The 144,179-nt window shown below is 42.0% G+C and overlaps 4 protein-coding genes across 4 annotated transcripts; 2 read left to right on the forward strand and 2 right to left on the reverse strand.

Annotated features, from left to right (window-relative positions):
* Positions 1–21,391: 21,391 nt before the first annotated feature.
* On the forward strand, positions 21,392–22,394 carry LOC118895279 (toll-like receptor 2). The gene is given in 4 exon segments (XM_036852226.1): positions 21,392–21,567; positions 21,569–21,642; positions 21,645–21,799; positions 21,801–22,394. Coding segments are annotated over 4 exon segments (999 nt in total).
* Positions 22,395–24,802: 2,408 nt separating this feature from the next.
* TLR2 (toll like receptor 2) lies at positions 24,803–34,441 on the forward strand. Its single transcript, XM_036853661.1, has 2 exons — positions 24,803–24,929; positions 31,356–34,441. The coding sequence occupies exon 2, from the start codon at positions 31,372–31,374 to the stop codon at positions 33,727–33,729; it is 2,358 nt and encodes a 785-aa protein (XP_036709556.1). The 5' UTR covers positions 24,803–24,929; positions 31,356–31,371; the 3' UTR covers positions 33,730–34,441.
* A 3,705-nt stretch (positions 34,442–38,146) lies between these two features.
* RNF175 (ring finger protein 175) lies at positions 38,147–105,899 on the reverse strand. The gene is given in 10 exon segments (XM_036852227.1): positions 38,147–38,266; positions 39,916–39,922; positions 46,262–46,363; positions 49,391–49,524; positions 53,991–54,114; positions 58,436–58,543; positions 71,138–71,292; positions 92,028–92,169; positions 94,919–94,956; positions 105,708–105,899. Coding segments are annotated over 10 exon segments (1,122 nt in total).
* A 21,792-nt stretch (positions 105,900–127,691) lies between these two features.
* On the reverse strand, positions 127,692–136,045 carry SFRP2 (secreted frizzled related protein 2). Its single transcript, XM_036852043.1, has 3 exons — positions 135,288–136,045; positions 132,841–132,921; positions 127,692–128,874 (listed from the first exon to the last, which is right to left on the reverse strand). The coding sequence occupies exons 1-3, from the start codon at positions 135,784–135,786 to the stop codon at positions 128,570–128,572; spliced, it is 885 nt and encodes a 294-aa protein (XP_036707938.1). The 5' UTR covers positions 135,787–136,045; the 3' UTR covers positions 127,692–128,569.
* Between the last annotated feature and the right edge of the window lie 8,134 nt (positions 136,046–144,179).

Genomic DNA, 144,179 nt, shown 5'->3' on the forward strand with positions numbered 1-144,179 from the left:
ATTAAATCAGAATAATGTGTCAAAATCCAGAGCTGATTGTGTATTAGTTGGGAAAGGCTAGGTTACGCTGCAGAAACAAACGGATCCCCAAACAGGCCCTAATGACACTCCAGGGTAACTGTCCTCTGGTGGGACTCAGTATCGAGGCCACTGTGCTCTTGTGACTCGACCATCTCCGCAAGCAGTTTCCCCGCTTAAATCCACAGGAAGGGCTGACAAGACTCAGCCTGCTCTTCCGGGCTTGGCCCCGGCGGTGACGTACAGTACGTCCATACGTCACTTCCGCCTACAGCTGGTTGGCAGGAACCAGTCACGTGGTCCCACTCTGGGAAAGAGAGGCTTTCCCTTGTCCGAGCAGCACGGAGCAGATGCTGCTGAGCAGTCCTAATATGTAACCACGCTGTACAGTCTTGGAGAAGATTTCTTTATTTCCCCCCTAGTTGGAGAGGTTTATGGAGTCTAAACCCCACACAGCCAACAAGGCCTGGGCCTCCTTGTGGGGAGAAGGCCCTGCAGTGCCAGCGGAAGTGTGACTTGTGGCCCCGCCATTCCAGGAGTTCCTCAAAGTTGAGTGCTGGTTCCGTGTGGTAGCCGGCCGGCACCCACGCCGACAGGCTTCCACATCCTGGGGAACTAGATGCAGCCCACAGTCCCTGCGGTCTGTGTCTGCCCTAGGAGCCCAAGCTGGCTCCTCAAACACAGTGTGTGCTCCCTGTGTTGCTTCTACTTCAGAAAAATAAGGTTTAAGGTCACAGGCACAAATATATGTCAATTACTGAATAGCTATTCAAAAACAGTTTACCAGAGTGACTAGTAGGCCTGAAACCCAGGTAGCCAAGAAAGGGATCATTGCTGGAGTAAATCTGAAACAGAACTTGGAGAAATGGATAGTGTTTATACTGGAGGTAACATGTTGGTTTCCTATGTTTCACTTCCTGATGGGAAGTGAAAGTCTGGCCAAGTTCAACTGGGGATGAGATGAAGGCTGAAGCAGTCTTAAGCTCACGATTTCATGCCCAGGCTACAATGAGAAGGATGATCAAAACAATTATGGGATATTATTCTAGGTGTCAAATGCGAGACAGCCTCCATGGCTGGGAAAAGCTGGATGCCAGCAGGAAGCAGTAGACGTGCAAGTGTGAGAAAAAGACAGGCTAGGCTGGGGTGTGGCCAGAAATGGATTTGAAAGGCAGGCCTGAGACATGTTTCAGAGACGGGGGCTGTCAGGCCAGGCAGAGGGAGCTTGGCCGCAGAGGAGGTGGCCATGCTGCTGACAGTCAACCCCAAATGCTCTTTCTCTGACCCGACCAGAAACCTTGCTTTACAAATGCTGGGAGTTTTGCCCACAGCAACCATAATCCTCTCCTCTCCCTCTCACTGGGTTACTTCTCCACCCCAGGAATGACCTCTTACATGGTACTGACTTAAATCCATCGTGGCTCTTTCTCAACTTTTTAAGAATACGTGGAAATACCTTTATTGTTTGTTCGGTCTGTTGTCGAAAATATGGATAAGCAAAAGGAAAAAAAAAAAAAAAAAAGAAAACCACTGTAATCCTACCACCCACAAAGCAGCAGTCAGCATTTCGGTATGTTTCCTGCCAGACTTGTGTATATGTGTTTTTACAAAAATAGGATATACACACTATTCCGTGAATTGCTTTTCTCATTTAACATTCTATGAAAAGCTAGATTTACTTCTGAATGCCTATTAGACATTTTACCAATATTTCTCAATGTGTCAACATGAAACTTATCACTTCTAATCTATCCCTAACTTAAATCTATGCCTGAATTTGTTCATTTACTAATTTATTCATTTACCACCTTCTGAGTCCACAGTAGGGGCCTAGGCGCTTGATAGTTACAGATAAGTCAGCCCAGACACTCTCTCTTCCCAACCCTCCTCACGTTTAATTGGCCACTAAATCACTCATTCATTCAACAAATATTTGTTTCATCTCTCCTGACGTGCCCTGTAGGCAGCCCGTGTCCTCATGATTTGCTCATTCAATAAAATTGAGCAGCTATTATGTGCCACACTTTGTTTTGTGCTCTGGACATACCACAGTAAACAAGACAGGCATGCTCCCTTCTACCAGGGTGCTAATAATCTAGAGGGGGAAAAAAACAATACATCACTGCGTTAGTTCTTGATTACTGCATGACAAATGACCCCCAACTTAGTGACTTAAAATAACAACAGTTATTATGTCACAGTTTCTGCGGGTCAGGAATCGGCACGACTCAGCTTGGGGCCTTCTGTCTCAGAGTTTCTCTCACAGCTGCATTTGGGGTGTCAGTCAGGGCTGCAGTTACCTCAAGGCTCAGCTGGGGGAGAATTTGTTTCCAAGTTCATTCATGTAGTTGTTGGCAGGATTCAGTGTCTTGCTTGTTGTTGGCTGCAGGCTGGCCTCAGTTTCTGGCCACATGCACCTCCCCATTAGGGCAGCTCGCTTCAGCAGAACAAGCAAGCGGGGCAGGGGTGGGGGAGAGAGAGAGATCGGAAGAGAAAGGGAAGACAGAAGTCATGCCTTTAGGACATAATCTCAGAAGTGACCTGCCATCACTTTGCCATATTCTCTTTGTTAGGAGCAAGTCCCTAGGTCCTGCCCCCCACTCAAGGGGAGGAAAAGAGTAGCAGGAAGTGGGGGCCTTCGGGAGCCATTTTAGAAGGTTGCCTGCCCCCATCGCAAATAGACAAGACAGTTCCAGCTCATGTTCAGCACTCGGAAGGAAATGAAACAGGGAGAAGACAGAGTGCCTGGGAGTGTTGGGAAAGGGACTCCTGAGTGAGTGGGCAGGGGAGACCTCGTGAGGAGGGAACAGGTAAGCAGGGACCTGAATGACAAGAAGGATCCTGTCTGGGAATACCCAGGTCTCCCTGACAGGGGAGCAGGAAGTGCACAGGGGGACAGAGAGCTTTGCGTGTTTGAGGAAGAGAACAGAGGCCAGTAGCATGGAAGAAAGTGAGTGATGGGGACGCGGTGACTGGTGAGGTGAGAACCTTATAACAGACCTTATAACAAATCACACAAGGTAAATACTGTCTCTGTTTTGGAATAACAAGTAACTTCCCTAAGATCGCACAGCTTGGAAGTGACGTAGCACACACAAAGATTTGAACTTGGGTCTACCTGATGCTAGAATCCACGTATTTGCCACAGCAGCAGCCTGCAGTTCATTGCAGAATCCACTAGAAGGGATGAGTTGCAAAGGAAACCATAAACAAGACAAAAAGACAACCTTTAGAATGGGAGAAAATATTTGAAAACCAAGCGACTGACAAGGGATTAATCTCCAAAATATACAAACAGCACATGCAGCTCAATATTAAAAACACAAACAACCCAATCAAAAAATGGGCAAGGCTTCCCTGGTGGCGCAGTGGTTGGGAGTCTGCCTGCCAATGCAGGGGACACGGGTTCGCGCCCTAGTCTGGGAAGATCCCACATGCGCGGAGCGACTGGGCCCGTGAGCCACAATTACTGAGCCTGCGCGTCTGGAGCCTGTGCTCCGCAACAAGAGAGGCCGCGATAGCGAGAGGCCCGCGCACCGCGATGAAGAGTGGCCCCCACTTGCCGCAACTGGAGAAAGCCCTCACACAGAAACAAAGACCCAACACAGCCATAAATTAAAAAAAAAAAAAAAAAAAATAGGCAGAAGATCTAAATAGACATTTCTCCAAAGAAGACATACAGTTGGCCAAAAAGCACATGAAAAGATGCTCAACATCACTAATTATTAGAGAAATGCAAATCAAAAGTACAGTGAGGTATCTGCTCACACCAGTCAGAATGGCCATCATCAAAAAATCTAAAAACAATAAATGCTGGAGAGAGTGGGGAGTGAAGGGAACCCTCTTGCACTGTTGGTGGGAATGTAAATTGGTGCAGCCACTATGGAGAACAGTACGGAGGTTCCTTAAAAAACTAAAAATAGAGCTACCATATGATCCAGCAATCCCACCCCTGGGCATATATCTGGAGAAAACCATAATTCAAAAAGATACAGGCACCCCAATGTTCATTGCAGCACTATTTACAATAGCCAGAACATGGAAGCAGCCTGAGTGTCCATCGACAGATGAATGGATAAGGAAGACATGGTACATATATACAATGGAATATTACTCAGCCATAAAAAAGAATGAATTAATGCCATTTGCAGCAACATGGATGGACTTAGAGATTGTCATACTGAGTGAAGTAAGTCAGACAAAGAAAAGACAAATATCATATATTGCTTATATGTGGAATCTTAAAAAATGATACAAATGAACTTATTTACAAAACAGAAACAGACTCACAGACTTAGAAAACAAGCTTATGGTTACTGGGGGGGAAGGGGGAGAAGGGATAAATTGGGAGATTAGGATTGACATATACACACTACTATATATAAAATAGATAACTAATAAGGACCTACATAGCCCAGGGAACTCTACACAATACTCCATAATGACCTATATGGGAAAATAATCTAAAAAAAATGTATATATGTATATGTATGACTGATTCACTTTGCTGTACCCCTGAAACTAACACTACATTGTAAATCAACTATACGCCAATAAAAATTTAAAAATAAATAAAAATTAAAGAAAAAAAAGGATGAGTTGGGTGATCAGCCACCCCGGGGGCCCAGGATGGAGGAGTTGCCTAGGACGTGAGACTTTCATGGCTAAAACCAGGGCAGTCCGGAGGAAACCAGGATAGTTGATCACCCTAGGTGAGAACATGACCACTGGGGTCTTTGATGTGATATTAAACCCAGGCCGAGCCAGCAGCCATGAGTCAGCCAGGGGAAGACTCAGCTGTGTGTTTTGTTGCCAAAAGAATAAACTGTGGAATAGCCCCACCTTGTTGTTAAAACACGACGTTTTAAATACTGAAGTTTTGTTGCCTTTTGTTTTTCTCAGGTCATTTCTGTGAGAAAAGCTGGCCTAACACAGAGGTGTGGTCATGGAAACTTAGGACTGGGAGAGACCAAGCCTGGTCCACGCCCAACCTCAGCCACTGAGCAGGACATAGGGCACAGGGCAGGGCTTCCTGTTCCTCAGACATCTTCCTACTGGGCATCCTGCTTTCGGCATATGTACTGACACAAGTGCCTCGTGCCCCTTCCTGAATCACACCTCCCCCCCCCCCCCCCCCCCCCCCCAACCTCAGGGAGGTACCTGGCCCCTGGGAGGTGCTACACGGCAGTCCAACAAATGACAGTGACCTGTGCACAGCAAAGTGTGATGGGACTGAAAAGCTCACACCAGCGAAAGCTGGAGGCTGAGCTGCAGACGTTACTTGGCTTTGCTGCCTTTACCATATCCTGGTGACCTGAAGCAGGAGGTCAGTGGCTCGAAGATAGCCCCAGTGGGATTGGCCGTCTCTCGTGGAGCAAAACTGATCCTTCACTTCCTGCAGACCACCTCTCTTTGTGAACCTCTCCCACCGCAGACGCTGTGACCCGGAGCTTCTCCTCTGCTCCTCACAACTGCTCCTCTTCCTGGCCTCACTCTTCCTCGGAGAGTGAGTGACACCGTGACTGGGCCCTCGGACGACTTCTCCTCCTCCCCAAAGAGCCCCACGCTCAGCTGGAACTTGCGCTTCTAAGCTGAAGACCTCCTAAGGGATCTCAGACCAGACTGACTTGATCTAGTGACTGAGGTAGATCATATCCACTCTCTCTCTGAACAGCACCCCCTGTGGGTGGGATTTACTCCATGCCCCATTGTCAGGCTTGGCCTGATTTCTTGCTTTGGCTGTGAAATGTGGGCAGAGTGACAGTGTGCTAATTTCCAGGGGAAGATTTAACAGGTGCCGCATGGCCATTTGTCTCATACTCTTCCCTTCTTCCACCGAAGGGCATGCTCAAATAGAGGCTTGTCTTTCAGCCTGGGATTCAGAAAAAGACAACCAAATACCTACTCTCTCTCTTTTCTACAGAACCTCCGAAGCTGATGGTATCATAAAAAGCACATCATTGAAAGGTGACTATTTGCAAATGGGATCAGATCTCTAAGAATGACTGGATAGGAAGCTTCTGCCCAGTAATTATTCAAGGTGAAATGGAGAATTGATACATTCTGAAAGAGTACCTAAAATAATGCCAAGATCCAATACTCAGAGACCTATTACAAGTGACTTCTGAGAGAGCCAAGCTTTAAGAGAGCTCTGCCTGCCCCACCTACAAAGGTTGGGTTATGGAGTGTGTGGGCTTTTGGTTTGAAAGACAAGGTGTTGAGATAGTCTATTCTTAACAGAGCAACCGGAGCTGGAACTTTCAATTTGTCAGCCCGTGTCACACTTGCACTCCATACCCACCCATGGCTTTCCATGACCCGTGAGAGCCATGACCCCCAAGAGCCTGCATGACATGATTCCCACCACCCCATCTCCCACACTGCCCTTCTTTCTCACTTTACTCCAAGCGCTGGCCTCCTTACCATCTCTCAAAGACACCAAGAAAGCTTCTGCCTCCAAGGCCTTGCACCTGCTGTTCTCATCACTCAAAACACTCACTCCCTACATGTCCCCGTGACACTCCCTCTCTCCCTTTAGGCTTCTATCCAGGGCTCACCTTATCACCCACGTGGAGACTGTACTTCCTTGCCCTTTATCGCTTTTGTTAAAATCAAACACAGATGGAGACTAGACTTGAGAATTTCCTACAAGCAAAGCTTAAACTAAGCAAAGCTTAGTTTAACTTAGTTTTGCAAGACAAGTGAGGTTACTAATTCCTACTTAAGTTTTGCATTGGTTTTACTTCTGTTTTTTATGAACTTTTGAAGCTTTGGATAATGAATTTGAGCACAAGTCACGTCACTCCTGGTTTGAAGCACTTCAGAGTCAATGTATAATATTGATGTTTGCTTTCTTCTGCAGTGAGAAGGCAGACCACATGTTCCAGATGATTTGACCACAGGTTGGTGCAGCTTACATTAGCCTGAATTGCTGAGTCACTACCTAGAGCAAAATTTCCCTGGAGACTTGTCTGGACCCTCAGTGGTCTCTGTATATTTGTTACAGCAGCATAACCTAAGCTATCCTGATTGATACCCATTCCCACATGCCATCAATCCCTCTCCCCTTACACTACTTTATTTTCTCCGTAGTAATTATTATCACTTGACATGTATATTTACATGTTTGTTTGTGGAGGTCATTAATGTTGCTTACCAAATATTTCCATCTCTCCGCCCTCTGGACATGTAGGATGGGGCTGTGTTCCAGAGTTTCCCTTGTGCACAATAACTGGCCCCTTTGGACTCATCCTGGGTCTCAATGTGGCAGACAGACCCTAGGCTGGTCCCCACAATCCTTAAATCTTGGTGTCCATGCCCTTGTATAATATTCTCCTCTTGAGTATGGGCAAGAGCTGTGACTTACTTCTCACCAATAGAATGTGGTGAACGTGATGGGGTGTCGGTCCTATAATCATGTCGTATTGTATAAGACCCCCGTCTTGCTAGCAGACTTTGTCTGTGCCGCCGGCTTTGAAGAATCAGCTGTCATAAAGTAAATGGTTGTATTGGAGACACTCACGTGGCCCCTAGGAGCCAACAGTGACCCTGAGCTAGAAACAAATCCTCAACCCACGGCTTCAGGAAATGAATTCAGCCAAAACCCTGAGAAATATTGGAAGTGACTCTTTTCCTGGTTTAGGCTATGGTGAGAGCCCCAGTCAGTATCTGAATTTCAGCTTGATAAGACCCTGAGCAGAGGACCCAGTGATGCCGCCATGTTGGCCTCCCTACCCACCTGACAAGAATTAAGCTCCATGAGGGCAGAGATTTGTTTTGTTCGCTTCTAATTCCCCAGCATTGCTTGGCATATAGTGGACACTCAATAAATATTTATTGGATGAACGAATAAATGGAAAAGAACTTTGTTTTGTTTAACTTAAGAGATACTTGCCTATAATAAATTATTCATTAAATATAACATGTTAAATATAATATGTTTTGAAAAGTCTAAAGCAACTAAAACTCTGTCATAAGTTTACTACTGAGTTCCAATTCTCATTATGCACAAGGATGATATGATTTGATCCATGGTAGGAACTAAATTTATGCTAAAACAAAAAATAGGATAATATAAAATGAGTGTTTCTTAATCCAGATAAATAAAACAAAACTTTCATTGGTCTTAACCGTGTCATGAGAAATTGGCTGTTAGCATTTTTGCCAAACTTGGAGAGTATGTCTGGAATAGTCTGGTTTACAACGAACAGGAAGTCACATAGTGGAATCTGGTTGTCAAATGAGAGCCTCAAAATGAAAGCCATGCGACAGGCCTCGATTTACAGTAAAGCCATTTCTCATGTAGGGAACTTCATAAACATACTATAAGGATTTATTACATAGTGATGGTTATAATTGTCCTGAGAAATGCAGGAAATTGGGACAGCCAGACTCGAACATGTGGATATTTTGTGACAATGTTATATTGCAAAGTGGCTTCCCTTTGTCAACTGTCACACTTGTGGATTCCTTTCCTACTACTTGTGATAGGCACAATAATCGTCTCCCAAAGACGTCCACATTTTAATCCCCAGACCCTGTGAATATGTTATGTTACATGGCAAGGAGGAATTAAGGCTGCAGATGGAATTAAGGAGGCTAATCAGCTGGTTTTGAAATGGGGAGATTATTCTAGATTCTCTGGTCGGGCCCAATGTAATCATAAGTGTGTTAATAAGTGAAAGAAGGAGACCAGAGTGTCAGAGTCAAGGTCATTCCTTGACTGGTTAGCTTGCAATTGGGGTAAAACCTCAGATACGATCACTTCTGGACAGTGCTGTATTAGTTTCCTATTGCTGCTTTAACAAATTACTGCAAATTTAGTGTCTTTAAGACAAGAAAAAAATTTTAATCTTATAGTTTTGGAGGTCGGACACTGGGCTAAAATCCTTTCTGGAGAAAAGTCCATTTCCTTGCCTTTTCCACCTTCCAAAGGCAAGCTAACCAGTTGGCTTGTCACGGTCCCATGGATGCTGGCAGAACACAGGAGACCAGTGACAAAGGATTATTTCTTACAGCAATGGCAGCAGCTAGAGTATCAGCATTTTGCATGGTTCACTGAGCCCAGATTCCCATGGGGCAGGGTGAGGAGGGCCCCGTGACACCTGCACACACAGTGGGGTGTATGACAGCAGAGGATCCCTGAGCTTGGGGAACTCAAATCTTTCCAATTGGGCAGTAAGCACGCCTGCTCTTTGCTCCCAAGGCAGGTACTACTGTATCTTCCAAAGCTGAAAAGTAGTAGTAAGAGTAATAAGCATGAGAACAGTGGTTTTAACTTACAAACTACTTTTCACATCCACCATCTAATTTAATCTTAACAACCCTGTAAAAAGGTAACACTCCCAAGAAATTGAGGCCCAGAAACACTGACTGACACGCAGAAGACCACCGACCCAGTAAGGGTGGGCCACCATTTCCTGTCGCCATTTTCCATTCTACTACTCTTGGCAAATACACCTATTTGTGTAGCTCTTCACCCTTGGAAGGTATGAAGCTCAGAGTAAATAGTTTTTCAAGCTCTCACCCTGGTGACATGCACATGGTAGAGACTGAAACGCAGTTGATAGAAAGAACATGGGTTATGGAATTAGGTGACTGGACTTCAGATCCTGGCTGTGCTTCTTACTAGCTTCTCTGACCTCTACTAGCCTCAGTTTGCCCATCTGCAAAACGGGATTCATAAATCTTTCACAGGGATGCTGAGAGACTTTCGCCTCATGTGTAGTGTTCATGTTGTCCCTCTTGGAATTACTTGCACAACTTATGTCTTCCCTTTAAGACTGTGAGTTTTTGTTCTCAATCGAAGTATGACTTACAATATTACATTAGTTTCAGGTGTAAGACACAGTGATTTGATATTTTTATAGATTATACTCCATGTAAAGTTCTTATAAAATATTGGCTATATTCCCTGTGCTGTACAGTACATCCTTGTATCTTATCTATTTTATTCCTACGAGTGTGTACCCCTTAATCTCCCTCACTCATTTTGCCTCTCACCCACACCTCTCCCCTCTGGCAACCACCAGTCTGGTGTCTGTATCTGTAAGTCTGTTTCTGTTTTGTTAGATTTGTTCCTTTTTAAAACTGTGAGCTTCTCAAGGGCAGGGGCCATGACTCTGTGCCGTTCACCCCAGCAACTAATTCCACGCCTGACAGAAGGACACGCTGAGTAAACGTTGTCAACACAAAGCCAACTTCTGGCCCCTCGTAGGTGCCTGACAGCCCTGCTCTCTTGCCACCCTCCCTTTGCAGGCCGCCCCTGTCTGGGTTGGCTTCCTGCACGATGGCTTGTGCTGGGCATGGCGTGGTTCCAACGGGAAGTTCAGGTCCTCCAGAGCAGTCACTTTCATTTCCTAAAACTGAAATTTCTGGAAACATGTGATGCAAGAGTGGAATGTGACTGCAGTCACTCCCTGGACAGCCTGCGGCAAGACAGGGTTGTCCTGCCCGCTTCCTGGCAGAGCTGGGGTTGGTCCAGTTGTGCAAGTTTCTGAGATTGCAAGCAGAACAAGTCTTCCTGTGTGTTCGCGATGCAGGGAATCTTCCTCAGCAGAGCTGGCCCGCGGTCTTGGAAAGGAGAGCAGCGTCCTTCCCCTCCCAGAGCAGTCCCAGGTCTCTCCTCCAAAAGGAACAATACGCTACTGTTGGGCCTGTGGGTGTGGCCTGGAGCCGTCCCTTGACAAAGAGACAAAACGTGTTCTCAGATGAGGTTTTCCTGGAGTGGGTTTCTCCCCTCCTCCTTCCTCTGTCCCCTCCCCTTTCCTGGACTCTATTCTCTGCTCCTGAGGGGGTCCCCCCCTCTTCCCTAATACTTTGCCTTCATTGTCCCAGTTGAACCTGCCTGAGGCCACACCCTCTGCTCCCAAATTGCACCTCCACCTGTGTCATCAAACCCTCATTTTCTGAGAGAAACTGAGCTTGTCTAGTTGGTAAGAGGGAAACAATAGTCATCTTAAAGTCGGAAGCCCCATAATATTTACATTCCTTAGTGTATTTACCTTTTGTCAAAGGGGCTTATTCGTCCAAGTGAACGCTTTCTATGGCATCATTTTCATACAGAATTTCTGGCCAGTTAGTCCATTCCAGGTCCCTCAAGGAATAATTCTTTCTTGATAATGCCTGCTTCTTTGAGAGTGACACAGGGGGAGGGTCGGTGACTTTATATTTGGTTGACACTGGATAAGGTCTTTCCTCACCTGTTGGGTCTTCTGCCCTCATTGGACCAGAAAGATAGGTTTAGGATCTGATTATTTGAGTGGCAACAGTTATCTGGTAATTTTCCTGGCAGGGCAGTCAGCTTAAGATTAGAAACAAATGCTTTTCTAGGAAAGAGTGGGGGGAAAAAAATCTACCCAGATATCCACACCCATTCATATAGTTTAATTTTCTCTCGGAATTTTTATTATCTGCCAACACAGCTTTGAGTTCTGCAATTTCATGGGTCTAAGAGTGCCTCAGTCAACAGAGCTACAATCCGCTTTCTCTTCTCGTTCACCCCATCACTGTGTACTTTTGTCACCTATTATTATTATTCATATGCTACATGTTTGTGCACAGATATGGACAGGCAGCTTCATTTCTCCAGTTGATTTTCCACAAAATAAATACAATTATTCTTTTAGCTCTACTGACAAACAACTCATAGCACTCCCAAAGGCCAGGCACTGCTTGTGCTTTGCAGAAGGCACTTTGCCTAATCGTCATAACAACCCTATTAAGTTCATTTTACAGAGATGATAACTGGGGAGGATCACGCAGTTAGCAAGAGGGCCCACGACCTCTATCTGTAACCACAGCACACACTGCCTACCTACTGTACTTTCATGGCAGACCTGTTTTAAAAACACTTTGAAATATTATTTCTCACAACAAGCAAGAGTCATAGTATCCTAACTTTCTAAAAGTCAATCTGGACTGTTGGACAGATGGACAGTTGAGGGAGGACCAGACCCCACTGTAGCCATGGCAGGTTCATGGTTGTCGAGGTGATATTCCTGCTGTCCCCCCAGATTCTGGGGGGTTGGGGGCAGTGGCCCCTTGAATCAGGAAATAGAAAGGTGGCTGTGGGCAGAGCAAGTGACTGTGTGAGATTCCTTCCCCCAGGACGAATGTTCTCATTGTTTTTCTCCTGATCCATCAACAATTGGATTAGACTGGCTGACCTACAGCAAACTAGAGCAGGAACTAAGTTCCCACAGTTTAAATGCCTCTTAAAAAATAATAGCTAACACTGAGCATGTACCAGCTTCTGGGCATTATACCCTGGCTAAGAGTTATCATTCCCCTTTAATAGATGTAAAAACTGAGTCTTGTGATCTGCTCAGTCATAACGCTAGCATGTGGAAGAGGTAAGGTTTGAACCCGAGTCTCTCTGATGACAAAGCTCTGGCCCTTTTGCTCCATTGTCCCCATAACGCTGTGGATGAGGGGTGGGACTCTGTTATGCTGAGCCCTGGAAACCAGTCGGGTTCGGCTTTGGATCTGTGCTCTGTGGTGCATGGGCCATGTTTGGCGGCTGAACTGATTCAGTCCAGAAGCTGATTTATGGCAGCGATTCATGTGAGTCCTTTAGAGCCGGAATAGCATATTTTTATGAACCTATATTTTAGTATGTATGCAGGAAATGAGGGAAAAGCTGTTATGAGCCAGGAAGGATAACGATCATGATCATGATAATACCAGCCAACAGTTATTGATCTCTTTGTATGCCAAATTTCTGTTAAGCACATTATATGCATAAACTCACTTAAACAGTTGGGAAAGTCAACTGGTATTGAGAAGGTCCCATACAATCATCATTTAACTTCCTTCTCAAAATAGTAAATGCTATCATTTCAGACAAGGTTTGTTTTGCTTAAGTGTCTCATATGAGGCAATCACACTTGAATTGTGCAATGCATTTGGGCAACATTTATATGAAGAAATCTTGCAACAAAATAGGGGCACGTACATACACGCTATAAAAAATCTAGCCTTTTCTATTATTTGAGGGTTCAGTCACATTCTCATTGAATAGTATTATTCTCATTGAGTAAAAGCATAGGCATTTGTCTATGGAGATCTAGTGAAACGCATGGTGCATGGGCTTTGAAATCAGACAGAGTGATGTTCCAATCCTACCTATGTCACTTGACAAGTCCTGAACCCTTCTGAGCCTCTTTAAATTTAAAATGCAGGTAATACCTGCCTCATAGACTTGTTAAGGCATTAAACAAACATACATAAAACTTCAAGTGGAGATACTAACACACGATCAGTCTTAGTATAAGCATCTACCTCCCACTCCTCCATCCCGCTTTGGAGTCTACCTGCCAAACGTGACAGTGTTCCCTGACTTCTCCTCCATTCTTCAAGCTCTATTCTGTGCCCCATTTTATGGTTCTTTATTTCCTGATTATCTTGATTTATTCATTTATTTATTCAAAAGTTTTTATTGAACACATACTATATACAAGTCACTGGGTAAGCACTGAGAATACAATAGTGAGCTAAACAATTCTTTTTATGGCCTCATGAGAGAGACAGGCACTAATCACACATGTGGGAGGATATAGTTACAAACTAAGCTAAATGTTATGAAGGAAAGGAACACATATCTAGGCTGAAGAGTAAGGGAAGTGAAGGTGAGTGGAGACCTGAAGGAGAAGTGAGAGTCTCTATGGCAGGTGGTGATGGTGCAGGTGGAGGTGGTGGTGATGGTGTTGGTGATACTGTAATGATGGAGGTGATGGTGCAGGTGGAGATGGTGGTGATGGTGCAGTGGGGATGCTGGTGCTAGTGGTGGAGACGATGTTGGTGGTGGAGGTGCTGGTGATGGTGGAGGGGATGGTAATAGAGGATGGTATCCACAGCACAGCATATGCAAAGGATCTGTGGTGGGTGGAAACTTCGTGGGTCTGGAAACCTGAAAGTCTGATGTGGCTGATGTGGCAGCACACAGACGGTGAGGGTGAGAAGAGGCAGAGACCAGAAGTTGAAGCACAAGCCACATCACAGACCCTGCAGGAACTTGTAGCCTATGTTAAATACTTGGATCCTAATCTTAAGAACAATTTGGAAGCCACAGAAGAATATTAAACTTGAGGTGGGGTGAAATGATCAGATTTGCATTGTTAAAAGATCATTCTAGATCTCTACTGTCCAGTAATGGTAGCTACGAGCTACACATGGGTATTGAACACTTGAAATGTTGCTGGTCTTAGTTGGGATGTGCTGTGAATGTAAAATACACACTGGATTTCAATGACAGTGTAAAAAAGGAATGTAAAATATCTTGTTACTTTTTTCATAATCTTTACATATTGGAATGGTAATATTTGGGGTTAAATAAAATGTAATTAAAATCAGTTTTACCTGTTTCTTGCTTACCTTTTAAAATGTAACTACTAGGACATTTAAAATTACATAAGCAGCTCCCATGATATTTTTATTAGAGGGGGCTGCTCTAGATGCAGCGTGAAGAAGGAGCTACGGAGAAGGCGAAGTAGGTGAGACCATCAGGAGGTTGTTTTCATAGTCCAGGCAAGAGGTGAAGGTAGCTCTAACTAGGTTGATGGAAGTGGAAGTAAAAGGAGTTGGATGGATTCGAGGTAAAATCAGCAGAACTAAGTCTTTAGCAGGTGCTTCTGGATAGATGGTGGTGCCACATGTTGAAATAAAAAACACTAAGAGAGGACCAGCCTTGGCAAGAAGTATCATGAGCTCAGACTTGGACATGCTGAATGGACATGCTCTGAGACATCCACGTGGACGCATGTCTCCAGAAGGCAGTTGCCCATCTAGGTCTGCAGCTCGGATGAGATGTCTGCATGGGAGACTTAAATTTGAGAGGTATTGGCATAGAGATGAACATAAATGAGACTCCTTAGGAAGAAAGCAGCCAATGAGGACTGGCCTAGGACCTAGACTTGGGAAACAGGGTAAGGGAGGACAAGTCTGAAAAGGAGCATCGAAAAGGAAGCCTAAGTATGTGGGGTCATGGAAGCCAAGGGAGAAGCAAAGAAGGAAGGAGTGTCAGCAAGGAGATTTGTTCTGACAGGTTAGACAACAGGAAGAATACAATGTATTTGGGAGTCAGCAGTATGGCGGTCATTGATGACCTTTGCAAGTGCTGGTTGGAGTGATAGGTGTGGAAGCCAGGTTGGAGTAGACTAAAGACTGGGCAAGAGGTGAGGAAACAGAGACAGGAAGTATAAAGAGCTCTTTCCAGAAGTTACTCTATGAAGGAGGAGAGAGAGAGAAGCTTGAGGGAGATGAGAATTTGTTTTTGTTTGTTTATTTGAAATAAATATGGAAGAGACTTGAGGATGTGTAAACACTGGTAGGAATGATCTGGTTGAGATGGAGCGGTGGAAAATACAGGAGAGAGAAAGGATACTAAGCAGCACGTGGTTCCTGAGACGGCAGGGAGGGAGCGTCTCGACTGAACCAGGTGGGGCTGGCGGCCATCCTAGGAGGGAGCCCTCTCATACTGCAGCAGGAGGGGAGGGTGGGTGTGGGTAGGAGCTCAGCAGTGAGAAGTTGAGGGGATCTCTGTGGATGGCTTTAATTTCCTCTGCGAAATAAGAGGCAAAGTTATCCCCGAGAGCATGTGGGGAGGCAGAGACTGCCAGTGGCTGGAGGAGGGTGGAGGGTGAGGTGGGTTGGCTAGAAAAGTGTAAAAACAGTGTCTGGTCTCCTCTAAGTCCATAGGGAACTTTCAGGTTTAGGATTTTGTCACATAGGAGGAATAGGAACATAAGGAAAAGAGAGTGGTGGCTCTAGAATTCCTATTCAGAAGTGGTGATCTGACTCAGGGGTGAGAGGGCTTGAAACTTTTTGTATACTATTTTCCATTACATGATAGTGAGAAAACACCAACTGTTCATACGGAAGGGCAGGGAAGGCTTCTGGAGATTGGGGGGAGGGGAAAGCCCTCTCCATGTTTGGTGACACCACTGGCAAGAGGGTTTGCGGGGGTGGTAAGGGTGTCTTGGAGATTTTGAAGTAAGAAAGGCTGCGTCATCCCAACTTCCCAAGACCTCCTGCTGGCACCCCCAGCGCCCCTGTGCAATGGGCATGCATATTCAGACCATCCGGTGGCCACACCCAGGCTGGTATTTTCCCTGTAAAAAAGGCGGAAGAACCCAGCGAACCAGAAATTTGGGGCCAAGTATGACTCTCCACAGAATGCTTAGAGAATGGGAACCCCGGATTCTGCTGACCCTTCCACCTGTGAGCTCCAGCTTGCACCAGGCACTGGCTTGAATCTACACTAAATAAGGAAGAAAGACAAGGCAGGAGATGACCAATGGGTTGGGGGAAGAGGAGGGACCAGTGGACTCTGAGCAAGATGCAGGAGGCTGAGTTAGTCATTTTGAACTTGGACAACTGTTGGTAATCCCCGGGTCCCGGGAGTGACCGAGGTAGTGCAGGGGAGGAGCTCGGGGGACGAGGGGGTATAGGAACCGAGAGGTGACAGGTGGGTCATCTTTGTGAACAGTGAAGCAGCTGGGCTTCTGGAAGATCTTAAGAAGAAGTCTGTGAGCAGATGCCAAAGTCTTCGACAAGTGAGAGGAAGGGAGCAGGAGGTCAGCAGACAGTGAGAGACAGAGGAGGGAATGAGGGCAAATGGCGTATGTGAGCTGGGAGCCTCAAAGGGACTGGTTTTCTTACAAAAGGTTGGGGAGATAAGTCAGTGACTCTCACATTTGATCAGGGAGTGGAGTTCCTGGATCTGATGATGCCTTACCCTACCCTACCCTAACCCTAACCCTAACCATGGATTTAATCCCATAGCTTTAATCCCATCATATAAACCAACATTTAGTACAAATCATCTCTTAGTAATCTAAAAGGGCTGGAGCTGGCACATGGTAAATAATGTATACACAGTCAAATCTGTTCCAGTGATTGACAGCTCAAGGGAGCCATAGCTGAGGGAAGAGCAGAAGGACACTGGCGGGACACACAGGATCAGACCAGAAGATGAGGCCGTAACTGACTCAAGCCAGAGGAAACCGTGGCCATAGGCAGCAGAAGAGGAAGGAAGGACATGGCAAATTTTTTCTTTGGTGACTCAAATTTAATTTTGTCAATGTTGGCTTTTTTAAAAAAAAGTCCTCATTATTTTTTGTCTGCAGAAGAGATAATTCAGGAGTTTGCTTTGGCTTTATGATTTAATATCTAAATAACTAAATTTGCCACGTTAAAAATCTTGTCCTTCCTTAAGCTTTTAGGTTTGACTAACTATTCGTAAATCTACCAAATTTAAACATCAGTTTAAAAGGGACTTTGGCTTTTGTTTGGTCCCATTTACAAACTTAGCTAACTAAACTTTTAATTAATTTTAGCGGCATTTATAAATGTGATATATTTGATGTTCTCTTTAAGTGTCAATTGTTTGACTTAGTAAAACTTTCCTGAGTTCTTAAACAATTCTAATATAACTAATACACTTATAAATATGGTAAAATTTAAGCTCTCTTAAATGTTTCAATGTATGACAAATGTTTCAATCCGTGTTTCTACAAACAATGAAAAATTTCAACTTAAAATCACAAATATAAATGAAGTATACATTTTAAGTTGGAATTACAAGCTTGACCTTGACTCTAATAGACCAAATTTTAAAAAAATGTGACAAGTCTTTAAAAACCAAATATTCATAGATTCCTTAGCACAAAATATTAATATAAATACTAATTATAAGTCTTCCAGAGATTGCATCCAGAAACTTTTTGGGTCAAGTATGACTGTCCATACAATGGCCAAGAAGACAGCAACCTCCAGGCTTTGAAAGATACTTACACACACGTAGGAAACCATTACATCATCATACATAATTTGGGAATTCATTCATAGAGAGGTGGCCAATGATATGGCCTAGGAAGCTGGCAATATAATGCATGGTCTGTGACCGTGACTGGTACACACTGAACCCTAGTTATGCTTTGTAACAGGACTGAACCTAGAGAAGGCAGTGGTCACACAGCTCATGTCCCTGGGTCTGAGTCATTATCATGAGCTCATTTTTTTCCATCCACATGGAAGGCAGCAACTTCTACCCAGACTGCCACATCACATGGTTGGATTTAGCAGTTATTTGATTCTTAAGATATTTCAATATATTTCCCAAGGCACTCCAAAGAACTTAGAAATTGATAAAATTCTGCCTTCTTTTCATATTCTTCCTGACTGATGAGGCCATACAGATATTAAAATGATACCAGCTGCTCGCTCATGGTTTTGTCTGACTCTGTGATTGGAAAGAATACACTATATTTCTTCATTCTCGTCTTTAAGCAAGGTCAGCTATTGTGCGGCAAGTGTAGGAAGTTGGGGCTAGAAGCCGCTGGTCAGACTTCTCTCCCTTGCAGTCCCACCTGTGTCTGCAATGTCCATACTCCATTCCTCCAGACCCAACTGATGTTCTGAAAAGGCATGTCAATCCACCACTCAACAAGTAATAGTTGGGACTTCCCTGGTGGTCCAGTGGTTAAGAGTCTGCCTTCCAATGCAGGAGACGCGGGTTTGATCCCTGGTCACGGAGCTAAGATCCCACATGCCACGGGGCAACTAAGCCTGCACACCACAACTAGAGCCCACGCGCTCTAGAGCTCCCGTGACGCAACTAGAGAGCCCTCATACCGCAACGAAAGATCCCCTGTGCCACAACGAAGATCCGCGTGCCGCAACTAAGACCCGAATTGGCCAAATAAATAAATAAATAAATATTTTAAAAAAAAAGGCAAGTAATAGTTGATTAGTGCCTACTGTGTTCTCAGGGCTGGGAATACTTCACTGCAAAAAGGAGAACAAAGTCCATGCCCTCATGAAATTTACATCCAGCCACATTCAGCAGCTGTGTGTGAATTTGAAATCTCCTTTTCTATCATCTACTACCAGTCCTGCAACAGATGAAAATTATTTGCATTGTCCTTGAGAGTTTTGTATATTTGGACCTAACCTATACAAACTTACCTCATGTATCATCTTCATGGTTTGGCCCTTTGCATCTGGGATAATGCATCAGAGAACTTGAAGAAAAGTCTCTTTCCCTCTCTTTTTTCATTTTCCCAAGTTTTAGATTCCTGAAATATTCACAGATTCTCTAAATTAAAAAAAAAAAAAAACAAGACTTTTATGGACTTTCTGTTCTGAATTAACTTAAGTTTGATGCTTCCAATCCTTGGAGTTAGGTACCAAGAAGTCTGAAATCAATGTAGAAGATCAGTCACTTGGGCTGACAGATGAAGCAGTCAATTTTACTGTAAGAGATTTTGTTGGTCTTTGTTTCTTCTTTCTTTCTTTCTTCCTTTCTTTTTTTAAAAAAATGAACATTTAGACCATTCTTACTAGGAATATCTTAATTTCTGGAATCATTGTAGTCTGATGAGTTTAGTCCTGGAATGGACTTTGTAAAATTTGGGTGCTGAATCGCTCTGATTACACATGGAGTGGTATTGGCAAGGCAGAAAGCTGAAAATGAGCATTCCAGAAGGGATAAAGCCATCCAAATATGATATTAGAAGATTTTATGATTTTATATTTCTAGGTAGTTTGGACTTCCTGAGTTACTTAAGAAACAATTTTCTTTCCATCAAGAAATATCTTAGCCAGGTCTCTTTTGGTTGCAAGTGAGAGAAATTAATGTAAACTAATTAAAGTACAAGGAGACATTTTATAAGCAAGGCAGGATGACCTGCTAGAGAAATTAGGTGTTTTCTCCTTCTTTCTCTAAAAGGCGAGCAAAAGGTTAGCTCCTCTATTTTGGAGGCCTGATATATCCATCCTTTGCTCTTGGAGAGAAGAGGATGTTTTAAAGTTGGTTTTATTGAGATAATTTATATATAATAAAATTTATCAATATAAAAAGTAGTTTGATGAGCTTGACAAAGACATACAGTCATGTAACCACCATCACAATCATGATACAGAACATTTCTATCACCCCCAAAAGTCCCCATATGCCTCTATGCAATCAATCCCCTCTCCCACCTGGCTCCCTGATACCTCTGCTTTCTGTCATAGTTTTGCTTTGTGTAGAATTTAAATCTAAATGAATTGTGTAGAATTCACTTAAATGAATTCTATAGTATGTATTTGTTTGTGTCTGACTTCTTTCACTTCATATAATTCTTTTCAGATCATCCATATTCTTGCATATTTCAGCAGCTCTGCCTTTTTATTGTTGAGTGGTATTCTATTGTATACATATACAACGATTTCTTTATCTGTTCATGAGATGATAGATATTTGGGTCATTTCTAGCTCTGAATAAAGTACATGCTTTTGTTGGACTTATTTTTTCATTTCTCGTGGGTAATTACCTAGGATTGAGATTGTTGCATCATTAAGTGCATATTTAATTTGATAAGAAACTGTCAAACTTTCCCAAAGTGGGTGTATCGTTTTGCATTGCCAGCAGCAATGTATGAGAGTTTCAGTTGTTCTACATCCTAACCGACACTCGGTGTTGTCAGTCTTTCATTTTAGCCTTTGTAGTGGGCATGTAGTGGTATCTCAATGTGTCCCCCCTGCCCGAGTTTTATTGAGATATGATTGACATGTAGTATTGTATTAGTTTAAGATGTATAACATAATGATTTGATATATGTATATATAGTGTGAAATAATTATCACAATAAGTTTAGTTAAAATCCGTCATTTCACATAGTTACTATTTTTTCTTATGATGAGAAATTTTAAGATCTACTCTTAGCAAGTTTCAAAGGTATAATAACAGTATTACTAAAACAGTAGTACTAACTATAGTCACCATGCTGTACATTACATTCCCAGAATTATATATCTTATAACTGGAAATTTGTACCTTTTGATCACATATAAAGAGGTCAATTTCACTCAGAAAGGTTTTGTCAATCTTCCAAGTTTCCAAAATATTTAGAACTCAGAAATACTGCTCTTCATATGAGATCACAAGTAACAGAAGACACTCTTACACTCAGGCCCACAGTGAAAAAACTAATAGTAAAGCAAGTTGAAGTAATTAAACAATAAGATTTGAAAATCAGTTATTGAATGTAGAACTGGAAGACTGTACTTCAGGAAAATGGAAAATGGGATGGCTGCGATCCCATGATCAGACCAGGCCCAATAGAAACTGTAATAACAACAGAGCTTAGCTATGAGAATTTTCCACAATGATAGAACTTTAAAAACATGCTTTTATATTAACTAAAGATATTCACAGTTGAAACTGCCAAAGCTTGCTTAATACCATATCCCCCTTCTCAATATTTAAAATCCACAGGATACTTGGATCTCAGTGAACATTTGATGGTTGGAGAAGAACTGAAACAGTCAGTTCAAAGGTTCTCCCTACATACTTTGATTTTAAGACAAAATAATCTATAAACCCTGGACAATGTTGCTTTCTCTAGAAAAACCTAACATTGATCTTTGTCAGTGTACACTTGGTTCTTTACTTAACTCTTATCAGTGGCCAGAAAAGGTAACATACTTGAATTTATCCAGTGTCAAAATATACAATCTAACACTCAATGTTTCCCAGACACTAGGCATATTAGATGTTAGCCATATAGTCTTTTATTTTGTCACATCTTAAAGAACTTTACATTTTCAGGTACATGTCGAAGATGCTCCCAGGTACTTCCTTTCCTTGGAAAGTAAGCAAGAAAATAAAACTTTCTCTAAGGAGCAACTTGATTCTTTTCAAAAACTGAAGACTTTGGAAGCTGGTGGCAACAGCTTCATTTGCTCCTGTGACTTCCTGTCTTTCATTCAGGGGCAGCAGGCCCTGGCCCAGGTCCTGATCGGACTGGCCAGAAGACTACCTGTGTGACTCTCCATCCCCCGTGCAGGGCCAGCGGGTTCGGGACACCCGGCTCTCACCTTCTGAATGCCACAGGGCAGTCGTGGTGTCTGCCGTGTGCTGTGCCCTTTTCCTGTTGCTCCTGCTTGCGGGGGTTCTGTGCCACCGTTTCCATGGACTGTGGTACGTGAAGATGATGTGGACCTGGCTCCAGGCCAAGAGGAAGCCCAGGAAGGCTCCCCGCAGGGACATCTGCTATGATGCCTTTGTGTCCTACAGTGAACGGGATTCCTACTGGGTGGAGAACCTCATGGTCCAGGAGCTGGAGCACTTCAACTCTCCCTTTAAGTTGTGTCTTCACAAGAGGGACTTCATTCCTGGCAAGTGGATTATTGACAATATCATTGACTCCATTGAAAAGAGCCACAAAACCATCTTTGTGCTTTCTGAGAACTTTGTGAAGAGTGAGTGGTGCAAGTACGAGCTGGACTTCTCCCATTTTCGTCTCTTTGATGAGAACGATTCTGCTGCCATTCTCATTCTGCTGGAGCCCATTGAGAAAAAGGCCATCCCCAGCAGGAAGGGTTTCAGTTGAAGAACAATTCTAGTTTTTAAAAGAAAAATATCTATAAAATGAAATATTCTCAGGTTTCAAAACTCAGCTGTATGTTGATTCAGAGTTTTACTATTATCATTTTGCATAGGCACTATTAAATAGTATTCTTCAAAAGTTACAGATGTTATTGAAATCTCTTCAAAGTAGAAACATTTTGAAGAATGAGCATTTGCGTACAACGATCTGTGTATTAGTGCAAGGATTAGAGCAGATTTTCATTAAGTGATTTTTGATGGATATATTTATTATTTTCTCTATTACAAAATATTTTATGTGAACAAGATAGACTGTGTTTTTTGATAACTTCATTTTAGAATTTCAGTCAGATTCTCAAAAATACAGATACCATGAGAATTACTTTTTACCAAATTATCTTTTCATATTGTGTTCATTTTCTAACTTTTTAAAAAAAGAATAAGTTTTGTAGGCAGTTAGAGGAGGTCTTATACTGAAAAGAAACTAAGGCGTTTTGGAGTCTAACCTGGGATTTGCCACATGGCTCTGAGCCATATGACTTGAGGCAAGTTCTTTAATCACTTGAACTGAAGGCGTAATAATATCAGAACTATTTATTTCACGTGTTATTATGAGACTCAGATGAAAAGATTTATGTGAAAGTGCTTCGAAAAAGTGAAGAACTGAACACGTATAAGGATGTGCCTGAGTAGAAGGTGCTAATAGCTTTGCTGAGAGTGTAGAGAAAAATTCACTGCATGTAGACGACACTGGTAGTAAGTTGTGGGTAAATACATAATTTCTACTTAACTTTGTCAGAATATTCTAATCAACTTTGGGATTACAAAGCAATAACATCAGTCAATCTAGGCAGCTCAACTAGAAAAGATATATAGAGAAAGAACAGAGGTTTTCAGTTTCTGGGCAAAAAATTGGAAAGAAGTTTTCTGAAGGACACACTTGAGAAATCATGAGGAAAAGAGGGGGAGATTTTGAAGTAATAAGAAGAAAGTGTTTCAGACAGCTGGAGAGCCTGAATGGTCAGGGATGCAGAGAAATGTCCCCACGGTAATCAGTAAACTGTATAGGAAAACAGACTCCATCCCCTCAAGTTCACATTCATGCCTATAGATTGAGTTTGCCTGAGGCTGGAGCCTTTGATGAGGACTAGGCATGTGGAATAGGGTAACACAAAGAACCCTGGGTTTAGGGTAAAATTCTGGTTTCAAATCTCAATTCGGCCACTTAGAATTTGCATGGCATTTCCTCCTGTGTCAAAGAGGAACTAGAATGCTTCTTCAGCCTCCAATCTCAATTTGGGAAGGTCAAATGTAATTAAGAAAATAAAATGTAGTTAATGAATATTAAGGCAGCTTAATTTTGAAAAGGTATCTAGTTTCCCTTACAAACATGTCTCACTAGTCTCTGTGGCAATGAAGAAAGCCAATCTAAGACTGTTCGTTTTGGGAATTACCCACTTTGAGAAACAGGGATGGAAATGCGCAAGGGAAGGACTTAGGTTCAAAATCTTAGACATAAAGGGTAGCCCACATCTTTTCATGGTAAGAGCAGGGATGGGAGGTGGGTGCTAGGGAAAGTCAGCGCACCACCAGGGGTCTGCCACAAGATTGAAATTTTTAAAAAATCTGGGCTGTCCTTATCTGCTCTTCAGGCAAAATCTTGCTGCGTTGGTTTGGATAGTGATTGGTGTCATTTTAATGCAGGAGAGCATAGACTTGCGGGTGGAAGTGGACCCTGGAGATACAGTGACCGGGAAATTGTGTTCAAAAGGTCGTGGTGGGGGTGGGAGGTGGATGAAAGGCATGATTCGAGTGCCTGAATTTGGGCGTCCAAGGACGCAGAAGAATGGAGACGGCGTGTTTCAGGGCAATAAGATGCTTTGGGTGCCCGAGGCTTCAAGAAAATACTGGTTGGGTAATAAGCCTTCTCATTGGTTTCGAAATCTAACTCTGTGCTAGGGGAATCCCACGCGGAGGCCTTAAGCATCTCCCCACACCCTGGCCCCAGCGCCTGCCTCCGACCCAGGCCGGGCACCAGGCGGCGGTGGGGAAGCACTTGGGTCACGGTCACCCGACGGAGCCCGCGGAAAGGGAGGCGGCGGCGGGCCCCGGGCCCCAGGCCACAGGTGCCAGGCGCGCTCCGCTGTACGGGTAGTCCCCGCACCCTGGAGGAGGGGGCGCCGGCCACACGCAGCGTCCCCGTGCACTCATCCGGGGCGCGGGCAGGGCCCGGCCGGAGGCGGCAGAAGGCGCGGCCTGGCGGCGGCTGCGCAGTCTCCGTGTACATCGGGCCGAAAATACGCTCGGCGGGCTTCCTCGTTCCGCAGCCCTCCCCGGACCGGGCGGGCAGGGTCCCAGGGTGGCCGAAGCGCGGACGCGGGCGCCGGGCATCCCCGCTTCCCAGTTGGCGGCACCCGGGACCCCAGTCGTGCGGCTCGGGCCCGGGGAAGGGGGGAGTCCCCGGCCCCGAGGCCGTCGACGCTCCCGCAGCCCCGTTTGCGAGGCTCCGCACGAGAATGTGCACACCCGCCCCGCCGAGGTGAGAGAAGCGGGGGCCTCACGGAAAGGGACGGGGGTGCGGTCGAGGTTCGCCTAGCCCTTGGCGTCACGGTGCCCGCGGGCCGTGGCGGTGCCATCCAGCCTCCGAGGGGCGCCGCAGGGAGCTTCCGCGGGCTCCGCGCTACGGGCGGCCGCGTTCCGGGAGGCGGGGTGGCCGGTGGCTCCGGTTCCCGAAGGGCCGCCCTCTCGCCAGCGGCTCAATGCGCCCCGGTCGCCCCCGCCCCCTTCACTCGGAGCGGCGGTGACGAGGGTCAGGTAGAGGCTTTCAAGGTTGCATAGGTGCGTCTTGCTGGCGGTGCGTCTGCGGCTCACTGCTTACCGCTGGGACCCAACTTGCAAAGGTGGGATTTCGGCCACCAGGGCTCAGAAGTGGGACAGGGTCAGGACTCGGATCTGCCTAGGACTCTCGCTCCCCAACCCCGAGCCTGGCCTCTGCTCCGGGGTGGGCTTCACGCCATTAAAACTTCGTCAACGTCTATAAATGACAACTTGTGTTTGGAACTTGGATGTCAGCCAGGATAGTGTTTTTCCTTTTCGGGGGAAAAAAAAAAAAGGGCTGGGAGAGAGAGAGAGAGAAATTGTTCCGGGTGTAAACAATTCAGCCCGGTGAGATGCTTGTAGTCTTGCAGAAGGTCTTATCTGCACTGTTACTAAGTCAGATCTTTACCAAAAAGCAACTGGGAGATAGGATGGCTGACTTGAAAGTAGACACCAAAAACAAAGAAAAGAAAAGAAAAAGGCAAATATCCTGACCTGATTATTTGAAAATGACTTATTCACCAATATTTTAAGTTTCTTCTTCTTCCTGTTCTAAGCAGAGAAGCTTTATGTCTTCTTTAAACTTTTTATAATGTATCAATTTTATGAAAATTGCCTGAAGTTGACAACATGTTTTGGAAGTTTCTAAGCCATCAGTTATTTTTTTTCATTGCTTTACTTAAGAATTTGACTTGGTTGGTTAAATATCTTGTTTTGATTTCAGTGATTGAGCATAATTTATTGTATGTGGCACCTTGGGTGTGACCTCATAAAGATATTTTAGTAAATCTAAGTTGTATTTACTCCTCCCAAATAGGTTTGCTTGTCAAAAAAAATTTTTTTTTATCTCCACAATGTCATTTAAAATTTACACTACTTTTTCCTCATGCAGGAAACCCATGTCTGAGTTTCTGAGTGCTATCTTTCTTATCTATTGTTACACTAAAAAAATCCAATTGTTGCTTCTTGTTGCCTACTCTTACCTGGTTTATTTTCCATGTGTTGAAGAACATATGTTTTTGGGTACTTCTTTCAATGAAGGTCTACAAATGTCTGAAAATGTCTTGTCCTTACTCTTGGATGATTATTTAAATGGGTATAGGTGCCTAGACTAACATGTATGTTTTCTCAGCCCTTTGAGGCTATTATTCCATTGTTTTGGGGCTAGATGAGGAATTTCTATTCTTTGGGATTCAATATGCATTTATAATTTGTAAATTTATGTTTTTCTTCAGTTCTGAAAAATTCTTAATTATTATATCTTTTAATATTTGGATCCACACCAGCGTATGTGACAGGCCTGGGTTTTGATTTCTTATGGGAGATTTCTAGGAGGCTAGCTTCTAGCCAGGTGGAGACCCTGGGTCAGAGGGCAGAGATTTTTGAGGCCCCTGTTCACATATGGCGTAGCCTTTTCCCTGCGCTTGGCTTTATGGAGAGCCCACTTTCACTTCTCTACCATGCGCTGGGCCCTGAGTCCTTCTCCAGTCTGGCTTCACCCAGGCATCTCAGCCCTTGCCCTAAAGTGGGCGTCTGGTCCTGGTTTCACTCTGGGCCACAGGGCTTCAACTTCCTCTCAGCTAAGTCGCCTCTAACACCAGGCTTACTCCTCAGACTTCCATCCTATCCCGAGTCTTGGACTAATAATTCCTCACCACTCTGGCAACTTTCTGAATTCTTTAAGAGGATGATTTTTATACTTTGTGCAGATCCACAACTTTTATTAGATCTGACTCCACTCTGTCTAACTTGAGCCATCGCCCTTCCCTTTCTCAGTGTCTTACATTGAGGAGTTCTCTGCCCCCTCCTGTAATGTATTGGGGAAATGGGAGGAGAGACAAGTAATTCTGACCTAAAGTGTCAAGTTGTTAACTGTAGTTTTAGCATCATCAATAATTATTATTTGTTGAAAACTGACCATGTAATAGGTATCATATAATATGTACATGAAATAGCCCAAGATCTCTGCTCTTATAAATTTTACCTTTTAAAGAGAAAAAGCCAGGAAAAATAAAAAATGAACGTATTTGACCTTAAATCTTAGCCAAAAATTGGTATAGATTTCTTAAGATTTGTGCAATATGTTACAAAGTGGAAAAAATCAAGTAAATTTTGGTTCTCCAGTACAATTATACTAAGAGGATTTTTTTTTTTCAACAACCGATTAAGCAGAAAGACAATGGAATAGACATAGTACCAAATAGTAATAGCCATTTCATCTTAACCCTGTCAGTTTTAGAGGTGGGGACAATGCTAGATCTACAGCCTCTATGGGTTAGTTTCTGTTGTCTGCTGTTTCTGCTTTTCTCATGCTTATCACCTTGCTTTCGTTAGTGCCCAGTTGTTTTTCATTTTTTACTGGACATTCTATTTGAAAAATCGTTTGTAGAAAGAAATCTAAGGGCTAGGATGATGTTTTCTTCTTCTGGAGAAAATTTTCCTTTGCTTCTGTAGGTACCCATGAGCACTAGCGTTCCAGAAATAATCTTAATCCATATTCAGAGATCGAGGCTGCCTGAGCCATCCAGATAAATCAAAGCTGTGATGCAACCTCTGTGAGGACTTATTTTCCTCTAGTTCAGCCTTATCTATCCCATCCATGACTGCCCCAGACCTTAACATTTAACTCCCTGCTTTCTAAGGATGTCAAAAGTGCTCTGCAGCCTGTCAGACTGTACTTACTGTGTTCAACGCAATAAAAGACAAAACTGAAAATTTTGGCAGAGAATTTGAAACTATAAAAATGACATAGCAGGGGCTTCCCTGGTGGCGCAGTGGTTGAGAATCTTCCTGCCAATGCAGGGGACACGGGTTCGAGCCCTGGTCTGGGAAGATCCTACATGCAGCGGAGCAACTGGGCCCGTGAGCCACAACTACTGAGCCTGTGTGTCTGGAGCCTGTGCTCCGCAACAAGAGAGGCCGCGATAGTGAGAGGCCCGCGCACCGCAATGAAGAGTGGCCCCCGCTCGCCGTAACTAGAGAAAGCCCTCGCACAGAAATGAAGACCCAACACAGCTAAAAAAATAAATAAATAAATAAATTTATAAACCTATAGCTTTGACTTAAAAAAAAAAATGACATAGCAGAAGTGGAAAGGAACCAAATAGAAATTATATAGATGAAAACTGTAATAATCAAAAAAATTTAAAAACAGTGGATGGATTTAACAGTAAATTAAACATAGCTGAGGAAAGGAAAATAAGCTAGAAAATAGATCAGAAGAAAATACCTAGATTGAAACTTGAAGAGACAAAAGTATGGAAAGAACAGAAAAGAAAGAGACATGGACAATACAGCTAAACTAGTGTTTAGATGAAAATTCATAACCTGAAATGGATATATTAGAAATGAAGAATGGCTGAAAATTAATGAGGAAGCATCTATCTCAGGAAATTAGAGTGAGAACAGTAAAATAAATCTAGAGAAAGCAGAAGGAAGTAAATAGTAATATGAGTAGAAATTAATGAAATAGAAAATAAATAGAGGCTCTATAGAGTGAGAAGTTGGTTATTCAAAAATGCTGATAGGACTTCCCTGGTGGTGCAGTGGTTGAGAATCTGGCTGCCAATGCAGGGGACATGGGTTTGATCCCTGGTCCGGGAAGATCCCTCCCACATGCCATGGAGCAACTAAGCCTGTGCGCCGCAACTACTGAAGCCTGTGTGCCGCAACTACTGAAGCCCGTTCGCCACAACTACTGAAGCCCGCGTGCCTCGAGCCCATGCTCCACAACAAGAGAATCCACTGCAATGAGAAGCCCGTGCACCACAACGAGGAGTAGCCCCTGCTCGCTGCAACTAGAGAAAGCCCGTGCATAGCAACAAGGACCCAATACAGCCAAAATTAAATGGATAAAATAAATAAATTTAAAAAAATGCTAATAAAAATGATAAACCTCTGGCAAGACAATTGAGAAAGAAAGCAGGCACAAATATCATCTAAGGAATAGAATAGAGGTCCTGCAGACATTAAAACAATAAGAGGGTGTAAGCAACTATGTCAGTAAATTTGAAAATTTGGAAGAAAATGATAAATTCTTTGAAAAACACAACTGACAGAATAAAAAGAAAATCTGAATCATTCCGTAGCTGTTAAATTAAAGTATTTAACAAAAACAAACAACAACAAAAACTGTATGAGGACATTAGGAGAAAGAAATTTGTAGGGCAATTTTACTTCTGAGTATAGATTCAAAAATTCTAAACAAAATATTATAAAGAAAATCCACCAATATATAAAAAGGATAATACATACAGACGAATGTGGGTTTATTCTAAAAATGCAAGGTTGCTTTAACACAGACATTTATCCATGTAGTCACCAATATTTATCAACAAAGTGAAGGAGGAAATGTTCTTATCTCAATCGTTACAGGAAGAAAAAAAATTTTGATAAAATTCAGCATTCACTAATCAAGACAATGAAGTAAAGGTATAAGGATTGGAAAAAGTAAATAAAACCATCATTATACCTGGATGATATGATTGTGTATGTAGAAAATTAAAAGGAATCTACAAATTGTGAAATTGCTGAATTAGTTTTGCAAGGTTGCTCAATGCATGGTAAATATGTAAAACTTAATTGAATTTCTCTCTCTGTATATATAGGTATATGCCACATATAAGTAAGTAATACTATTTTCAAAACTTCAAAAGCATCAGATGCCTAGAAATAAATCTCACAAAATATGCTCAAGACGTCTGTGTAGAAAATCATAAGACATTATTGTGATAATGAAGACCCAAATCAATGGAAAGATATATCATGCTCGTGGATTGAAAGATTCAATATTGTAGTGATGTCAATAATTCCAAAATATCTATAGATTCATGGCATTGCCAATTAAAATCAATGGGTTTGGGCTTCCCTGGTGGCGCAGTGGTTGAGAATCTGCCTGCTAATGCAGGGGACACGGGTTCGAGCCCTGGTCCGGGAAGATCCAACATGCCGCGGAGCAACTAGGCCCGTGAGCCACAATTACTGAGCCCGAGTGCCACAACTACTGAAGCCCGCACGCCTAGAGCCCGTGCTCCACAACAAGAGAAGCCACTGCAATGAGAAGCCTGCACACTGCAGTGAAACGTAGCCCCCGTTCACCACAACTAGAGAAAGCCCACGTGCGGCAACGAAGACCCAACGCAGCCAAAAATAAAATAAATTTATTTTAAAAAAATCAGTGGGTTTTGTTTTTGAAACTGATAAGCTGATTCTGTAATTTATAAGAATATGCAAAACACCAAGACTAAGACTCACTTAAAGAAGAACAGGGAGGAAGGCCTTGCTCTCCTGGATATGAAGATATGTCATATATTTAATATAGTGTGTTACCGGTACAAGGATAGACAAATAGACATTGGATCAGATTAGAGAGCCCTGAAACAGACTGACCCTTAGATGGACACGTGAGTATTGGCAAAGGTAATACTGTTGATTGTTTCCCCAAAATGATCTTTTGAAAAATGTGCTGAGTCAAACACTGCTTGCTGCACTTGGTTCACTGCAGATGAGAAGGTTCTGATGGTCTGATTGTCCCTCCGTCCCACAAACCACCTTGCTCTGCCTGGGGTTCTCAGCACCGCTTCCACCTACTAGTGCCAAGTGCAAGACAGGTTGACAAGCATGGGACCTTTTTCTTTTGGTTAAAGAGCATGCTCCTCCTGGAGCTGTATTCAGTGAAAGTTGTTCAAGGAGAACTGTGGTCTGGCACTGTGAGATCTCTAACTCACAGGGGCATCAGGACAGGCAAGGGGCATGCTGCAATATAAGATCTGAAGTATACAAATTGGAGGTTGTAAATCCATATGGTTAAGCCTAGCCCTTTTCTTAAACTGCTTGCTTTTTCATCCTCCATCATTCATTTACTTTCATCTTTCAACCCACGTTTGGTCCTGCTCCATATTCCTAGATGGTACTGTGCCTTTAAGTCATTGCTCAGTGGTGGTCTGTTGCTGGATGTGTCAGGGAATTCATTTTTTATCCTTATTCATACATTCCATTTCCCTGTCAGTTATTTCTTGGTGTGTGTGTGTGTGTGTGTGTGTGTGTGTGTGTGTACGCGTGTGCTACATCTTACAAAACGTTTCTCAAGAACTGGAATTAAGCTATGCTGTCAAACACAATCACTCATTTGAACCTCTTTTCTTTGTAGGTGAGATCACTGGACAATGACACCTGCATTGTGGACAGTGTGGGTCTTGGGGTCTGTAATCAGCCTCCTCAAGGAAGGAGCCTCTGATCAGGCTTCTTCTCTGTCTTGTGACCCCACTGGTGTCTGCGATGGCCACTCCAGATCTTTCAACTCCATCCCCTCAGGTCTCACGGCAGCTGTGAAAAGCCTTGACCTGTCCAGCAATGAGATCACCTATGTCAGCAACAGTGACCTGCGGAGGTGTGTGAACCTCAGGACTCTGAGGCTGGGGGCCAATGAAATTCACACAGTGGAGGAAGATTCTTTTTTTTCCCTGAGGAGTCTTGAATATTTGGACTTATCCTATAATCGTTTATCTAACTTGTCATCCTCCTGGTTCAGATCCCTTTCTGCCTTGAAATTCTTAAACTTACTGGGAAATTTATACAAAACACTCGGGGAAAGATCTCTGTTTTCTCATCTTCCAAATCTGCGAATCCTGAAAGTAGGAAATAGTAACAGCTTCACTGAGATTCAGGAAAAGGATTTCGCTGGGCTAACTCTTCTTGAGAAACTTGAGATTAATGCTCCAAATCTGCAGACATATGCGCCAAAGAGTTTAAAGTCAATCCAGAACATCAGCCATCTGATTCTTCATCTGAAGCAGCCTATTTTACTGCTGGAGATTTTTGTAGATATTTTAAGTTCCTTAGAATGTTTAGAACTGAGAGATACTAATTTGAACACTTTTCATTTTTCAGGAGTATCCATCAATGAAACGAATACATCGATTAAAAAGTTTACATTTAGAAATGTGCAAATCACTGATGAAAGTTTTATTGAAGTTGTGAAACTGTTTAATTATGTTTCTGGAGTCTTAGAAGTAGAGTTTGATGACTGTACCCATGATGGAGTTGGTGATTTTAGGACATTGACTCTGGACACAATTAAATACCTAGGTGACGTGGAGACATTAACAATACGGAAGTTGCATATTCCACAGTTTTTCTTATATCATGATCTGAGTAATATATATTCACTCACAGGAAAAGTTAAAAGAATCACAATAGAAAACAGTAAGGTTTTTCTGGTTCCTTGTTTACTTTCACAACATTTAAAATCATTAGAATATTTGGATCTCAGTGAAAACTTAATGTCTGAAGAAACCTTGAAAAACTCAGCCTGTGAGCATGCTTGGCCCTTCCTAAAAACCTTAGTTTTAAGGCAGAATCGTTTGAAATCACTAGAAAATACTGGAGAAATTTTGCTTACTCTGCAAAACCTGACTAACCTTGATATCAGTAAGAATAATTTTCACTCAATGCCTGAAACTTGTCAGTGGCCAGGAAAAATGAAATATTTGAACTTATCCAGCACAAGAATACAAAGTTTAACCCGTTGCATTCCCCAGACACTGGAAATTTTAGATATTAGCAATAACAATCTCGATTCATTTTCTTTGATTTTGCCAGAACTCAAAGAACTTTATATTTCCAGAAATAAGTTGAAGACTCTACCAGATGCCTCCTTCTTACCTGTGTTATTAGTTATGAGAATCAGCAGAAATATAATAAATACTTTCTCTAAGGAGCAACTTGATTCTTTTCAAAAACTGAAGACTTTGGAAGCTGGTGGCAACAGCTTCATTTGCTCCTGTGACTTCCTGTCTTTCACGCAGGGGCAGCAGGCCCTGGCCCAGGTCCTGATCGACTGGCCAGAAGACTACCTGTGTGACTCTCCATCCCCCGTGCGGGGCCAGCGCGTTCAGGACACCCGGCTCTCACCTTCTGAATGCCACAGGGCAGCCGTGGTGTCTGCCGTGTGCTGTGCCCTTTTCCTGCTGCTCCTGCTCGTGGGGATTCTGTGCCACCGTTTCCACGGACTGTGGTACATGAAGATGATGTGGGCCTGGCTCCAGGCCAAGAGGAAGCCCAGGAAGGCTCCCCGCAGGGACATCTGCTATGACGCCTTTGTGTCCTACAGTGAACGGGATTCCTACTGGGTGGAGAACCTCATGGTCCAGGAGCTGGAGCACTTCAACCCTCCCTTTAAGTTGTGTCTTCACAAGCGGGACTTCATTCCTGGCAAGTGGATTATCGACAATATCATTGACTCCATTGAAAAGAGCCACAAAACCATCTTTGTGCTTTCTGAGAACTTTGTGAAGAGTGAGTGGTGCAAGTACGAGCTGGACTTCTCCCATTTTCGTCTCTTTGATGAGAACAACGATGCTGCCATTCTCATTCTGCTGGAGCCCATTGAGAAAAAGGCCATCCCCCAGCGTTTCTGTAAGCTGCGGAAGATTATGAACACCAAGACCTACTTGGAGTGGCCCACTGATGAGATGCAGCAGGAAGGGTTTTGGTTAAATTTGAGAGCTGCGATAAAGTCCTAGGATCCTTCATTAAGGGTCAGTCTTGGTCTGGTGGTGGTCTTTCTATCACTAGTTATAACTAAGTCCATTCTGACCCAATTATATGTAAACTATATGAATGAGGACTTGCTTATTAAAACAACTAAAACTGTTCAAAAACTGCTACCAGATTGGAAAAACATGGTTCTGGGCTTTTCTTTATCCTATGAGATAATCATGATCTCACTGCATTATTGATATCTGAATTATCTGTACCAATTGGCTTAGTTCATTAGGAAACAGCAGAAATGAGCAGAAGATTTCAAATGACTGTGTCCGTCAGCTTTCTGCCAGGAGACTCATCCATGTCTGTAGAGGTCGTTCTCCATCCCCCCAGCTGTCCCTTCTGTGCCTGACTGCTCTCAAGAGCAGCAAGGCAAACTGTTATTGCTGTTCTTAAAAAAGAAGTGCTGTGTGTCCCCATTAAGCTTCACAGGATACAAAAAAACCTAGAGGGTATATTTTCATATGAACTGGATCTGTCTTTCTCGGTATTTGATAAGTTTCTCCAGCCATAGTTACTTGAGAGAGGGTATATAACCCAAGATGCAGTAAATTATGTATTTCTATGAAAATGAAACTAATGAAATAAATACTCAGTTTTGAAGAATTTGAAAGAAGCCCCCTATATCCCTGACTCAGATCTTCAGCCTTTAACTATGTGTGAAGTTCTAATTAGTGTCTGGTTACTCTGCTTTCAGCGCCATCTTCTAGTCCGCTTCCCCTGCATCATGTTGATTTTTCCTTCTTCGAAAAGTCTTGTTTCTGATTTTTTCTCTTTTCTGAAACATTATAAAAGTATGTATGAGCTAAATAGATTTTTAAGCAAGTATAGACATAGAGGTTCTTCACAATGACTCAGAAATATTTGTTACACAATAACTTAAAAGATAGATACTACTTCCATATGTTAATTTTTAGAATCTAGATAATAAGACATTAAATGAATGCATTAAATTTAAAAGTGAGGAGCTATTTATGGACTTCATGCAACTCACTTCTTAAGCTGGGAACCACGTGTGAAAGGAAGTGACCTTGCTCAGTCCTCAGCCAGAACTGGGTCTGTGTGGTTAGTTGGGGTCTGGAATCAGAAGGACCTGGTTTAGTACGCATGTATCTCTGGGCAACTCAATCTGACCCCAAATGTTTTCCTGTCCTTAAGATAGGGATAATAGTAAATACATCTTAGGGTCTGATGTAGATGTCAATGTGCAGTAATATCAGTAAAGCACTGGCATTCACCCCTGGATGAGGACCAACCCTATGAGAATGGGTACCATGGGGTACTCGCACAGGGTGACAGGTGCCTGTGGTAGGTGTTAGCTATTATTATTATTTTCCAAGAAGGAATTCCTCTTATATATTATGGTTTGTAAATGAACGTTTTTGTCTTATGGATACTAGCAGGGATCTAGGGTATATTTTCTGTAGTTTGCAGAAAGTTATCCCAAAGAAATAAGTTCATTAAGTGCAGGACAGGCTTTAGTCCTTGGGAAGCCCAAACAGTGGGTTCTTCTGTCTCACACAAACTCCTGGGAGAGTGTAATGGAGTACCCAGCCTAAGAAAAAAATAGACAAGTTCAGGAGAAGGAGACTTGAGATGCCACAGAAACCAAACACAAAACAGACTTTTTGCTTTAGTCCTCTATTTCCTTCCTACATTAAGCACAATGTTAATTGTCACGAGAACCGGACAAATTTAACATGGACTTGACCTGTAGATTTAATTTCAATAATTTAAACAGCAATAGAAAAGCTTGATAGTTAATTGATAGATTTAAAATAATATTTTAAAAATAATCTATTTTTCTCATTGCAAATGTTTAATTGTAGAAAATTTGGACAAGAAACGAGCATATAAAAGAAATTAAGAATCAGCTCTTATCCCTTTACCTTGAGATAACCACTGGTAACTGGGTAGTATATACATATTACTTCACAAAACTGAGACTAGATTTAATTTATTAATTTATTTAAAATTAATTAATTTATTTTTTGGCTGCGTTGGGTCTTCATTGCTGTGTGCGGGCTTTCTCTCGTTGCAGCAAGCGGGGGCTACTCTTCACTGTGGTGCGTGGGCTTCTCATTGCAGTGGCTTCTTTTTGTGGATCACGGGCTCTAGGCACATGGGCTTCAGTAGTCGTGTTGTGTGAGCTCAGTAGTTGTGGTTCGCAGGCTCTAGAGCACAGGCTCAGTAGTTGTGGCACACGGGTTTAGTTGCTCCACGGCATGTGGGATCTTCCCAGACCAGGGCTCAAACCTGTGTCCCCGCGTTGGCAAGCGGATTCTTAACCACTGCGCCACCAGGGAAGCCCCTGAGATTAGATTTTAAATGCCTAAACTGTGTAAAGGAAATAGCATCTTTATTTTTTTCTGATATTGTTTAGTCATTATCTAACATTTCTGAACTCTGAGGGTCATTCAGAATTCCATGAAGACACATGCTGGTTTATTTGCCCAGAGTCCTAAAGGGTCTTCACTCAGCTCTCCATAAAAGGCGGATGGCAAATACATCAGAGGTGAATTTAAGGGTTCTGCTACAAAAGAAAAACTAATTTTTAGTTGGTGCTTTATCCAGCTGTGAGGTCTTTTATTTGTCTGTAGCCTGTAAGTTCAAGAATCTTGATTTATCTCTTTAATCCTTGCACATGCCTGGTACATAATAAATATTGAACTGTTGAAATGTTTGCTGAGTAGAGAAATAAAGCAGAGTTAAATCTTCTAATAATCTGGATGATGAGCCAGTTGTAATACTTAAGCACTGAGCAGTTTCAAGAAGGAAAATTACCAACCGGTAGAAATCTTACTGTGAGTTATTGTCATTACAGCTACAATGGACTTTTGTATAGCATTAAGTATGTTGCTGATATTTTTTAAAAAATTTATTGAAGTATAGTTGATTTACAATGTTGAGTTAATTTCTGCTGTACAGCAAAGTGATTCAGTTATACATATATACATTCTTTTTCATATTCTTTTCCATTATGGTTTATCACAGGATATTGAATATAGTTCCCTGTGCTATACAGTAGGACCTTGTTTATCCATTCTGTATATAATAGTTTGTATCTGCTCACCCAAACTTCCAATCCAACCTGTCCCCACTCCCCCTCCCCGCTGGCAACCACAAGTCAGTTCTCTATGTCTGTGAGTCTGTTTCTGTTTCATAGATAAGTTCATTTGTGTCATATTTTAGATTCCACATATAAGTGGTATCATATGGTATTTGTCTTTCTGTTTCTGACTTACTTCACTCAGTATGATAATTTCTAGGTTCATCCAAGTTGCTGCAATGCGTTGCCAATGTTTCTGACAATAGATTTGTTTCTTTTCTACTTCATACAAATGTAATGTCTTCAGGTATTGCAGAATAGATGTCTGGTGTGATGTAGACAGTGTTGGCTGTTTAACAAATGACCAGTAACTTAAAATGAATTAATTTTGGGGAGTTCAACATATTCTTGGGTTAACTTGTTCTGACTGGTCTTCCCAATTCTGTTAATTTTTTCCTTCTTGCTTGACTAATTCATTTGTTCAGCAAATATTTATTGAGTGCCTATTATGTGCCAGGTGCTGCTCCAAGTGCTGGAAAGATAGTAGGGAACAAAACAGATAAAATTCCCAGTCATCATGGAGGTGAAGACAAACAGTAAACAAATGAGTCTATGATATGATTTCAGGTATTGGAAAGTGCTGTGAAGAAAATAAAAGCAGAGTATGGCCATGGATTGACTGTGTGTGTGTGTGTGTGTGTGAACAGAGTGTCACAGAAGAAGAGAGTGCTTCTCTTCCCTTTAGTGCAGCCCTTGGGTGGGCTGAGTACATGGGGAAGCCCCAGGAAACCCAGCGTAGCTCTGGCCCATTGAGTGGGCTGCAACACACTGGTGCTAGAGGCTACAGGAGTGATCTCTACACAGAAGGGCTCTGTGGTGCCAAAGCTGCCACGTGGTAACAAGCACAAAGAACAGAAAAGACTTTGTCCTTAAACCATAGATTTAACAACTCTGCCTACTTCTTTGAAGATGTTGAACTGATAAGAAGGTATTTGTTGTAACTCAACGTTGTACATGAGGAGTACTTCGCAAACCTCTGAAACACGCCTCAGATGAGATCACTGTAAGCCAAAGTAGAGGTGGGATGTCCACAGTACCAAATGTGTCAGATGCGATGATTACAAAATGATTGTAATCGGAAGGATGCAAAACACGCTTTATTTGTTTATTCCATTGCTCAGCTTCTCTTTAAATTCTTTCCACACAAAGTGCCAGTTGTTACTCAGTTCTCTAAATTCTTGGGGTCATCTCTAAAATTAGAAAAGAATATCAATATTAAATGTAGGATTAAGGATTAGAAAATATTTCAACATGCATTACATTGCTTCTTGGGTAGGTGTGCCATGCTATTCCAGCCCTAGTGAATAATTAATGCCTTGGACGATTCCTATCACCACGGGTTGCCAGGCCACCAGATAACGAAGCCAGTCCAGGATTTGCCCATATAAAAATTGTGTGTGGAGGAGCTTCAAAATGGCGGAAGAATAAGACATGGAGATCACCTTCTTCCCCACAAATACATGAAAAATACATCTACATGTGGAACAACTCCTACAGAACACCTACTGAATGCTGGCAGAAGACCTCAGACCTCCCAAAAGGCAAGAAACTCCCCACGTACCTGGGTAGGGTAAAAGAAAAAAGAAAAAACTGAGACAAAAGAATAGGGACGGGACCTGCACCAGTGGGAGGGAGCTGTGAAGAAGGAAAGGTCTCCACACGCTAGGAAGCCCCTTCGCAGGTGGAGATGGCAGGTGGCGGAGGGAGGAAGCTTCGGAGCCACGGAGGAGAGCGCAGCCACAGGGGTGCGGAGGGCAAAGCAGAGAGATTCCCACACAGAGGACGGGTGCCGACCAGCACTCACCAGCCCGAGAGGCTTGTCTGCTCACCCGCCGGGGCGGGCGGGGGCTGGGAGCTGAGGCTCGGGCTTCGGTCGGATCGCAGGGAGAGGACTGGGGTTGGCAGCGTGAACACAGCCTGAAGGGGCTAGTGCACCACAGCTAGCCGGGAGGGAGTCCGGGAAAAAGTCTGGAGGTGCGGAAGAGGCAAGAGACTTTTTCTTGCCTCTTTGTTTCCTGGTGCGCGAGGAGAGGGGATTAAGAGTGCTGCTTAAAGGGGCTCCAGAGAGGGGCGCGAGTCGTGGCTATCAGTGTTGACCCCAGAGACGGGCATGGGACGCTAAGGCTGCTGCTGCCGCCACCAAGAAGCCTGTGTGCGAGCACAGGTCACTCTCCACACCGCCCCTCCCGGGAGCCGGTGCAGCCCGCCACTGCCAGGCTCCCGTGATCCATGGACAACTTCCCCGGGAGAACGCATGGCGCGCCTCAGGCTGCTGCAACATCATGCTGGGCTCCGCCGCTGCAGGCTCGCCCCACATTCCTTACCCCTCCCTCCACCCGGCCAGAGTGAGCAAGAGCCCCCGAAGCAGCTGCTCCTTTAACCCCGTCCTGTCTGAGTGAAGAACAGACGCCCTCAGGCGAACTACACACAGAGGCAGGGCCAAATCCAAAGCTGAACCCCGGGAGCTGTGCAAACAAAGAAGAGAAAGGGAAATTTCTCCCAGCAGCCTCAGGAGCAGTGGATTAAATCTCCACAATCAACTTGAGGTACCCTGCATCTGTGAAATACCTGAATAGACAACGAATAATCCCAAATTGAGGAGGTGGACTTTGGGAGCAACGATATATACATATTTTTCCCTTTTGCTCTTTTTGTGAGTGTGTATGTGTATGCTTCTGTGTGTGATTTTGTCTCTATAGCTTTGCTTTTACCATTTGTCCCAGGGTACGGTCTGTCCGTCGTTTTTTGTTTTTGTTTTTGTTTTAGTATAGTTTTTAGCGCTTGTTATCATTGGTGGATTTGTTTTTTGGTTTGGTTGCTCTCTTCTTTCTTTCTTTCTTTTTTTATTATTTAAAAAATTTTTTTAATAATTATTTTTTATTTTAATAACTTAAATTTAATTTAATTTAATTTAATTTTATCTTCTTTCTTTCTTTCTTTTTCTCCCTTTAATTCTGAGCTGTGTAGATGACAGGCTCTTGGTGCTCCAGCCAGGCATCAGGGCTGTGCCTCTCAGGTGCGAGAGCCAAGTTCAGGACATTCGTCCACAAGAGACCTCCCAGCTTCACGTAATAACAAACGGAGAATATCTCCCAGAGATCTCCATCTCAACACCAAGACGCAGCTCCACTCAACAACCAGCAAGCTACCGTGCTGGACACCCTATGTCAAAGAGCTAGCAAGACAGGAACACAACCACACCCATTAGCAGAGAGGCTGCCTAAAATCATAATAAGGCCATAGATGTCCCAAAACACACCACCAGACATGGACCTGCCAACCAGAAAGACAAGATCCAGCCTCATCCACCAGAACGAAGGCACTAGTCCCCTCCAGCAGGAAGCCTACACAACCCACTGAACCAACCTTAGCCACTGGGGGCAGACACCAAAAACAACGGGAACTACAAACCTGCAGCCTGTGAGAAGGAGACCCCAAACACAGTAAGTTAAGCAAAATGAGAGGACAGAGAAACACACAGCAGATGAAGGACCAAGGTAAAAACTCACCAGACCTACTAAATGAAGAGGAAATAGGCAGTCTGCCTGAAAAAGAATTCAGAGTAATGATAGTAAAGATGATCCAAAATCTTGGAAATAGAACAGAGAAAATACAAGAAACGTTTAACAAGGACCTAGAAGAACTAAGAGCAAACAAACAGTGATGAACAACACAATAAATGAAATTAAAAATTCTCTAGCCCTCTGCCCCCCGTCCCCCACCGTGGCCGGCAGACGAGGTGAAATTTGGTTGCCTGTTGGCCTTAACACATGCCTTCAAATTACAAAAGAAGATTTACTACTAGGTACACATTGGAAGAAGCAGGTGTTAATACCACTGGAACTTGGTCTTGCAAATCAAAGAGGAAATGAAAAATTACCTAGAAACAAATGACAATGGAAACACAACAACCCCAAATCTGTGGGATGCAGAAAAGCAGTTCTAAGACGGAAGTTTATAGCAATACAACCCTACCTTAAGGAACAAGAAACATCTCAAATAAAAAACCTAATCTTACACCTAAAACACTTAGAGAAAGAAGAATAAAAAACCCCCAAAGTTAGCAGAAGGAAAGAAATCATAAAGATCAGATCAGAAATAAATGAAAAAGAATTGAAGGAAATGATAGCAAAGATCACTAAAATTAAAAGCTGGTTCCTTGAGAAGATAAACAAAATTGATAAACCATTAGACACACTTATCAGTAAAAAAGGGAGAAGACTCAATTCAATAGAAATAGAAATGAAAAAGGAGAAGTAACAACTGACACTGCAGAAATACAAAGGATCATGAGAGATTACTACAAGAAACACTGCCAATAAAATGGACAACCTGGAAGAAATGGACAAATTCTTAGAAATGCACACCCTTCCGAGACTGAACCAGGAAGAAATAGAAAATATGAACAGACCAATCACAAGCACTGAAATTGAAACTGTGATTAAAAATCTTCCAACAAATAAAAGCCCAGGACCAGATGGCTTCACAGGCGAATTCTATCAAACATTTAGAGAAGAGCTAACACCTATCCTTCTCAAACTCTTGCAAAATATAGCAGAGGGAGGAACACTCCCAAACTCATTCTACGAGGCCACCATCACCCTGATACCCAAGCCAGACAAAGATGTCACAAAGAAAGAAAACTACAGGTGAATATCACTGATGAACATAGATGCAAAAATCCTCAGCAAAATACTAGCAAACAGAATCCAACAGCACATTAAAAGGATCATACACCATGATCAAGTGGGGTTTATTCCAGGAATGCAAGGATTCTTCAATATACGCAAATCAACCGACGTGATACATCATATTAACAAATTGAACAAGAAAAACCATATGATCATCTCAATAGATGCAGAGAAAGCTTTCGACAAAATTCAACACCCATTTATGATAAAAGCCCTGCAGAAAGTAGGCATAGAGGGAACTTTCCTCAACATACTAAAGGTCATATATGACAAACCCACAGCCAACATTATCCTCAATGGTGAGAAACTGAAACCATTTCCACTAAGATCAGGAACAAGACAAGTTTGCCCACTCTCACCACTATTATTCAACATAGTTTTGGAAGTGTTAGCCACAGCAATCAGAGAAGAAAAAGAAATAAAAGGGATCCAAATCGGAAAAGAAGAAGTAAAGCTGTCACTGTTTGCAGATGACATGATACTATACATAGAGAATCCTAAAGATGCTACCAGAAAACTACTAGAGCTAATCAATGAATTTGGTAAAGTAGCAGAATACAAAATTAATGCACAGAAATCTCTTGCATTCCTATACACTAATGATGAAAAATCTGAAAGTGAAATTAAGAAAACACTCCTGTTTACCATTGCAACAAAAAGAATAAAATATCTAGGAATAAACCTACCTAAGGAGACAAAAGACCTGTATGCAGAAAATTGTAAGACACTGAGGAAAGAAATTAAAGATGATACAAATAGATGGAGAGATATACCATGTTCTTGGATTGGAGGAATCAACATTGTGAAAATGACTCTACTACCCAAAGCAATCTACAGATTCAATGCAATCCCTATCAAACTACCACTGGCATTTTTCACAGAACTAGAACAAAAAATTTCACAATTTGCATGGAAACACAAAAGACCCCGAATAGCCAAAGCAATCTTGAGAAAGAAAAGCGGAGCTGGAGGAATCAGGCTCCCGGACTTCAGACTATACTACAAAGCTACAGTAATCAAGACAGTATGGTACTGGCACAAAAACAGAAATATAGATCCTTGGAACAGGGTAGAAAGCCCAGAGATAAACCCACGCACATATGGTCACCTTATCTTTGATAAAAGAGGCAAGAATATACAATGGATAAAAGGCAGCCTCTTCAATAAATGGTGTTGGGAAAACTGGACAGCTACATGTAAAAGAATGAAATTAGAATACTCCCTAACACCATACACAAAAATATACTCAAAAGGGATTAAAGACTTAACTGTTAGGCCAGAGACTATCAAACTCTTAGAGGAAAACATAGGCAGAACACTCTATGACATAAATCACAGTAAGATCCTTTTTGACCCATCTCCTAGAGAAATGGAAATAAAAACAAAAATAAACAAATGGAACCTAATGTAACCTAAAAGCTTTTGTGCAGCAAAGGAAACCATAAACAAGACAAAAAAACAACCCTCTGAATGGGAGAAAATATTTGCAAATGAAGCAACTGACAAAGGATTAATCTCCAAAATTTACAAGCAGCTCATGCAACTCAATATCAAAAAATCGAACAACCCAATCCAAAAATGGGCAGAAGAGCTAAATAGACATTTCTCCAAAGAAGATATACAGATTGCCAACAAACACATGAAAGAATGCTCAACATCACTAATTATTAGAGAAATGCAAATCAAAACTACAATGAGATATCACTTCACACCAGTCAGAATGGCCATCATCAAAAAATCTAGAAACAATAAATGCTGGAGAGGGTGTGGAGAAAAGGGAACCCTCTTGCACTGTTGGTGGGAATGTAAATGGATACAGCCACTATGGAGAACAGTATGGAGGTTCCTTAGAAAACTAAAAATAGAACTACCATACGACCCAACAATCCCACTACTGGGCATATACCCTGAGAAAACCATAATTCAAAAAAGTCATGTACCACAATGTTCATTGCAGCTCTATTTACAATAGCCAGGACATGGAAGCAACCTAAGTGTCCATCAAGAGGTGAATGGATAAAGAAGATGTGGCACATATATACAATGGAATGTTACTGAGCCATAAAAAGAAACGAAATTGAGTTATCTGTAGTGAGGTGGATGGACCTAGCGTCTGTCATACAGAGTGAAGTAAGTTTGAAAGAGGAAAACAAATACCGTATGCTAACACATATATATGGAATCTAAAAAACAAACCAAAAAATGGTCATGAAGAACCTAGGGGCAAGATGGGAATAAAGACGCAGACCTACTAGAGAATGGAATTGAGGATACGGGGATGGGGAAAGGTAAGCTGGGAGAAAGTGAGAGAGTGGCATGGACATATATACCCTACCAAATGTAAAACTGATAGCTAGTGGGAAGCAGCCGCATAGCATAGGGAGATCAGCTCGGTGCTTTGTGACCACCTAGAGGGGTGGGATAGGGAGGGTGGGAGGGAGGGAGATGCAAGAGGGAGGAGATATGGGGATATATGTATATGTATAACTGATTCACTTTGTTATAAAGCAGAAAGTAACACACCATTGTAAAACAGTTATACTCCAATAAAGATGTTAAAAAAAAAAAAGAAAAAAGTGTATGCGCTCTGAGCTGAATCTCAGTTAAGGAGGTTCCTCTACCTACAGCCACGTAGCAGAAATAGTCATTGTTATTTACACTACACCTAATTTCCAAAAATAAATCGAATCCATCCACTTTAAAATCCCCAAATATCATAATCCCAAACAAGAATTAAAGGCCATGGTCACATACTAAAAAAAAGAGGAAAGAGGGGAATGGTTACAGTGGAAAACCAAGAATAATGGGAACTACCGTAGTGAGCAAAAACAGCTCTGGCAGGAGAACTGTCAGCTCATCAGAGGGAACTCATTGCATATTACAAAGAAAAACATTAGTTCATAGATACTACATACGTTATCCTGGTATCTTTGATAAATTGTACTAAGGGAACTTAACTAATACCCGGTATCTCTGTTAGCAATGTTCTACACAGAAAGGCAGAGTTTTCACATGTAGCTTTTATCTTACACTGAGTCTCAATAAAGAGTACATGTATTTCTTTAGCTGCCTTAGAAGAATGACGATTGTTGTTAGGATGTTACATTCAGAAATAAAGTTCTGTATCTCATAGGGGAAAAAAAGAGTACATGTAGTATTCAAAAGTTTCTTCTCTCAAGACCATTTCTTTCTCTCACAGAAACCAATTGTCCTTTGTTATTTAAATGATTGTTAAGGTGACATTTATGATCATATCACCAATTTTATAACAAAGATTTATTTACTGAAGTTTCACAAGTAAGTTATTAACCAAAAGCTGTTCTGGACTCGTGTTAGGATGAGTGGAGGAGAGGAAGGCTCATGACAGGCCTTCAGCCTTGCCTGTGCCTGCCTCGCAGGGACTCTGCGAGGAAGGCCAGGCCTGGGAAGGGAGCTGGTGGCCGCAGAGGGTGCTCTCTGTTGTTGGCGTGCGGCTCCGAGATCCAGGGGCCCACGCACGCTGCCTCCTCCACTGCCCTGCTTGCAAGTCCGTCCTTGGTTTGCAGCCCCCAGATATGGGGGCATTGCTGCCAACAGCTGCCAGTTCAAACTAAACAGGGTTTGAAGAGTCGGCAGGGCAGGGAGCAGGGTGGGGGTCTCCTTTAGCACTGTGAATGCAGGTGACTGGAACTCAGAAGGAACAGTAAGGCTGTCACTTAGGAGAAGAGCGAGTACTTGGCAGGCAGAAACCATCCCATCAGTGCTCTTCTGCTTAAGGGGGGATATGTTTTAGTTCCATTTACACCCCTGGAAGATATACACTCTGGTCTTGCGCCAGTGGGGGGTTGAGGGCTAAGTCTTTGTAGTCAGCTCTGGATGGGGACATTCCCTTCCTGTGACCTTAAGGAGATTTGGGTTTATTCAGTTAGGGATCCCTGCTGTCTATAAAAATCCTTTTGCTGCCATTTGCTGAGCAAATCTGTAGTAGGTCTTCACTCCTTTCAATATTATTATTACTTAGGTTAGCCTAAGAAAAGATGAGCTGTAGCAAGGAATTAAAAAAGCCAAAATTCAGGGGAAAAACCCCTACTCGTGTCTGGAAATAATACAATTTGGTACACCTTAAAAATACTTTTCTATTCTAGCTCACATTTGGGGCCTTTAAAATTTCAATTCTAATCTATTTGTCTCCCCACCCACTCATCCCATCCACCTGTTACCTATCATCTATCTGTTTGCCTATCTATCTATTATCTATCTATTATCTATCTGTCTATATCTATCTATCTATCTACCTATCTATCTATATCTATCTATCTATCTATCTATCTATCTATCTATCTATCTATCTATCTATCTATCTATCTATCTATCATCTATCTACCTATCTATCTATCTATCTACCTACTTACCTACCTACCTATCTTATCCTTCCATATATTCACCTATCTTTCGCAATGTCCCATCACATTTCCACTAAAGCCCTAATAGTGGAATATGTGGAATATAAAGAGTAGAATGTATCTTTTTTGGCATTTAATTTCCTAACTAGAATAGTAACGTAAGCACAGGGGAGAAAAGAAACCAGAAAGTTGTTTTGAAATAGGTGGTTAGGGAGAACAGAATGTTTTCTGCTGTACCTATAATGAAGATAAGGAAAGTTTAGATTAAAGAATACATCACCAGAAAAACATTTAAGATAATATTTCATAACTTTATAAAAAAGGATACGGGTTATTGATCATCCTCTTCAAATCGACCTTCTCTTTGCAGTAAGGGCACGTCTGCTTTTTACCAACAATACACCAACCTCGGTTGCAGAATTCATGAAAGCTTAGGGATCTTGTTAGGGAAGCTTCTGGATATTAAAGGGCAAGGTCTGCTTCATGATGATGTAATGGAAGTGATCCCACCTGTAGGGCGGAGTGGTGGAGGTGGGAATGGCTCTCAGTTATGACTCAGTTGTGTCCATCACTCTTTTAGGGAGATTCTGCAGGACAAGGGAACCACCAAGTCTCAGAGGAGCCTGGAGTCAGAGCTGCAATAGCTTATGACCCTGAGGAATTTACTGATCTTCTTGGCCTTACGTGTTCTTACCTCACTCGATTCTTGTGATTAAATTAGATAAAGAATGTGGACATGGTTTTTTACAGGAATGTCTTACATATACATATCATTGTATTTCTCTGTCTCGCTTATCATGCATTTTTCTGTGTTTACCGTAGAATCTCTCCATTCGGCTTTTTGTGCACCTACTCACTACCTACTATGTATGTAACCAGACTTGTCTTAGGCACTAGACAAGTTTAAATTATTTGTGGTCAAGAATTTGTACAAATATTTCTGTTAGCTTCATAAGTTTTTTCTCAACTTTTTATTACTGATAAAGGGCCAGTTATTTTTTAATAGAATATAAACCTATAATGAACATCTAAAACTCTAGGCATTTACAGATTCAGTTGTACACATCCCCTTGTCCAGAAAGTTTGACCCTTTGGCCCCAAAGTTGCCAGTATGTTTTCCTGCAGCACCAGGGACGGAGTCTTACAGAGCACAAGTCACTCTGTGTCATGACTTTCTGTGTATTTACATTTCTCTCTGGGCAATATGTTACCTGTGGGACCATGACTCATCCATCTCTGTGCTCAGCACCTTAAGCAGTACCTAAATGCCTACTTATTGAACAAATATTTGAATGAATCATTGAAAACTGATTACTTTTGCAAATGTATTTCCCCCAGGTTCCACAGCTTATAGATTTGGGTAAAATGATTAACTATAATGAGATCCATCATGTTGATTTATTTCTACAGTTGTTGACCCCAGTGTGGCTTTCTGGATCAAGATCACACAATGTGCTGCCTGGCCTGCTACACACCTGTGTGAACAACAATAATGTTCCTTCTCTAACAGACGGAGGGTATGAAGGTGGAGGAAAGTCAAGGCCATGTAGATGATTCCTCAATATTAGATCTGTGTGCAACTAAGAGTTCCCACTCTTTTATGTTCTTGGCATTGGGGTCACGTTTGCAACGTGCTTGGGTTAACATACAGTGTATTATAACAAAGATTCTGAATCACAGCCCATACAGCTCTTCATTCAAAAGGGCTGGAGTACAGCCTCTTCTTCCAGATAGGTATGGCATTCAGGGGTCATCGAGCCAGCATCGAAATGTCCATCTCCTCTTTAATATTCTCTTTCATCTTCAAAATCTCATCTGCAAAGCTTCCACACTGGTAGAATTGCCGCAGAGCAAGACTCAGATCCCTGCCCCCTTGTTAATATGATTCCGGTTTGCCCACTCCTTGTTAATATGACTCATGCTAAAATGGGCCATTAATAATACTCCTTGAAAAGCAAATTTAAAGGTGACTACATTTTCGATCACATATGCACACATGTACAACAATCCCTAAGGGCTTTTAAAGGTGAAGAGAGAGAAAATACTTCCACTTGCAAATGGCAGAAGGGGCTCTGTTCCAACATTTGAAAAGTAAATCATATTTAAAACTAGGACCAGACTTGGAAAATTTCTACTAAGAATGATAGTTTTTTGGGAAAGGTGTCACACTGAGAAACCACATAGACTTCCACATGGGGTATCTTTATGTTTCTCACCTTAAAATGTTAAGACTTAAAAGTTGGAATAATACATTTCAGATGAATTTGGTCCAGTTTTTGACTCTCAGGATTGAATAAATGGAATCTGTCCAGATTAAACAGAATCAAATCATGAGTGCTGCACATCTAGGGTATTACTGATTGAGTTAGGTGGGCTTCAGAGGCAAAAGACAGATGGTTTAACCACCTCATAATGCCAGAGCTTTGAACTGACTGAGTGCATAACAATATTATAAAATTGATATTGTACTATAAAATAAAGATAAATGATGCCTTTTTTTCCCTCTCTTAAGAAAAGAATTAAAATACTGATTGTTGGCCAACGCAAACACAACTCTGGTATCCAGAGTTACTTGCTCAGGCAGGGCAGGCTGCTGGGCTCTTGACCTCAGCATCTTTCAGCACATGGAGATCTTCCTCACGGTTACTGGAGTCCCAGAGGATGCTGATTTCCAGGCCCAGGCTGGTCTGGTCCCTAATACCTAAAGATCCCTCAGCCAGGACATAGCGATTTGGGGTACAGCCCATAGGCAGAGGAACCAAATAGTCCAAGAATTGGGTGCTCACGTTTTGGTCCCTCCTTGTGTAACTTAAGGTGTCCTGCTGCCTGTGACGTTATCCTCTTTTCAAGACCAAAGCTGATACTTGGCTTCCCCCATCACCACTGTTGACACAAGCAGGTTCCTAAGGATTATTTCCAGGCAAAGAACACCACTTTGTCGTTCTTGTTCCTGTGAGACTCAGACACGGGCTCCACCTGGAGAGTCCTGAGTTCCTCCCTGCACCTGAAACTTCACTCTGTTTTTCACTCCCCAACCCTTTCTCTCTCTTGTCCTTCTTGGCTACCTGTTCGCTTATAGCTTCTCCAGCTTTCCCAGCCAGCCTCTGCACAGATGCTGCAGCCCTCCTGTCTGTGTGGCATGAAGATTCCTTTTTAAAAAAGAAATTACTGGAGGAGGAGGAGGTTCACCTCCTGCTAATTAAGAGCAGTTCATTATTCAGCAGGGATTGCCAGAAAGTCTCAAAAAGAAGATGGGTGGGAGGATAAAGGCTTGGGGTTTGGGGATGAGCATTAAGCAAGGCAGAGGGTGGGGGTAAGGGGAGGAGGGGAAGGAGGAGGGAAGTGATGAGACAGTCTTCCCTGACTGGCTATGTCCCATGCCCGACACAGATTATCTGAAAATTGTCTCCTGGCATTGGCTTGATGAAGACCAAAGGGTCTCCCATGAAAAGGATACACATGCTTGCACGAAAGCTGGTAGGTGTTTTCAGTGGGTCCTTCTTCATCAAGCACCACGATGATCTTCTGCCCACAGATGGCACAGATGTTGTCTGACAAGCTCCTGGTGGGCATCCCACTGACTCTGTAGAACTGTTGGGGGAAAGGCACAGAGCACCACCATTCTCGGAACACAGGGAAGCCACTGCCAGGCTTGGGAACATAGTCTTTACTGTTTCTCTGTTGGTTTAGAACTTGAAACACTTTTTCCCATAGGGACAATGCTACTGTGGGGTAAATATTTCTAGGCAAAACCCCACTGAACCCCAAATGGACCCAAAGCACATCGCTAATTATAACTACCTAACCTCCCCACCAAGGAATCCTTTGAGAGGAACAGTTTTTATCCAGAGCTGTAAGTTCAGACTCACACGGGAAGCTTTTTAAGCTCACCCAGAGCCTGATCCTTCCCTTTATTTTCCTGGAGACTCTGATTCATAGATCTGGAGTAAACCCAGGCATCTATGTATCTTTTAATTAATTTTAATATAATTAAAATTTTAATATAATCCCAAGTGATTATACGGAGCACACAGACTAATCCCATTAGAAGGCAATGCATCCAGAACCCTAAATTAAGGCACTGCGTCTCCCCAGGGCTGCAGATGAGGAGTGATTCTCAACATTGGCAGCACATTAGAATGTCTCAGAAGCTTTTTTAAAAATAAAATATTTATTTTATAATAGCTTTAAACTTAAAGATACGAAGATAGTACAGAGTTCCCATACCAAGTTTCCCCTACGAGTAACATCTTATATTAGTATGGTACATTTGTCACAATTAATGAGCCAACATTGATACATTATTATGAAATAAAGTTTATGCTTTATTCAGATTACTTGGTTTTCCCCTAATGTCCTTATTTTGTTTCAAAACCCCACCTAGGATACCATTAATTATCGTGTCTCCTTAGGCTCCTCTTGGCTTTGGCAGTTTCTCAAACTTTGGTTTTTTTCTGACTTTGACAGTTTTGGAGGCAGGTATTTTGTAGAATGTCCTTCAATTGGAATTTAGCTGATGTTTATTCTCTTGATTACGCTGGGGTTATGGTTTTAGGGAGGAAGATAACAGAGGTGAAGTGCCATTCTTACCACACCGTAGCAAGGGTACATGCAGTCAACATGACGTCACTGTTGATGTTGACCTTGATCACCTAGCTTGAGGTAGTGGTTGTCAAATTTCTCCACTATAAAGCTACTCGTCCTTTTACTTCTTTTTATACTGTACTCTTTGGAAGGAAATCATCATCACCATGAGCAGCCCACACTTAAGGAGTGGGAAGTTATAAGTTATGCTCCACCTCTGCATTAGTCAGCATTCTCCAGAGAAATGGAACTGATAGGATATGCATGAGTGTGTGTGTGTGGAGAGAGAGAGAAAGAGAGAGAGAGAGAGAGAGAGAGGGAGGGAGAGACGGAGGGAGGGAGGAGAGGGAGGGAGGGAGAGGGAGAGGGAGAGAGAGACTCATTTTAAAGACTTGGGGCTGGGAAGTCTGAAACCTGGAGGGCAGGCTAGCAGGCTGTAAACTCTGCAAAGAGTTATTTCAGACTTAAGGCAGAATTACTTCTTCTCTGGGAAACTTCAGTTTTTGCCCTTAAGGCCTTTGACTGATTAGCTAAGACCCATCCATATTTTCAAGGGTATTTTCTTTCCCTTAAAGTTAATCATATCTACAAAATACATTCAAAGCAACATGTAGACTGGTGTTTGATCAAACAACTGGACACCAGAGGCTAGTCAAGTTGACACATAACATTTAACCACACAACCTTCTTAAGGGTGGAGTATCTACATAAATTATGTGGAATTCTTCTGCATAGGAGATTTGTCTATTCTCCTCTATTTATTTATTTATTTTATTTATTTATCTATCCAATCATTTATTTATGTCACTATGGACTCATGGATATTTATTCTATACTTTGAGTTATAACCCAATACTATTACTACTACTACTACCTACTATTGTGTTGCTCAAATTGTTTCAGATTTGGCCATTGGGATCTCTTTCAGTTGGCTTCTATGTCTCTTTGACATATCTCCATCATTGTGGCTGTTTTCTTGTGTGGGGGTTTTTTTTTTCAGCACTTCCTTACTTTCTGACACTACAAGATACTCCAGGCTCATATTGTATATTCCCTGCCAAGATCAGAATCAGCCATTTTTCCAAGAAGCACTGCTTCCTCTTATTATAGAATGGTATTAGAAACCAAGATCTGGGTACTCGGTGTGCTCACTGCTACTGAGGTGTCATTGCTTCTAGGGCTTCGTAGCTGACAGAGCAAGGAAATATGTCTGTATATACTAACCCATGTGTATACACATATCTATAAATATTTCTATATGTATCATCTACATTAAGATACATTAAGCTAAACATGAGTTCAGCCTGGTGTCTTTGACTCATCCATTACTACATAGATCATTCTACCCTTTTCTCCTTGCTTGTATGTAAGCTTCTGAGAGTAAGAAATGTAACTCCCACAATCGGTCTTCCATTTACTTGGTAGTCCAATTCCAGAATACATGTATAGTGGTATCAAAATTGTTAACCCATAGCCCTGAGGGAAACTACTTTATGAACTAGCATACAGTGCTTATGTATAGTTCCTTTTGCTTTTAATATTAGATCTCCACTCATTTCAAAGTGACTTAGGTCAGCACTTTCCCCCCACCCCCTTCAGTGAGGTTATTTCATACATTTGTAATACAGTTAAACTCTTTTGTCACAGTCTACATTCTATCCTGGCATTCCCTGACATCCTAAATGATTTTTTAAGATTTGCATACATTAAGGTTTACCCCTTCTGCTATAAAATACTGTTGATTTTGACAAATGCATAGTGTCATGTATTCACCATTAGAGTATCATACAGAATAACTTCACCACCCTAACAAATTACCTGTGCTTCACACATTCAACCCTGCTCCCTCCCTAACCCCCTGGCAACCACAGATCTCTTTAGCGTCTCCATAGCTGTACCTTTTTCAAATTGTCATAGAAGTGGAATCGTATAGTATGTAGCCTTTTCAGGCTGGCTTCTTTCACTTAGCAATATATATTTACAATTCATCCAAGTTTGGCATGGCTTAATAACTCATTCCTTTTCCTAGGGAGCTTTTAAAACAAAGCAGATGCATTGGCTCCACTCCCAGAGTCTGACTTAATTAGTGTGGGGCTTAAGCACTGGGGTGAGAATGGAGAGTGCTCATCCTTTGCTTCCTCTTTACCTCTGTCACAAGTGTGCATGCACACACACACACACACACACACACACACACACACACACCACATCAGTTTAAATCACAGATGGCTGTGCCAATGGCTCGAGGCAGGGGTTTTTATGTATCTGGTGGTTGGAAAGAGGATGACAGGAGATGACAAGATGTTGAAGACTGGCGGGGTGGGGTCAGGTGAGAAATCTCCAGGATGTTGGTGCTTAAAGACTTGGTTGTCTTGCCAGGTTAAATCTCTTCTTCCTGGTCCACTGGAGAACAGAGGACATACAACTCTTCTCTTCCTCTCCTGTCCATAAACAAGCACAAGAGACTTTGGGAATTTTTTAAAGGGGGGATGGCTCTGGTTTTTGTTGGAGGAACTAGGAGTGAAAATGCTCCCTCCTGTGCTCACCTTAAACCTTATAAGAAAGGCAGTTGTCTCAGAGATTGCACATGCCAGGGCGATTCCAGAATTTCACTACAGAAGTTGGATTCCAGGCTCTAGGAAAAGAGTAAGATGGAGCCTACAGAGATGGGAGATGAAGTCAAGGTCTTGTTTACTCAGTCCTGTCCCATAAAGAGAGGGAGAACAACAATCCAGAAGTTCACTCTTCTCTTGCCACTCACACTGGTTTTTCCATTTTACATCTGGCTGTGTACCAAAAGACTGGTAGAGGGCAGAGATGTGGAATTTCTGAAACCACTGGGTCTTCCCTGGAGCCCTTGGTATGCAAGTTTTTAAGAGATGTGCATGTGTTAGACACAGATGGATACTCCTAATATCTGAATCTGGAATCCATCTAACCAGAAAGTATATCCATTCTGAGTTTTAATTTTAAGAGAGTTAAAAAAAAACTATTAGGGATTTTTTTAAATTCCAGGGAAGAATATTACAGTTAGAATACATTTAGCACACTTCTTTTGTCTTCTACTTCTTCAAATGCTGTATAATGATAACTGCTGTATAATGATAATGATAACATCATATCTTTATGATGAGCATTACTCTGAGGCATTGGTTGATTCTAAAGTGTTTTATGCGCATCAAATATGACTTTTATTTGCATTAGCAGAGATCAAGGTTTTTGTTATTGCTGAATTTTTACTAATCCTTTATTTTTATTTTTTTAGATTAATTTTTACTAATCCTTTATATGTTGACAATTGGAATATGCTAGACATGGTTACTTCCAGATAATCTGATGCCAGGAGAATCCAGGGAGCAGTTGGGCTGACAGAACCAAAAAAGATTTATCTGTTTTTGAAAATGGATGCAAATGTGTAAGATGAGACCATTTTTCCATGTACCATAAATGATTTCAAAGAATGAAAGCAATGCTTCCCCTATAGTAGAAGCCATGTAATCTGAGCAGATCTCTGCAAAGTCTCTCCCCATTACTCCATAGTAGAGGCCATAGAACAAGGGCACGATGCCAAAATCCATGGAATCTCTAGCCTTGATTCTATTGAAAACAACAGTGAAGGGAAATAAGGACGTGGCATTTGTGGGGATGGGTAAGGGCTGCAGCTTGGAAAGTATGGGGTTGACCAAAAAGTTCATTCGGTTTGCCCAAAACCCCGAACGAACTTTTTGGCCAACCCACTAGTCCTGCCATGGTATCTAATAGAGCCTTGGGCCCCCCATTTATTTGTTTAATGTTTCTTTCTTTTTTTTTTTAATGAAAGAATTTAAAATTCTCTCAATTCCATTCAAATTTTACTACTCAGGGCTAAGTGGACAAAGTCATTATTGAGAGTGTTTAAAGGCTTCTTAGGACTGCAGTGCTGAGACAAGCCAACTCTAACCAGCAGTTCTCAAGCTTGGCTGCGTGTAGAAAAACCTGGGCAGCTTGTAAAAACCTCCATCCCCAGGCTGCACCCTGGGCCAATTACATCAGGCTCTCTGGGGGTGGGGCCTGTGCAGCAATATTTTTGGAGGCTCTCCAGACACCAGGTGATTGCAGTGGTCCGCTAACATTAGGAACCTCTTTAATAGTCCAAAGGTTCTCAGCCCTAACTGTAGATTGGAATCACCTGGGGGAGATTTAAACATATACTGATACACGAGCCCACTTTCAGGGGCTCTAATTTAAGTGGCCTGGGCTGAGGTAGGGACAGCAGCTAGGGTTGAGAATCCCTGCTATCAAACTTAGATTCTACAGAATGCTTTCAAATACTTTATCTTTCCTAAAAATATTTGAGATAGATATTATTATCCCCAATTTACCTTTGAAAAAATGGAGACTTAGAAATAATGATTTGCTTAACATGACAATTGGTACAAAACAAAACCAGGAATCAAGCACAAATTTTGAGGCCCTTTGCTGCTATGCCGTGGTTGCCGTGTGTTAATAAAAAAAATCTTTTTGCTAGTTGGATCATATTTCAAACGCACTAGGATTCTCTACGACAACCCCTATTTCTTTTTTAAAGGTAAATGTTTCTTTAAAAAGTAAATGATTAGTATCACCTCACACCAGTTAGAATGGGCATCATCAGAAAATCTACAAACAGCAAATGCTGGAGAGGGTGTGGAGGAAAGGGAATCCTCACGCACTGTTGGTGGGAATGTGAATTGATACAGCCACTATGGATAACATAGTTTAAGAACATAGTCCTTAAAAAACTAAAAATAGAATTACCATTTGACCCAGAAATCCCTCTACTGGGCATATACCCAGAGAAAACCATAATTCAAAAAGACACATGCACCCCAATGTTCATTGCAACACTATTTACAATAGCCAGGTCATGGAAGCAACCTAAATGCCCATTGACAGACGAATGGATAAAGAAGATGTGGTACATATATACAATGGAATATTACTCAGCCATAAAAAGGAATGAAATTGGGTCATTTGTAGAGACGTGGATGGACCTAGAGACTGTCATACAGAGTGAAGTAAGTCAGAAAGAGAAAAATAAATATTGTACATTAATGCATATATGTGGAATCTAGAAAAATGGTGCAGATGAACAGTTTTGCAAGGCAGAAATAGAGACACAGATGTAGAGAACAAACTTATGGACACCAAGGGGGGAAAGCGGGGGTGGGGGCAGGATTGGTGGTGGTGGGATGAATTGGGAGATTGGGATTGACCTATATATACTAATACATATAAAATAGATAACTAATAAGAACCTGCTGTATTAAAAAAAAATTCAAAAAGAAAGTAAATGATTAGCTTCTAATGTAATATCTGGATCTTAATCATTGCACTTTTGATGTGCTACCTCTGTAAACAGTCTCAAATACTAGCAATGGATGTAAGTGGGTCTGACTGAGTTGGGAAGGAAGCGGAGAGAGGAGAGACGTTGGGTAGTCTGTCTCTGGAACCTTCTTCTGGTGGTTTTTGTACTCTTAATTTGAGGAGGAAATGGTAAAGGCAGAGAGCTGTGTAGACCTAGAGGGCAGCCATCTTTTGGTAATGCGAACCGGGAATTCCAACACAGCGGGTGGTTTCATCCTTTCAATATTTGAGAATTGGGGCAGTGAGGAAGAATGAAGATGACCTTCCCTCCATACCCAGGGGAGCACGTATTTATAATCTAATTGATAAAAAGTGTAGCAATGAACTCGTGGTTCCACAGAAAAGAATCTTAATACCATAATGCTCAACAAAAATTAGAAGTGAAAAAAATAGTTCCTTCCCATCGGAAGGGTTAGATTCTTTGAATGCCTCACTATAGGAGAATTCCTGGTTAAGGATCTTAAAATTGTATGGATAATAATCTTGGGGCAACTCTATTCCCAAGTAACTTCATAAAAGTCCTTATGAATACTTTTACATTCATTAAAGTAATACAGACAGTATGCTGAAAAAATAAATCAGTGTCTTTCTATAGCTTAAACTAATAATAATAGATCTGTACAGTTATTTTCTATCCCTTTCCTGCTAGAGAATGGTAGGAGTTCCCACTCTGAAAGTTTCATGAAATACTTATAAAATCAGATTGCTATGTTGCCATAGGAAGAGCCCTTCCTCCCAGGGCTGGCTCTCCATCTGATTGTCTTCCTTATTTTATTTATTTATTATTATTTTTTTCAAAATATTTTTTAAAATTTATTTTATTTTTGGCTGCGTTGGGTCTTCATTGTTGCACGCGGGCTTTCTCTAGTTGCAGCGAGCTGGGGCTACTCTTCGTTGCGGTGCATGGGCTTCTCATTGAGGTGGCTTCTCTTGTTGCAGAACATAGGCTTTAGGTATGCAGACTTCAGTAGTTGTGGCATGTGGGCTCAGTAGTTGTGGCTCACGGGCTCTAGAGCACAGGCTCAGTAGTTGTGGCGCACGGGCTTAGTTGCTCCACGGCATGTGGGATCTTCCCGGACCAGGGCTCGAATCTGTGTCCCCTGCATTGGCAGGCGGATTCTTAACCACTGCACAACCAGGGAAGCCCTGTCTTCCTTATTTTATGAGTTAGGGGTTGCTGACCTCTGCCTCTGAATTTCTGTTAAGGTCCTAGAGATTTAGAGTAACTTTGATGTGACAGATCTTCCAGGGAATTTTTCATTTGAGATGTTTTCCATGGCTGTGCGGTATGTCTTACATTCCCTTTCCAGGACATAGGTTGATTACACAGCCTCAGCTCTGCCCTCACCCATAACACATCTCAGCAACCATCTTCACAATGGGAGCACGGTTCTGAGTCATAGATATTATTATCCCAATTTCCTTTATTTCTCCCTAGACTTTCTTGTTTTTTTTATCTCTTCACCTCTCTTTCAGCGAAAGTTTCAGTACTCAGTTTCCTCTTTTCCTAACTGCTCCCAGCAAAAGAGATTTCATGGATACCAGAAACAAAATTCTAGAGCAGTGCTGTCCAGTGGAAATATAGATTGGACAAAATTAAAAGTTTTCTTGTAGCCACACTAAAAAGGTAAAAAGAAACACATGAAATAATTTCACGAATACATCCAGAGTACTATCATCTCAGCATGTAATCGATCGAAAAATTATTTTCTTTTGCTGTCTTTGAAATCCGATGTGTATTTTAGACTTACAGCACCTCTTATGTCATAATTTAAGTGCTCTGTAGTTACATAGGCTAGTGGCTACTGTATTGGACAGCATACTTCTAGAGGTTTTAAGGAAGAAGATCTATAGAAGGAAATGACACTTCAGAATTTTGTGGAAGGGAAATTTGTAGTTCAGTAAGAATTACTCTACCATAAATGTCAGCCTACTTTTTTTGTGTTTGTTTAAATTTATTTACTTTTTGTCTGCGTTGGGTCTTTCTTGCCGCGCGCAGTCTTTTCTCTAGTTGTGGCGAGTGGGGGCTACTCTTCGTTGCAGTGTACGGGCTTCTCATTGGGTGGCTTCTCTTGCTGCAGAGCAGGGGCTCTAGGCGCGCAGGCTTCAGTAGTTATGGCACTCGGGCTCAGTAGTTGTGGCTCACGGGCTTAGTTGCTCCGCAGCATGTGGGATCTTCCCGGACCAGGGCTCGAACCCATGTCCCCTGCATTGGCAGGCGGATTCTTAACCACTGCGCCACCAGGGAAGCCCTGTCAGCCTGCTTTTAATGGTGATCTTTTAAACTTATAGACCACGTATAGATTCTCTTTAAAGCTTATAATTTTTGGAAAACTTTTAAATCTGTGGGTTTTCTCTTCCTTTTCTCCTGGTTTTCCCCAGCGATATCTATGATACCAATGATAGGCCTATAAACAACATGTGTGTGGAAAAGTATAGGGCCAAACGTGGCTTGCAGAGACAGAGAACTTGACCAGGTGAATGTTATAAGCAAGTGCTTGGAGATATGAATGTCTTAATTGGAGATACTTACTTGAAAAATAAATTGAATCCACACATTGTAAACATGATAGCCAAATAACCCACAGCACCAAATGCACAGCTAACTTTGTAGATGAGAAGAAACCATTTGTAGACCAATCTGTGGAGTAAAAAATGGGGAGAAGCACAAAACACATACTATAAAACACTATACTATAAAATATTTTACCTTTTTAGAACACTGTTATAAGTCAATTTTTAGTTTCTAAAATTCTATTCATCATGCAATATACAGAACATGAATATATTCTATCAGCTAAACCCCATAATAATCTCGAGTTTTAATACACTATCAACAAGCAGTATATAAACAGTACTATCATGCACATGTGTTTCTGTGTATATGCATATGTAAATTCATTGTGACTTATTTATGTTCCTCATGTAAAAATGGCCTTCAGGACTGGTTATTCTATATGGGACCCTGCCTACCTTCCTCTCCTCCTTTTCTCATTTGGCCCTAGGTTAGCTTAGAGTGGTTTTGGCAAGAGTACCTTGGAGGCAAGCAAAAGATGGGAAGAGAAGTCTAGAGGAGAGACCCCCAGGAGTTTCTCTTCCCTCCTGCTCCTGCTGCCCCAGCCCCAGGGCAGGCATCACCAGCCCTCACCCCATCGCCTCTCCACTCAAACAGCACCCTACCCTGCAGTCCTGGAACAAGAGTGCCTCAGAATTGTTTTTTCTGCTATGTGGACGGGTTCTTTGTGTGTTCCACACTCACCATGATGACTCCTAAGGCCTTTCCCTCTTCCCACAGGGTCCAAGTGGAGAAGGGAGAGTATGGAGATGGAGGGCAAGAGTGGAGATGACCTAGAAGGAGCCATGTACCCTGTTCATTTCCCTCATTCCAGGCAGTAAAAGACCCTTAGAAAAACTACAGAAAGGCCACATGGCTGCTTCGTGCCCGAGAGAATGTGGGAAAAGGATGGGGGCACAGCTCCATTCCTGGGACACCGTGGTACCAGGGCCCTGCCCACTGGAACAAGAAGAGAGGGTGGAAGGAGGAGGGCTGGGGGGCCCAGGCTTGGTGCCCAGAGAAGATAGGGGGTGCTGGCACGTTGCACACAAAGGTGAACAATGGCAGGGGGCCCTGTTCGCCCTCAGCCCTTTCCCTCCTCATCCTCTTCAAGCCCCTCTCCTGCATTTCACCCCAAACTTCATTCAGAGTCGCCCTTGAAAAACTTGGTCCCCCCTTTTACCTCTGACCCCTGGAGCCCTGTCCCCAACTCTCACCTTCCCCGACTTCCTCCCTGTTGGAGACATTGCACCAAATGCTATGTTCTATGGTATTACTGATGCAATGTTTCAGCGTTATTTAATTTATTTATTAAAAATTTTTATTGAAGTATAGTTGACTTATGATATTATATTAGTTTCAGGTGTACAACATAGTGAGTTGACATTTTTATGCATTACGAAATGATCACCACTATGAGTCTGGTTATCATCTATCACAATACAAAGTTATTACTATATTATCAACTATACAGGCAGACCTCGCTTTATTGCACTTTGCAGATACTGTGGGGGGTTTTTTGTTTGTTTGTTTGTTTTTACAAATTGAAGGCTTGTGTCAACCCTTTGTTGAGCAAGTCTATAGACGCCAGTTTTTCCAAAAGCATTTGCTCACTTTTTGTCTCTGTGTCCCATTTTGGTAATTCTTGCAAGATTTCAAACTTCATTATTATTATATTTGTTATGATGACCTGTGATCAGTGATCTTTGATGTTACTATTGTCATTGTTTTGGGGTACCACAAAACCACACCCATGTATGATGGCAAACTTAATTGATAAATATTGTGTGTGTTCTGACTGCTCCATCCACTGGCCATTCCCCCATCTCTCTCCCTCTCCTCAGCCCTCTCTATTCCCTGAGACACAACAATATTGAAATCAGACCAATTAATAATCCTACAGTGGTCCCAGTGTTCAAGTGAAAGGAAGAGTTGCGTGTCTCTCACTTTAAATCAGAAGCTAGAAATGATTAAGCATAGTGAGGAAGGCATGTCAAAAGCAGAAATAGGCTGAAAGCTAGGCCTCTTGCACCAAACAGTGAGCCAAGTTGTGGATGCAAAGGAAAAGTACTTGAAGGAATTTAAAAGTGCTGCTCCAGTGAACACAGAAATGAAAGTGAAACAGCCTTATTGCTGATGTAGAGAAAGTTTTAGTGGTCTGGAAAGAGGATCAAACCAGCCACTACATTCTCTTAAGCCAAAGCCTAATCCAGAGCAAGGCCCTAACTCCCTTCAATTCCCTGAAGGCTGAGAGAGGTGAGGAAGCTGCAGAAGAAAAGTTTTAAGCTAACAGAGGTTGGTTCATAAGATTTAGAGAAAGACGCTATCTCTGTAACACAAAAGTGCAAGGTGAAGCAGCAAGAGCTGCTGCAACAAGAAGCTGCAGCAAGTTACCCAGAAGATCTAGCTAAGATAATTAATGACGGTGGCTGTACTAAACAACAGATTTTCAAGGTAGACAAAACAGCTTTCTATTGGAAGATGCCTTCTAGGACTTTCACAGCTAGAGAAGAGAAGTCAATGCCTGGCTTCAAAGCTTCAAAGGACAGGCTGACGCTCTTGTTAGGGTTTAATGTAGCTGGTGACTTTTAAGTCGAAGCCAATGCTCATCTACCATTCTGAAAATCCTAGGGCCCTGAAGAATTATGCTCAGTCTATTCTGCCTCTGCTCTATAAATGGAACAACAAAGCCTACCTGGCAGCACATCTGATTGCAACACGGTTTACTGAATACTTAGTACTCCTCAGAAAAAAGATTCAAAATATTACTGCTCATTGACAATGCACCTGGTCAATCTAGAGCTCTGATGGAGATGGACAATGAGATTAATGCTTTTATGCTTGCTAACACAACATCCATTCTGCAGCCCATGAATCAAGGACCAATTTCAATTTTCAATTCTTATTATTTAAGAAGTACATTTCATAAGGCTATAGCTGTCATAAATAGTGATTCCGCTGATGGATCTGGGCAAAGTAAATAAAAAACCTTCTGGAAAGGATTCACCATTCTAAATGCCATTAAGAATACTTGTGATTCATGGGAACAGGTAAAAATATCAGCATTGACAGGAGTTTGGAAGAAGCTGATTCCAACCCTCATGGATGACTTTGAGGAGCTCAAGACTTCAGTGGAAGAAGGAACTGCAGATGTGGTGGAAATGGCAAGTGAACTAGAATTCGATGTGGAACCTGAAGTTGCGACCAAATTGCTGCAATCTCATGATAAAATTTGAACAAATGAGGAGTTGCTTCTTCTGGATGAGCAAAAAAGGTGGTTTCTTGAGATGGAATCTTCTCCTGGTGAAGATGCTGCGAAGACTGTTCAAAGGACAACAAAGGATTTGGAATATTACGTAAACTCAGTTGATAAAGCAGCAGCAGGGTGTGAGAGGACTGACTCCAATTTTGAGAGAAGTTCTATGTGGGTAAAATGCTATCAAACAGCACCACATGCTGCAGAGAAATCGTCCATGAAAGAAAGAGTCAATCGATGTGTCAGACTTCGCTGTCTTATTTTAAGAAATGGCCACAGCAGCCCCAGCCTTCAGTGACAACCACCCTGATCAGTCAGCAGCCACCAACATGGAGGCAAGACCCTCCGACAGCAACAAGATTACAACTTGCTGAAGGCTCAGATGATGGTTAGCACATTTTAGCAATACATATTTAAAAATTAAGGTATGTACATCGTTTTTCTGAATATATTTCTATCGCACACTTAATAGGCTACAGTATAGTGTAAGCATATATAGTGTAAACTTTTATGTGCACTGGGAACCAGAAAACTTGTGTGACTCACTCTATTGTGAAATTCACTTTATTGCAGTGGTCTGGAACCTGATGCAAAAGGTATGCCTGTACATTGCATTCCTGTAACTTACTTACTTTATAACTTGAAGTTCGTACTTCTTTTTTTAAAAATTATTTTATTTATTTATTTATTTAATTTATTTTTGGCTGCCTCAGGACTTAGCTGCGGCATGCAGGATCTTCATTGAGGCACGCGGGATCTTTTGTTGCAGTGCGAGGCCTCTTCATTGTGGTGCGCGGGCTTCTCTCTAGTGGCGAGCAGGTTTTCCTCTTCTCTAGTTGTGGCGCGCAGGCTCCAGGGTGCGTGGGATCTGTAGTTGTGGTGTGCAGGCTTAGTTGCCTCGAGGCATGTGGGATCTTAGTTCCCCGACCAGGGATCAAACCCGCATCCCCTGCATTGTAAGATGGATTCTTTACCACTGGACCACCAGGGAAGTCCCAAAGTTTGTACTTCTTAATTCCTTTCACCTATTTCACCCATTCCTCCACTCCCTTCCCCTGTGGCAACCACTAGTTTGTTCTCTGTATCTATGACTCTGTTTCTGTTTTGTTATGTTTGTTCATTTGTTTGTTTTTACATCCCACATATAAGTAATATATGGTATTTGTCTTTGTCTGACCTTTAAACTTAGTATAACATCCTCTAGGTCCATCCATGTTGTCCAATCAAAATGCAAAATTCGATACTTTTAATGGCTGAGTAATATTCCATTGTGGGTTTATACCCCATCTTCTTTATCCATTCAGCTATTGATGGACACCTAGGCTGCTTCCATATCTTGGCTATTGTAAATAATGCTGCCATGAACGTGGGGGAGCACACATGTTTTTAAATTAGTGTTTTTGTTTTCTTTGGTTAAATACCCAAAAGAGGAATTGCTGGATGGTAAGGTAATTGTATTTAAACATTTTTTTAAAGAACCTCCATACTGTTTTCCATAGTGGCTCCACCACTTTACAGTCCCACCCACAGTGCACAAGGGTTCCCTTTTCTTCACATTCTTGCCAACACTTATTATTTCTTGTCTTTTTGATAATAGCCATTTGACAGGTGTGAGATAATATCTCACTATGGTTTTGATTTGCATTTCCCTGATGATTGATGTTGAGCATCTTTTCATGTGCCTGTTGGCCATCTGTATGTCTTCTTTGGAAAAATGTCTATTCAGGTCCTCAGCCCACTTTTAAAATGGATTGTTGGTTTTTGATAGAGTTGTATGAGTTCTTTATATATTTGGAGATTAACCCCTTATTGAACATACAATTTGCAAATATCTTCTCCCATTCAGTAGGTTACCTTTTCATTCTTGTTGATAGTTTCCATTGCCATGCAAAAGCTTTTTAGTTTGATGTGGTCCCATTTGTTTATTTTTGCTTTTGTTGTCCTTGCCTGAGGAGACAGATCAAAAAAATATTGCAAAAACTGATGTCAAAGAGCATACTGCCTATGTTTTCTTCTAGGATTTTTATGGTTTCAGGTCTTACATTTAAACCTTCAATCAATTTTGAGTTTATTTTTGTATATAGTGTAAGAAAATGGTCTAATTTCATTCTTTTACATGTAGCTGTTCAGTTTTCCCAATGCCATTTACTGAAGAGAATGTCTTTTCTCCATTTTATATTCTTGCATCCTTTATTGTAGATGAATTGACCATATTAGCATGGGTTTATTTCTGGAATCTCTATTCTGTTCCACTGATCTAAGTGTCTGTTTCTGTGCCAGTACCATACTGTTTTGATTACTATAGCTTTGTGGTATGGTTTGAAATCAGGGAGTGTGATACCCCCAGCTCTGTTCTTCTTTCTCAAGATTGTTTTGGCCATTTGGGGTCTTTTGTGATTCCATACAAATTCTAGGACTATTTGTGAAAAATGCCATTGGTATTTTAATAGGGATTGCATTGAATCTGTAGATTGCCTTGGGTAGTATGGATATTTTAACAATATTAATTCTTCCAATCCATAAGCCCAGTATATCTCTCTATTTGTGTCATCTTCAATTTTTCTTATCAGTGTCTTACAATTTTCTGACTACAGGTCTTTTGCCTCCTTAGGTAGGTTATTCCTAGGTATTTTATTCTTTTTGATGCTTTGATAAATGGGATTATTTCCTTAATTTCTATATCTGATAGTTCATTGTTAGTGTATAAAAATGCAACAGATTTCTTTGTATTAATTTTATATCCTGCAACTTTACCAAATTCAGTAATGAGCTCTAGTAGTTTTCTGGTGACATCTTTAGGATTTTCTATGTATAGTATCATGTCATCTGCAAACAGTGACAGTTTTACCTCTTCCTTTCAAATTTAGATTCCTTTTATTTCTTTTAATTCTCTGATTGCTGTGGCTAGGACTTCCAAAACTATCAATATGTTGAATAAAAGTGATGAGAGTGGGCATCCTTGTCTTGTTCCTGATCTTAGAGGAGAAGTGTCCAGCTTTTCACTGTTGAGTATGATGTTAGCTGTGGGTTTGTCATAAATGGACATTATTATGTTGAGGTATGTTCCCTCTATACCCACTTTGTTGAGAGTTTTTATCATAAGTGGATGTTGAATTTTGTCAAGTGCCTTTTCTGAACCCATTGAGATGATCATGTGATTTTTATCCTTTGTTTTGTTAATGTGGTGTATCATGTTGATTGATTTGTGGATGCTGAACTATCCTTGCATCCCTGGAATAAATCCCACTTGATCATGGTGTATGATCCTTTTAATGTATTGTTGAATTTGGTTTCCTAATATATTTTGAAGATATTTGCATCTATGATCATCAAGGATATTGGCCTGTAATTTTCTTTTTTGGTAGTGTTTTTGTCTGGTTTTGGTATCAGGGTATTACTAGCCTTGTAGATTGAGCTTGAGAGTGTTCCTTCCCCTTTAATTTTTTGGAATAGTTTGAGAAGGATTAGTATTAACTCTTCTTTAAATGTTTGGTAGAACTCCCTGTGAAGCATCTGGTCCTGGACTTTTGTTTGTTGAAAGCTTTTTGATTACTGATTCAATTTCATTACTAGTAATTGGTCTTTTCAGATTTTCTATTTCATCCTGATTCAGTCTTGGCAGATTGTATTTTTCTAGCAATTTATCCATTTCTTCTAGGTTGTGTAATTTGTTGGCATATAATTGTTCATAATAGTCTCTTATGATTGTTTTTATGTTTGTGGTATTGGTTGTAATTTCTCCTATTTCACTTCTGATTTTATTTATTTGGACCCTCTCTTTTTTTCTTAATGAGACTGGCTAAAGGTTCATCAGTTTTGTTTATCTTTTCAAAGAAACAGCTCATAGTTTCATTGATCTTTTTAATTTTTTTTAAGTCTCTATTTCATTTAATTCCACTTTGATCTTTATTATTTCCATTCTTGTACTAACTCTGGGCTTTGTCTCTTCTTTTTTTTCTAGTTCTTCTTAGGTGTAAATTTAGGTTGTTTATTTGAGATTTTTCTTGTTTCTTGAGGTTGGCCTGTATTGCTATGAGCTTCCCTCTTAAAACTGATTTGCTGCATCCCATAGATTTTGGATCTTTGTGTTTCCATTTTCATTTGTCTTGAGGTGTTTTTTGATTTTCTTCTTATTTCTTTGTTCACCCATTGGTCGTTTAGTAGCAAGTTGTTTAGTATCCATATGTTTATATTTTTTCCAGTTTTCTTCCTGTAATTGATTTCTACTTTTATACTGTTGTGATCAGGAAAAACACTTGATATGATTTTGATCTTCTTAAATTTATTGACACGTTTGACACATGGCCTAGCATGTTATCTACCCTGGAGAATGTTCCATGTGCACTTGAAAAGAATGTGTATTCTGCAGTTTTTGGATGCAGTGTTCTATACATATCTATTAAGTTCATCAGATCTAATCATTTAAGACCAATGTTTCCTTACTGATTTTCTATCTGGCTGATCTATCCATTGATATAAGTGGAATAGTAAAGTCCCTTGCTCTTACTGTACTGCTGTCGGTTTCTCCCTTTATGTCTGCTAATATTTGTTATATTGTATTTAGGTCCTCCTAATGTTGGGTGCATAAATATTCACAGATGTTATATCCTTTTCTTGGACTGACCCCTTTATAATTTTGTAATGCCTTTCTTTGTCTTTTGTTTTAGTCTTTGTTTTAAAGTCTATTTTGTCTGATATGAGTATTGCCTCCCTAGATTTCTTTTAGTTTCCATTTGCATGGAATATCTTTTTCTGTCCTTTCACTTTCAGTCAGTGTGTGTTTTTAGATCTGATGTGAAGCCAGCATATAAATGGGTTTGGTTTTTTTTTATCCATTCAGCCACCCAATGTCCTTTGATTGGAGCATTTAGTCCATTTACATTCAAAGTTCTTATGATAAGTATGTACTTATTGCCATTTTGTTAATTGTTTTTTGGTCGTTTTTGTAGTTCTCTGTTCCTTTCTCCTTCTTTTAGGCTCTTCCCCTGTGGTTTGATGATTTTCTTTAGTGTTAGGTTAGAGTTCTTTTCACTTTATTTTTTGGTATTTCTATTGTGGGTTTTTGGTTTGTGGTTCATGAGGTTCATATACATGTAACCACATATATATATATATATATATATGTGTGTGTGTGTGTGTGTGTGTGTGTGTGTGTGTTTATTTTAAGCTGATGGTCACTTATTTGAATACATTCTAGAAGTACTACATTTTTACTCCCCTCCAGCCCATGTTTTATGGTTTTGGCATCAAATTTTATATCTTTTCACTTTGTGTATCCCTTAACTACTTATTGTAATTATGGTTTATTTTACAAATTTTTCCTTTAACCTTCATACTACTGGTGGTTGATCCACTGCCTTCACTATCTATTTGCCTTTACCAGTGAATTTTTTTCTTTCACATATTTTCTTATGTCTAGTTATGGCTATTTGTTTTCCACTTAAAGGAAACCCATCAACATTTCTTGTAAGGCTGGTTTAGTGGTGATGAACTCTTAGTTTTTGCTTACCTGGGAACCTCTTTATTTCTCCTTCAATTCTGAATGATAACCTTTCTGGGAAGAGTATTCTTGGTTGTAAGTTTTTTTCCTTTTAGCACTTTAAATATATCCTGCCCCTCTCTTTTGGCTTGTAAAGTTTTTGCTGAAAAATTGGGGGTTTCCTTGTATGTCACTTATTTTTTCTTGCTGCCTTTAAAATATTCTCTTTATCTTTAACTTTTGCTATTTCAATTATGACATGTGTTGATGTGGATCACTTTGGGTTCATCATGTTTAGAATTCTCTGTGCTTCCTGGATCTGGATATCTGTTTCATTTTCCAGGTTAGGGAATTTTTCAGTCATTATTTCTTCAAAAAAATGTTCTGTCCCTTTCTCCCTCTCTTCTCCTTCTCGGACCCCTGTAATGTGAATGTTAGTATACTTGATGTTGTCCCAGAGGTCCCTTAATGTATCCTCATTTTTTTAAATTCTTTTTTCTTTTTGTTGTTCTGATTGGGTGATTTCCACTATTCTGTCTTCCAGGTCACTGATCTGTTCTTCTGTATCATCTAATCTGCTGTTGATTCCCTCTAGTGTATTTTCCATTTCAGTTTTTGTATTCTTCAGCTCTGATTGGTTCTCTTCCTAACTATATGTTGAAGTTCTCACTGTGTTCCTCCAATCTTCTCCCAAGATCTGTGAGCATCTTTATGACCATTAACTGAACTCTTTATCAAGTAAATTACTTATATCTGTTTCATTAGTTTTTTTTTTTCTGGAGTTTTATCTTGTTTTGTTCTTTCAAATTCCTTTGTCTCCTCATTTTGTTTGGCCTTTTGTGTTTGTTTCTATGAATTAGGTGTAATAGCTACCTCCCAGTCTTGAAGGAGGTGGCCTTGTGCAGCAGCACCCCTGTGTGGACTGTGTGTGCTGGGCAGCTTTGGCAGGCTGGCTAGGGCTGGAGTGGGCATAGGCTGGGGATTTCCTAGGGCATGCTGGGGCTGGGCTGCCTTGGCAGGATGGCTGGAGTGGGTGTGGGCTGGGGCCAGTGCTGTTTTAAAAGATACTGTGCTTCACTGAGTTCTGGTTAGAAGGGACCTTATGAAACATGATTTAAATGGGGGTTTGTGGGCTTGCCTGAGAAATGATTTGTCATTTACATTATTTCTATGATGAAATGCTTTCTCCACTTCAAGCAAGTGACATACAAGGATTATCTAGACAGCACCTTCTCCTATAGGTGTAATCCTGCCTCATCAGAGGGGTCAACAATGTAGCGTTACTTGGAGCAGGAAACTCACATGGGCTGCACAAGGTGTCTTAAATCACTATGAGGCTGTGTCATCTCCAAAGGGAGCCAGAAAGGGCTTTTGGGGTCTTTCTGCCACAGTGACTCCTTGGGCCATCGGTCCTTATGACTTGCCAGTGCTGAGCACTGTGGAGCATTGTTCAGTGCATCGAGATACAGGCAGAAGTTAATGTTGCCAAAAAGGGTGATGATGGGAAAAGTGGGAAAAGTGGCAGCTCTGAGAGGATATCCCCTCCAACCCTCACAACATTGGCAGCACCAGAGTGGGCTTCCTTGAACTCCACATGTACTTTCTGCCCATCTCAAGGTTGTACCAGCATTAGAGGTGTGTCTGATAACTGTTTAAACTGCAGGGTTTCTCTGTGCAAAGCAGCTGATTGATGTAATTAAGCCACAGCATGCTCTTGGGGCAGAGGCTTTGCATTCCAGTAGTCCGTGGTTTGATTCTGGGCTCCCTGGCTTACTACCTGTGGGACCTTGGCCACCCTATTTAGCATTTCTGAACTGTGATTGCCTCATTTATGAAGTGAGAAGGGTAGCACCAGATCCTAAAGCAGTCCCGAAGATTATGTGAGAAAATGTAGTAACTCAATATGTCATATCGTTGTTATGGTTGTGTTATGTTTTCCAAAATTACCCCTCCCTCCCCCCACCCAAATCTTCCTGCATATTGGCGGTATGAGTTTGTAAAGCCCAGAACTTCCTTGCTACTCAGATTACACTGGACGCAGATATGTTAGATTAGAAACTGTGTTGGTGTCAGAGCAGCCTCCACAAAGGGAAGCTTGGCCTTCAGTTGGAGTTGATGTGATCGAGCCCAGCTCTTTGTGGCTGGCCTGTGGCCTGTTTTTGAGCCTGAATATTGCTTGACAGACAACCCAACTATAGTAGAGAGGAAACCCACTTCCCTTTCTCTGCTCTCTTTTCCACAGAGGAGCCCTGGTATACTCTGGGAGAGGAACAGCCAGTTTTTAAATGGCGTTGGTACTGGAGACTCTTCTTGGGTTTGCCTTCTGCACCATGCCAATTTGCTCCGACCAGCTTTCCTTGTTTGTCATGAAATCCTCCACTTCCAAATGGAACATAGCTAATATGAGACTTACCTATAGTATGATGAATAAGCAACGATCCATAAAGATCCTTAGGGTGTACTACCTATCATGAACTGGAGCTTCTTTATCCAGGCTGCTTTTCTGGAAGAAATGGGGCCCTAATGAGCCTCTCCCATTGTTGTCTCTTAAGATGTCAGTGGAGCATCTTGGCTCTCAGATTGTGCCAGGGATCGGAGCTGAGCAGCCCGAAGAAGCTGGAATGGCAGCACGGTGAGCGTGAGCAGCAGACAGCATGGGCCCTGGCCATCTGAGATATAGGAGCCGTGAAGTGCCATGAGGCGGCATTTGGGTATTTTTGGTATTGGAGTTCCTCTTCATGTGCACAGAAATACAGCATTTAGCTCAGGTAATTCATTATACAGTAGAAAAGTGAACCATTCTCAATGAAACAGAATATGGATTATGTTCAGGGGATGAAAACAAGTAAATTTCAATTCATCCAAAACTTAGATCCCCTTCACAAGTTTTAAACAACTTACATTTTGTAAGAAGGAGAAAGGGTACCATATGTCCATTTACTCATGGATAAACCAGGCCCTACAAAGGCTGTGTAAAACTCCAAACTGGCCAATTTAGAAGGTCTCTTAATACCACCCTAAAGCTCTTCCCCAAATGGGATTAAATTAAGATACTCATAAACCAGAATTCATTTATTTGAATTTCAATCTTTATCTTTACATTTATTTATCTGATTTCTCTCACTGAATATATTTTCCTTCTCCAAAGTAGAAGAAAAAATTGATATTTGTCTCTCCCACTTTTCTAGAGGATTAAAAAAGAATACCTGAATGGCTAAAAAATCATAAAAATATTTCATAGAAGCTTATGATTTATTCTCCTACACAGATCAAAATTTGACATTGCCTTATTATCATTGAACACTACACATTTTCTCTTCATCTCATCAGTTTTATCTGGATTGGATTCAGATCTTGTCTACAGAACACAGAGAGCAAGAACAAACTTGTGGACACGTTATGAGATTATAAGCCCTTTGGAAAGATTTGTGAATGCTCTGATGGAATTATGTACATTTCAAGAGGTTGGCAATGGTAATTAAAGTGAGCATTGGAATATTAAAGCCTCATTTGTTATGAGAGTAATAGCTTGTCCATTACTCATGATTTATCAGACATAAAATACATACATAGTTGTTAGAAGTACACACTTCTAACTCTTGCTTTATGATAAAATGTATGTGACGTGACTTAGCATGGGATCCAATAAAATGCTGAGCTAAAAGTCAACATGCAAATAATGCTCTAAAAAATTTAAACAAGAGTTTCACTTCTCTTTCTCCAGGCCTTCACTAGCTGATGTCTAAAATAATAAATTTCACAGACATGTTGGAATCACCATTAAATAGGAATGTGAATGCCCAACAATAGAGCGAATCTCCAGTTTTGCTACAAAGGGTCAAAGAGGTGTAATACCCTCCTCCCCATCAGGAAAATGGAAATTAAATATACTTTCTAATGGTTAAAATTAAGGGTGTGGTGGGGAAAGAATGAGTGGAATACATACTGTGGTGTTCTCCCTGAGAGGGGTTTTCGGGTAGCGCTGAAGAGGATGCAGCTGGTAATAACTGAGAACATTCCCCACATAGACAGAAATCGCCACCAGTAAAGTTTTATCATGAAATACTAAGGGACAACTCACATCTGCAACAGGGTCACCAGCTGTCAGAGAGATAAACAGAAAGACTCCTTCAGTGACTGAGGGCCAGATGGCACATCTACTATTACACGATTCAGAAGCTACTCTGGGGTGGGGGGAAGCCACCTTCACCATCCTGTCTGGAACATGTGCCTGGCTCACCACCCACCTGCAAGCTGCTCTGTACATGCACAGCTATGGAGGGCACAGTTATTTGAACATTCGGATGGGAAATAATCCAAAATATCCATCTTCTGTCACCTCCTTCTCCAGATATTTCAGATGAAAGGAACTTTAGGGTGCAGCAGCTATGTGATTTTGGACAAATGAGCTGCACTTTAGTTGTAAAATCGGGGGCCACAATGTCTGCTTCCCGTGTTGACTGAGGTGGGGAACAAACGAGATCACAGCTGGGAAAGTGCTCTGGAAGCCGTACTGGGCTACAGGGAGCCCAGCGGCTGTTACTATGACAGCACATACGCAAATGCACTGCGATGGCAAAAGGAGGGAGTGGTGTCAATGCAGCAGCGTCTGGGGCTCTTCTGCCTGCTGTCCCACTGCGCTCTGCAGGGCTACTCTCGCAGCCCTACTGTGGGGTTACCTTGTCCCTGATGATCGGATCTGCAACCCACCATATTTCTTCTTGTCTTTTCTCTTCAATTATTGGTGCCCTGTCCAGGCAGCCCCAGATGTGGATCAGACTCTTTCGTGTCCCTCTGTGTGTAACCCCTTTGTGGCCTATACCACTGACCTGAGTCCAAGTAGCCTTCAGAGGGTCCTTTAAGTTGGCTGGCCTCAATCCCACTTGGCAGGAAGCAGGATAGACTGTGCTGATGGGCTGTGGGTCAATGACTTGTTATGGTTACCATAGTGACACACTTATTCTATAGATCAGGCCTAATGCCAGCTACTCACCTCCTTATAAAAAGCACAATAGCAATAACCTTTGATCTTTTATGTTTTATCACATTCAGACTAACCACCTATATATGCTCAGCACCAATATACGAGGAGGCTGGCAAAGAGGTTTTGTCTCAGGTGTAGACTTTAATAGGTAGTGGCACCTGGCAATACCCTGTTGAGGAAGATTCTGAGCTCGGGTCTTAGTTTAGCAGTAAAGCGTATCATGATCAGTTAATTATGTCTGACAGTGATGTGGAAAAATTTGCCAGAGCACGCATGTCACATGTTTGTCATCTGAGTATAAAAAAGACTGATGTCATTTGTTTGTTTACTTTCTTCATCTTCGTGATAAAAAGAGGTGGCTTAGAAAAAAGTTTGTGAGTATATTTTTGGGTCCTTTAATAGGAACTTGGTTATAATAGTCTCAAGGTCAATAACCAAAATTATTTGATAGAACTTCAAGATTTAAACCAAAAAGGTCCAAGGCCACAGCCATTCTTCTTTACATGTCAAATAAGAAGAAATCTTCCAGGCTTTTTAATCTTTTTATTTCTTCATGGCATAAATGGCCTGGATCTGAAGTCTTCTTAGAGTGGCTCTAAATCTTCTTTCAGAGAACACTACAATTGTTATTATATATATGCATTTGAACAAAAATACACACAGAACAAATCTGAAGTAACTATTTGGAGAGTTCAGGAAAAAATATCTTATAACTTACTTTTTTTGTTTTTAAATTCCACGCAATACTTTCAGGGAAGAGTAAATACTCTTTACTTCTGTCCAAATTAGTCAGATCATTGCTTTAATTTTGCACTCTACTTTGTGGGTACAGTCAAAGCTAATGAATGAGTTTGCACCTTTCTTTCAGAAATTGAGATAAAGATGTATATATCTAAACAGGAAAAACAGGCTTTACTTAAGGAAGTAGAATAGTTTTCATGAGGGCCACAAACCACATTCTAGGTAACCAGGACTCAAGATATGTTTCCTTCAGCACTCAGCGTCAGCAACTTTGACTCTACTAGTGATAATGAAAGTGTGCAGTCCCTCAAAAAATCTCCTCTGTATCTAGATCATTCATTTCCCATAGCTGATCATGGAGCTTGTTAGCTATGATGAATGATAGATTTTGGCATTTTTCTTAGTTTATTACTTCTGATATTAAAAGAGGAAATGGACATAAACTCCATTTTTCAAAATCTGATCATCTCTCATTTACATTTTTCATCTTTTTGTTTTAAGAATTTGATTCACTTTTATATCTACCCCATAAAATGCTGAATTTTTTTAAAATAAAAAGTTAAGATTCAGTTCAGTTTAATTTAGTGAAACTACCATGCTCCTATGTTTTATACTTTAGATTATAAGCCAAAATTTACAAGACTAATCCATTTCCTCTAATCAGTGGAGCTACACTCTTTTACAGTTTGAAGTGATGACTGGACTATATTCTTATAAAACTAGTTCTTTCCCTGTAGGTCTATAAGTACAACCTATTTCTAGAAGATGCCAAATTTCTCTTACTTGATGCCTGGATTTAATTAACAGTAAATAACAACGTTCAAATGTATACACATGCTACTTAAAAAAAAATAGGCCTTGGAGATCAGAAATAAAAGGAAAGCAAAAAATCATTATAATGTATTGTGTATGCAAATATTTAATTTCTTAACTATCTTTAAAGTGGATACCCAGTGCCATGTTTTCTCAACATGCAAGGGGAAAGGTCAGAAGTTTGCATGATGAATTCAATAATTGTATGAGAACTCATTTTAAAATGAGGGCCACATTTCAGAGCAATTTAAAAGATTCTTTATCAATTTCCAGAGCAGTTAGAACTTCTCATTTTTAATAGTAACTGCCACATATGAAATGTAGGAATGTTGTGCCTCATAAATAAACGCATGAAATATGTGAAATTGAGGCACATGCATGCAAAGGAGGAAGCCTGGCAGCTGGGACACATTAATAATGCCAGAGGGGTCACCATTTGGGCATGTGCGGATAAAACACATCTGCATTCCTGGCAAAGGGCAGCCTGTGCATCTGGATCACATCACCCCGTCCTCCCCACCCACGCATCATGGCAGAAGGAATTTCCTGACAAATAAGATGCTGCCGAAAGGTACCATGTTTGTTCTTGCAGCCATGCACATAATGAATCTGAAAAGAGCTGCTAATCAAGTCAAAACAAAGGAATCTTTTCATTTGTCTAATTGTACAGAATGATGAATGAGTCACACAGTATGAAAGAAAGAAAGAAAGAATGAAAGAAAGAAAGAAAGAAAGAAAAAGAGAAAGAAAGAAAAAGAGAAAGAAAGAAAAAGAGAAAGAAAGAAAAAGAGAAAGAAAGTTGTGTTATGCTCATTCCCTTTGCACTACAAATCCCAAACTATCTGCAACCATTTGTGGTGTGTCTGTGTGTATTTGTATGGGTGGGGCTGGAGGGAGAGCAGAGCGATGCTCAGAGGTAAGCAGAAAATTATAATTTCCTGGTTCCAGGAAATACTGCTGCTATCAGTTCAAAGTCAATGAAGGAGAGTGTGGACAAATTGAACAAGTAAAAGTACGGAATCCTGGCATATGAAGGGCTCTTAGAAATTCACTTGCTCCATATTTCTATCTTCAAATCAATTGACTGTTGATTTTGCTACTTAAATTCTTAAAAGAGATTCTGCAGTGGCATATATGTATGCATGTAAGTATGTATGCAACTATGTATTTGTGTATTAAAAAGATTCGAATAGATACTTTATTGGTACAATAATATGTTCTAGTGTTTCACAGCTATTAATAGGCAGGAAGTTTGATTTAAATAGAGCAAATTTTCAATCTGTGGCAAATTATTTGCCTGTGTATTGAGGCAAGTTAACAGTGTATCTGAAGCTGAAATTCTGTGTATTTAGTCATCAAGCCTTCTATTGATTTGAAGAGCAGTAGAAAGATTCTTTTTTGGTGCACTCTCCTCCATTTCCTGCAGATACGAAAACCAGGATACATAAAAGAAGGTGGCGAGGGTGTTGTTGAATGAAATTTTATTTTTAATTAAATGCTGTTAAAAGCATTTGGGAATAATTTAACTTTGAGGCTTTGCCTATGTCTATACTGTATCAACACTAGCAGCTGGAAAGAGAAAAATTCAAATATCCAGATGTTCAGTCTATGTTGTGCTAAAAATGTGATCGTGTATTTGCAAACATTCAGGTATTTAGTAGTATCTCAAACAAAATATTAAAGATTTTCTACTTTCTACCCATACTTTTTGGCATCACCTAGGAGCAGTTAATGTTATATTTTTCAACTTTATTTTCTTAATAACCTGTTTCCTTTGCTTTAGGTATTTATGATAAGCTGCTCTGATGTACACAGCTCCTATAGACCATACAACAGAATCAGTCTAGACAAATTAAATGAGCACTTCAGAAGACAGACAAATTTGTTAAAAGCTGTATCTGAAAAAATACTGAGCTTTTGGATTGGTCTCTCGCCTCTGAAGTACCTGGTCCAAATTATGCATGAAATAATGTGAAAGTAATAATACTTTATGCATAATAAATAGTACCTTCAGGGCATAACTATTATGTATAAATAATAATAATACCTTCAATGTACAAAGCTGTTCACACACATTATTGTGTGTGTGCTTTCTACTTTTTTTTTCTAAATTCCTCCCTTTTTTATCTGTAAACTCCCACTCCCACCATTTATCATTGATTGACTGAATTGTTCCATCCCAGTACACAAATATAGGAGTATCAGAATTGTTAACCTGTACCCCACGGGAAACAACCTTACCCACTAGTGATCACATGCAGCTCCTATCGCCTTCATCTTACAGACTCCTCTCATTTCCAAAGGTACTCAGAGCAGCACCTTTCCCCCTAATTCCCTTCAATGAGGTTGTTTCACACACTTATAATGCACTTAGATTTTCTCTTCACGGTCTGCATTTCTCCCTGGGATTCCCTAACCTTCCAAAATGATTTTTTAAAATTTGCATACCTTAAGGTCTGCTTTTTGTGCTGTATAGTTCAATGGGATTTGACAAATGCATAATATCTTGTAAGCAAAATTACAGTATCACACAGATCAGTTTTACTGCCTTAAATTCCCATTTCACTTGCTTATCCTTATCCTTTTCCTTCCCTGAGCCACTGGCAACCACTGATCATTTTATTGTCTTTGTTTTTGCATTTTCCAGAATGTCATATAATTGGAATCATACAGTATATAGCCTTTTCATATTGGCTTGTTCCTCCATGTCTTTTTGTGGCTTGATAGCCCATATCTTTTTACTGCTGACTAATGTTTCATTGTATGGAGGTACCACAGTTTGCTTATTTATTCATATTTTAAAGGACATCTTGGTTGCTTCCAGTTTGGGGTGATAATGAATAAAGGTGCTATAAATATTTTCATGCAGGTTTTTGTGTGAATGTAGGTTTCCATTCAATTGGGTAAATACCTAGTAGTGATCGCTGAATCATAAAGCTATGTTTAGCTTTGTGGGAGACTGCCCAGCTGCCTTCCAAAATGGCTTTACCATTTTGCATTCCCACACAGCAAGAGTTCCTGCTGCTCCACATCCTCATCAGCATTTGGTATTGTTAGATTTTTTATTTTAACCATTCTAATAAGCATGTATTTGTAACTCATTATTGTTTTAACTTGCAATTCCCTAATGACAAATGATGATGAGCTTCTTTTCATATGCTTATTTGCCATCTGTATATCTTCCTTGATGAGCTGTCTTCTTAGATATTTTGACATTTAACTGAGTTGATTTCTTATGATTGAGTTTTAAGTATATTTTGGATAGCAGTCCGTTATTAAGTATGTATTTTATAGTTACTTTCTCCCAGTTTGTAGCTTGTTTTTTCATTCCCTTAACAGTGTCTTTCACAGAGCACTTTTTACTTCAAATAAAATCCAACTTACCAATATTTTCTTTCCTGGATCATGCTTTAGGTGTTGTATCTAAAAACTCATCACCAAATTCAAATTCACCTAGATATTTTTCCTATGTTATCTTCTAGAAGTTTTATAGTTTTGCATTTTACATTTAGGTCCATGATCCATTTTGAGTTCATTTTTGTGAAATATGTAAGTTCTATGTCTAGATTGTCTAGATTATTATTAATTTTTTTGCATATCGATGGCCAATTGTTTCAGTACCATTTGTTGAAAGATATCCTTGCTCCATTGAATTGCCTTTTTGCTCCTTTGTCATGGATCAGTTGACTATATTTGTGGGGGTCTATTTATGGGCTCTCTATTCAGTTCCATTGATCTATGTGTCTATTCTTTCACCAGTACCACACTGTAGTCATTACTACAGCTTTATAGTAAATCTTGAAGTTGGGGAGCATCACTCCTCCAACATTGTTCTTCATTGTTGTGCTGTCTATTCTAGGTCATTTGCCTTTTCTTATAAATTGCAGAATCAGTTTGTCAATGTTCACAAAATAGGCTGCTGGGATTTTGATTGGGATTGTAGAACCTATAGATCAAGTTGGAAAGAATCAACATCTTGACAATATTGAACTTTCCAATCCATGAACATTGATTATCTTTCCATTTATTTGAGATTTTCTCAGTTTTTGCATATAGCTCTTGTACATATTTTGCTAGATTTGTACCTAAGTATTTCCTTCCTAAGTATTGCAAATGGTATTGTGTTTTAATTTCAAATTCCAATTATTCATTGCTAGTATATAAGAAAGTAATTGACTTTTGTATATTGACCTTGTATCCTGCAACCTTGCTATAATCACTTATTATTTCCAGGAGTTTTTTGTTGATTTTTTTGGAGTTTTCCATAGAGACAACCATGTCATCTGCAAACAAAGATGGTTTTATTTCTTCCTTCCCAATCTGTATACCTTTTATTTCCTTTTTCTGTCTTATTGTACTAGCTAGGACTTCCAGTACAATGACGAATTGAGGTGATAAGAGGAGACATTCTTGTCTTCTTCCTTATCTTAAGGGGAAAGCATCCAGTTTCGCTCCATTAAGTATAATGTTAGGGTAGGTTTTTTGTAGATATTCTTATCAAGTTGAAGAGTTCCCCTCTATTTCTAGTTTGCTGAGAGTTTTTATATGAGTGGGTGTTGGACCTTGTCAGATGCTTTTTCTACATCCATTAATATAATCATGCAAGTTTTCTTCTTTACCCTCTTGATGTGGTTGATTGCATAAACTGATTTTTAATTGTTGAACCAATCTTACCTACCTGGAACAAATTCCACTTGGTCATGGTGTATAATTCTTTTAATGCATGGTTTAATTCAAGTTGCCTCTATTTTGTTTAGGATTTTTACAATTATTTTCATGAGAGATACTGATCTAGAGTTTCTCTTTCTTGTAATGTCTTCATCTGGTTGAGATATTAGGATAATGCTGGCCTCAAAGAATGTGTTCTGATATATTTCCTCTGCTTCGACTTTCTAGAGAGATTGTAGAGAATTGGTATCATTTCTTCCTTAAATGTTTGGTAGAATTCACCAGTGAAACCATCTGGACCTGGTGCTTTATGTTTTGGAAGGTTATTAATTATTGATTCAATTTTAAAATATAGATATAAGGCTTATTCAGACTATTTCTCCTTATGTGAGTTCCGGTATAGTTTGAGTCTTTCAAGGAATTAGTCTATTTCATCTAAACTTGTAGGCATACAGTTGTTCATAATATTCATTTATTTGCTTTTTATGTACATGAGATCAGTAATAATGACCCTTTATTCTTTTCTTATATTAGTAATTTGTGTTCTCTCTCTTATTTTTCTTCGTTAGCTGGCTAGAGGTTTATTAAATTTATTGATCTTCTCAAAGAACTAGCTTTTGAACTAGTTTTGAACTCTTCTCCTCTTAGCATGACTTGTAATTTTTGGTTGAGAAGTTCTTACTGAGGTTCTTATTTGGGTAGTAAGAACCTTTAGTGTGAGATTTTGTGTTAATTTGGCTAGGAGTTGGGCTGTGTTTGATGTTTGCTATGCGTTAGAGGCTTCAATTTCCATTAGTATATGTGTTTGTGTCTCCCTTTTTGTCACTGGTTCCCCTAGAAACTCATTCTTGTGTAGCTTGCAGCTCTTTCAGCTGTAATCCACTGTTATACTGGATGCCTGATGATGTGGGGGTCAGGTGATGGGCAGTGGAAGTGTTCTATTATTCTGTGATTAAGCCTTGGTCTTTTAGTAGTCCCCATACTACGACCTTCACAGTGTTTCTGAACTTTTTGTTTTCCCCTGAGCTGAGACATGAAGGCTAGAGGGTCCTGGAGTTGGATAATTTCCCTTTCTCCACATTGGCTAAGGCTCTGATAAAATCTTTTCCCTTGCGGTACAGGTCTTTGTCATGGTGAACACTCTGGGTCTAGTTCAAAATAATTAACTTTTCCCCTAACCCCGTCAGAAGCACAAAAGTTTTTCTTGGCTTTTTACCATGAGAAGACTTGGTGGGATCCTTGGAGGTAAAACCTACAAAAATATGGGCGGTCCTTACTCCCAGGAGTTTCTCACTCTCACATTGGCCTAAACTCTACTCCCAGCAATTCTTCCAAGTTACCCATTAAGTGTTTCCTCCAGTTTATGGCTCTTGCAGCTTCTGCTCCCAATAAGCAGATCTTAGTTTTGAGTTCCTGTATTCATCTGTCTTTCCGGTTTTGGGGGTGATGGCTTTCCCTGTGACCTCAATTCTCTGATAGGTCCAGGAAAAGTCACTGACATTCAGTTGGTTCAGCTTTTTTTCTTGTTGTTGTTATATGGGAGTGATGACTTTCAAGCTTCTTACATATTAGAGCTGAAACTAGAAGGCCTTCCTATTTTTAAAAATTCCATCATTTTAAAGATCAGGAAACTGAGGCTCACTGTGGTAAGATGAGTAGCTAGAGTCATCTAACTCCTAAGCCAGTGCTCTTCTCTTCACAGCCTGCCCCTGGTTCTTGGTAATACATCTCACCAAACCAGCCCGGGGAATACTCCCAGACAAAGCAGATGGCAGAGTAGGAGGGTGTGCTAAGGCAGGGTAAACAGGTGTGATGTTTGAAAAAACAGTACATCAAAATATCCTAACAGAGAATGTAAATTAATGGGGGGTGTATTCATTTTAGCTTTACAAAAGCATTCAGAAAAGGATTCTTTTATTAGTAAACTGCTTTTACAGTGTATGATTAAATTTGCACAAATATTATATACAAGTCATATCCCTTGAATGTATTCAGAGTCAACTAATGGTACTGAACACTCACTGTGTATCTAGAAATTCTCACAGGGAAATATTCTGAATCACAAGTCTGGGAGTTGGGCTCTTATCTGCAGTGTTGTTTGCATTTTGCAGATAAGGAAACCATGATTCAGAGATATTGAAGGAGTTGATCCTTGATATGAGAGCAAATAACTAGTGAGGTTGGATTCTTGTCTCCTCTCTGCAACTAATTAGTGATATGACCTTGACCAAGTTATTTAATCTCTCTGAACTATATTTCACAAAGGGAAGAAAAAAATTATTGTCTCCCAGGGTAACTTAGATAACGTACAAAAAGCACTTATTACAACTATAATAAAATGTAATAGTTATATATAAATTTATATATAGTATTTCATATATAAGTATATTATTATAGTGATATAATAATTATTATTATTATGGAGTAACTATTATTATAGTAATTATAATTAAGTTATATATAATAATATACAACTAATATACTGGTGGGAGTTACAATATCAATTCGTGGAAATAAACTTCACTATATGGCCCCTTATAGAAAAGAGCCAGGGAGAGGACCTTCAAGATGGCAAAGGAGTAAGACGTGGAGATCACCTTCTTCCCCAGAAATACATCAAAAATACATCTACATGTGGAACAACTACTACAGAACACCTACTGAATGCTGGCAGAAGACTTCAGACTTCCCAAAAAGCAAGAAACTCCCCATGTACCTGGTCGTGTGGCTGACAGGGTCTTGGTGCTCCAGCCGGGTGTCAGGTCTGAGCCTCTGAGGTGGGATGGCCAAGTCCAGGACATTGGACCACCAGAGACCTCCTGGCCCCACGTAATACCAGTTGGTGAGAACCCTCCCCAGATATCTCCATCTCAAAGTTAAGACCCAGCTCCACTCAACGCCCAGCAAGCTCCAGTGCTGGACACCTCATGCCAAACAACTAGCAAGACAGGAACACAACCACACCCATTAGCAAAGAGGCTACCTAAAATCATAATAAGTTCACAGACACCCCAAAACACACCACTGGACATGGTCCTGCCCACCAGAAAGACAAGATCCAGCCTCATCCACCAGAACACAGGCACTAGTCCCCTCCACCAGGAAGCCTACACAACCCACTGAACCAACCTTAGCCACTGGGGGCAGACACGAAAAACAATGGGAACTATGAACCTGCAGCCTGTGAAAAGGAGACCCCAAACACAGTAAGTTAAGCAAAATGAGAAGACAGAGAAATACACAGCAAACGAAGGAGCAAAGTAAAAACCCACCAGACCAAACAAATGAAGAGGAAATAGGCAGTCTACGTGAAAAAGAATTCAGAGTAATGATAGTAAAGATATCCAAAATCTTGGAAATAGAATGGAGAAAATACAAGAAACGTTTAACAAGGACCTAGAAGAACTAAAGAGCAAACAAACAATGATGAACAACACAATAAATGAAATTACAAATTCTCTAGAATGAATCAATAGCAGAATAACTGAGGCAGAAGAACGGATAAGTGACCTGGAAGATAAAATAGTGAAAATAACTACCGCAGAAGAGAATAAAGGAAAAAGAATGAAAAGAATTGAGGACAGAGGGGAGACCTTCAAGATGGCAGAGGAGTAAGACGTGGAGATCACCTTCCTCCCCACAAATACATCAGAAATACATCTACATGTGGAAGAACTCCTACAGAACACGTACTGAGAGCTGGCAGAAGACCTCAGACTTCCCAAAAGGCAAGAAACTCCCCACGTACCTGGGTAGGGCAAAAGAAAAAAGAAAAAACAGAGACAAAAGAATAGGGACGGGACCTGAAGCTTGGGGAGGGAGCTGTGAAGGAGGAAATGTTTCCATACACTAGGAAGCCCCTTCACTAGCAGAGACGGTGGGTGGTGGTGGGGAAGCTTTGGAGCCACGGAGGACAGCATAGCAACAGGGGTGCAGAGGGCAAAGCGGAGAGATTCCCGCACAGAGGATCTGTACCGACGAGCGCTCACCAGCCTGAGAGGCTTGTCTGCTCACCTGCCAGGATGGTGGGGGCTGGGAGCTGAGGCTCGGGCTTTGGAGGTCAGATCCCAGGGAGAGGACTGGGGTTGGCTGCGTGAACACAGCCTGAAGGGGGCTAGTGCACCACAGGTAGCTGGGAGGGAGTCCGGGAAAAAGTCTGGAACTGCCTAAGAGGCAAGAGACCATTGTTTTTGTGTGCGTGAGGAGAGAGGAGTCAGAGCACCACCTAAATGAGCTTCAGAGATGGGCATGATCTGCGGCTATCAGTGCAGACACCAGACATGGGCATGAGATGCTAAGGCTGCTGCTGCAGCCACCAAGAAGCCTGTGTGCAAACACAGGTCACTATCCACACTTTCCCACCTGAGAGCCTGTGCAGCCTGCCACTGCCAGGGTCCCATGATCCAGGGACAACTTCCCCGAGAGAACACATGGTGCGCCGCATGCTGTCGCAACGTCATGCTGGCCTCTGCCACTCACCCCACATTCCATACCCCTCCCTTCCCCAGGCCTGAGTGAGCCAGAGCCCCCTAATCAGCTGCTACTTTAACCCCGTCCTGTCTGGGGGGTAATAGATGCCCTCAGGTGACCTACATACAGAAGTGGGGCCAATCCAAAGCTGAATCCCAGGAGCTGTGCAAACAAAGAAGAGAAAGGGAAATATCCCCCAACAGCCTCAGGAGCAGGAGATGAAATCTCCACAATCAACTTGATGTACTCTGCATCTGTGGAATACTTGAATAGACAATGAATCATCCCAAAATTGAGGTGGTGGACTTTGGGAGCAACTGTAGACTTGGGGTTTGCTGTATGCGACTGACTGGTTTCTGGTTTTAGGTTTATCTTAGTTTAGTATTTAGAGTTTATTATCTTTGGTAGATTTATTTATTGATTTGGTTGCTCTCTTCCTTTTTAAAATATATAGATATACATATATTTTTCCTTTTTCTCTTTTTGTGAGTGTGTATGTGTATGCTTCTTTGTGTGATGTTGTCTGTATAGCTCTGCTTTTACCATTTGTGCTAGAGTTCTGCCTGTCCTTTTTTTTTAAGGCTAGTTTTTAGTGCTTGTTATCATTGGTGGATTTGTTTTTTGGTCTGGTTGCTCTCTTCTTTCTTTCTTTTTTCTTTTTTTTATTACTTTTTAATTTTTAATAATTTTTTTATTTTAATAACTTTGTATTTATTTTATTTTTTTTCTTTCTTTCCTTCATTTTTTCTCCCTTTTCTTCTGAGCCATGTGGCTGACAGGGTCTTGATGTTCTGGCTGGGTGTCAGGCCTGTGCCTCTGAGGTTGGAGAGCTGAGTTCAGGACATTGGACCACCAGAGACCTCCTGCCTCCATGTAATATCAAACGGCAAAAGCTCTCCCAGAGATCACCATCTCAACACTAAGACCCAGCTCAACTCAACAACCAGAAAGCTCAAGTGCTGGACACCTCATGCCAAACAACTAGCAAGACAGGAACACAACCACACCCATTAGCAGAGAGGCTACCTAAAATCATAATAAGTTCACAGACACCCCAAAACACACCACCAGACGTGGTCCTGCCCACCAGAAAGACAAGATCCAGCCTCATCCACCAGAACACAGGCACTAGTCCCCTCCACCAGGAAGCCTACACAACCCACTGAACCAACCTTAGCCACTGGGGGCAGACACGAAAAACAATGGGAACTATGAACCTGCAGCCTGTGAAAAGGAGACCCCAAACACAGTAAGTTAAGCAAAATGAGAAGACAGAGAAATACACAGCAAACGAAGGAGCAAAGTAAAAACCCACCAGACCAAACAAATGAAGAGGAAATAGGCAGTCTACGTGAAAAAGAATTCAGAGTAATGATAGTAAAGATATCCAGAATCTTGGAAATAGAATGGAGAAAATACAAGAAACGTTTAACAAGGACCTAGAAGAACTAAAGAGCAAACAAACAATGATGAACTACACAATAAATGAAATTACAAATTCTCTAGAAGGAATCAATAGCAGAATAACTGAGGCAGAAGAATGGATAAGTGACCTGGAAGATAAAATAGTGGAAATAACTACTGCAGAGCAGAATAAAGGAAAAAGAATGAAAAGAATTGAGGACAGTTTCAGATGCCTCCGGGACAACATTAAATGCACCAACATTTGAATTATCGGGGTCCCTAAAGAGGAAGAGAAAAAGAAAGGAACTGAGAAAATATTTGAAGAGATTACAGTTGAAAACTTCCCTGACAGGGGAAAAGAAATAGTCAAGTCCAGGAAGCACAGAGAGTCCCATACAGGATAAATCCAAGGAGAAACATGCCAAGACACATATTAATCAAACTATCAAAAATTAAATACAAAGAAAAAATATTAAAAGCAGTAAGGGAAAAGCAACAAATAACATACAAGGGAATCCCCATAACGTTAACAGCTGATCTTTCAGCAGAAACTGCAAGCCAGAAGGGAGTGGCAGGACATATTTAAAGTGATGAAAGGGAAGAACCTACAACCAAGATTACTCTACCCAGCAAGGATCTTATTCAGATTCGACAGAGAAATTAAAACCTTTACAGACAAGCAAAAGCTAAGAGAATTCATCATCACCAAAACGGCTTTACAACAGACGCTAAAGGAACTTCTCTAGGCAGGAAACACAAGAGAGGGAAAAGACCTACAATAACAAACCCAAAACAATTAAGAAAATGGTAATAGGAACATAAATATCATAATTACCTTAAATGTAAATGGATTAAATGCTCCAACCAATAGACACAGATTGGCTGAATGGATACAAAAACAGGACCTGTATATATGCTGTCCATAAGAGACCCACTTCAGACCTAAGGACACATACAGACTGAAAGGGAGGGGATGGAAAATGTTATTCCATGCAAATGGAAAGCAAAAGAAAGCTGGAGTAGCAATCCTCATATCAAACAAAATAGACTTTAAAATAAAGATATTACAAGAGACAAAGAAGGATACTACATAATGATCAAGGGATCAATCCAAGAAGAAGATATAACAATGGTAAATATTTATGCAACCAACATAGGAGCACCTCAATACATAAGGTAAATACTAACAGCCATTAAAGGGGAAATCGATAGTAACACAATCATAGTAGGGGACTTGAACACCCCACTTTCACCAATGGACCGATCATCCACAATGAAAATAAATAAGGAAACACAAGCTTTAAATGATACATTAAACAAGATGGACTTAATTGATATTTATAGGACATTCCATCCAAAAACAACAGAATACACTTTCTTCTCAAGTGCTCTTGGAACATTCTCCATGATAGATCATTTCTTAGGTCACAAATCAAGCCTTGGTAAATTTAAGAAAATTGAAATCATATCAAGTATCTTTTCTGACCACAGCACTGTGAGACTAGATATCAATTACAGGAAAAAAAACTGTAAAAAATACAAACACATGGAGGCTGAACAATACACTACTAAATAACCAAGAGATCACTGAAGAAATGAAAGGGAAATAAAAATATATCTAGAAACAAATGACAATAAAAACATGATGACCCAAAACCTATGGGATGCAGCAAAAGCAGTTCTAAGAGGTAAGTTTATAGCAATACAATCCTACCTCAAGAAACAAGAAAAATATCAAATAAACAACCTAACCTTACACCTAAAGCAATCAGAGAAAGAAGAACAAAAAAAACCCACCAAAATTAGCAGAAGGAAAGAAATCATAAAAATCAGATCAGAAATAAAGGAAAAAGAAATGAAACAATAGCAAAGATCAATAAAACTAAAAGCTGGTTCTTTGAGAAGATAAACAAAATTGATAAACCATTAGCCAGACTCATCAAGAAAAAAAGGGAAAGGACTCAAATCAACAGAATTAGAAATGAAAAAGGAGGAGTAACAACTGACACTGCAGAAATACAAACGATCATGAGAGATTACTACAAGCAACTATATGCCAATAAAATGGACAACCTGGAAGAAATGGACAAATTCTCAGAAAAGCACAACCTTCTGAGACTGAACCAGGAAGAAATAGAAACCATAAACAGACCAATCACAAGCACTGAAGTTGAAACTGTGATTAAAAATCTTCCAACAAACAAAAGTCCAGGACCAGATGGCTTCACAGGCGAATTCTATCAAACATTTAGAGAAGAGCTAACACCTGTCCTTCTCAAACTCTTCCAAAAGAGGGAGGAATACTCCCCAACTCATTCTACGAGGCCACCATCACACTGATACCAAAGCCAGACAAGGATGTCGCAAAAAAAGAAAACTGCAGGCCAATATCACTGATGAAAATAGGTGCAAAAATCCTCAACAAAATACTAGCAAACAGAATCCAACAGCACATTAAAAGGATCATACACCATGATCAAGTGGGGTTTATCCCAGGAATGCAAGGATTCTTCAGTATAGGCAAATCAATCAATGTGATACACCAAATTAACAAACTGAAGGATAAAAACCATATGATCATCTCAATAGATGCAGAAAAAGCTTTTGACAAAATTCAACACCGATATATGATAAAAAAGCCTCCAGAAAGTAGACATAGAGGGAACCTACCTCAACATAATAAAGGCCATATATGAGAAACTCACAACCAACATCGTTCTCAATGGTGAAAAACTGAAACCATTTCCACTAAGATCAGGAATAAGACAATGTTGCCCACACTCACTATTATTCAACATCTTTTGGAAGTTTTAGCCAGAGCACTGAGAGAAGAAAAAGAAATAAAAGGGATCCAAATCGGAAAAGAGGTAAAACTGTCACTGTTTGCTGATGATGTAATACTATACATAGAGAATCCTAAAGATGGTACCAGAAAACTACTAGAGCTAAACAATGAATTTGGTAAAGTAGCAGTTTACAAAATTAATGCACAGAAATCTCTTGCATTCCTATATACTAATGATAAGAAATCTGAAAGAGAATTTACGGAAACACTCCCATTTACCACTGCAACAAAAAAAATAAAATACCTAGGAATAAACCTACCTAAGGAGACAAAAGACCTGTATGCAGAAAACTATAAGACACTGATGAAAGAAATTAAAGATGGTACAAACAGATGGAGAGATATTCCATGTTCTTGGATTGGAAGAATCAACATTGTGAAAATGACTCTACTACCCAAAGCAATCTACAGATTCAATGAAATCCCTTTCAAACTACTAATGGCATTTTTCACAGAACTAGAACAAAAAATATGACAATTTGTATGGAAACACAAAAGACCCTGAATAGCCAAAGCAATCTTGAGAAAGAAAAATGGAGCTGGAGGAATCAGGTTCCCTGACTTCAGGCTATACTACAAAGCTACAGTAGTCAAGACAGTATGGTAGTGGCACAAAAACAGAAATATAGATCAATGGAACAGGATAGAAAGCCCAGAGATAAACCCACGCACATATGGTCAACTTATCTTTGATAAAGGAGGCAAGACTATACAGTGGAGAAAAGACAGCCTCTTCAATAAGTGGTGCTGGGAAAACTGGACAGCTACATGTGAAAGAATGAAATTAGAACACTCCCTAACACCATACAGAAAAATAAACTCAAAATGGATTAACGACCTAAATGTAATGCCAGACACTATAAAACTAGTAGAGGAAAACATAGGCAGAACACTCTATAATATAAATCACAGCAAGATCCTTTTTGACCCACCTCCTAGAGAAATGGAAATAAAAACAAAAATAAACAAATGGGACCTAATGTAACTTAAAAGCTTTTGCACAGTAAAGGAAACCATAAACAAGACCAAAAGACAACCCTCAGAATGGGAGAAAATATTTGCAAATGAAGCAACTGACAAAAGATTAATCTCCAAAATATACAAGCAGCTCATGTAGCTCAATATCAAATAAACAAACAACTCAATCCAAAAATGGGCAGAAGACGTAAAGAGACATTTCTCCAAAGAAGATATTCAGATTGCCAACAAACACATGAAACGATGCTCAACATCAGTAGTCATTAGAGAAATGCAAATCAAAACTACAATGAGGTATCACCTCACAACAGCCAGAATGGCCATCATCAAAAAATCTACAAACAATAAATGCTGGAGAGGGTGTGGAGAAAAGGGAACCCTCTTGCACTGTTGGTGGGAATGTAAATTGATACAGCCACTATGGAGAACAGTATGGAGGTTCCTTAGAAAACTGAAAATAGAACTACCATACGACCCAGCAATCCCACTACTGGGCATATACCCTGAGAAAACTATAATTCAAAAAGAGTCATGTACCATAATGTTCATTGCAGCACTATTTACAATAGCCAGGACATGGAAGCAACATAAAGAAGATGTGGCACATATATAAAATGGAATATTACTCAGCCATAAAAAGAAACAAAACTGAGTTATTTGTAGTGAGGTGGATGGACCTACAGTCTGTCATACAGTGTGAAGTAAGTCAGAAAGAGAAAAACAAATACTGTATGCTAACACATATATATGGAATCTAAAAAAAAAAAAGGTTCTGAAGAACCTAGGGGCAGGACAGGAATAAAGATATAGACATAGAGAACGGACTTGAGGACACAGGGAGGGGGTAAGCTGGGATGGAGTGAGAGAGTGGCATGGACCTATATACACTACCAAATGTAAAATATGTAGCTAGTGGGAAGCAGCCACATAGCACAGGGAGATCAGCTCAGTGCTTTGTGACCCCCTAGAGGGGTGGGATAGGGAGGGTGGGAGGGAGACTCAAGAGGGAGGGGATATGGGGATATATGTATACATATAGCTGATTCACTTTGTTATACAGCAGAAACTAACACAACATTGTAAAGCATTTATATCCAATAAAGATGTTTAAAAAAAAGATGTAAAAATTAAAAAAAATAAAAATAAAAAAAAAGAAAATAGCCAGGAACCTCATGAACATGTTCAAAGCTCTAGCTCTGGTAGGTCCTACATAATCTTAAATGACAAGAGAAACAAGTTAAAAGTTAGGTTATTTTTGGATGATAAGGCTATTTAGGTCAGCTTTTGTGGAAACATGTTCAGCAAATTCCACCCCAAAGATATTAAACTGAGCAGTGTATTAGGTTCAGGTTTTTGGATACAGTTCATGCAGAGCACAATAAAAAAGCTGGAAACCAGTGCTGGAATCAGCTACTGGTGCTCTGGGAACCATTTCCAGGCCCAATGTTTGCAGTTGTCACCAAGAGTTACTGAAATGGCTGAGTTCTGATGTTGGCTCTTGTAGTGAACATCCAAGTAAGGATGCACAGCATGGGGCAACGTCAAGGCCGCAGCATGGGGAAAGCGCAGCCTCACGTGCTGGCTCTCACCTTGAGCCAAAGATTGTCATCAGAGACATGCAGGGGAAGGGGGCTACTCCACCTTTTCCTTTGGGGCAATACAGTAATAGATGGACAGATGGGCAAAGAAGTAGAAAATACTCCACTGTGTTTTCAGCTGTATCTATGAGCCAACCCAGAACTGTTCCAATGGCACCACAGTTCCAATGAGACCCAAATCTGTCCTTGACCCCTGAGGGCATCTTTAGACTCCTGGCTTTGTCAAAGTGCCAGACTGGGCCATCTTAAGAGATGCCACGATCACAGTCACCTGGTTACCTCCAAGGTATCCTTAGGACCACAGAGGCCCTCTGGGTAGCCATAAAATAGCACAGCTGTGTGACAGAAGGACACAGAAACAGGAACTGCAGGGAGAAGTGGGGTGACTAAGGGAGTCTAGTTTGGTGGGGGGAGTGGAGCATAGTCAAAAGCAACGTCCCTGGAGAGGCATTCTAGGCAGTACAACTTGTGTAGTGAGCAACAGGAAACAACTTGGGCAGACCACTCCAGCTAACCAACAGTTGTAGCCTGAGCCACCAAGGGTCAGAACCTCCAATGGCAACAAGCCCTTCAAGGGGCCTCTGACTCATGGGCAGGTGTATCTGTGGTATAGCCAGCGTGTGAACTCCACATTGACGGACGCAGTGAAGAAAATTTGTCCAAGTGGAATATAGAGGGTGTTAATTTTAATTGACAAGGCAATGGTGACATGGCAGCACATGGATGCATTTGCTACAAAGAGTTGCCACATGAGCAACTTCGTCAAATACAAGACAAGGACAGATTCTTTTTGGCGTAAGTACCTCAAAAATCATCAAATAAAAATAGCAGAGGAGTGGTGGGACACAGTGCAAGTCAGTTGGCTCATGTGGTGTTTCCTTTCAAGGGGGATTTCTTTCTATGTAAAATCCACACCTGTGTCATCATGGAAACGGAACTTAAAAAAAAAATCTAATCCAGAGGTAATTAACAGTTATAAAGGAAGGATGGAACAGGGCTATGAACCTTTTCATTAAGAATCCAGGTTTCTTCTTAAGGACTCTAGAAATTCTATGTTAGGTATTTCCATTTTGAAGATAAGGAAACCGTATATTTAAGGGGCTTTTCTTTGATATAAAGTAACTAATGAGGTTTGATTCTTGTCTCCTTCATTGAAGAAAATTTGTCCAAGTGGAATATAGAGGATGTTCATTTTAATTGACAAGGCAGTGGTGACATGGCAGCACATGGATGCATTTGCTTAAAAAACAAACAAACCCCCTCCCCCCAAGATTCCCCTTTCTAAATAAATGTTCAAAATTACCTAAATTTACATATTATAGGGAACTCAAAAGAATTCCTTTAGATCCCATGCTAGGTAGGAAATAATATTTATGATGGGTAAAAAGAAAATAAAATACTGGTCTAAGCCAGCCCTTCATATGTCACAGGCAAGTCTTCTTATACAACGACCAGTCCAAGACCCGAACCATGGAGAGCATTAATTGAGGACCTATCTCCTCTGCAACGTTTCTCCACTCAGGCCATACTCAGGTCTAAACCATTGGTTCTCAGCATGCGGTCCCAGGACCAGTAACATCAATTCCACCTGGGAACTTGTTCGATGTGCAAATTATTTGGCTCCTATTGAATCAAAAACTCTGGGGGTAGGACCTGGGAATCTGATTTAAGGAGCCCGCCAGGTGATTCTGATGCACCCTGAGATGTGAGCACCACTGCTCTGCACATTGCAGTGGCCTGGTCTCAGGTCCAACAAGCCCAGGGTATGACTCTGAGGCCATGAGATGGGAAGGCTCCAGTGGGCGTGCTTGGGTGGGATTGGTCTGTGACAACAAGATCCCGCTCTGTGTGGCCAAGGTCAGCGCAGTGTCTGCCTTATCACGCTTCCTTGGATATGGAAACCATCAATGCCAAGACAGTTTATTGCTAATGAAGCAAAGTTAGACAGACTCAGTCTTTTGTTTCTGCCATGCCTAATCCTCCTGTCCTGGGCCACTGGCAGAAGTAGTTCATGCCCAAAAGGAAAATTGGGTTACTTAAACCAGGGTTTCTCAGCCTTGACACTATTGACATTTTTGTCATGAGGAACTGTCCTGTGCAGTTTCAGTGGCATCCCTGGCCTCTACCCACTACATTCCAGTAGCAGCTCCTATCCCCCCTCCCCTCCCGCTAAGACGTGACCATCACAAATGTTTCCAGATGTTGCTCCCGGGAGCAAAACTGTACTGGGTTGAGAGCCACCAACTTAAACCAAACCATTTCCTTCAAAGTGGTAACAAAGGAGGGATGTGATGGGAAGAGGAGCAGGCTTCCAGCGGCCCCCAGGTTGACTCACATGGTAGGAATGACCATGCTTCTGTCTCCACTGCACCAGCACTATCTGGGCGATGACCAGGGCACAGAGGAAGGTCAAGATCATCTCCATGTGCATGGACTCATGGTCCCGGTGCATCCTGTACATCCTCTCCTGCTGCAGGCTGGAACCAGCAAAGGAAGTCAGCTGAAAAAGCCCTCAACTCTTGCACATTTAGCAGAACAAGAAAAATAGGTGGGACTCATAAGAAGCAACTGGGAATTTCAAATGTAGGGTTTTTGAAGCTTTGATTACAAAGTTTTCCAAAGTCCTTCTTGGTTCCTCCCTTTCTCCTGGGCTTGGGGAAGGGACAGCTGAGAGGAGGAGCCTGAGTTTGTCAGCAAAACCAATTCCTCTCAGCCCTTAGCTTTCCCACATGCTTTTGGGCTCAGCCTTGTCCTTTCAAGGAAAGTGATGGGGCCAAAAGCTCACTGATGGGCCCTGGGAAGACCTGGGTTCTAGCCCCTGATCTGCCACGTGGATCGCCTTGGGAAAGTCACTTATTCTATCTGAGCCTCAGTTTCCTCATTTGCAGATCTCAAATAATGATCCCTCTGTACCTCGCAGGATTGGTCTAAAACTGCAAAGCACATATATATTTTATTTGTACCTATATGAGGAATAATAATTGCTATTAGGTTGAATCATATAAAATTGCCATTTTTGAAAGTGAAAAAAAACCCCAGTCAAATACTGGTAATTTCAGGTAATTGCTAACATTCTCAAGTACAAAGATATCCTGCAGATGGTGCCTGTGAAGAGAATGTTATCCGCGGGGCTACAGAAAACTCCTGAGTTGTATAAATCATTTTCATTATAAGGAGAAAGAAGAGACCTAAGTATTATCTTAGGCACAAACATTCAGAGGATGGCTAAATGCTTCAGTGTTTAGTTGGACTCTTAATTTTATACAGTGGTAGAGAAAACCACTAAAATATTATGTCATCTGGTTTAACTTCCTACAGCAGAAGTGGTCTCTAAGAGAGTCTAGAGCAGAGGCTCTTGACCTGGTCTGTGAGTTGGAAATCACTAGGGAGCTTTTAAAAATCACAGTGCCCAGGCTGGACCCCAGATCAATGAAATGAGCATTGCTGGGTGTTCTGGGCTGAACTGGGTCCCCTCAAAATTCATATGTTGAAGTCTTAACCCCTAGGACCTCAGAATGTGACTGTGTTTGGAGAGGGGGTCTTTAAGGAGGCAATTAAGATAAATGAGGTCGTTAGGACAGGTCCTAATCCAACATGACTGGTGTCCTTATACGTGAGGACACAGACTCCCACAGGGAAGACCATGTGAAGACACAGGGAGAAGGTGGCCACCTGCAAGCCAAGGAGAGAAGCCTTAGAAGAAACCAAAGCCTGCCGACCTCTGGATCTTAGACTTCTAGCCTCCAGTCTGTGAGAAAATAGATTTCTGTTGTTATAGCACCCAGTCTGTGGTGCTTTGATATGGCAGCCTGAGCAAACCGATAGAGATTTCCAGGATGGGATCCAGGCATCAGTAATTTTTAAAGTTCCCTGTGTGGTTTTAAGGTGCAGCCAAGATTGGGATTCACTGGCCTAGAGGAGAGAGCAGTCCGGGATCAAGATTAGGGAAAAGGGGGAAAAGTATGAATCTTGCCAATCAATTACTTTATAAATATTGATTAGCATTATCTTTCACCCCAAGTGGGGAACCATCAGTCACAAAATCTCTCAGTGTCCACTTATGACTGGTCACAATATGTATTTAGTTAGAGCACTGATCAGAAAGCACTCCAGGGTAACATTCTGTGACCTTTTAAAGGCACTTGTTGGGTACCTGGGCTGGGTCTTTGTCTTTACCAGCATTTCTACAGAGCTGCCTCAGTAAGAGCCCCATCCAAATCCCAGGGGTGCCCCCTGCTGGAGAATGCACAGAAATGAGCCCACAGACCCTCATAAATATTCCTGCTTGAGTTCAACTTTTCTGAGATGGAATCTGAAAATGTTAGTGCTGGGAGGTACCATAGATGTACTGAGACCTCTTCATTTATCAAATGAAGAAGCTGAAATCCACATCAGGTAAGCAACCTGAATAAAATTACATGGCTATTAGTTTCTGTGTTGGAAGCTGAGCTTAGGAGCTGAGAATGATTTCTAGAAGCTCTTTAAAAAATATATTCATTCTTCTGAAGAAATGGGAAGTGAAAAAAAAATAAAAGGGTACAAGCACTTAGTTATAGTTTTTACAGCCCCAAATCCCAAATAACTATTTAACATTCTCTGTAATGAGTGGACTTCAACTTAGGCCACATAGATAGAAGAGTGAATTTATCATCAGTCTAAAATAGGACTTGCATAGATATCAAACAAAATATACTTTATGACATTAATCTATTTTGTGCATATACAGTAAAATGCATCTCAGATGGTTAACCTATGTGGAAGTACTTTGGAAAGTATAAAGTAGCATACAAATGTAATAAATATTTCTACTTTGATTAGGAATACATTCATAACTGATAACCATAATGCTAAAAAGGAGGAACATTTCACTGTTATTTCATTTGGTGCCCATAGGGGTCCAATGGTCCCACAGTAGGTACCATAGCACAGGGGAAACAGCCTATAAAGAAAACCAGATGTGTCTTGTCCCTCAGAGGACAAGGACATATAAGGACATATATTGAGGGACATACACATTTGTGGGACTGCATGGAGCCTACTGCAGAAAACAGATGAAATCCCTGTGGTTTTGGTCTATACAATCACTGTGCACACATGGCCATGCTAACCCACCTTCTATCCTGGGAAATTTATAAATAAAATGATGGCTTCATTTAATTTCTCAAACTGTTAAGATGGAAGTCTAATTTTTAGTATACCAGCTGTAAAAAAATACAAATCACTTACTTCCACTCATCATCTGCAGAAAGCTTTGTGTGAGAGACCTGAAAAATATAAAAAGAGCCCTTCTCAAGTTTTTCTTGTTTCCTTAGCTTGCATTTTACAACATTACATGAGAAATCCAAACCATGAAAAAGAGTGATGTTTCTTAGTACTGGAATAATTTAGGATGAAAGCGCTAATAAAATATTTGCTTATGGAACTAAAACACACATACACATACACACCCTAAACAAAACAGTAATCAGGTCACTATTAATAAATACTTGATTCTTCTGTCTAAGGTCAGAGAACCAGATGAGGCCCCATTCCTGTGGTTTTGTTTGGCAATTCAGTCAAGGTTGTAGGGAGTGGCCTCCTAATGGGCAATGTCATCCTGGCTTCTGGTATATGATCTGTGAATTGGAGAACCTCTAAAAAACATCTGTTTTGCTGGTGTCTTAAATGATGCCAATGAGTAAGTATCATCTCCAAGTTCAAGGTTTTAGAGTCAGAGCTGACCAGCTACTTGTTTGCAGCATTTTTGTGTCCTCCTGTTAATTTAATTTAAACCCTGACCCCAGGGAAGTGGGGTCATGTGGCCTTACCCTTGCACACTGAGCGGGAGAGCATAGAGACCATGCCCAGGAAGTGCTTTAGGCTGATCTACAGAGTGTTCCCACGTGCTGCCTGCCTTCCGTTGGTCACTGCTAATCCACTACATTGGGTCATTTGAAGCCTTTAAGGCCAATCTTCGAAAATACGTCATCGTATAACCTTCATGGAGAACACAGGCTGCTTAATCTCTAGCCCAGTAGCATCAAAAGCTAAAAATCCCTAATGATGGCAAAGAAGAGAAGGCAAATAAAGCATTTGTTACACAAATCTGACATTAACCAGCTTTTTTCCCTTTGTTTTCTTCAAATGGCATAAGCAATTCTGACAGGGAAAGAAACAGCGCCATCCATATTTCAGGCTAGGCTTTCTCTGACTTGAGGTCAACCGGTTCCATAAAACACCTATGCCTTGGTCAGAGGCTGGAGGGGTTCCCTTATAAGAGAGACGAAAGCTCCAGGTGATACAGCTAAGCAGAGGCTTGGGCAGTATCTGCACAACGCGAGGGCTGGCTGGATGATGCCAGGAGAGGAAGTGGGTGAGGCAGCAGGGGATGCTGGCAGCTTCTCCCGGGCTCTCTGCCCACTGGTGGTCCCACCAGGTGGTCCCTGAGATGCAAATGGAGGTCATGGCACCTGGGCTCAAGGCTGCTTTCCAGGAGCAAAACCTTAGTGGCAACCCTCAGGGAAGAGCGGTACCCGAGTCCCCTCCTTTGTCTGATAGGGCTCACTCGGCTGACATCTGCTTTGGGGGAGAAAACACTGGACGGGCTTGGAGCCAAGAGCCGTGCAGCCACCCAGCAACACCCAGCACTAAATATCGAGCTGAATGGGGCTTTGGGTGACCCAGGGCACATCACCAACCTGTGTTTGTCTCCATTTACTTCTTAGAGACTGGAGATTGACATAAAAGCTGCTCTTGTCTACTTCACTGGAGTACTGTGAGTATAAATAAGACAATAGATGAGAGTTTTGTAAGAAGGTGCTTCAATCCAAGGGCCAATTATCTCAGTAAAAGTTGTAACCAAAGACTCCCTGGGTCCTTTTCTTTTTGCTATTCAAGATCTTCGGGTTCACAGTGCTTTTTGTTCAGATAACCTTAAAACAGGGAACTGGGTTTTTTGTTGAGAAGATAAATTCCCTTTGACTTTTACAAGCAATATAGCCCTGGGCATAAATGTGTAACTATCTATCAGATTCTAAGCCTTTTTTTTTTATTGAAGTATAGTTGATTTACCATATTATATTAGTTTCAGGTGTACAGCATAGTGATTCAGTATTTTATAGATTATACTCCATTAAAAGTTATTACAAGATAGTGCTATAATTCCCTGTGCTATACAGTATAACCTTATTGCTTATCTATTTTATACATAGTAGTTTGTATCTCTTAATCCCACACCCCTAATTCACCCTCCCACCTCCCTTTCCACTTGGGTAACCACTAGTTTGTTTTCTATATCTGTTAGTCTGTTTCTCAAGTCATTTTAAAAGAAGTATGATAAATTATTCTACAGAAGACCAGGAAAGCTTAGGGAGTAGAAATTATAGCTGAAAAGATTTCTGCTAAATATTGGATACAGTTAAGAACTTCCTTAGATCAAGTGATATTGAAACAATATTCTTATTTCCTAGGGAAAAAGCAAACTATGATGATGATGGAAATGATTTTTTCCTAGTAATAGTTCCCTATAGTACAATATTTTTTTTCTAGGGTGGAATCTACTTTTTGACAATTTTTTTCTGGTATGTAAGCCCATCTGGGATCTTAAGAGGATTTATTTTGGAAATTGAAATGACACTAAGACTTATGCTTATCTGAAGGATAAGCATAAGGATAGCCAGGAAAATTCAGAAGAAGAGAGTAAAGACTTGGCCTATCAGCCACTGAAATCTACAATACAGCCACAGAAATTAATTGAAAGCATTACTGGCCCAGGAACAAGAAGACAGAGGAGTGAACAGAACACAGAGGCCAGGAACAGATCCAACTACATATGATAAGCAGTGAGAAATCAGTGAGAAAGAAATGATTGTTCAATAAATGGTGCTGAGACCATTAGCTAGTCATTTGGGAAAAATATAAAGCCGGATCCATACCCGGCTTCAGAAGGATCAAATATTTAAATGTAAAAAGGAAAATCTTAAAAGGGCTAGAAGTAAATATGGGTAAATATTTTAATAATCACGCAGTGAAGAAGGCATTTCTAAGTATGATGTGGAGCCCAGAAATTGTAAAGTAAAAAAATTGATGAATTTTGAGGACATAAAATCAAATACGTTAAAATCACCTATATTTGAAAGACAAATTAAACTGGAGAAGATACAACATATGTGAAGGCAAGAAGTGAATAACCTGAATAGAAAAAGAGGTTTTACAATTTAATCCAAAAGAGACAAAACATTTCCAAAGGGCAAGGCACATGAACAAGAAATTCATAAAAGAGGAAATATAAATGGCTCATTTATGAAAAGATGTATCAACTCACTAGTAAAAACTTTGGAAAAGCCTTTGTGAAAGAAGACTGATTGTGCTGACGACCCTTGGGAGGGATGAGGGGTGGAGGGGTCCTAGCACTTCTGGAAGTGTGGGTGCAGCTGGGTGAAAACAGAAGGTTCAGTTAAGAGTGGTGGGAGGCTTTGTGTCGTTCTCCCCTGCACCCCACCCCTAGGGTGATTGGACAGGGCTCAGAGGCCCAGGAGCTGGGAGGGAGGGCGGAGGCATTGAAAGCCCGTGTCTGGAGGAGGGATCCCAGCCCTGTCCTCTATCAGGCCCCACGGGCATTGCCCTGCTCTACAAGCCCCTGTGCATCTCAAACCTGGAAACACAAAATCTTTTTTTTTGTCTTTTCTAACTCTTAAGAAAATATTTTGAAAGTTTTGTCGCTGGTTGAGTAGAAATTGACAGAAGAGGGCTGGTGTAGGGTGTAGGCCCTCAGGTGGGTTGAGGGAGAAGGGCGGAAATAAAGAACAGCCCCAGCCCTGGAAAATCAGAGATAGAGTTTTTAATTTGCCCACCCCCCCCCAGGCCATCCGAAGCTGGTGTCTAAGCAGATGGGGTCCCCCTTGTAACCGCACTGCCTCTCTCCCTCCACTGCGGTGGGGTAGTTTGGAAGGAGCTAGGAACAGCCTGGAAATCCTGAGTCTGAGAAGTGAGGAGGTAATGTGTGCAGGGGGGCCCTTCCTACCCCGGGTCCTTGGTGCGTCTGATGGGACCAGTCCTCCTCCCTGGTTTCCGTGCTGCAGTGGGTTGAACTATGTCCCTCCACATCCCCCCCTACCCCCAAAGATATGGCCAATTCCTAACCTCTGGTACCCATGACTGTGATCTTATTTGGAAATAGAGTCTTTGCAGATGTGATCAAGTTAAGGATCTTGGGATGGGATCATCCAGGATTTACAGTGGGCCCTAAAGCCAACGGCTGGTGTCCTTACAAGAGAAAGTCAGGGGGAGATTTGCACATAAGCAGAGACACATAAGCACAGAGGAGAAACATGCAGGAGGAGGCCACGTGAAGACAGAGGCAGAGACTGGAGATAAGCAGCTATAAGCCAAAGACACCTGGAGTCCCCTGAGGCTGGAAGAGGCAAAGAAGGATTCACCCTAGAGCCTTTGGAGGGATCATGGCCCTGCCTATACTCAGGTTTTGGACTTCTGGCCTCCAGAACTGTGAAAGAGTAAATTTCTAATGTTTTTTTTCCCCCTTTTCTATCAATATTTCTTTTATTTTCTGTATTTTTAAAATAATTTTTATCAGAGTACAGTTGATTTACAATGTTGTGTTAGTTTCAGGTGTACAGCACGGTGATTCAGTCATACGTATACATGTATCTATTCTTTTCCCATATAGGCCATTACAGAGTACTGAGTAGAGTTCCCTGTGCTATACACTAGGTCCTTATCAGTTATCTATTTTATATATAGTAGTGTCTGTATGTCATCCCAATCTCCCAATTTATCCCTCCAGTAAATTCCTATTGTTATGGCAGCTCCGGGAAACGGATACATGCATGTCCAGCCCCAGCAGGTCGTTATACACTCCGGTTTGCAAGCAGCGGGGCGGGTGGGGAGGGCGTGACCCCTGTAAGCTCTGGGTCAAGCAGGCTGCACAGGTCCCGGTGGACCCTGCAGGCAGGCCTGGCAGAGCAGCTTGGCTTATAATCTTTAGACGTGTGGCATGTGGGACTTTATTTGTACTCTTGCCCTGGGCCTATCAGATGCGGGCCTGCCACTTGGCTGGGGATGCTGGCTGCCAGGCAGCACATGGAAGACCAGAGGACTTTTTGTAAAACCATCCAAGACGAGAGAAAAGACTTACAGACCGTCATCATTCTTCCCGTGAAAAGGCCCAGGTAGGTCCCCTTCCAGCACAACCTGCCTGTCAACAAGCTCTCTCTGCTTACGGGAGCTTCTGAACAGTGTTTTAGTGTCTCCCCTTAAATATAAACAGATGGCCAAAGATCACCAAGTCCTTGAGTCAGGAAAGGGTTCTGCAATGATGACAAGAATCCCAGGCTTTAAAAATGGAAACAAACAAAAGCTCTTAGAAATGAAAAATTTGAGAACAGAAATTAAAAATCTAATGGAAAAGTTGAAGATAAATTATGAAACTCCCTCAGAAAGAATAACCAAAAACCCCCAAAGGAGATGGAAAAGAAGAAAGAAAATATATGAAAATGAGAGAATCTGGCCAGGAAATCTCAAATCCAAAATAGAGTAGTTCCAGAATAAGAGAACAAGATAGCTGAGAGTAAGAAATTTAAAAGAAATTCTACAAGAAAATTCCCAAGGATTGAAAGACACCTGTTTTCAAATGAAAGGACTCACCAGGTGCCCAGCACAATAAATGAAAAAAGAGCCACGTCAAATCACACCAGTTGGAAATTTGAAAATTGTGGTTCAGAAGGAAGAGCCTATCCAGAGAGAAAATACAGGTCAAATGTAAAGGATCAAAACTCAGGATGGCACAGACTCCTGAACACCATCTCCACAAGTTACAAAGAGAGCAGAACAAAGTGTTCAAACTTCCAAGGGAAAATTACTTCTATAGACAAACTACCAATCAAGTCTGGAAGCAGAATGAAGATATTTATGGACATGCAACATTTCAAAAACATTCATCTCCCATGTGTCCTGTCTCAGGAGGCTTGACTAAAACAACAGAGTAAATTGAGAAAGAGAAAAACTGGATTTCCAGGAAAGAGGGGTGCAACCAGGAGAGTCCCCTCCAGGTGAAGGGACGCTCCAGGAGGTCGGTGGAGGGACATCCAGGACTGGTGTCTGGGCCTCAGACTGGGGATGTGGCCAGCCTAGACTGGACCAGGCATGGGGGGTTTCACCAAGTGCATCTCCAAGAAAAAGATGAAGCTGAGAGATCAGCCAGTGTGTTCTGGCATGTTGAGAAGATCCATACAATTCCGGCAGTGGGTTTGGGGATGAATGGGTGACTGGTACACCGAAAACTAAGGAAACCAGAACATGAAACTCAAGGGAAAGCAGACTAGTACAGAGTGGATGTGTAGCGACCCGTCTGGGAGTGACTAGTACTCACTTGAGTCGCTAACGTAGGCAGTGAGTGAAGACTTAGCCAAAATGTGTGATGTAACTAAATTGAGAGGATGGAAGAAGGAAAGCAGTGGGGGTGGGGTGGACAGGCTGGTGGGAGAGAGTGTAGTTCTCATCATCCACAGTAGGGGATCAATCAGATAACACCAGTGACTAAAAATCAAGAAATGCTGCATGATCGTGTTATTGAAAATATGGAACACATACCAGAAAAAATGGGTGAAAGTGTTGAAAATTGTTGCCTCTGGGGAGTGGAAATCAGGAATGGGGAAAGGTGAGTGAAAGTGGGGATGCTTTTTTTGTTTGTTTTAAGTCTTACAGAATTATGTATGAGTCTTTAAATTTGGGATGTACAAAACTTTAATAAAAATTAACAATAAAAAGAAAAAATTCCCATAACAAGGTATAATTTTCACCGAAGAGTGACAAGGGGGAAAACAGCCCTCTCGCGCCTGTCACATGTGGGTGTACATTAAGACAGTTTCTCTGGAGAGAAATTTGGCAACGCATATCAAAATTGTAAGTGTTTGTCTATTCTAGTGTAGAATGTTCTAGGAATATTGTCTCAGGAAATGAAGAGACAAGGAAGGATGACACAGGTGTTCATGTAATTTTATTTATAATATTGAGAAACTGGCAACAATCTATGTGTCAGTCTGCGGGGGATCAGTTAATGAGTTATGGTATCTCTCTACAAAGGAAATCCATGTAGCTCTTTAAAATGATGGTGCAGAACCATATCTATCAACGCAGAAATATTTCCATGACGTATGGTTAAGAAAAAATGCATGCTCCAAAAACAGTTGTGTATAATATGAGCCTAACAGTGTAAATGTGCAGTTACATAGAATGAAGAACAGAGACATCCAGAAGAGAGAGAGATCCAGAACAGTTACCAAAATGTAACCATGACCCATGGGTGGTGCTGGATCTTGGGATATTTACTTCTTTTTTTATATTCGTCTATATTGAATATATTCTACATGAATACGTCACTTAAAAGAAATCAAGCAGTTGTGTTTACTTGGCCCTCTCCTTGCCCCTTCTCCTTGTCTGTCAGTTGCCAAGCCCTTTTCTTCCTATCTTTGCATCACCATTCCAGTCGACCTCTCCTCTCCTTTTAAGCCAAATCTCACTTTTGAGCTCCGGATTCTTCTACTGAAGTGCCTCCTACACAAATCCACCTGGATGTCCCTCAGGCACACGAACTCAACCTGCCCCAAACTGAATACATTAATTTCACCCAAAATGCTCCCATTTCAGCGCCCCCCACCTCCCCCAATAGCCCCACATCCCATCTACCCAATCACTCAAAGCAGAAACCTGGGGCACCATTGTTGATCTAACCCTCCGCCTCCAGCCTGTCACCCTCCCGTTGACACTACCTCTAAAGACCTCGCAAACCACTTCTTTCCACCTCTATGGCCTCTATACCATCCATGTTTTCATTCATTCAACAAATATTTATTGACCACCTCCTGTGTGCCAGGCACTGGGGGGTGGGGCTGGCATACAATGGAGAATAAGACAGACGTTCTGTTCTCATGAATGGAGCCTTGTGAGCGACAGAAAGCGTGGACAATAAACAAATAAACAAAACAATTACCTAATGGAGTAAATCCTAGAAGAAAATAAACACAATGTGTGATAAAGCATAACTGGCGGCGGGGGAGGGGTCCTGACTCTAGATGGTGGGCGGGGAAGGCGCTCTGAGCCAGGAGACATGGAGATGGAGCCAGGCACCAGGGCACTCCCCTCCTCCCAGGGCCCTTGCCTTCGCCTTTCCCCTCTTCAAACAGTGAGGTGATCTTATCAAAAGCCAACTGATCACATTAGCATCCCCCTGGCCACTCTTGTTAATGTCCCTCATGAGGCCTCGTGTCTCTTTCTGGCCTCACCTCCGTCCACTGCCCCTGCACACCCTCTGCTCCAACTAAGCAGAACCTTCTGTCTCCTGAATGCTTTTTCTGCACCCCCCAGCCTCCCTGTGGGTTGCCCTGGACCCACTTTCTCCAGGAAGCCCTTCAGGTTTGGCCCGTGAACACTGTTGCCACACTGCACCGTCACTGTTGACTATTTCCGTGTCTGAATCTGCAGGAGGGCAGGGCTGGGCCACCCCCCACCACTGAACCCCCACTGGTGCCAGTTCTCATCCTTTCTCACCCCAGCTGCTACCTTTCCCTTTCAACTCTTCCCTCATGACAATCCATCTGATAGAAGAATCTTGCTAAAACGAGTGGCAAAACTACTGATGTCCCTAGGGCACACGTGAGCGGGAGGAAAGGGTGTTAGGTTTGGAGTGCTGTGTCCAGCGATAAGGAATTCATGTTACAAGAAGAGGACAAAATTCCCATGCATAGAGGGGAGGGGAGGGCTGTGAGGCAGAGAGCAGTTTTGGGGCAGAGGTGGGTCTTCTCGGGGGACGATAGAGCCTGCAAAGCAGACCTCAGTCAAGCAGAGGAGGGAACACATGAATCCACACTCTCTGCTCTCTTGCACTCCAACTTTGAGACATATCAAAAGCACACGAGGCTAGCTGGCTCAGCAGACCCCAGGGGTGCCGCTGAGCTGGGGGGAGGAGGATGGTGGGGAATGGGGCGGACCTCTGCCACAGAGAGTTTCGCTGGGAGCTGCGCAGACTGTGTCCCAGGTCATGGGGTTGTCTGCTCATTCGTCCACTCATTCATTCTTTCAGTGAATATTTCTTGACATCCTGCCATTTGCCAGACTATTTTCAGTGCTGGAAACATAGTAGCTAGTAAAGCAGATGAAGTGCCTGCTCTCTTGGACCTTGGGAGGTGATGGAGGCTCTTAGAGGAACAAATACACAAATAGACTACTTCAGGTGGCAATGGAGATGAAAGAAAATAAAACAGGGTGAGGTTTAGAGTGAGAGGGTGATGTAATATATAGGGGGATTAGTAAATTTTTACTGGGTGCTCAGTAACCCTATCTATTTTTCTTTTGTTATCCCCGGCTCTTGTAAAGTCTGGTTTAAACCAGCACTTCTCAAACTTTGATGTGCAGTCACCCAGGGTCTGGTTAAAATGCAGATTTTAATTCAGTATGTCTGGGGTGGGGACTCAGACTCTCACTTCTAAATAACTCTCAGGTGACACCTTGGCTTCTGGCCCTGGACCACACAGCTCTGCCTTTGGGGCTAAGGGGAAAGCTGTGAGTCCCTCCCAGTAAACAGAGGGACCATGCCTCCTGAGGGTGATGGCAAGACAGTGATGTCAGGCTTAAGGGAGAGCAAACAGCAGCAGCAAAAGTGACCCTTGCCAGTCTTCTGCCCCTCCTGGTGTGCAGAGGTCTTCATCCATAACTCTCTCTGGATGATCCGGGTTTGAAACCAGCAAGGAAGCCATGGAGCTTCCTTAGAGCTTCTCCATTTTGGAGACGAACTCCCAAATGCATAGTGCGGGACATGAGGCCTGCAGCAGCCTAGCTCTCTCCCTTATCTTTCACTACAAGCCTCATGAACCCTGGATTTCTACCAGGGTCACAATAAGTACTGCTCCCTCTCCCTTTCCCCAGGGTCTCCATCCCCCAACAATGTTCTTCACCTCCAAGCAATTTGGTACTGCTGTTCCCTCTGTTTAGAATTTCCATTCCCCTCATGGCCACAAGGTCATATCTCACTCATCCTCCAAGGCCCAGCTCAAATGCCATGCCCCCCACCAGCCTTGCCCATCCCCCCTGCCAGGAGCGATCCCTTGCTTCTTAGAAATCCTACAAAGCTTCACTTGAACCTGTTTTTGGTTCAGTAATTTCTTCCTCCCCTCGATGAGTTATTTGTGTCCTAGTTTTACTTTCCTTCCAGGATGTGAGCTCCCAGAGGAAAGGTCCACCTCTAATTGTATTCTTCCCCCTCTCCCTACCCCAGTTCCCAGTACTTGGTCATGACCTAAGAATTGTCCTATGAATGAAAAATAAATGAATGATTGGGTTTGAGATCACCACCAGCAGGAGGAAGAACGTGCTAGCCCAGTGATTCTCAAAGCTCAAGCAGTAGCACCCCCTGGGAACTGGTTAGATTGCAAATGGTCAGGCCCTACCCCAGAGGTGACACTTGGAGACCCTGGGGGCAGAGCCCAGCAATCGACCTACATCTACTTTTTAACCAGCCCTCCAAGTGGCTCTGACGCTTGCTCCAGAGTGAGAACCATAGAGTTGAGCCTGATGTACATCCATCATTCCTCAGCTGTCCTCCTCCAGTGCTTCGGCCTTCACCCGGTTCTGCCAGGGAGCAAGGAGGAGAGAGGGGTGCAGCCAGCACGGAGGGCAGCCAGCAGAGAAGGCTGAGCAGAAGGCTCATGCTGGAAGAGACAGAGTGGGTGGGGAGCCATGGATGGAAGGAGTGGGGAGGAAGAGAGGGGAAGGGGAGAAGGAAGGGGAGAAGAAAAGGAAAGAGGCAGAGAGGGAAATGGAGAGGAGCTCGGCCTCCTGGGGTGGGGTGGGGTGGGGCGAAGAGACAGCATTTTCCAGAAGGTCATCCCTCCCTCCATCCCCGGCCAGTTCACACCGGGTGCTGGTGGGGGACCCTGGAGACCTATCTGTGCGGCCTCCCAGCCCCTGTGCGGGCCTCGGGACCCCAGCCCGGTGTCCCCCCACACCCGTGCCCTGCAACCGGTACTTGCTCATGCTGGGGGGGCGCCTCCAGTCCGGGCGTCACCCCCGTGGCCTTACCTTCGACGTGCACAGCCGCTGCTGAGGGTCTCTGAGTACGCAGGTGGGGGCTGCCCGGACGCCCAGCCCCGGGCAGTGCAGTCCTGGTACCAACACGGGGAGCCTCCTGCAGAGCAGGGACGCTCATGATGGTCACCATCACCGCTGAGGAGACCCTCTGGGTCTTGGGGCCCTCTGTGGTGTAGCCGTTCCGTCAGCTGCCATCGCTAGTGAAACGTCCTGCGCACCCCACCCCCACCCCACTTCCTGTGCTCTGGGCTGGACCCAGTGGCTCTGTTACCAGGCTACAGGAAGGATAAGATGTAGGGAGTCTAAGAGTGAGCAGTGGAGATGAGAGAGGAGCAAGGACGAGCGAGGTCGTTTTCTCCTCAGAAGTGTTTATCAGAAGACAAGAGTTCAGGTGATGGTCCACATGCCCGGAGACTGACCCTCTGCTGCCTGCCCAGCCCCCTGCCGCTTCCTCCTCAGTTATCTGCAGCCTCAGTCAGGTGGGAGAGCTCCCTGGTAGAGTCCCATCGGCCCCTCCACAGATGACAAAGGAGGGAAACTCCACTGTGGGAGAATGCAGAGCCCCTTCACCCCTGTGCTCCTCCAGGACCTGGGCCTTCCCCTGGGAGATCACCTGAACCCTTGTCTTCTGGGTCCAGTCCATGTAATTTGCAACTTTGTTTCCCAGATCGAATGGTTGGCAGCTGACTCCATCATCAGTGTGGAAAAGATGAACTTTATTCCTGTTGTTTAGCTGTAATTTCTTCAGCATGTTAGCCCCAGTCTGCTGCCCCCATCCTCTCCTGGTCTAGACCCCCGAGGTGATTGTAATGATGTAAGAGAAGAAATGAGATAATGTCATAAAGGTGCCTGAAAATCAAGGTGGAGTCAAGACTAGATAGACAAATATGGTATATTGTACAGGAAGAGAGAAATAGACCCATGGGACACAGCAGAAAGACTCCAAATGGACACATGCATTGACAGGAACTAGTTTTATGAGAAGAATGGCAAATCAGCAGGGAAAGGATTGACTGGGTAGTAATTAGCTTATCCATATGAAAAAAGTTACAGCATAACAAGACAAACAGATGGTTTAAAAAGCAAAACTTTAAGAAGACAATTTAAAAGAATATCTTTGTCATCTCAATATAGTAAAGATATATTAAACAAGAGTCAAGAAGAACAAACCATGGAGGAAAAGATTCATAAGTTAGTCTATGTTAAAATGTAAAATTTCTGTACAATGGAAAGTTGCCATTAAAAAGAAGCAAGCCGAGAGAGCAGACAGCAGAAGCAAGAAGAACTACAATCCTGCAGCCTGTGGAACAAAAACCACATTCACAGAAAGATAGACAAGATGAAAAGGCAGAGGGCTATGTACCAGATGAAGGAACAAGATAAAACCCCAGAAAAACAACTAAATGAAGCGGAGATAGGCAACCTTCCAGAAAAAGAATTCAGAATAGTGATAGGAAAGATGATCCAGGACCTCGGAAAAAGAATGGAGGCAAAGATCGAGAAGACGCAAGAAATGTTTAACAAAGATCTAGAAGAATTAAAGAACAAACAAACAGAGATGAACAATGCAATAACTGAAATGAAAACTACACTAGGAGGAATCAATAGAAGAATGACTGAGGCAGAAGAACGGATAAGTGACCTGGAAGACAGAATGGTGGAATTCACTGCTGCAGAACAGAATAAAGAAAAAAGAATGAAAAGAAATGAAGACAGCCTAAGAGACTTCTGGGACAACATTAAATGCAACAACATTCACATTATAGGGGTCCCAGAGGAGGAGAGAGAGAGAAAGGACCAGAGAAAATATTTGAAGAGATTATAGTTGAAAATTTCCCTAACATGGGGAAGGAAATAGCCACCCAAGTCCAGGAAGCACAGAGTCCTAGGCAGGATAAACCCAAGGAGAAACATGCCAAGACACATAGTAATCAAATTGACAAAAATGAAAGACAAAGAAAAATTATTGAAAGCAACAAGGGTAAAACAACAAATAACATACAAGGGAACTTCCATAAGGTTAACAGCTGATTTCTCAGCAGAAACTCTACAAGCCAGAAGGGAGTGGCACGATATACTTAAAGTGATGAAAGGGAAGAACCTACAACCAAGATTACTCTACCCGGCAAAGATCTCATTCAGATTCGATGGAGAAATCAAAAGCTTTACAGACAAGCAAAAGCTAAGAGAATTCAGCACCACCAAACCAGTTCTACAACAAATTCTAAAGGAACTTCTCTAAGTGGGAAACACAAGAGAAGAAAAGGATCTACAAAAAACCCCCAAAACAATTAAGAAAATGGTAATAGAAACATACATATTGATAATGACCTTAAACGTGAATGGATTAAATGCTCCAACCAAAAGACACAGGCTCACTGAATGGATACAAAAACAAGACTCATATATATGTTGTCTACAAGAGACCCACTTCAGACCTAGGGACACATTCAGACTGAAAGTGAGGAGATGGAAAAAGATATTCCATGCAAATGGAAATCAAAAGAAAGCTGGAGTAGCAATACTCATATCAGATAAAATAGACTTGAAAATAAAGAAAGTTACAAGAGACAAGGAAGGACACTACATAATGATCAGGGGATCAATCCAAGAAGAAGATATAACAATTACAAATATATACGCACCCAACATAGGAGCACCTCAATACATAAGGCAATTGCTAACAGCTATAAAAGAGGAAATCGACAGTAACACAATAATAGTAGGGAACTTTAACACCTCACTTACACCAATGGAGAGATCACCCAAAATGAAAATAAATAAGGAAACAGAAGCTTTAAATGACACAGTAGACCAGATAGATTTAATTGATATTTATAGGACATTCTATCCAAAAACAGCAGATGACACTTTCTTCTTAAGTGCGCACAGAACATTCTCCAGGATAGATCACCTCTTGGGTCACAAATCAAGCCTCAGTAAATTTAAGAAAATTGAAATCATATCAAGCACATTTTCTGACCACAATGCTATGAGATTAGAAATGAATTACAGGGAAAAAAACGTGAAAAACACAAACACATGGAGGCTAAACAATACGTTACTAAATAACCAAGAGATCACTGAAGAAATCAAAGAGGAAATCAAAAAATACCTAGAGACAAATGACAATGAAAACACGACGATCCAAAACCTATGGGATGCAGCAAAAGAAGTTCTAAGAGGGAAGTTTATAGCTATACAAGCCTACCTCAAAAAACAAGAAAAATCTCAAATAAACAATCTAACCTTACACCTGAGGGAACTAGAGAAAGAAGAACAAACAAAACCCAAAGTTAGCAGAAGGAAAGAAATCATAAAGATCAGATCAGAAATAAATGAAATAGAAACAAAGAAAACAATAGCAAAGATCAATAAAACTAAAAGCTGGTTCTTTGAGACGATAAACAAAATTGATAAACCATTAGGCAGACTCATCAAGAAAAAGAGGGAGATGACTCAAATCAATAAAATTAGAAATGAAAAAGGAGAAGTTACAACAAACACCGTAGAAATACAAAGCATCCTAAGAGACTACTACAAGCAACTGTATACCAATAAAATGGACAACCTGGAAGAAATGGACAAATTCTTAGAAAGGTATAACCTTCCAAGACTGAACCAGGAAGAAACAGAAAATATGAACAGACCAATCACAAGTAATGAAATTGAAACTGTGATTAAAAATCTTCCAACAAACAAAAGTCCAAGACCAGATGGCTTCACAGGTGAATTCTATCAGACATTTAGAGAAGAGCTAACACCCATCCTTCTCAAACTCTTCCAAAAAATTGCAGAGGAAGGAACACTCCCAAACTCATTCTATGAGGCCACCATCACCCTGATACCAAAACCAGACAAAGACACTACAAAAAAAGAAAATTACGGATCAATATCACTGATGAATATAGATGCAAAAATCCTCAACAAAATACTAGCAAACAGAATCCAACAACACATTAAAAGGATCATACACCATGATCAAGTGGGATTTATCCCAGGGATGCAAGGATTCTTCAATATATGCAAATCAATTATTGTGATACACCATATTAACAAACTGAAGAATAAAAACCATATGATCATCTCAGTAGATGCAGAAAAAACTTTTGACAAAATTCAACACCCATTTATCATAAAAACTCTCCAGAAAGTGGCCATAGAGGGAACCTACCTCAACATAATAAACGACATATATGACAAACCCACAGCAAACATCATTCTCAATGGTGAAAAACTGAAAGCATTTCCTCTAGGATCAGGAGCAAGACAAGGATGTCCACTCTCACCACTATTATTCAACATAGTTTTGGAATCCCTAGCCACAGCAATCAGAGAAGAAAAAGAAATAAAAGGAATACAAATTGGAAAAGAAGAAGTAAAACTGTCACTGGTTGCAGATGACATGATACTGTACATAGAGAATCCTAAAGATGCCACCAGAAAACCACTAGAGCTAATCAATGAATTTGGTAAAGTTGCAGGATACAAAACTAATGCACAGAAATCTCTTGCATTCCCATACACTAATGATGAAAAATCTGAAAGAGAAATTATGGAAACACTCCCATTTACCATTGCAACAAAAAGAATAAATACCTAGGAATAAACCTACTTAGGGAGACAAAAGACATGTATGCAGAAAACTATAAGACACTGATGAAAGAAATTAAAGATGATACCAACAGATGGAAAGATATACCATGTTCTTGGATTGGAAGAATCAATATTGTGAAAATGACTATACTACCCAAAGCAATGTACAGAATCAATGCAATCCCTATCAAGTTACCAATGGCATTTTTTATGGAACTAGAACAAATCGTCTTAAAATTTGTATGGAGACACAAAGACCCCAAATAGCCAAAGCAGTCTTGAGGGAAACAAGCGGAGCTGGAGGTATCAGACTCCCTGACTTCAGACTACACTACAAAGCTACAGTAATCAAGACAATATGGTACTGCAGAAAAACAGAAACATAGATCAATGGAACAAGATAGAAAGCCTAGAGATAAACCCACGCACCTATGGTCAACTAATCTATGACAAAGGAGGCAAAGATATACAATGGAGAAAAGACAGTCTCTTCAATAAGTGGTGCTGGGAAAACTGGACAGCTACATGTAAAAGAATGAAATTAGAACACTCCCTAACACCATACACAAAAATAAACTCAAAATGGTTTCGAGACCTAAATGTAAGACCGGACACTATAAAACTCTTAGAGGAAAACATAGGAAGAACACTCTTTGACATAAACCACAGCAAGATCTTTTTTGATCCACCTCCTAGAGTAATGGAAATAAAAGCAAAAATAAACAAATGGGACCTAATGAAACTTAAAAGCTTTTGCACAGCAAAGGAAACCATAAACAAGACGAAAAGACAACCCTCAGAATGGGAGAAAATATTTGCAAATGAATCAATGGACAAAGGATTAATCTCTAAAATATATAAACAGCTCATGCAGCTCAATATTAAAGAAACAAACAACCCAATCCAAAAATGGGCAGAAGGCCTAAATAGACATTTCTCCAAAGGAGACATACAGATGGCCAACAAGCACATGAAAAGCTGCTCAACATCACTAATTATTAGAGAAATGCAAATCAAAGCTACAATGAGGTATCACCTCACAGCAGTTAGAATGGGCATCATCAGAAAATCTACAAACAACAAATGCTGGAGAGGGTGTGGAGAAAAGGGAACCCTCTTGCGCTGTTGGTGGGAATGTAAATTGATACAGCCACTATGGAGAACAGTATGGAGGTTCCTCAAAAAACTAGAAATAAAATTACCATATGACCCAGCAGTCCCACTACTGGGCATATACCCAGAGAAAGCCATAATTCAAAAAGACACATGCACCCCAATATTCCTTGCAGCACTATTTACAATAGCCAGGTCATGGAAGCAACCTAAATGCCCATCGACAGATGAATGGATAAAGAAGGAATGGTAAATATATACAATGGAATATTACTCAGCCATAAAAAGGAACGAAATTGAGTCATTTGTTGAGACGTGGATGGATCTAGAGACTGTCATACAGAGTGAAGTAAGTCAGAAAGAGAAAAACAAATATTGTGTGTTAACACATATATGTGGAACCTAGAAAAATGGTACAGATGAACTGGTTTGCAGGGCAGAAATTGAGGCACAGGTATAGAGAATAAATGTATGGACACCAAGCGGGAAAAGCTGTGGGGGGTGCGGGTGGTTGTGTGCTGAACTGGATGATTGGGATTGACATGTATACACTGATGTGTATAAAATTGATGACTAATAAGAACCTGCTCTACATAAAAATAAAATTCAAAAATTCAAAAAAAATATGTGGTATACACACACACACACACACACAAATAAAAAAATAAAAATAAAAAGAAGCAAGCCTTGGACGAAGAGAATATATTTGCATTTATCTAGCTGTCAAAGGATCAGTGCTCAGAATAAACAGAACTGTTAGAAATAATTTTTAAAAAAAATCTGAATCATTAGAAAATGGTCAAGCGATGTAAACAAATTGGAAGAAATAGTACTGTTTTTGTAATTTAAAGAGAATTAATTACTGCATTTATGTATATAAGAGTTAATCTAAAGTGCATGCTTCACAGAAATGCCTTGTATATGTTAAATTACTGAATGCAAAGTAGGTCCCTTCCACCTTCCCACCCATTCTGACCACCTATTAATTTCCCCTTTCTCTGCTGAGAACAACCAAACTGCTAATGGCTGATGGTGCCCCCTAATGGTCTGATCTTGCAAAAGACCACTATATTGCTTTATAAATGATCTTTTTCAAGTAACTTTCTTTTTCCCTGTGCTCCTTTCCTCTTTCTCAAACCCTTTTCATACTGATAGATAAAATTTGTATTTCATCCTCATCATTACAGCTAAAATGGGTGATTCAGGATGTCTTCAGCCAGGTGCAGTGCCAGTCACGTGGAGTAGGGAGCTGGAGGGAGGGAGTCTAAGAGCCTGGTGGGGCCTCTCCTCTGTGAAGGGCTGGCAATGGCAGATTCAGTCTAAATGGGGCAGGGGGGTTAAGTTCAAAACCATCCAGGCAATGCGAGTAATCAACAGCTTGCCTGGTCTCAAAAATCAGTATTAAAAGAGGCGCCAAAAGTTCTGCACTTCAGTGATTCTTGGGGCCAGGGGCAGCCTGGGTCATTGATGGGGGCAATCATCCCTTAAAGGAAAGTGACCCCAAAGCCAGGTTCTACCTTGGAAGATGGTGTGGCTGCATAGAGATAATTAGTCTGACTTTCCATCTCGGCACTTCAACCCCCATCCCCTCTTCCCCCTCTGGATGATAGGTTAGTCTTCAGGTGTAGACACTGGCAGAAATCACGCAAGCTCGTCTGATTGCTGACTGCCTGGGCTCCTGACTACAGTAGCAGTGTTCCCAGGCCCCTCAGCCTCACGGGGTAGACCTTTACGTTTTCCTTTAATTAAATCTGCTTTGGCTTAATCACTAGTACTCAAGACAAATGAAAGATGCTCAACTTTATTATCTCATTCTTTAATTATTAGTATTGTAACAGTATTGACTTCTACTTTTTTGGCTAAAATGTATAGTATTTAGCTATATTATGGTTACATGGAGTTTTGTGAGCTGGCGTGTGGCCCTAATCACCATTTATAACATCGCTGCTTTGGGAGAGTGTATTCTGCCTTTCAAACCACAGCCTTCCAAATGCACATTTGGAACACAATCCACTTGTGAGCTGGGAACTCTCTGTACTGATGTCTCTTGGCCCAGGGCAGCCCCACTACCAAATGACATGTGGTTTAAAGTCCATGTAACAGCTGGTTCATTTAAATAATGTTAGCTGGAGCTCAGCTTTCAGGTTCTCGGGTTTCTGGTTAATTTAAAATCGAGGTGGCAGCAGAGTCGCAGTGATCAAACAATAGCATGTATGGGACTCCCGCTCCCTATAGAGAGATCGCACATCCTCACTCTTCATGGTTTTCCCTGCAGGTTTTAGGACTAAGCCTCTTCTGAGGGCAAGCTTTCCAGTTCTGCTGAATAACTGATCTTGAAAAAGAAGACCTCCTTTTAAAAACCAACTATACTTTGAAGCCTGAAAGTTCAACCTGGGTCATTTCGGTTTATTGAGTGCAGGGGCCCTCTCAGCAGGAGGAAAAACCACATTAAAATCCTTGATGGGGGTTCTTCCCTCTCCCCTCTCCTTGTTTTCCTTTCCCGGTGCCTCCTCTAAGAAGTCTCATCTTTACTAAGTTAGAAGCCAGACATCCTGTCCCAGGCAAGCCAGCCTCTCCCCTGTCCTATCAAAAGAGTTAATATTTATCAAACACCTACAGCATGCCATGCTCTGGGCTAAGCAGGCTACGTGTCTAATATCATTTAATCCTCAAAATGACCCCGAGTGACAGGCATTAGCATCTCCGTTTTGCAGATGAAGCCATATAAGTTAGAAGAGGGTAATTGTTTCATCTAAGAATGCTGAGCTGCGACACTGCCCCACTAGTGCCCTAATCCCTGGGTGGGGTGGGAGGTCCCCTGCTTCATGGGGGTGCCCCCAGGAAACCCCATCCTGGTGTGGAAGTTGTATTTGTCATTTCTAGTTAAGACCGAGGACTTGCCGTCATAATTCCCCTACCTCAGGTTAATTGCCAAGATCACGTTGCACCTTTGTTCCACAAAAGTCACATTCTCGTGAAAGAGAAGTACTAACATTCCTATTTTCTCTTGACTTTAGATATTTGTCCTACTTGGGGGCTTGGAACAAGATCAGTTATAGAAGCAACGTCAAGAGGACACAGTTATTATTTTCTGGAGTAAAAAGCCGTCCAGTGTGCCTTGCTGGCCTTACTTACTTTGCTCCCTACCTGCCATAATAGCTAAGACTTTTTCTAGTGCCTACCAGTGCCAGGTACTTTACATATACTTAATCCTCAAAACCACCCTATGGGGTAGGTGTACTATTCTTACCGTTACTTACAATTAAGGACAAATAAGGGCTTCTGGGCCATCCCCTCTGCTTATAATGCCCTTTCCTTTCCTCATTTGGATCTGCCCAAGTCCCATCCCTCAGCCAAGCGCCTGGACAACTTTGTTCTCTCACCAGGCTTTCCCAGATCCCAGGTGGGAACACATCTCTCTCAACCCTGTGCTCCCACAGCTTTTTGCATTTGCCTCTCTATTCCAGACTGCTTTGTGTTCAAGGTGCTGGCACATATGTCTCTGTCAGCCACCAACTGCAAAGGCTTGGAGAGCAGAGACCCATTCTCATCTTTATTCCACCTCTGCATCTGGCACGATGCCTGGCCTGGAGCCAAATGGAATTGGTGGTGTGGTCACATTCCCAGGACGGATGTTTTCATTTTTTCTTTTTTTTTAAACATCTTTATTGGAGTATAATTGCTTTAAAATGGTGTGTTAGTTTCTGCTTTATAACAAAGTGAATCAACTATACATATACATATATCCCCATATCTCCTCCCTCTTGCATCTCCCTCCCTCCCACCCTCCCTATCCCACCGCTCTAGGTGGTCACAAAGCACGGAGCTGATCTCCCTGTGCTATGTGGCTGCTTCCCACTAGCTATCTATTTTACATTTGGTAGTGTATATATAGGACGGATGTTTTCCCTTAGCCCATTGCCTGCAGAACTTCCTTCAGGAAGGGGACGGAGCTGCTGTCACTGTGGCCACAGACTTTCGCCATCTACCCATTAAAGGACCATCGAGAATTCTGTACATCGATACGGACTTAAAATAAGAGGCCTAAACTGTGCCCTGAACATAAATCCATCCAGTTCAGAATGTGTGTATACTACTTGCTTTATGATGTGGCATTGTTCACCAGGGCAGGGACATACTTTTGCCATCACTTAGAGATGCTGACATGGGATTGGGAGAAGGAAGCCATGCCTGGTTAAGGCTTGAGTCTGTTCCATTCTTCTTGTTATTTTATCCTTGTGTCAAAGGAACGTAAGTTTTGGTGTTTAGCCACATAACTGCTGAAAATATGTGGCACATGAGTGTTGATGATATAGTTGCTTTTCTAATTTATTCCATAAATGCAGTAATCCTAGCACACCATATAATAGTTGGAATAGTGCATGGATGGAAATAAAACACATATTTATATTATTTTAGAGTATGAGAGAAATGGAATATTAGTGTCTTTGGTTGGTTGTTGTTGATTTCACCTTTTTTTGCAGGGGAGGATGAAGGATTTCAATTATTCCAAGTAACTAAACGGTTATAAACAAAACTTTGGGGCTGGGCATGTTGTCTAATTATGGCTATTTCTAAATTTTAGTATCTTGGCATAAAATTACTTATGTATGTTTAATTTTTATAGCAAACATATTTTGCTAGGTCTCAAAAGAAGGAAAATTTTAGAAGCTATCCTAGATACAATAGTTAGTGTATAACTTAGGGAATAGTTCGACTTTACCAGTTTAAGATTTTCCTGAAGATATCCACCAGAATGACCGTAGTCTTGGGGATGACTTTAAGAGAACAACTCAAAGGAAGTTTCATGTGGAGACAAACGTGTGTGACCCCAGTGCACAGCAAGACTTGAGTCCAGGTCCTACTTCCACTGCTGGCTCCCTAGAAGTTTTTGGAGACAGGGTCTTTATCATTTCTCCTTAGTTGCTATTGTGTTCATATCCTAAGGCATTATTAATGTGAAATAAGGATGAAAAATCTCTTGGGAATATGTCGTCTGGGTGAAGAGTCAGCAAAGAGAATGGTCAGAGCTGGTAACATGAGCCTGAAAAACTTGATCATTTACTGGACTTGGGGGAAGTTAATTATCTTTGCTTTCCAAATAGCCTGAGGAATGGAAAGGACAGCAGCCAACTAGGAATAACTCCCAGTGAGAGCTATTCATAAAAGGAAGATAAGGTTGCGGAAGGTGAAGTTAAATTTGGTTTAACACATGTTGATTTTTTTTTTCAAGTATGTTCAGTATCATTTTATTGACATCTGAATACATAGGTTGAAATAACTGGAAAAAGATGTTGAAGGCAGATCATGATAAGACATACATTGAATAAAATGATAATGATAACAATAATAAAAATCAACAGTCACTGATTGCATTGATATGTTATACATTGAGTTAGGAATTTCAGATAATTAATTATTTATAGTCATTTGTATCTTTGCATATTTATAGTAGCAATTCTGTGAAATGGATTAAGAAATGCTTGTTCTAATTTTACAGATGCATAAATTGAGGATATATTTTAGGCACTGTATTTAAGGTCTTATGGATTGAGTGTCTGCCCTTCATACAAACTTTAGTTAATTTAACACATGTTGATTTTGAGGCCTCTCTAGGCCACGCAGGCAGAGTAGTCCACAGTGAGAGACAAGTCCACTCAGGAGAAAAATAAGGGATAGAGATAGAGATCTGGTGTTGGCCAAATTCACTCTATAGAATGAATGGCATTGTCTTGAAAGTCTGTAATGTGAAAAAAGAAGGCAGCCCAGGACTATAGTTGATAGTTAAGACAATGAGTTTCAGAATCAAACAAGCTTCAATTGTCACTTATAACATACACACTGTGTCACTTTAAGCCTTGGGATACCTGACATTTTTTTTTAATAATAGACTTGAGATATAATTCACATACTATACAATTCACCCTTTTAAAGTATATGATTCAGCAGTGCCACTATCACCACTATATAATTTCAGTATATTTTCATCACCCCCAAAAGAAAACCCATATTCATTAGATGTCACTGCCCATTTCCCCCTTCTTTCACCCACTAGCAGCCACTAATCTACTTTCTGTCCATACAGCTTAGCCTGTTCTGGATGTTTCATATAAATGAAATCATACAATATGTGGCCTTTTGTGTATAATGTTTTCATTTAGCATAATGTTTCAGGTTGTAACATGTAACAGTACTTCATTTCTTTTCATGGCCAAATAATATTCCATTATACAGTTATACCACATTTTGCTATCCACTCAGCAACTGATGGACTTTTGGGTTGTTTCCACTTTTTGGCTCTTATGACTGATGCTGCTATAAAAATTCAGATACAAGTGTTTTTGTGGATATATGTTCTCAATTCTCTTGATTATAACATCTAGTAGTACAATTGCTCTGTCATATGGTAACTCTATGTTTAAGATTTTAAGAAACCGGCAAACTGCTTTTCAAGTTAGCAGTACCATTTTACAATCCCCCCAGCAAAGCATGAGGGTTCTGATTTCTCTACATCCTCTGACTTTTTGTTTCTAGCCATTCTGGTGGGTGTGAAGTGATATCTCACTGTGATTTTGATTTGTATTTCCCTAATGACTAATAATGTCAAATATATTTTCATGTGATCATTGGCCATTTGTATATCTTCTTTGGAGAAATATCTTTCTTTGCCCATTTTAAAATTGGGTCATTAGTCTTTTTATTGTTGAGTTTTAAGAGTCCTTTATATATTCTGGATATCAGTCCTTTAGTAGATATATGGTTTACAAATATTTTCTCCCATTCTGTGAGTTGCCTTTTAATTATTTTGATGGTATGCTGTGAAGTACAAAAGTTTTAAAATTTACCATTTTTTCTTTTGTACCATGTTTTTGGTATCATATCTAAGAAATCATTGCCTAATCTCAGATTGTAAAAGTTTACTCCTGTGTTTTCTTCTAAGAGTTTCATAATTTTAGTTCTTATATTTAAGTCTTTGATTCATTTAAAGTTAATTTTTGTGCATAGTGTGAGGCAGTGGTCCAACTTTATTTTTTTGCATGCAGATGTGCAGTGTTCCAGGTACCATTTGTTGGAGACTATTCTTTCCCCATTGAATCATTGTCTTGGCACCCTTGTCAAAAATAAATTGACCATAAATATAATGGTTTATTTCTGGACTCTCAGTTCTATTCTTTTGACCTACAGTTCTATTCTTCTGTCCTTATGCCAGTACCACACTGTCTTGCTTACTGTAGTTTTGTATTAGGTTTTTAAATTGGGAAGTGTGAGGCCTCAAACTTTCTTCTTTTTTTCCAAGATTGCCTTAGCTATTTTTGGTCTCTTGCATTTTCATGAGAATTTTAGAATCAGCTTGTCAATTTCTGCAAAAAAGTAACTGGAATATTGATAAGGATTGTATTGAATCTGTAGACCAATTTGGGGGAGTATTGCCATGTTAGCAATATTAAGTCTTCCAATTCATGAACATGGATGTCTTTTCATGTATTTAGTTCTTTCATTTGTTTCAATGATGTTTTATCATATTCACTATAGAAATCTTGGGCTTCATTTGTTAAATTTATTCCTAAATATTTTCTTCTTTTTAATTCTATGGTAAATGGAATTGTTGTCTTAATTTCATTTTTGGATTGTTCAATGCTAGAGTATAGAATTACAATAGATTTTTGGATGTCGATCTTGTATTTTATAGCCTTGTTGCACTCACTTGTTAGTTCTGATAGTTTTTTAGTGAATTTCTTAGGATTTTCTGTATACAGGGTCTTGTTATCTGCTAATAGAGGTAGTTTTACTTCTTCCTTTCAGATCTAGATTTTTGTGCTCTTTCACTCTTTTTTTCCCTTCCCTCCCTTCCACCTTTCACCTTCCTTCTTTCTGTCCCCCCTCCTCTCTTCTTCTTTTTTTTTTCCTTTTTTCCTTATCATGCTGGCTAGAATTTTCAGTAATATGTTGAGTAAGAGTGCTTAGGGTGGATATTACTCTTTTTTCCCCCTGATCCTAAAGAGAAAGCATTTATTTTTTTCACTATTAAGTATGATGTTAATTGTGGCTATGTAGATGGCTTTATCAGGTTGAAGAAGTTCCCTTTTATTCCTAGTTAAGTGTTTTTATCCAGAAGGGTGCTGAATTTTGTCAAGTGTTTTTCTGCATCTATTGATATGATCATGTGGTTTTTGTCCTTCATTATATTAATATAGTGTATTACATTGATTGATCTTTGTACGTTAAACCAAGCTAGCATTCCTGGGATGAGCCCCACTTGGTCATGGTGCATAATCCTTTCAATATGTTGCTAGATTGTTGAGGCTTTTTGCATCTATATTCATAAGGAATATTGGCTGGAAGTCTATTTTCTTGGGATTTCTTTGTTTCATTGTGGTATCAGGGTAATATTGGCCTCATAGTATGAGTTGAGAAGTGTTCCTTCCTTTTCTATTTTTTGGGATGAATTTGTGAATGACTGATGTTAGTTCTTCTTTAATGTGTGTTAACATTATCTAATTTATTGGGATAAAATTGTTCATAGTATTCCCTCATAACTTCTGTGAGGTTGGCGGTAATGTCCCTCTTTCATTCCTGATTTTAGTAATGTGGGTCTTATCTCTTTTTATTTTGGTCAGTCTAGCTAAAACTTTGTCAGTTTTGTAGAGTTCTTTAAACAATCAACTTTATTTTCATTTATTTTTTCTATTGTTTTTCTATTCTCAATTTTATCAATTTTTTCTCTAATCTGTGTAACTTACTTTCTTCTGCTCACTTTGGGCTTAGTTTGCTCTTTTTGTTTTTTAAGGTGGAAGATTAGGTTGTTGGTTTGAAATCTTTCTTCTTTTTTAATATAGGCTTTTACATCTATTTCTCTCTCAGTGTTGCTTTAACTGCATCTTACATGTTTTGGTATATTGAGTTTTCATTTTCATTCAACTAAATTTCAAACACATTTAGAAATGTGGTGTTTAATTTTCACATATTTGTGAATTTCCCAAATTTCCTTCTGTTATTTATTTCTAATTTCATTCTTTTGTGATTGGAGAACATTCTTGACATGGTTTTGGCACTTTTAAATATATTGAGGCTTCTTATATGGCCTAACATATGGTCCATCCTGGAGAATGTCCCGTGTGCATTCACTTGTGTGTTGAGTTTGAGGATTTTGGGGCTGATCAAGGAAAGACTGGAGCATGAGATGGTTGTGGTGCACAGTGAGCTTATTGGGCAGTATTTGGACAGGGTTGCATGAGAGGGGAAGAGCCTCACAGCAGAAGATCTTCCAGAGACAGGGACCACCATCCAAAGGGAGAAGAGGGTAAGTGAACTCCCAGAGAAGAGGGAAATGGAGAGGGAGCTTATGTGTCAAGGTGATGTCACTCAGCAGCAAGGTAGGGGGGTTTCTGAGTCAGAGAGCTCTGAGGGGCAGCAGTGGTTTCAGGTCCTTTATGCCTACAGGGTTTGTCTTCTCTATGGCTTGCAGATATTGGGTGCAGTTTTGCAGGGTATACAAAGCAGGCAGGCTCTAAATGCTAAAAATATGTTTACTTTGGATATATTTTAAAGCAATTGGATATGTAAGAGTTTGAGTTTGGCTTTGGGTTGATGGTGCCAACTTCTTGTGAAAAAGTAAACAATGTGAGGGCCAATATACAGGGGTCACTTATAGAACAATTTGAGAAAAATGTATATTCTGCGGTTGTTTGATGGAAAGTTCTATAGACGTTTGTTTGTCTGGTTGGCTTATAGTGTGTTGGAGTCTTCTGTTTGCTTTTGATCTTCCAGCTATTTGTTCACTCCCTTGCTGAAAGTGGGTTTTGAAGCTTCTATTATTGTTGAATTGTCCATCTACTGTGTCCCCACCCACTTTCTCCTTTGCCTAGATAACTCCTCATACCATAAACAGTCATTCAGGATTCAGGTTGTTGGTCTGGATCTGCTGAGCAGGGGGTAACTTTACTGGTTTGGGTTGGTTTTAGTTTAAATTTTATCTTCTAGCCTCTCATCACAGGCCAGTGTGCACATTCTAATCCTCTGAAGGACAAGAATTTAAAGGAACTAGGCCAGGAAGCATGAAGGGATCATGCTACACTCAGAACCTCTCCCCTTTCTATATCAGCCGTAAGTCAATGTTCAGATTGTTAGAAGTCCAAAACACTAAAAATATTGTTATGACCTCCCCACATCACCCCCATATTTTCATTCTGAAAACAAACAAAAAAAACCCCCAAAACAAAAAAACCCACTAACTCATTTTAAAAGGTATAAGTAAGCATACAATGGTTTGGTTTTCTTCTATGATGACTATGTTGATGCTTTATAAAAAAATCAAAAACCAAAATCAAATGCTTTTCCCCCAATTGTCCTGTTTTTAGAAACCCTGCTTTACTGGCACGCTAAACACAATGTGTTGCCCACCATAGAATTAAGCACTGCAAGTCTCCTTTGCCCCCTAGGGCCTGGGTGGCAAGCATCTGGGGCGTGGCTACCACTCCCTCCTCCCAAGCCCGTGGCAGATACCATCAAGGCCAAGTGTATATCCTCTTCCACTGAATGTCTGTTAATGTCTTTACCCATTTTCTAAATGCATTGTTTGATTTTTTACTTTTGACTTCTGAGAGTTCTTTATATATTCTAGATACAGGTCTTTTGTCAAATACGTGGTTTGCAAGTATTTAATCTGTAATTTACCTTTTCATTTTCTAACAGGGTCTCCCACCACCCCTATGTTGAGGTATGATTGACAAACAAAATTGTACAATATTGAAAGTGTACAATGTGATGATTTGATATACATTTAATGGGGTTTTCTTGAATAGCAAAAGTTTTACATTTTGAAGAGGTTCTATTTATCAGTTTTTCCTTTTATGGATTGTGCTTTTGGTATCAAATTTAAGAACTCTTTGCCAGGTTCTAGGTCTTGAAATAATAAATTTATCTTCTGTTTTTTCAAAAACTTTTATAGTTTTACATTTTACATTTAAGTTCATGATCCATTTTGTGTTAGTTTTTGTATACCATGTAAGGTTTAGATTTTTTTGTTTTGCCTATAGGATATTCAGTTGCTCCAGCACCATTTGTTGAAAAGACCATCCCTACTCCAACGAGTTGCTTTTACATCTTTGTAAAAAATGAGCTGGGTTCATTTCTGGGTTCTGTATTCCATTCCATCGATCTATGTGTCTATCCCACAGTACCATACTGTGTTGATTACTGAAGCTCTATAGTAAGCCTTAATATTAGGAAGAATGATTTTTCTTGCTTTATTCTTTTTCATAATTATTCTGGCTATTCTAGGGTCTTTCCCTTTCAATACAAATTTTAGAATAACGTTGTCCATATTTACAAAGAAGCTTGCCGAGATTTTGATAGAAATTGCATTAAACCCTTAGATCAGTTTGAAGAGAGCTGACATCTTCACCATGTTGAGTCTTTCAATTTATGAACATGGTATGTCTCTCCAATTATTTAGGTCTTTTTTGATGTCTTTCATCAATATTTTGTAATTTTCAGTGTACAGAAGCCGTACATGCTTTGTTACGTTTATACCTAAATATTTTAGTTTCTTTGAAGCAATTGTAAAGGGTATTGTGATTTTGTTTTGATTTCTACTTGTTTGTTGTTAGTATATATAAATACAATTGATTTTGTATGTCAATCTTGTATGCTAGCTCCTATCCATTCCTAGTTTGCCAAGAGATTTTATCATGAATAGGTATTGAATTTTGTCAAATGCTTTTTTTCTGCATCAGTTGACACGATTGTATGATTTTTTTCTTTAACTTGTTGATTACATTGATTTTTGAATATTGAAACAGCCTTGCATACCTTGAATAAATCCAGTGTGTTTGTAGTATATTACTCTTTTTACACATTGCTGGATTTGATTTGCTGATATTTTGTAGAGGATTTTTGTGTCTAAATTAATTAAAGATATTGGTCTATAGTTTTCTTTTTTTGTCCTTTATTTGGTTTTGGTATTAAGACAATACTAGCCTCATAAAATGAGTTGGGAAGCATTCCCTCCTCTTCTATTTTCTGGAAGAGATTATGTAAAACTGGTGTCCATTATTCTTTAAATGTTTGGCAAAATTCTCTAGTGACACTTTCTGGGCCTAGAGATTTTGATTTTTAGTATTATTTTAATGTGAACTTATCTGTACCCATAAGAACAAATGGAGCCCAGGAAGACTGTGTTCAGCAAAGTCTGGAGAATTTTGGGTCTCAGTTAATATTGTATGTCACATGTGTATATGACACATTAGCCTGTGTTCTTCTTGAGAGTAGCCATGTATGTTGGTCATTGTTGGTACCTCAGCACCTAGGACAGCACCTGGCACATAGTAGGTGTTCAATGTAAGATTGCTGAATAATTGAATCGACTCTCAGCACTCTGCTGCAGATTGGAAGCCTGATGCTGTTAGAGGGCAACATGGAGGCACCCGAATCTTCTTTGGGGGTGGAAAAATCTTTTGGGAAGAAGGGAGGAGTAGATAGTACTTATGGCTCCATTTTTTCCCTCTTATTTGCCTAAGCTGCTTCCAAGCAGGCCGTGATCGGCCATACCACCTAGAGCAACCCAATGTGCTCAAGAATTTGAAGAGCGTGGGATTGCTGGTGGGGCAGTGGAGTGTGTCGGTGTAGGACTAGGGCTGGTTGCAGACTGGTGCTCCTTCCTGTTCTGGGTGCCTCCTTACACAGAAACAAGCTCTGAGAATTCCACCTTAAAACAGACGATGAACAAGAGATGAGAATGTATTGAGCTTAAGCATAACTTATAGAGTAATAATACTTAATTATTTATTGATGAGTAGTCTCAGGCTTGCAGAAACTATTGACTTGCCTAGGTCTCTCTGAATTTCGAAAGCTACACCAAGGTGCTTTCCACTTGAACTGCAGTTTCTAGTCTGCTAAGTGGTTTGTTCTGACATCCCTTAGATTATACAGTTTTAGATTTCCTGCCAGAGCTACATTTGTGTGTGGGTGTACAAGAAAGCACATGCATGCATGAGGAAGTGCATAGGTTTTCAGGTATTGCTACTGGGGAGCCAGTTAATGACAGTAAGTTCTCGTGCTTTGCACATTTCATGGTATAGCAGAATGTCTGGGTTGTTAAATTAATGATTATTATTACTCTCTACTGGGACATCTTGGGACAGTTAAATTCTTTGGTTTTCTCTTCTAACGCTATCTGTATTAACTGCTATTTTTATCAATAGTTTTTTTTTTTTTTAGCATCTATCTGCATTATTCTCTGGACAATCATGGACAGCTTTAAGAAATATTTTATTATGCTCACTTGCTCTTTGTTTCTGAGCTAAATGTGAATTCATTTGTTTGTAATTTGAGGATGTAGGGATTTTATTGATTATAAAGGCAATGAGCCTTATGCCAGGTTTATTTGTAGTGTCTAGAAAAATACCTTCAGCACGATAATTGCACAATGTTGATTGGTCAATATGTAAAACTGATGATAAATACTTAATTTCTAGGGCTCTGTCCTATTAGAAAATATTCTGGTACAACTCAGTGAAAGTTCTCTCCTTGCAAGCACCTTTACCTGAGTTCGACCTGAACCAAACATTCTATTTTCTACCTGAGTTAATGCACTCTCTCCTTTATGCCATCCCTGGGCACGTGCATACCTACCTCTTAACCCAGCATGTTGGAATTATTTGTTTGCATGCCTCTCTCCCTTACTGGACTGAGAGTTCCTTTTGGGAAGGATCCGTCTATCTTCAGTGCCTAACACAATTTCTAACTCTAGAATAGAAGCTGAAGGAGGGCAGGATCACTGTGCATCCACCACCTAGAACAGTGCCTGGCATGTGGGTAAGCACTCACTACCTATTATTGAGTGAATACATCAATGGTGATAGTTGGTGCTCAGAAAATCTTTGCTGAGTTAATGAATTAATGTGTATTTGTGCAACAAGTTTCATGGGCAAAAATTACATTGTTTCATAATCCAGAGGCAGTGACTGCATGCAGGATACATATGCCTGGACTTGCTTTCCAAGGTGACCCCTCCTGCCATCAAGAACATTGAAAACCTGGTAGTAAACAAGATTTGAAAGGTAAAAAATCAAATTATCATTTGATGACAGAATAGGGAATGAAGACTGGAGGGTGCTGTTAGATAAAATGGATCTTTTTTAACTCTATGAATTTCAGTGCACGTAGACAGAGCTTTTGAACACTTAGGAAATGTTGCCCCAAAAGTCTTATAAATGTGTTCTTGTACACAACTCATTTCTCAGGTTATTTAGGAAAGGGAAGAGGAGTTACATGTGTAGTAGATGTGTAGTTTTTATATCTCTAAACTTTCCTGATCTCCTATTTGGGGCATTTTAGCAGTTTATTAACAGGTCATGAATCATCTTAGGAAACTCAGAAATCCAATGTCTTCTGATTGCTTGCTTTCTTTTTCCAATAATGGGTGAACATTTGTGTTTTTATCTGCCTATGAAAGAAATCTAATAGTTGAAAAACTAATTAAGAATACAGTCATGATTATTTCAAAAATGAGCCACATATATATTAGAATCATCGTGCAAAAGAAAACAATAAAACAGAATGAAAAATGAACCAAAAACCTACCTGCTCTGTCCAAACATGTCTCATTGACTTATAGGCTTGCCAAAGATGGGAACAAGATTTGTGTGGGGATTGGAAGGTCCATAGAGAGGCCCATAAGGCAGGATGCAGGCACGGGAGTGATGCCTCTGCCACTTCTTTACAACATGACCAAAGGAGGCTGTGTCTGGCATTAACAAGCTCTCCAGAGCTGGAGAGTTTGCATCCTTTAACACAGGCAGGTGACTTTTGCTTTGATTGGAGAGGGGGCATTCAGACAGGTCAGTTTCTTCCAAATTGTTTCTTTCCACTACTTTTGGATGTGTTGTACCTATTTTCACTTTCTAATTCCTAAATCCTTGGTCTACTTTCTTTTGTCTTTTATCTTCTCTCTCTCTCTCTCTCTCGCCTTTTCCAGGGTTCCTAGCTTCCTGTTTCAAATGTTTACAATGAGTAATGGCCTTGATCATGAGTGTCCCTCTTCCAGCCCATGCGTGCCTTTTAGGAAGAGGGTCGTGCCATGAGTTTGTGGAATCGGTGAGAAGCAGAGTCAGGTGGTAATCCAGAGAAAGATGAAAGGAATTGTGCAGCTCAGGTAGGCAAAGGGCTCTATTGACTTTTGGAGCTAGAAGAGCTTGAAGCGCTGTAGAGAGATCATGGCTGTATGTTCAGGAAACTTTTAAACTAAATCAACAAAATGCTATCAGATAAAGTCTTCACATGAACACCACTAAAAATTTCGGATTTGCTGAGGACACTCTGTTGCTCTCATGTATTACCTGTCCTTATACTTCATGTAACTTATCAGTTGTAAATATATAATTGTAATTGTGGTTATTTTCTTTCACCCTCTCATGTAAACGCCATGAGAACAAGGACTGATGTACATGTCCACAGCACTTAGAACAGGGCCAGGCATGCAGCAGATGCCCAATGAGTATTTGTTGAATAGATGAGTGCCACCCTGTTCCTATAATCCATCCTGGATTAAATAGAAGATAGAATTTGTCATCTGAAAGGCCTGAGTTTTAGCTCTGACTCTACCTTGTGGCAGTGGGTCCACGCCGCCTAACCCCTCTGAGCCTGTTTCCTCGTGTGTTTAATAGAATTTCTCTGGAGGCTCCTAAAATAGAACAACGAAGCGTTTGGATGGACGCTTTGTGGATGGATGCCCTTCTCACCTTCATGCTGTTTTTTCACCATCCCCTCCCTACCCTCTGCCTTCCAATGGCTACTCTTCAAATCATGGTTCTGTTTAGCTGAGCATTAGAGTTGAAGTGGGGAAAGAATGAACATTTTTGCAATGGTGATTCTTTTTCATTATAAAAATCTGCAGAAATGAAAAGCACAACTGTCAAGCTTGTGAACCGTAGGCTAAGACTAGTGTCCCAACGAGCTGCTGCGGGACTGCTGAGACCAGACAAAAGCCTGCCCATCCCTGCCTCCCGGCAGGGTCCGCAGTGGTAAAAGCTGAGTGAGATGGGAGGCAGGAGCGGGTGATGGGTGGTGTGGGGAAAGGCACTTTCTGAGTCACAGAGGAAACGGGCACTTCAAACTGCGGGAAGCCTGGGCCTCAGGACAAAGGAGGTGACAGCTCTTGTTCAGCTCCCTTCCCAGTTCCTCCCAAGAAGAAGACAAGACACAAGACCAGGAGTTGGTAAAGCAGGAGGTAAAGTTTATATACAAGAATATAATGTTTATCTGAAATATTTACAGTGTTGGTTAAAGCAGTATTTTTACAACTTTTTCAGGTCAACTACTATGTATATTACAGGTAAGCTACAATGGTTTAATTTGCAAAATTAAGTAAAAAAATGTTTTAAACAAAGCTTAAAGTACTCGGGTCAATCATAACATCAGTCTGTCTTGCCCTTTATTTGAAGAACTCATGCTACGGTGGTTAATGTGGTTTTTATAAATGGGAGTACTCTACCTGGAAATGCAAAATGCAATACATGCTAGAGTTGTAAGTTCCCAACAGGGATGTAAAATGACAGGTGAATTGTTATAAGACTTAGGTGCTGAGTGTCAGGCTGGAGCTGAGAGAGAAGTTGAGATAACAGCCAGCTTTATCTCAACTGGGTTTTGGACCCACACAGAAAAGTGAAAGTTTGGGCCACAGAGAAAAGTAAAGCTATTTGCACGTTATGGCAACCTCAGCAGAAAGTGAAAATCGGTTGACCCAAACCAAACAACCAAAAAAAATCAAACCCAAGTCACAGTTGCACGTATTCAAAACTAGCTTTTCAGTGAGCTATTTTAAAACTTCATAAAAATCTTCGTAATTTTATTAGTTGGAAGATTTCTACAAGATTTGGGTGGGTTTTTCCTTTATGTGAAAACAACTATTTGTTCCTGAGGCCTCCTGGGGCCTTATAACTCAGAAAATGCCAGGGGTGCAAACGTGCAAAAGACAGGGGAAGCCGCTCCAGGCTGGGGCTGGAGCTGCAGGGACTGTGCTTGGGAAATGAGTGCTGAGGTCCCACAGCAGAAGTGGGAAGGGTCAGCAGAGCCCGGGTGGTGGCCCCGGGACTAGCACTGCAGCTTGCGGATGCTGCGGGAGATGCGCTTGAACTCTCTCTGCCCCTTCTGCCACCGCTTCACAGAGGTGATGACCAGCTCTCCGCCCAGTTTCTGCCCCATGACCAGGTAGGGCGCATTGATGTCATTCATCTCCTCGCACGTGCACTGCAGGCTGTCTTTGAGCCACAGCACCGACTTCTTCAGGTCCCTCTCGGACACACCGTTCAGCTTGTAAATGGTCTTGCTCTTGGTCTCCAGGATGATTTTGGTATCTCTGTTGATGTAGGTGATCTCCTTCACTTTTATTTTCAGTGCTACGAAGACAAGAGAGGACAGAGTGATAAGGAGGGAACACATCCCACTGCATATTTGTGACTCGGCTTGGGAGAGGGAAGAAGAGCTTCCCAGGGCTGATGGGACAGTCAGGGGCTGCGGGTAGGGGGTTGGGAGCTGAGGGCAGCAGGTGGCTCCATTTCTAAAGCCTCAAAGGGTTTGTCAGGCACTTTGTTTCAAACCAGCCATCCTTTAAAAACTTTCTTTGCGGGGACTCAATTGACTTTTCTTCCTTGCCCTTGTGTTCTTGTGTTTGTACGTAGGCTGCCTGTGGTGTGTGCTCTCCTTGACAAATGACTTCCCCTATTGGAAACTTCAGCATGAAAAGAAATGCCTGACTCTTAGGTGAAACACGATCCTTCTGTGGCCGTAAACGTTAAACTCAATTTATTACGTCGGAGAGGTTTTTGGACAAACCTGTAAGGAAATTATATCACAAAATCATTGTTTTCTAAAGAACAAACTACAGGGAAGGAGAATTGATCTTACAGCTGCATTTGATTTGGTAAAGTAACTCAGAGAAAAAATAGCCAAGACTCTTTTTAAGAGCACAACATGTTTAGCTGTAAAAGTGTTTTTCTGAAGACCTCATCCTCATATGCTATCATTTGCCTGTCCGAGGCCAAGGCGTTTACAGATCATATATGTACTGTTTCCAAGATGGATATGTAGACTCATTAGAATGCTAAGACCACAAGTAAGTGGTTTACGATAAAAGACACATTTTATAGTCATGAAAGACAACCCTACAAACATACATGCTGGAATTAAATTTCAAGACTCCATGAAGGCAGGGAAAGGATAGAATTTTAAGGCTGGAAGGGATCATCCAGTTAAAATCTCTTCTTGGTACACAAAGAATCTGAAATCCAGAGAAGTTTAGTGACTTAACATGAGGTCACCCAGTTAGGCTGTGCCCTGGCAAAGTCTAATTCTCAGAACTCTGGTCCCCAAACCTCCTCCTGTAACACCACTGTGATCTCTTAGGCATAGTATCGAATTTCTTGTCCTGGTTGGTGCATTAATATGCCCACTGTAATGTGTCGTCAGACCCTTGGTGACATTAACAATTGTTCCATATAGATGACATGCAGGTGTGACTTCCTGACTCTGATGGAGTTTAATGCATTGTTTAAATTAGTAATAGAGGAAGAGGTTTTTTTGTGTATATCACTGTTCTGGAAATTTCTTCCTCTTTCTTTCTTTCTCTCTCAGAAGGGGAATTTGACTAAGCATGGCTTTTCTAGTCAACCAAGAAATGACTGAGGCTCAACTAGGTAAATCAAGGATACTGGGACTTGGCCAACCATTATTGGTCTGATATGCATCTGGGCTGTAGTACTGAGCTCTCAGGGTTTATCATGAGATAAGCCACATGGCAATGTCACATGTTCCTATGGCCTCTGCCTAAGGGCTGGGAGTGGGGAAGGTATATGGTGGGAGAAGTGATTGTAATGTTACCTGGGAGTCTCATCCATAGCACAGACAGAGCATGTGTGAGATTTCTCCTGGTCAAATTAGACATTCTTGAGCTCCAAATATCAGAAGAACCATCACTTTTAACAAGGGGGGAGATTTATTACTCATCTTTCTCTAGCTATGAAATAACCAACTTTGCAAGAGCTTACCATGGGAGAACTTCAGACATTTCCTCCCTGGGTTTTCAGCTGGGACCAAATATAGGGAATCAAAGTCCTCAGATAACTTTTCCTGCCCTGGAAGATGTGAACGGGGATGCCACACATGGTAGGAGGCAGGGGTGTTGATACTGTCTGCTCCAACAATAGACTGCATTCAGAGGCAGGCAGTTCTGGGCTATTCTTTCTTCACCAGTACTTTCCCCACTGTAATAAGGAAGTCTTCTCCATCTTCCCTGTACTCCAAGTGCAGTGGAGAGAGTGTCATGCTTTCATGGATGATTCCGATTTCTACCCTGGTTCCTTCTACCCTTTCATTACTCCCCCAGAGTACAGAGGCGATGTGGAGAACCGCTTATAAACCAGTATAACACGCACCCCCTACAATTTAGGTTCATTATCCCCTTTGGGACAAATTGAATGTGGAGAAATAGAAAACAAAGCTTGTGAGGTATCTGCATGTGTGATACCTTAAGTGTAATGACTTCCATGTTGTTTTGAAAGGCTCTCTCCTCTAAGGAGAGAGAACGTTGAACACACACACACAGACACAGACACAAACATTTCTTTGGCCCAGGTCTTGATGCAGCATCCTTAGGAAGGAGGTCTTCTGTAAGGTAAGCCACAAAGCAAGCAGGTAATGTGTGTGTGTGTGCATGTGCTCTAATTTCAACTTTTTTGGAGCCCCACTAAACTTTTTCATGGAAGTCAGGAGAGAGATCTATACTAAATCTGGTGCAAAGGCCATAACTTGCCAGAAGAAAATGATATTTTATATACATTTTTATATAAACTTTATTAAAATTATATTTAAAAATTTTGTCCTTAATCAAATCCTGTAGCATGGAAGCTAAGAACCGTGTTTTGGGCAAGGCTCTGGAGCTTTAGGGTTGCTGCTGCCAACATGCCTGGCCCTCTCCTACTCTGAGAGCTGTATGTATTAGAATATAGACATTTGAAACCCTATCATCCATCTGTGGCTCTCACTGAGGGGAAGGACTGGCTAGGACTCAGAGTTACCTCCTTCCTTTCCCCTTCCTCAGCTGTTTGAAGCTTCTCCTATAGCTACAGCTGTCCCGGGACCTGCTAAGGTTAAGCCCAGGACCCTTCCTGCAAGACACCTGGGGTTGTAAGCGGCAGTGATTGGGTTGTTTCCAGTTTCAGGGACCTGGCCAGGTCTGAGATTTCTGGGCTGGTAAATTGTAAGGAGAGGGTGGGAGGGCAGTCCTCCACAGTGGGCGCTGGAGTGATTTCTCTGTCTCCAGGACTTAATTGAATATGTAGAAGTGTTCATACAGATCTGTTACAGTCTGTTATTGTTTGCTAGAACAGGGACCACATCTGTTTACCAGTAAATTCAACCTTCTGCCTGAATAAATACTTTTAAATACCAACCCCTCAAACACACCCAAAAGTGCCTGCTCTTGGAATGGGAGGAAAACACGAATGTCTCAGGTATCTGGGCAAAGTTCCTGGCCATCCCCAACTCCTCCCCCAACACAGCACTGATCCTGTGTCTAGCTGGCTCCTCTGCTCCCCTTGGAGGCCTGAGGACACAGATGAGGTGCTGCTGGAGCTCTGGGTGAACAGTCTCCAACCCTCCTTCCTCTTATAGTTCTTTCTTAAGGGGAGTGACCCACACGCCGTGGAACTTGGGTAACATACCTCACACATTATTTACTGTGCTCCAGAACCTTGTCATCACGGCACCTTGCATGTATCTTGCCAAAGTAAACTCCTAGCTTTATTGTTTGTTCTTTTTAAATTTAAGGAAACTCTCCCTGACATATTATTAACCAGTACCTTGGATATACTCACTGATGGTGGAACATGGGAAGCAGAGCATCATGGGTTATGAATAACGTAAAAATATTTCTGTTTGGCACTGGAGTAAATTTCAATTTTTGGCCAACTTCATGCCTTGAATCTGTTTTGCTGAGGCTAATATTTACATGTTCCCATCCCTGGGACACATGTTAAGTGACTAAAAGAGAACATGGTCCAAGATTATGCTTGTTGGCAAGAAAAAGCCATAGTGAAATGAAAAATGTGCCATCGGAAATTCATAATGTGAACAATTCTCATTATTTGATTATTGCTTAACAGAGCAATGACTCTCACCTAAAAAGATACAACTCGATACAAGATAGTTACATAGGGAGGAAACTAGGATAACACAGATGATTAGCTCAAGGAAAGATGAGCTGTGATGATATGTCACCCAAACTTTATCTAGTAACATCTTAATGAATTGTACCTTTCAGTTGTACTGGGCAATAAAACTTTTGTTGTTGGTGGTGTATTACTTACCAAAATCATTTTTACAAAGAGTTTCCATTATGTCATTGTCATCTTCGTTTTTATTTTTGCAGGCTTCACATACCTTTGGAGCTAGAAACATGAAAAGTTAGTAAGTCTGCTTAAAATGAAACAGCAGGTGGCATTTGTAAACAACTCAGGGGCTTATTCAGGCAAGAGTAGCAATTGTCCTGGAAGACCCCAGCTTCTGCCTCATTTATAAAAGAAGAACCACTCATTCCTAAGACAGTCTCCCATGCCTCCCATCTTTCGGACAGGCAAAAATACCCACGTGCTGTGTTTCACATATGATGACTCCCCAAGCAAAGGGCACCCTGGTGGAGTGTGCAGGTGCAGCCGCAGGTAACTGAGACAGGCTGCAGCTTTTCACTCTTCCTCCCACTCCTGGGACAAACTCGGTCTCTGAAAAAGTTAGTCCCAAAGCCTCTCTGAGGAGAAAGCACCAAAAGACCCTTAAGGAATTTTGGAAAACTAGCAACCACAAACTACGGCCAGAAGATCGTCTTTCTCAGCTGCAGGTCACTGGTGCAGCCTGGCCTCTGCTGGGCTCTTCAGCTGACTTGTCTCTTGCGGGAGTCATTTCAAGATATTTTCAGGTCTGGACAGGGCGGGGTGGCTAGCATTGTAAGGCTCACGTCTGGGTTCTTCCCCCTTGGTAGCACACCTTGCTAATGACTATAGCCTGCTCTAAATGGTTCTGTATCACCTCGTGCTTTCTGCCAAGTTTGTGCTTGAGTTAAGCAGCATTTATTTCACTGTTATCTTCATCCCTGGTGCAGATTCTTCTTGCCTCTCTTTGCCTGTTTCAAACTCTCAAAAACAAACAGACAAAACAACAGCAACAACAAAACCCAAACAAACAAAAACCCAAAGCTTCTCCTGAAGCCAGTTGAAATCTGACCAAACTCAGGAAGGTGCACTAGCACAATCATGAGAGAGCCTGCTGAAGGCTCTTCTAAAAGAGTCTGATTCCTTGGGAAAAGGGAAAAAAGAAAACATTCATTTTCTCCCACTTATAAACGTACTAATGCTGTCTTTGAAATTTAGGTGAAATTTCATTAATATGAAATTGCATTTTCGCAGGGAAAAAAGAACTATATGACTCATTTTAGAAGTTATTTATCAAATAAGAAAAAGCGCAGAGCAGATTTTGAAACACGTAAACTTTTATTTTGAAGGGGGAAATGACTTTTTGGAGAAATGTAATATATAATGTTTGTGGGACTGTGAAAAATAAAAACAAAAGCAACACACATAAAACTGCCCTTAACTCCCCTGTCTCAAACAAAATGAAACTTTTCCAATTAGGAGCTCTAGGAGTGTATATAAAATGTTACTAACCTGTGTTGGTTGGTCTGTGGTATATGTTGGACAAATGTTTGAAATATGCCAAACATTTGCAATAAATTATAAATCTAACCAATAAGATGATTGCAAACTCACGGTGCCTGCCAGGAAAGATTGCTAAGCAACTTTGCATTTTCTTTAACTAATGATGGCTGTAGGAAAACAATTAGAGATGGAAAGGGAGATGCTGGTGGAGCCCTGAAAGGGATTAGGAAGCCCCCTTTCCATCCCGGGGGGACCTAAATCAGCTCAGACACATTGTATATGTTTTCCTTTCAGGAAGACTATCAAGAGCCCATGAGGTTTTCATTGCTTTGATGGTTTCTGCACAGGAACTCCCCCTCTATTTTCTAAAAAACTTGGGAAACTCTCTTTTGCACGATTTTCTCCAGTTAATTAAAACCACTCCTAAGATAAAAGCTGATTAGTGATAGAAAAATGATTCCTGGAGATTCCCTTTGTGCCCTCTTTCTTGGACCTCTGAGCAGTTACAACCAATGCTCAATTTTCAACACGCATGAGCCAGTCCTGCTTTTTATTTTCAAAGCCTAAATCGGCAAAGAACAGAGAGTGCCTTAAAAGACTATCTGTTTGCACATTTTGGCGATCGTGCCTGTAGGGAATGTCCCTGTGCCTAGAATCCTGCCCAGTGGTAAGAACGTGCTGCGTGAGGCTGAGGCCAGCGTGCTCTGGCCAGGGTGCTCACCGCCAACTCCTCCTAGCAGGACCACTTCCAACACTCTCAGTTGCGGACCCCGTGCTAGCATCTCCAAAAAGAATTGTACATATATCTACACGGGAAAGATCTCTTTCAGTTCTACGTTTTCTCCCCCCACCCCCCTTCTAAACTGTCCCTTAGAAAGAGCAACTGGTATAACTCGGGAAGGGAATGAGAGACTTCGGTGTGTGTTGGGGGGGGGTATCTCAGATTTGTCACGATGACACACCAGGGCAAGGAGAGCGTCTGCCCTGCCCGGGACTGGCACCCCCGGAGGGGAAGCATCGGGATGGGGGGCGGGGGCCGCGAGAACACCCCCGGAAAGTCTTAGCGGAGCTGGTGGTGGGGGGGTGTAATAAGGAGGAGGGCTTACCTTCCTCGGTGGCCGGCAGGAGGTGGTCGCTGCTAGCGAGGGGGATGCAGAGGTCGTTGTCCTGGGGGAAACGGTCGCACTCAAGCATGTCGGGCCAGGGGAAGCCGAAGGCGGACATGACCGGAGCGCAGCGGTCCTTCACCTGCACGCAGAGCGAGTGGCACGGCTGGATGGTTTCGTCCAGGTCATCGAGGCAGACGGGGGCGAAGAGCGAGCACAGGAACTTCTTGGTGTCCGGGTGGCACTGCTTCATGACCAGCGGGATCCAGGCGCCCGCCTGCTCCAGCACCTCCTTCATGGTCTCGTGGCCCAGCAGGTTGGGCAGCCGCATGTTCTGGTACTCTATGCCGTGGCACAGCTGCAGGTTGGCCGGGATGGGCTTGCAGTTGCTGCGCTTGTAGGAGAAGTCGGGCTGGCCGAAGAAGAGCCCGCGCGCGGAGCCCAAGCAGCAGTGCGAGGCGAGGACGAGCAGCAGCAGCGAGCCGGGACCCTGCGGCATCGTGGGCGCGCGACCCCCGGTGGGGCGGAGGGAGCCAAGGCGGGGAAGCGCGAGGCGGCAGGGGCCGGAGCTCTTCCCGGCCCGCTCGTTGCGCTCGGCGCGGCTCGGGACCTGGGAAGCGGGCGGTGGGAACGCCGGGACGCCGGGCGCGCGGACCGCGGCGGCGAGGGGCTCTGCGTTCGGCTCCGCGCAGCAAGTCCGCGCGCAGCTCCAGGGGGCTCCGACCCGGGGGAGCAGAGTGAGCCACTGCTGGGGCCCGGCCAGCGTTTTCTTGGCCTTTTTTATGCAAATCTGGAGGTGGGGGGGAGCGAGGGAGGAGCCAGTGGAGAGTAATCCGAGGAGGGTTGGTCACTACTCTCTGGGTCTGGTTTTCCGTTGAGAATGCCCCTCACGCGCTCCCTGGAAGGAAATTCTGGCTGCGCCCCACCGACCCCCGTTCCCCCCGCCCCCGGGGATGCTGCCAAGCGCGCGCTCTAGGACTGCTGTAAACAACAAACAAACAAACAAATAGACCAGCCTGGCAGCTGCGCCCCAACAGTGAGCGTGCGGAGCACGGGCTGCGGGAGACAGGGGGACGTGACCAGCGGCCTTGTCGCCAGGTCCCTGAGGGAACGCGCTCCGACCCCGCGAGGCCCGGGCGTGGGTTTGCTTGACCCCAGCACGAAGTTTCTGCTCGGGCCCCGGGGCTGCGGGGCGGAACTGCGTTCCGGGCAGTCGCGAGCCAGCAGCCGGTCGGCCCTTTGTGCCCCTGGCCCGCGCCCGGGACCTGCCCGCCCGAGGCCGTCTCGGCCTGGTTGCTCTCCTCTCGGACCCCCAGCCACGGTTCCCAGCCTGACCCAGCCCGTACGGTGGCTCCCGCCTGCCCTTCCAAATATCAGAATTTACATAAGTAGAGTCGTATGAGCAAAACTTTTACATGAAAAAGGAAATATCAATAAAACCTTGGGGGTGTTATTTTGCTGGGTAAGTCTAGAAAATTTGGCCATTGTGGAAGCGCCTCTACAGAGTTTCGTCAGAATCACACACGACTGCCCACCATTTCCCGGTTTGGGAGAAGAGACCTGCCCTCCCTGCCTAAAGGAACGGGTTGACTCAAGGCTCGAAGGCACCACGCGCCCTAACCCACTCTGGCCCTGGCGGCGGGCGCTGAGGGGTGTGTGCCCTCAGGGCACGGTTTGGAAAGGCTGGTGCCCGGCACAAGGGATTGGTACAAAGTGCCCCAGGTGGGCAGGCTGGGAAGGGGTGGGGGCAGAGGAAGAAGCCCTGCTTAGACATCCACGAAGCCTGGGCAGAGACGGCTTCTTCATGCTACATATGCCGGCGGGCACCGGGTGTATGGAGGCGAACAGGCAGAGGGCCTGTGCGCTCGCGGAGCTGGGGATCTCGTGCCCTGGAGGACTCCAAACTGTAAGTTCACAGCTGTAAACCGGCACTAGGGTGTAAGCAGGAGGAAGGTGTGTGTGTGTGTGTGGGAGCTCCTTTCTTCTAATCGCCCCGAGTTTCCCCTTGTAGCTGATCGTCTCCTCCCTCTCAGCCAACCCCCCCACCCCTCCCCGCAGGTTGGCGGTGCAGCTCCAAAGAGAGAATCCCCGGAGAGCGAGGCTCCAAGGTTCTTTCATATGGAAGGTTGGCGCATTGTTATCACTTCCCGGTCACTTAGCGCCATCAGTGGGCTCCGTCCGCAGCGTCTCTATTTCCCTCCTTCCGGAAGATGCTTTGGCCTTGGCGGCCCCCAGGCCCAAGTCGCCCAGCTAGCTTTGTGGTCCCACTGCTTAGAGGAGGGGGTTAACGTGGGATGGCGAAAGCCCACTTAGTGTTTTCTCTTACCCCATCCTGGCCGTGAACCCACCAGGAAAATCGCCACCTGGAAGGAGGGTATCTTTTGATTCTGACCCAATAATCTAGGTCCTTAAAACCCCAGCTTGCGTCTTGTCTCCTTTGACGCTGGTGCTCTGCAGGAGAAGGGCCGGGGGCGGCAGCAAAAGGACTCTTCCGCCGAATGGGTCCTGGGTCTTTTCGTGTCTAACTAAAGCACTGAGATGCCTAAAAGCCCCGCTCCCCAGTACAAACTACTTTGAAAATAAACCTCAAATAAAACGGAAGCACACCGAACCAAGCAGCTAATCAGAGCCTGAGCTCTGAGAGATGCTAGGACTTGGGCCCGGGGCTGGGATGAGGGCCTTCCCGCCTCCACCGCCCCCAGCCCCAACGCCTTCCCCTGGGTCCCCTCCGCTTCTCAGACTCCCTCGGGGGTCAAGGAGCCCGGGGCACAAGGAGCCCGAAGCCGGTCGGGCTGCTTCGAGGCGGTGCGCAGCCGTGCACCCGAGAGAGGCTGGGGGCCCAGGAGCGCTTGGGGCCCGCGCGGCCGGACGCATTGTTTCGAGAACCCGCTGCCTCACCTCCCTGGCCGCCAGGGGGCGTCGAGAGCCGCACTAGGGGCTCCATCTCGGCCGCGCCTAGTTTCGCGCTCGGGCCTGCCTGGTTCCGGGGTCGCGGCCCCTCCACGCACCCGCGCCACCCAGCCTAGACCTCACCCTGCACAGGCTGCGTCTTCCTCCCCCACCTCGGGGTCGCGGCCCGCTCCCTTTCCCTTCCGCCGCTCGTTAGCGCCCGGGCAAGCGCGTGCGCGTGTGACAGGCGCACCAGCCAGACGAGCAGATTGCAGACGAAGAGGAGAATAACCTCTCACCGAGGCCCGGACGCGAGCGCGGACCGTTGTCTGTGTGACAAATGCTCGAACACAGATGCTTGGCGCGCCTCCCCCGCCCGGGTCGCTGTGCCACCGCAGAGAGATGGGCGCACGTGGTGCAGCCCGGCGGCGCCTTCAGTAACCCGGACTCTTCTGCCCTCCATGCCGGCCCTTGGGCCTACAGGTCTCCTCCGATCCATGCAAGTTATCAAAATCCGCCAAAGGCTTTTGTTTTCCACAAATGGAGAGTCAATGCTTACCCCCCTCACCCCTCCACCCCCCACTCCTCCGGGGTCTATTTAGTACTTGCCGTTTTTAGGAACGGAAACTATTCGCCCAAACCCAGGACAAGTAGTGGGGGTGACCACTCCTCTGAGGACCGAAGTACCCCGCCGGGCGACCTGCTTAAAGGGGTGGCCCATGGGCCCCAGGTGACGAGGTTGGGCGTGCTCCACCCCCGCCACGGTGAACTACACCCCACCCGAATGCTGCAGGCCAAAGAACCTCAGCAACCCCGTGTTCTGGGTTTGGTCCCGCTTCTCTGCTTGTTTTCTGTTGTTAAGGCACTAAAGAATCTTGAGGCACAAGGAAAGTTCCTGCCAATCTCGCCAGAACAATTCGGCTGCTTGGTTAAACCTGTGCTGGCTGGAAGAGTTTCTGGGCAGGCAGGACCCTCATTCTGCGGCCCAGAGATTCTGCCCTGGGGCTGGGAGCGGTCTCCAGGGGGCCTCCAGACCCCTGCGTCTGCTCTGCTTCGGCGGAGAAGCGGGGAAACCGAGCCTTCCACCCCACCCCCCACCCCGAGAATAGTTGAGTAAAGGCGTTCAGACTCTTATTTCCGAGAGGGAGTGCAAGCAAGAAGGGGGTGAACGACACGTGTGATAAACCGACGTCTTAATTTCTCATAATCTAGCACCGGTGGAGGGGCAACCTCGACCTGGAAACAAGCTTCTTAGCCCCCACTAGATTGGAAAGCTTGGCTTTCGACGCTCCCTGTTAAAATGCACGGCCTCTTGCGATTTAAGCCTTTACAACAACTCGTGAGTGGGGAAGAATGCAGTTACAGAGGGCAGGCCCGGAGCGCCCTGGGTAAGCACTGAGAAGGACGCCCCGAGCCGACTCCCTGACAGACCGGCTGAGCGCTACCCCTGTTCCCGGAAATCCTCACTACCACCCGGCAGGTGGGTGTGATTATTATCATTTTGCAAATAATTAGTCACGAGGAAACTGAGGCACGGAGGGGTTAAGGAACTAGAACAGGGTCACACAGCGTGTGGCACAGCTGGTGGTGTTGCACGTGCCTCAGCTGGGTGAGGTTCCTGCCCCGGCGGCTGTGGGGATGCACCCTGACCTGCCAGGACAGCGCGGTGGTTTGGCTTTCGTCCACGCGCAGGCCGGCGGGGTGGGTGACGTCACCTTCTAGTGGGACTGGGGACCCGGGCCTTCCCTGCTCCCCGGGGGCGGAGCGGCGCCCCAGCCCCAGCATTTTTTGTGGGATTCGCGGCAGCCATCTGGGGGCGCCATTACCCAAAACACATAGTTTCCCCAAACCCCTTTAGGGTTGCAAATCGGCTTCCTTTACTCTGTTGAGGCTCTGAGATCTTTTATATTTTTACACGTTGGGCGTGAGGGTGTTTTGTTCATTTGTTTTTTAAATGTGCAGCGGGAAGAGATTACCTGGTTCTTTCGCTTTGGGCGCTCCCCTGCACCCACCGCCGGGACGCCGACTGCCGCTGGACGTGAAGGTGCCCGGCGCAAACGCGCGCGCGGGGCAAGTGCCCGCAGCTCCCCTGCCGCCCACTCTGTGCTCCCCTTGGGCCCTCGGAGTCCAAGGGTTCAGTCGCGGATTTCCAATACCGAGGTCCGTGCCTACGACCGCAAAGCCTTTGCCTCGCATTTTAAGAAAAGTCAAGGCTGAGAGCGAACAGTTTACCAGCTGCTAACCCAAGCTCTTGCGCTTATCTCCTTTAAGATTTAAGGGGCTGATGGGCCCCACATCCGCGCTGCAAGAGCAAACGAAGGGTCCAGAGAGGCTCAGACTCGGCGAGCTGGCCGAGGAAGGGAGCGGGAGGGGCGGCGGAGACTAGACTGTGGTCGGCGCTCTACCGGAGCCCTGGCTCAGGGCTCGGGGTGACGATTCCCTGGGGGCGAAGCAGGAGTTGTCCCCGGGCCCTACTTGGCCGCGAAGGAGCCCGCCGGCGAGAGCTGTAATTGCTCGGGTCTGTGTGAGCTCTCTGTTTGGGGGTGGGGGTCCAAAGCCAGCGCGAACCCCTGGTTCCCGAGGCCTCTGGGTACCGAGTACAGTGAACTAGCTCTTTGAGAAAGGTCTGAAGGCATTGTGGATGGATACTTCTGGAGCTCAATAGAAAACTACTGAAAAACAGTCGCTCCAAAATGGTAAAAAACAATTACACCTACAATGATCATCTACTAGTGCAACAGTGCATTTTCTTGCTCTTCCTCAGTCACTGGAGTGTTTTAGTCAAAGCTGACTTGGGATGGACTGAGAAAGCTGTTTGACAGTATACTTTTCTCAGGAAAAGCTAGAGGCACATTATGGAGGCTGTCTGCCTTGGGAGAGACCAATTTCCATTTCTTCTCTTGTTCCCTCAATGGGAAAATGGCCCTAGACATTTTGGGAATAAGGATGGAACTAGGGCATGGTATGTCCTACTTGCATCCCTGGGCTGCTTCTGCTTCAAAACAAAGACAAAAGAAAAAACAAAAAGAAACCCACCCAACTAAACAAAAGCACCTGAGGTGGTTCAGTGGCCTGGACCTCTCTGGGAAGGAGATTCTATTTCTGTGCAGTGCAGGTATCCTCCTTAGCAACTTTTTGTTTACAGCAGAAAGTCTCAAATTTGCTGGACCAGTAGTAATTCCTTGGTCTTGGGGGTTCAAAAACTTGGAGTTTGTGTCATCTGTGTACAGCTAGTCCATTTGGCATTCTTAAAGAAATACTGAACACAGCTTGTATGCAAGGAACCCCGTGGATACTTTCCCTTTCCTCTCCCCTGCCCCTTTCTTCCCAATTTTCCTGTCTCTTTCTGGGGTCTCAGTAGTTCATTGCTCACCGATGTGTTGCAACTGCTGATGAGACTCTTGAAATGAAGCATCTCCTAATTGCCCACATTAGGAAATCCTGAATGGAAAGTGCAGAATCCCAAGGCCATTCATAGAGGGCCGTCCAGAAGCCACAGAGTGTCTCTGGGAAGAAAGACCTGCTCCATTGTCTGATTTGAACAGCAGGGGTCACTGGCTAAGCTGGTGTTTCACTCTGGTGGGAATTTATTGCCATCAGATAAGAGCACAAAGTCAATACAATAAATTCTGTTGGCTCTAAAGCAACAGATGGAATCTGAGTTCCTGCACACATGTACGGTCTTTCCAGATACAAATCCCAGAATCAAAAGCCCTTTGTCATTCTTACCAAACTGACTTTTAGGGACACCTTTTCATACTCTGTGTGTGTTTGTCTGTTTGGGTCTTTCTCTATAATGGTAGATTTTTATGTTGCCCAAAATAAGACATTTGTCAGATTCATTAAAGTGATTCATCCTTTTATGACATACTCAGTAAGTCACAGGTATTCATAGCAACAAAGAAATCTGTAAATTAGAAAAAGCATTTGTTTTTAGTTAATTTAGGGCTAATAGTGTAACCTGTAGCTTCAAACTACAGGATCCAAACACACAGACTCAGCACTCTGAATGAATTCATTGGCATTAAATGTTAAAGTTTCATTAGCAAGCCTAATATTTCTTAATAGCTTGTAAATCTCCAGTGGTACAATAGGGAGTGAAATATTACATAGAAATAACAGTTCCAAATGTTAAATTGGGTTTCTGGGAGATGGCCAGCCTGTGAGGTGTCTAGGGATCATCTTAGCCATGTTGTCCACAGCTTTGCTGTTTTTCCTTAGTTTCCTTGAAATCTTAATTAATTAAAGAAATTCATGACAAGTTCTGCCCTGGAAGAAAATAAATAAGAAAAGAGTGCTTTTATGAGTACAGTTAATTTATTATTATTTGTACTAGTTCAGAAACCCTTTCCATGTCCAAGTTTGTCTGGATTACAGCTTCAAAATGAGCAAGATTATCTGATGTTTTCTTTTATCAATTCTTCCCTGGAATAAACAAGTCTTTAACTCTAAGCTGTTTGGTATTATTAAGTTGAAACTTTTACTTCTTATGCTAGTTATCATTCCGTTCAGAGCAGTTGGGTGTGGTGGTAGGGGGAAAGACGAGGGGGGCTGTCAATTTTGCTTGTACTGTGCCTCACAACCAGATTTCTTTTATTTTGGATTTTTATTTATTTATTTATTTTTTGGTAAAAGAATGTATTATTCCCTAGGATATTCTCATGGTATCTGAAAGACTTAGCCAGGTAGTCACTGAATTATTTCCATGGAATGTTGCCATATCACCAGAGGCAGGACAAATATTCTGCCCTGCTCTTCTCTTTAACCATAGATGATGTAATTAGCAGCCTAATGCCGTAAAGAAGTAATTCCTCAAGTTCCTCAGGGTTTAATTCCATCCATCCAATCAAACGATTATTGGGCCTCTACCACATACTGTGGGAGTAATCAAAAGGTCCCCACCTTTAAAGGGTTTATGGTTTAGTATTTGCAGGTAAAGGTAAAATTTCCACTTCCCTGCATTTAGCTTTAAAGGTGAAGATGGCACATATTTCTGAGGATAAAGACTTTTCCCCACTGCACTTGGATAAAAGGCTGTGAAAGCTATGATGATTCACAGAGAGTGAAATGTGTGTTGTAGGTCATGTCTGAGAACCTTAGTTCCTTTCTGAATTGTGATAGAATATAGTCATAAGCCTTATTAGAAAGCAGGCAATCGGAAAAACCTTCTGTAAAAGATCTTGAGAGGAACAGATGGACCAGCTTAAACTAACAAAAGGAGATTACATTCTGTCCAGTTTATGAAGTTACTTTCAGAGAAGAATATTCAGTGTCTAAGAAACTCTGAACTGTAATAGATACATGGGAAATTCTCATTAACCAACAGGTAAATGATGTATCCTGCACAGCTCCATTTCCCAAATCAACAGCAGACAACTGGATAGAGGACTGAAGGAATGAATTGAAAATTAAATCAAGTTAATATGAAACTTATTTTTACTCATGAATTGCTCCTCCCCCACAAATGCCTATTGTTTGTAAAGGTAATACATGTAAAAAATTCAGGCAACACAGAGAATTATAAAGAGGAAAGTGGAAATCTTTTAATTTCACTGTCCTGATTTGCCAAAAAATGAGAAACATAATTGTATTTTTCTAATTTAAGAGAAAATGAATACACACAAAGCTTTATAAAAATGCAGTCAAACATACATACTGTTTATAACAACTTTCCATATGTCAACAAATGCTGATCTATGTCATAATAAATTACCTTTGAATATAATATTTGAACCATATTCAATTTCATGAGTGAATTCCTCTGCATTGATGTTTCCTCTAGTTTCTTACCGGCTCATAGGTGGCACTGCTTTTGTAGTGACTGATTTGTGCCTATCATGATTAACATGAGTCTGGGTAAGCACCTCACTGTCCAGATTTCTTCCAACATATTAGTTTGATCGTAATGTCTTCTGGCATTTGGACAGGTTGGCCACAATGCAGAAACTGTTTTTCTCATATTTCCCATATCAACTTGGTTGAAAAGAGGAATTTTAGATTTGC

This window comes from Balaenoptera musculus, chromosome 5 (assembly GCF_009873245.2).
Source record: "Balaenoptera musculus isolate JJ_BM4_2016_0621 chromosome 5, mBalMus1.pri.v3, whole genome shotgun sequence".
NCBI classification, from domain to species: domain Eukaryota; kingdom Metazoa; phylum Chordata; class Mammalia; order Artiodactyla; family Balaenopteridae; genus Balaenoptera; species Balaenoptera musculus.

Excerpts from the sequence above, each read along its gene's own strand:
- TLR2 (XM_036853661.1), top strand. The coding sequence starts at position 31,372 with ATGACACCTGCATTGTGGACAGTGTGGGTCTTGGGGTCTGTAATCAGC.
- SFRP2 (XM_036852043.1), bottom strand. The coding sequence starts at position 135,786 with ATGCCGCAGGGTCCCGGCTCGCTGCTGCTGCTCGTCCTCGCCTCGCAC. Across the intron at positions 132,922-135,287 it reads CCTGCCGGCCACCGAGGAAG|CTCCAAAGGTATGTGAAGCC; the intron begins GTAAGCCCTCCT and ends TCATGTTTCTAG. Across the intron at positions 128,875-132,840 it reads TCTTTGTAAAAATGATTTTG|CACTGAAAATAAAAGTGAAG; the intron begins GTAAGTAATACA and ends TTGTCTTCGTAG.